We start from the raw sequence: 144,179 nt of genomic DNA on the forward strand, positions 1-144,179 counted from the left end.
TTGGAACACCTGAATGATTTGGATGAGTAAGTGAACACATAATATAGTATATAGGGAATATAGTATATACATATATATATATATATATATATATATATATATATATATATATATATATATATATATTGATGCCTTTACAAGGTTGAAAGGAGAGAACAAATTCGCACTTGCTTAGGCTCTTCTCCACAGCAACCTGTTCTCTTAAATAAAAGTTTCAGCTTTAAACACTTCAGAAACAAATGGTGTGGGTAGAGAGTTCAAGCAGACTGTGACTGAAATGACACATGACAGGCCATCTGCGGTGCTGCATCACCCTCAGCACCTTTCAGAATCTTCTGGATTACTACCTCGTGACACCGACTGGGGTGTCACTTCAGCCTACATTCAAATCTGTTAGTAAATTGCTACGGAGTTAATTGCAAAGAGTGAGAGACTGCAGACTTGTTGGGTTTTGCCCACAAAACCTTTTAAATGCGCATCACTGCCTTCAGCAAAGAACTCTGACAGACTGATATGCCAGCAGCAATAATAAGAATTACACATGAGCTGAATGCATCAGGCTCAGTGACAAGTACAATATAGTATAATATAGCTATTCATAAAGTGATTGCATCACAGGCCTCAGGCCTTCTGGCTGTAATCTGTGTGTGAAATCCAAACACGTTTTTTTTTTTATAACGGGCATTAACGTCTTTACTTCTGAAATGAATAATCAACACACCAGGTTCTTTCATAATATGTGGTGAGTCAAAACATTACCAACCAGATGAATGTTCAGGGCAGTTATCAACCAAAGAATAATACTGAAAGTGCTGCTCTTCTACATAATTAACCATGACATGAAAACAAGGACAATATTTAAATGAGGCTATTAAGAATAATACTTTAGTGAAATTATGGAATAAGTAAATTACCAATTGCTGTGAAAAGAAAAACGACAAAATAGAAGTCGATGCTCAAGTTAAAACAATGAAGCTGCTGGTGTTCTGAGTCCAGACCTCAAAATCAATGAATGTGTTTGAGATCACTTGGATTATGAAAAATGCAGCCAACTTCAAAGACAAATTTCTTTGAAAAACTCAAAGCTGATATTGTCAGCAAATAAATTAAGATCATGCACTTAAATGTGCTGAGAAATATCAACGTTTAAGTTTCATCCCTATAGAGGATGTCAACAAAACATGTCATTTCACAGGGGGGTTCGAAACACGCCATATGGCTGTGAATATGTATACATGTTCTCTAATTTTAGGAGGAACTCAGCTACTGTTTAAGTCTGCTTATGCCCATTTTCACCACTTAGAATTTATATAGTCTAATGCTGATGTCAATGCACATCATACAGAGGATCGTTGCATCATCTGCAGGGTGTTTCCAGATCCAAGCAGTTCCAACCCTGTCCTAAGGGTAAGTCACTTATGACAGCTATCTGAAGCCATTCCTGACAAATGTTTTGAGATGGCTGTCTAGCCATTGAGATATAAATACAAAAGTCTAGTCCAAGTTGTCTTATTTACTCTGGCCTTTGCTATCTGGCTTTGGGCCAGATTACCCCCAAATGCTCTCAAAGTCAAACCATACATCTGTCTCCCCTGCAGACAGGCAGGTGGTAAAGGCTGGGTAGCTTTAGCTCCAGGCACCTATGCTTTAGCAGGTGGGCTGATGGCAGATCAGGAAGCTTAGCAGGCATGATACAGGGTCCACCTCACTCTCACTAGTGGCAGAATGCTGAGCTTTAATGTGGTCAAACGGGCAAGAGACATTTGGTATTTTAAAAAAGGAGAAAATCACATTTTTAAATTTAGCTTAACTTGATTGCTGAGATGTTAAAGTCATTCAGAGTGGTTTGATGTGAAATGGTACACTTCAGAGCAGTGGTCACTAATCCTGATCCTGGATATCTACCTGCTTGTAGAGTCTAGATCCAACCAGTTTGCCACACCTGTGCCAGCTTATTAACTTCAGAAGTCCTCAGGTAGCTAGCTCAGATGCATTAGTGTAGAGGGTTGGTGACCACTCTCATGCAGAACGTATTGAATCTTCACAGTGGTGGAACCACGGGTCACAATATGACCAAAGAATTGACCTGTATCTGAGTGTTTATATTATAAATAATTATCTTTAGGTATGGTTTTGCCTTAGAACACACTACATGTATGTCCACGAATAAATAAATAATAAAAAAACAACTCAAATCTTCACACATTTGCCTAAAACCACACTAAGCTGTTAGGAAATAAACTTATATACTTGCTCACATTGGATTTGCTTTACTCTTTGCTCCAAGTGACAAACCCCAGGTTTTCTAGCCAAGCATTGACACCTGGATCTCACATCAGAAACATTGAAAGCTTGTCTCTAGAGCAGGAGTGCCTAATCTTAAGTCAAAGATTATTTATACAACTTTATTTATACACAAACAGGCATTGTCACAAAGCAGCTTTACAGAAATCCAAGCCTCCAATACCAAGCTAAAGGTGACAGTAGCCAGGAAGATAAAGGAAGAAACTTTAAGAGGAACCAAGATTCAAAAGGGGAACCCATCCACCTCTGGCCAGCACTGGACAACAAAACAGCAATATGAGAATAAGGTTTGACCATTAATATAAGATACAGAAAAGGGGAAAGCAGGAGCAACAAAAGCTGTGAATAATAGTTTGAGTATATGTGCTGTACATGCAGTAGCATCATCAGGAGGGTCCGTGGAATGCAGGTGAGGTTTGCCTAGCGTTGTACATCAAGCAACAGCAGCAGACTACAGAGGAAGTCGTTCAGCTAGGCAAAGACACAGGTAGTTCTGTTAAGGGACACCGGTTACAGTACAGTGTTAACAATGTGAAGCAGAGACTCTGGCAGGTTGAGCCATTACAGCCCAACTGAAATGGAGAGCAAAGCCACGGCAGCTCCAAGATCTCAGTGCCCCTCCAAACCACTGTCAAACCTAAGTGAAAGTGTGAGAGCAGACGGATGACAGCGCCAACACTCACAATTTACCACAATACTTTTTTTCCAGCTTGACTAAAGTAGGTTTATAGCCTAGACTTAAAGACTGAGGCTGTCTCAGTGTTCAGGACACAGATAAAGATTATTTCAAAGCTGGGGGGCTTTGTATGAGAAGGATCTACCTCTTGATGTAACTTAATTCTAGGTACTAACTGTGAAGCTTCATCCTTTGATCCAAGTGGGCATGATTGTTCATAAGAGATGAGTTCACTCAACTACTGAGGGGCAAGGACATTTAGGGCTTTATGTCAGTAAAAGAATGTTGTTTCCAGCAGGTTTTGGACCAAGAAGAACCTCTTTTGTCCAAGTAGGTGGAAGTTACTTGACATGGAGTTGTCATTGATCTTAAGTTGAAGTTTATAATTTGGTTGGGTCGATATACAAACTGTGCGTAGCAGTGGAAGCTGATGCCATGTTTACTGAAAATGGTACCTGGTGGTAGCATATACAATGAATATGTCCTCAAACAGCCTTCTGAAGCATTATTTCTGTAAGAACAGATTTTTTTGTGCTGTTTGTATTGACCGTTAGAAACGAGCCTGCAAAAGAGCTGTTCCTTTTACTCCTACACGGATTTCTAGTCCATCTAGTAAGAGTGGTCTATTGGAACAGATTCTGCATCAGGATCAAGCAGAACATCCAAAGAAACATTTCCTTGGTCTGATAATAGTAAGAGATCAATTACAGTTTTCATTAATGCTGTCTCTGTGCTACGACAGGCTCATTTTTCAGGCAAATTTTTCCTCTATGTGATTCCTAAACAAACAGGAACTTAGCTTTTTGTGCCACAGCCTTTTCCAGAATCTTTGATACAAAGGGAAGATTCAAGACATGCCTGTAATTCGATAGCTTGCATGGATTAAATCAAATCAAATTTATTTGTAGCGCTTTTTACAACTGATGTTGTCACAAAGCAGCTTCACAGAATTCCAGTAAAGACAGAGTTTTAACATGAATGTAAAACCCCCAGGTGGGCAAGCCAGGGGCCACAGTGGCAAGGAGAACCTCCCTCAGAGCTGAGGATGAAACCTTGGGAGGAACCAAGGATCACAAGGGGGGACCCGTCCTCCTCTGATCAGACTACCCACAAATTATTAAAAAAAGACCCTGTACATCACATAGGCCTGCTGTTATGCTCATATGTACCAATAGTCATAGTATATATGATGTAAGCAATGATGATATAATAATAATTATGCTACTACTACTACTAATAATAATAATAATAATTATTATTATTATTAGTAGTAGTAGTAGTAATAGTAGTAAGGAGTCCATGAAAACTTCATTGTAGGGTGGGCAGCTAGTCCAAGGCAAGTGGTGGTAGCTGGAGCTGGTCTGAAGCAGGTAGCAGGAGAGCTCGACAGTCATCCATCCATCCGGCCGGACGGACATGTGGGCAGTCATATACTCGGAAAAAGGCAGGGAGAGGGAATTCGTTTTATTCTGTCTGTTTGTACGTAAAACAGGGAATGTGAACATTTCCAGAGTTTGGCTAACGACTCCGGCAGATCTGACTATGACAGCTTAACCAAAAGCCAAACTGAACAAGTGAGTTTTCAGCCTAGTTTTAAAGAATGAGACTGTGTCTGAGTCCCGAACAGTTTCTGGAAGATTATTCCAGAGTTAAGGGGCTTTATAAGAAAAGGGGAAAGGCCTTGATCAGAGGGAAGAAGAAGATCATTAGTTATCTTAACTAGAGCGTCTCAGTGCTGTGGTGTGGCCTGAATCCAGACTGGAATTTTTCATATATATGGTTCTTATGTAGATATGAACTAAGTTTTTGGGCCACAGCTTTTTCTAAGATCTTAGATATAAACGGTAAGTTAGAAACAGGCCTGTAATTAGACAAAACGGTGACATCAAGATTTGGTTTCTTGATCAGAGGTTTGATAACTGCTAGTTTAAAGCTTTGGGTACATGGCCCAGACTAAGGGACGTGTTTAATATAGTTAAAATAGGGTTTATAATAACTGGCAGGACTTCTTTGAGTGATTTTGATGGAATTGCATCGAGTGTGCAGGTTGTGCAATTTGCAGAAGAGATCATCTTCTCTAGCTCCAGCTGTGGGAGGGGGTAAAAAGTTTCCAGGCTTTTTTCTACAACTGTGTTTTATATCAGCCACGTCAGATTGAAGCCAGGTTGGATTTAATACTGTGGGTTGAATTTGTTGTCTAATATTTTCAATATTACCACACCTGAGTCAGTGTTTTTAAAGACTTCTTTAAATAAGTAGAGTCAGGTGAACTCTTACCTGGTTAAAAAAGGGCCATTCCTGCCCTAGAGACTCTGCCTTCCCTGTGCTGCTGTATGCAGGCCGCTCCACATTGGTTAGAAATTACACAAATTCTGAGTGTTTGTATGTTAATAATGGTAAATCTGAAAAAAGTTTTAGACCAAAACAATGTCTCAGATATCTAGTAGCATATTTATAATCATTCATGTAATAACTTTATGGCAGGACTTTTGACACAATTGGCAGTTCTTCATGACTGCATTGTTGAAACCAGTGTCCGTCAAACAGGATGCCAGCTAGTGTCTTCATTAGGCTGGTTTTACATGGTGAAACTGCTTTTAGAGGCATTAAATGCTTTGGACATCTGGTTCCCATCACCACTACTGTTAACACACCAAATCCACTCTGAATGAGTTTCTTCACTTAATCATTTAGTTATGTTTCTTTGGAAGTCCCCTTTCTCAAAGAGAAAAACACTACAGATGGAAGTATGCTGATTTTAGTCAGGCGCTTATTCTTGGGGTTATCTAAGGAAAGTCAGCAGGAATCTTGGCTCTTAATCAGACATCTTGTATTTTATATAACATCCTCCTTGCCAGGGCACAGAGACACATTCTTTGCTCCTCAGCAAAGGAAATATGGCACACCATTACATAATTCTGACACTTACAGGTGTACGGTTATATTTACATGCATGGTGTTGAAACAAGTGGGAAACTACTGCTCTATTGTGAACTCCCACCTTTTCTACCAGGGCTTTCTGCACCCTTCCATGTTCCTTTGCATCCTCTGTTGGGATCTGTCCCAGTCGGGACATTTCCGGTTTTGAGGACTTCGTTTACACGTGCCCCGCGATGTTGGCAGGACTTTTGACACAATTGGCAGTTCTTCATGACTGCATTGTTGAAACCAGTGTCCGTCAAACAGGATGCCAGCTAGTGTCTTCATTAGGCTGGTTTTACATGGTGAAACTGCTACACAACGTGTTGACTGAGTTGACTGCAACTCACTTGGGTTGCATATGTAAAGTGTCCTGCAACCTTGAAACTCCGCCACGTCTCAACTTTGTCTGCATACCGTATTCTCTATAGACAAATGCATTCTCCAGGGAAACACTGGCAATAGAATGGGTTGTACCAGCATGAAGGCTCAGTGACTTTAATTGAGGCACTGGCCGTCAGTTTGTGAAATTTCTGAAATGCCCTTTTGACTGAATTGGCACAAATTCTCACAGACACACTCCAGAAAGTGAATGGGGATGTCTATATAAGTGTGAAGGTCAAGTGTGTGTAAGTGTGTGCGTGAATATATATACATACATACATATGTACACACACACACACACACACACACACACACACACACACATATATATATATGTGTGTGTGTACATGAAATTAAAAAAAATTACATCTATTTCTAAAGCTGCATCAAATCATTATTAAATCAGAAATGTAGACTCCTTGCACACAGTCAGTGTGTGAATGTGTGTGAATCGTCTTCGGCAATAAGCTCATGGAGATTGAGGCCACGTCCCAGAAGGAAAGGCCCCTTCGTCTCTGAGCCAAAGCACAGCTCCAAACACAGTATCCTCCACCACACACACACACACACACACACACACACACACACACACACAGATGCAGCAAATTAGCAGTTGGGAAGGACAGAAGAAGTGTAGACTCAGGTATGTCTCAAGGTCACAGGAGCTGGCTTTGCTACTGCGTCCAGCTGCATGGCCTCCACATGCAGCACCTCATGATTAATATGATATCAGCAGCACTAATGCATCACAGAAACAAAGCTAGAACCAGCACAGTCAAACATGAGCTTTTGTGTAATATATATGTATATGTGTATATGTATATAAGAATTGATTCAAAGTCAGATAAATTATAAATTACTCAGCATTCAATTCTGTCACTACCACCAAAATCATAACACTACTGAAACTTTACCAAATGACAATTTTAGCAGAACAAATTTTAAGCAGAAATCAAAACACGAGCCAGGACATGACTAGCAAACACAACTCTGAACAGCTGTAAACATAATATCAGAATATTTTTATTACAACATAAATAAATACTTAATTGCAGAAAATATGTGTTTTAGTAGTGACAATTCTTAATGTCACACACCAAGTTTCAGACTTGGACACAATTAACACAAAACAATATTATCTAACCATGTGGCCATGAGGGACAGGCATAGTCTCACTTCCTTCTAAAATGTAGGGGTGTGGCTAAAATAAGGCTCCACCCATGGACAAAAACGTTTTTTAATTAAAAATTTTAAACAAAGCAATTTAAATATTTCAATATCACTTTAATGGAAATTGAAATGAAGGGGTTAGGGTTTGGGATAGCCAGCTCCCGACAGAAACCCCCTGCATGCCTTTGTATATATTCAGCTTATTACTGCATTATTGCCTTTGGGTTAAATAGATCATGACATAATCCTTGTGATCTGAATACTTAGTTGTTTTAAAAAAAAAAATCGCACTTATCATCATTCAGAGTTTGACAGGTAATTTGTGGTGCAAAGAAACATCATCTTCATCTTCAACATTTCCCGTAGCTTCACTGTAGTCTGTGACACAGTGTATGAACATCTGAACATTACAGAGCATAATACAGCGCTTTTGTTTTGAGGTAAACACCATCGTAATCAATGTTGTAATTAATGCCACTGGCAAATAAGTCTGCTAACCCCTGCAACTGCCTGATCTGAACACAAACAAGAACCAATGGCTATGCATGGCTGTGATTTTGGTTAACAAGGATACATGAGTGGAACTGGCCCATCACTGTTGGCCAAGCTGTGTTGCAACTTATGACCTAAGTAAGGTGAGGCAGGTACACTTGTGCCTATGTAGTATAAATAGCCAACTGGTTCTTCATTTATGAATTAAAATGCATTTAAGAGCAAATAGCACTATTAACTCTGGCTAATAGTGAATATTGGACATGTAGTAGTGTGTTTCAGAATTTCGTTTAAAACACACCGTTTGAGTTTGTGAGTAAGAAGGTCAATCAAAACTGACCATTGGACATCTGGCTGTAAAGAAATTGGACAAACATTCGTGATCAGTGTAGGGCCTAATATTTAGTGTTAAAATAGCCTTTAGATTTTTCTAATAAAATCTATCTGCTCACATTTGAACGACAAACTTGTATACATGGTGAGCCTTCATGAGGAGAGAAAAAGGCCAAAAAGCATTTTCCACCATGAATTTCATGTTTGGTTGCTTTGACTTGATTTCCTCGGCTCGTTAAAACCTCAGCTATTTTTGTGCAAAATACATCTGGCATTTCCCACTAGGTTATTTTTCCTGCCTGGTGGTTTTCCTGTGGTTCTCCTGAGTCAATACTCTGCAGAATGCCTTCATCTCTGAGCCTCCTCTTTATTAGAAAACATACTTTTTCTTGTGTTATGAGCCAAGCCAGTGCGGTAACATGACACTTTTACCGGCATGGCTAAATCCGGCTGATAAGCGGATTTAATAATGGTTTGAGAACAGGGATCTTGGCACTCATTATGGTTTTAAATATTACAACATTGGGCCTGAGATTTGTTCTAATGATCCTTATGGCAGCAGCTGCTCTGTGTTGATTTTTGCAGGCCTACTTCACAAGCTAAACAAGGCATTTTGGAAAAAAAAGCATGGCAATTGTGCTTGAAGAGCTAAAGTCGCCTGATTTCCTCTATGAGTGGAGAAAATAACACTGTATAAAGGCAACTGGGTTGGGGGGGGGATTTTATACCATAGTGGGCAGAGCTGATGAATAGCTGGTGCAGTATTGCACAAGCCAGCAGATTATCAGAGCACAGCTGCTGAGTATAGGACTAACACGAGCAGCTGTGCCACCAGGCCAAGCAAACAATGGCCTGTCGTCCACTCGGCAGTGCGCTATGGCCATTGCTTTCCACATACCTCTACCGTGTTGGACAAACAGCTAAACTAGCAATGTAAAACCCACCCAGGCCTTCAGGAGCCTTGAGTGTATCAAGCAGCAAAGCAAACACGTTGACTTCATTATCGTTTTTGCAGCACAGCAGAGCCTTTTCCAAAATGTGCGAGCTTATCCTGACACAGATTTCTACATGTTGTTTATATTATATAGATGCAGAGTGACTCAAAATGAATATACAACATATCAGAGATTTCAGGTTCCTCGTGTTTTTCATAAAAGCCCACCGTGTCTGTTTTCATTCAGCTTTTTTTTCTCCAGACACATGCTGATACAATCAAACCCTAGTTAATGAATGACTTCACCGGCTAAAAATATGCTGCTTTTGGACGCCTTCCTCTTTTTTTTCGGTCCTTTTTTTGTCCGGAGGGCGTGCATTAAGGTTTATGTCAGCACGTGTAGTGTCTCCTCTCCACCTCGAGGTGTCGCCGCATTCAAAGTTCTCTGATACTTCTCTTGAAATTTCCTGAAGTGGTGCAGTAAGTAAACACTCAGCCTGATTATTCATCAGGGTTTCACAATCCAGTTCAAATTCCCATGCCACTTTTTTTCGTCTTTCCTTTTTTCTTTCTTTCTTTTTCCTTTTTTTAAGCCATGTAATGTGCTTTGAGTCAGCATTGAACATAAACATGCAAGTCTCTCGTATTCAGGGGAGTTCGCGCTGTACAATTAAGCTGCCATTACAGCTTATTCTATTATGCTGTACTGCCTCAGCTTAGATGCATTCAATTGGTATGACGTGTAAAAATGTATTACATTAGTGAAATGATAAGCTAGAGTGATGTGTTAAACGTGTTGCCTTCAAACTACTGCTAGATCTAAAGTCTTCTGTGTGGGTACTATGGCTGGGCAAAGCTGTAACATCAAGACGTATAATTAGTCGTCTGAGATTTGATTAGTTGGACGAGAAAAAAACCCCAAACTACCAAAAACTATGAATACAATAATTTTTTATTCAATGTTTTATTCAACAAGTCCCACTAAACAGGACTACTTATGGTATCAGTGTTACCACTAATGATACTCTAATATCGGCGACATGCTAAGAAAAGCATATGTAGTAAATTTGGTGTAATTTACCATGATAATAGAAGATATTGTCATTTTGCCCACTCTTTTTTGGGTAAGATGCACTCAAAATGTCTCAAAAATAAACACAGAATCTGTGAGAACAGTCATTTTCACATGCTATGGTAATAAGAAATGCATAGACTCAGCTGCCAGACTCAGAACTGACAGAATGTCAGCAGATTATTCCCAAGCAAATGACATTTGGAGTAGCTGTTCACAGGTCAGCTGGACGAGCCAAATGAGCTTGGTGTTCCTGTCTGGAAAATCTTGTGATGTAGGAAACGGAATGATTTCCACCCATTCGCACCCGATGTATATTTTAATCACCAAAACACTGAAAGGCAGGAAACGGCGACGGCGTTGTTTGCCCTTCTCTTCTGACTCAACCCTAGTGACGAGCTGTGAAAATGAGACAGAAGAGCTGTTTGCCTCATGGAGGTTGGAAGTTATTACGCCGCTGCTGCTGGATCTGCTTCTACAAATACATTAGTCTCCGTTTGCTCAGTTACTAAATGAAGGGTATTCCACCTACTTTTTCAAAACATCTATATAATTCAGTTATACACTGACGTAAACAAAGTCATTCAGTGTGATTTAATGTGAAATTATTAATGGTAGATTTATTTACAGTGGTGGTGACAGAAACCCGGGGTCACAATATCTATAACTCGAATATTGCCATTTTATTTCCTATCCCAAACCAACAGCGAACCTGTCCAGACATTTAGGGTCTTTTGACTTTTTAACATATGATGGCGTTAAAATATTGGTAAATCTGGAAAAAAAAATCTTTGGTAACTATTTTGCTTCACAAAACCTTATATGACCCGTTTTATTTTTTATGCCAATTCCTTACCTCAAAACTTTAGTAAAACAGAGTCTCTGGCATCAGGCCGCATATTCATAATCATATAATGTAGTAAGTTTCTGTAAGTTTAAGCAGTGTTAAACACCTCAGACGTCTGGCTCCTGTCACCACCGCCGTGAATAATTCTGACAAGGTAAGCCTCTCTAGAACAGAGCATTTCACATCAAGCGATTCTGAACCACTTTGTTTAAACCATCTGATTATGTACACGTTTTGGAACTTCTCCTTAATTCTTTCAGAAGTTAGCACTAACCACCTTTCTCTTTGCGATAACCCCCTTTTTGCAGACCCCCTTTCCTGGGCCTCGTCCTAAATCCAAACTCTCTCAGAGAAAGAAAGCAGCCTGTAATTAAAGCTGCTGATCCTCTAGACTGAATCTGATTCAGCCACTAGAGGGTGCATCAGAAGCTTCGAAAAAACACTGCTGGGGTGTTTTACATTTTAATGAAGTGCAGTTATTTCAAGGTTGCCATGTTGTTCTCAAAATATTGGCTGTATTATTAAGAGCACTTGAAGTGGTGTGTTACATTTGAGTCGCACATATTAGCTGCGGCCTGGCCACATGGCTTCTATTACACGCACTGGCTCTGACATTCAGAAACCAAAATGTGGCTCAAGCACATTTAGCCATATCCTTTATAGCATATGATCTAAACAAAATGAGGTAATGTACTCAGGGCCGCAGCTAGATCCTTTTTAGGATAAGGTGGCCAGGTTAGGCCCAGTGGTTTCTTTGGGGTGGCAGACCTGTAGGGAGAAAAGGTGAGATGACGCTATGAGAGAACACTTTTTGGCTCAGTAACATACTAAGCAGTAGCATTCGCAGGAACTTCACCTCTGAAGAAACCGAGCCTGTATTATTAAAAGCATGTACTCAGCTGTAAAAGTGTTTTGCTGGAAATGTTTGTGATTTGTTCTTTCTACTAGTTCTAGTCTCTGCTAAGCTCTGTTAAAATCTTCACTTACAGTAATCCACAAAGTGTAACCAAAGCACTGATACAGAGATTTACTTCGGTGCTTTTAAACCTTTTCGTTAATGCAGAAAGCTTCTATCTGAAGCAGGTTTAAGGTTTAAGTTCGAGTCCTCTCACCTGTGCGATACGCTGATGTTGAGTGCAGCGTCAGATCATAACTGACTAGTAACGGCCCCAGTGGCAGATTTTCCCAAATAAATCTCCCCACTTTGTTTAACCTTGGTGGCCACAGAGTGCCCATGCTTCATGTGAGGATAGAACTGGCCCACCCCTTTGCCTTCACCCTTGAATATTATGTTTTTACTATGAAGTGAAAAACACTAGTTTGGCTAAAAATGCTTGAAGGGGGAATGAAACTGGGTCAGAATTGTCAGGAACCAGATGTCTGAAGCTTCCTCAAAGAAAGTTATTCGACAAAACAGTTATGAATATACCGCCTGAGACATGTTTCATGATAGTGTTGCACTGTGAGACAAAAATAGTCCTGAATGAAAACTTATTTCTTCAGATTTACAACTATTTTAACATTATCATCCTGATCGCCACACATAAAAACCCAGAGGGTGCGTGCAGGTTCACTGGTCATTCTGAATAATAAATACAATCACTGCATTTTTGTTGTAGATGACACAAGCCATGCTTCAGTGAGCATGTCGTGGGAAATAATAAGGCTAAAAAGCACCTGCTCATAGTAAGCAACTCCACTTTACCCACTCTACTGTACACATTTGGTAACACTTTCTATAAATACCATCCTAATAAACACATCGAAAATGTTCTAATGCATTATAAATGTGGCTATAAATATTCATAAAAATGCATTGCACATGATAGCTATGTTTGCTATACATTGTGATCTGTTAAGATAATGCATTATGATCATAATTAGTGATCATAATACATTAGATTATCAGTGCCAAAGAAACTGTGTAATGCATCATATGTAACAATCATATAAATAAATATTCCTTTAGTCTAAAATATATTCTTCTTTACTAATAATGAACAAATACAACTTAGAAGTTATAATAGGGTTATGATATATCTATCAATAAAGACATAATGAATATATTCTGTCACTTGAAGCTTGCAAAGAAATGCTACAGTACATTAATCAAGCTATTATTCCATTTTAGACAGAGGTGTGATTCACAAGTTGAATAAGAAATCATGGCCGTGTTTAGTTATAGCTGTGTTCATAATGCTTTATGAATGCTTTAAGTCATGAATGAATTTATGACATTCATAGAAAATGTTAGCACATATTTTATAAAACAGATAAGGGAATTACAAGGGGGACACTATCAGACACGCAACGTGCTAACAGAAGTACATTTAACGTTTTAGAATTTTTCTTTTCTTTTCTTTTTTTAAAAAAAAATGCTGAGGTCTGAACCCTAACCTCCGAAAACGCAGCCGGCTGTGACAGTTCAACACTGAAAGAAGTACTTTAAGTACTCCTGACAAACATTCTAATTATGGGGGCCACGAAATTCCCAGCGCTCATTACAATTATAATGAACATGGTAAACTAGAGCAGATGTGCTCTAGCACAGGGCTCTTTCAGCCCGTGGGTGACTACAGCACCAAAACACCAGAACACGACTTTCTCCTCCTGCTGAGGCTCTAGAAAAACACCAACTTTAAATAGACCTCCTTCACACTTTGTTATATACAGTGTCATGTTGCTGTGAAGAGCTTGATATTTAAGAACTGTGCAAGTTAAGAGACCACGCTTTCCCATATATTTCATTTCTAGTCAAAACAGCTATTGTTATTTTTCAGTTTTAGGAAAAAGTAGGAAACATAAAATTCCACAGGAATTTCTGTCCATCCTTCCACTGTGAGAAGGCAACGTAACACTATGAGCCTGAAAAGATGTGTAGTTGTCAAGAAGACATAAAATAAATAAAAAAAAGAACAGGTTGTGCACCAGGACACCAACATTTGAACGCCTGAGATGTTGAGGTGTTATGGACCGATGAGTCCAAATCTGAGACCCCAGGAAGTAACAGAAATCAGTGCATACGCTGCCAAAGCAATAGAAGACTCTCAAGCCATGTCTACAGCCGTCAGTCAAGGATGCTGGAGGACTGCTGCAGGTTTTGGGGATCTGCAAGAACATCTGGAGTTGGAGATTTGTTCTTGATAGAAGGCATCATGAATGCTGATAGACTATATGTCCAAAAGTATCTAGACACCCGTTCTATTCAGTGAATTTGGCTACTTTACTATACCCCCCTAATGACACAGGTGTTCGATTGCGCACAGTTTGTTTAACCTCCAGAGAAAAGCCCAGAATGGGGCATTCTGGAGCAGCTGGACATGAGCCTGAAGTCACTATGTTCAATGCCAAGAATCAGCTAGAAGGACATAAAGCCCCCTGGTATTAGGCTGTGGAGCAGTCAAACTGCAGTGATGTTCCATCCAGTGCTTTTAGGGTGAAACCAACTTATAAGACTGGAAAAATTCCTCTGCAGTTTAAGAAGCAAGCTTTCTGTGTAATATTAATATTAAATATTTTTTGCCTTTTTCCTGAAAAATAAATGACTTGTGCTTGACTGGAAAAGAAAATAAATGAATGGGTGTGTGTAAATATACACACTATATTATATATACATACTTATAATGTATTATTGTTGTTATTAGTGTATTATTTATGTATTAAAACAATAGTCAATGTAATAAGGAGTGATTTTAAGACTGTGTCAATGTGTTAACCATTTCCAAACCCCTTCCTGTGGCAGTCTTTTGTAGCCAACATCCAACGCCTCGTTTGTCTAATCGATGCATCATGAATTAAATCACGTGTGCTGGTGAAGGAACTGATGCCTGGCATCGATGGGAAGGCAGGAACCAAAACTGTGTTCTTACCAGTTCACATCTTATTTACTTTTTGAAACAAATTCTTGTAACTTTTACTGCATTAACTGAATGTACTGTAATGTTATACGGTGCATAGATTTCAAAAGACAATGTTGATCAGATATGCAAATACAGTGAATGCAGCACATGACTGGATAAAGTTAATGTTTTTGTTAAGTTATAAAACAGTTTATTTCTTATTAAAAATGTTACATAGCAACCTTGAGTGCTACTCCAAACACTGCTGGAGCAAATACATTTTCTTGAACTTTTAAGTTTAATTTCTCCTACTAATACATCAAAATAAAGAGCGAAACAAAGAAAAAAATTGATTACCCCTAGGAAGATTGTGTCACTTTCAAATTGTGTTGGTACTTTTCCAAAATCCTTTGTGCAAAGAAATGACTTTTTTTTGACTGTTAACCATTTTCTGGTGTTTCACATTATTTTACACAGAACTTCTGACCACTGCCAATACTGCCAATACAATCCAACGTATCTTAAGGTAAGTTTGACATCCACTGCTATACATCTTTGAACATAAACAATCAGGAGGGGCCTTTTGTGTGCTTCACTAAGTGCTCCTAAAACTCCCCCTATAGTCTTAAACCCTGGCAAATCTCCTGAAAAGAATTCCTCTGAGTAAACTGTGATCACAAGTGTGCGCCTGCAAAGAAAAAGCCACTTTCTGACACCAAAGTAGTCCTGGACAAGGTACTTCATCCCATCACGAGCAAAGTGATCCCATTTTAGAACTTGCGGTTCAGCGCAGTCAGAAATTACAGTAGCCAGTGAGTATGATACAAAATGTTTTGAGTTTGCTGGGGTTATGTACAAGCACCTCGGTCCTACATTTGACAAACACATTCCACATTGCCTTGGCAAATGGGAGGGAGCTTCGCTGAGTGTGAGAGGAACAGAAGCGGATGCCAGTGGACGGTGGTCAGAAAAGCATGTGAAACCTAACTCACATTTTATCGTCAATGTATAAGATTCTTTCAAAGAAAGCTTAGTTAGTTTTATTTACATGTAGCTGTGTAACACACCTAACTGCAATGTTCTGATCTCTTGTGGTTCTTGTGGTTTGAACAAAATTTAGATCTTACTAGTTTAACCCCTGCAGGCTTGAAATATGAACACACTAAACTACCACACTGATACATAAAAAGATGCACAGTAAGGATTAATATGCAATGGTACAATAGTTCACCAGGCAGCTTTCCTGCATGATGTCAAAATAGTGTTTTGAACCGGAGTTCTGTGGATTGATTGAAATAGCACTGCTGCGATTGCATTGATTTGTCACTCGACTTGTTTATATCCTCTGGGCACCCAGAAGTTCAGTGAGAATTCCTGCTCATCCAACACCCTTCACTAACTCCAGCGCTCATGCTAAGGCAATCCTTATACAAACCAGTCAACTGACGCCTGCAGACAGCGCGGTGAGAACAAAACACAATCAGCCCAGCTGGCCCATGTTCTAAGAAATGTGCAAATCATTAACTTGAGTGGCAAAAAAGGACAAAGAACAGAAATAAACTGCTCCTAAGTTGAAGCGTCTATAGCTGTGTGGTCGACAGCATGGCCATGCTTTCTGGAAATAGGGACCATTCGAGTGTGAGTCAGGAGTGTCTTTTAGGCTACTCCAGTTATCGGAATGTCAGGCTCCTCTATCTAAGAAAGTTTGGTGCTGGGATGAACTGAAGAGAGCTGTGGGGGACTGAAAGCTGGCTGGGGATTGAGGGCTGACATGGGGTACAGGCCATGGTGGAGAATGTCACCGTATGAAGTCCCAACTGGATGCCTGTACAGGTGGGCTGGATTGGCCGCCTGGGCCAAGAACTGTCTCTGCATCATTATGGAATGGATGGCGAATGGGGGCATAAGTGGTGAAATGACAGCCTGGTTCTTCAAGTACTGCAGTGGATGTGAGTAACCAGGGGGGACGTGGGGGCTCAGGCTGTCACACATGTCCTGTACCTGAGATACAAAAGCCCCAGGATACAGTCCTGGGAAGATGGGGGAGTGCAGGGGGAACTTGTGTCCTTCGGCAGCATAGCTGTTGATATGCACCGCGTGCGCCGGCTCTGCCGGCTTCATGGATTCATTGTCAGGCTCTGGGGTCCGCACTTTCACCGGGATGTCTCTTGGTGTGGAGCAGTGCATGGGCGTCACAGCTCTGATTTTCTTTTCAGTGGGTCCATTCTCCAGCTCTTCCAGGTTCCTTTTCAGTGGCCGCGCTGCACCAACATTCTGTGGGTTACTTTTGGTGCTCAGGATGGGCCGAGCCATGTCATCTATCTTGTAGCTCAGCGTTTCTTCTCCTCTGCCGTTGTGTGCTTTGGGCTGGGGTTCACCCACCTTTTTGGGAGTGGAAACAGTCATAGGAGGCACACGGCAGGCTCTGGGGTGGTAGTCCAAGCTTGAACTCTGGCTGTTGCCTGCTTGGAAGAGAGGAGTGCTTTTGACGTCCTGTTGCATCATGGAATGTGGGAGGCCACATAGTGACGAGGTGGAGTGGGGAAGCTTGTGTGGAGAGGGCTTTGGGAGACTGAGATCTGTTGGTTGCTCTTCTGTCACCCTTTCAGTAGGAGTGCCTTTTTCTTTCTGATTCAGACGAGCACAATAAGTCAGGCTTCCACTGTCTGGCTGCTGGCTCTGGGGGAAACCATGTGCAGTCTCAGTGTCCCGTGGGTAAGCCTCTCTGCTCAGATACTTGCTTAGCTGTTCCTTGCTCAGATGATGCTCAGTCTGGCGGAAGAGGCTGTGCAGATGTGGTGAAGAGTAGAAATCACCGAGGAAACTAGGCGCTTGTCCTGGACGAGGTATCTCGGTAGATTTTTCCGTGCTGGAGTGAGGGTTGGTCCTCACAACATAGGGCTCTCCCGTGGGGCTGGTCTGGGACTGCTGTAGAGTTTGGTGCTGGAGTGGTTCAGAAGGGTATGAATCCTCTTCATTGCACATCTCTTTCTGAGAAGACTCTGCGGAAGGTCTCCTGTCCTCACTGCCTCGAGACTTGAAGCTCTGAGCATGCTGGATGACAGATGGACGCTTGATCACTACACTTGCCTCACTTGCAGTGGAAGGGACCTGAGGGCCATGCTGTCCCGCAGCTGTTTCCTCTGTGCTACTGGCTGATGCCTTTTTGTTGACTAATGGGGGAGGAGGACCATAGGGATAATTATTGGGCAAGCCAGTACCACTGACTTGGGACAGCATTTTCTTCTTGGCTAAGGGGGACATTATGCCGGGGTGGGTTCTAGGATAGAGGAGTGAATTGAAGCTGAAGCTCTCCTCTTTGGTGGGGAGTTCAGCCCTCTCTGTTGGAATCTCTGGCACTGATAGGGGTTGCAAAGGTCGTTGCTTCAGAGAGGGTAGCACCATTACCACATGGTTCTGATTCTCTTTTAACCCGGCCTGTTCAATATTTCCCAAGGTGTACGGAGGTACCTTGTAATCTGGTGTCCCATGATGCCATTGGTCCTGTGTGTGAGGGTGAGTGAAGGGGTGGGAATGGCGTAGTGGCATGGAGGCAGCAACAGGGAACACATCACAGTCCTCTGATTTGAGTGGCGTGCCATCCTGTGGAAGCGATGCATGCTTGCTCCTATTGATTGGTTCGTGTGTGTCGCCATCCCAGAGGGCCTTCTGAAGCACCAGTTTGTCCTCTTCCTCCTTGATAATCAGCTGCATGTCACCATCATCTGAGGTGGGACTCTTCACGTCGCCCTCCCTCTGGGCTGGAAGCTGGGACTGCTGTGCCTTCTGCTTCGCCAGCACCTCCTCCTGGAGATGCTCCTTGTCCTCTACGTCCTCTGCACCCTAGAGACACAAATGTACATGAAAACAAAAGACTGCTTAATCACTGAACTGGGTACTGCAGAGGCATATAATCTGCTGTACTGTATTCTTAATGCAAATGCATGCAGGTCTACCCTCTAGGTTTCACAGCAAAGGCCCTTGAGGTGAAATGAGCTCAGCAGAATTTGATGTGCAACACCTTGAATAAAGCGCTAGCTTAATTTACAAACAGACAAAAAAGCTTTCTCTGAGCTTCACACAAGTTGTGTGAATCATCGGCATGTGATAGATGCCCTGACCTTCGACTATACCGGCATTACTGGTTAGCATTACTGCAATGAGAGCCCCAAGATTTTATTCCACTTCCAGAGAGACTTAGTGGAGGAAAAACCCCTTCCATAAATAGGATGAGAGGCATGTTTTAAGAGCCCTGCTGGACCACCTCTCTTGAGACAGTGGTGAACAAATCCACCCCAAAATGCACTTTGCTCCAAATGAAACAAAAAAAAAAAGTAGTCAGCATAGTGTTGCAGAAGTGACAGCACGCATCTGCTGCTGACCTTAAGATCCAGCACCTCATGTCACAATGCAGTCCATGCGCTTCAGGCAGTCTTCAGAAGTCTCTAATGAGCAGTCACATGCCACAACATCAGCCACATGGCAGCGTTGCAGAGGAGAAGCAAGCTCCACCCTTGCATTCATTACAAACATCGGTTGGAGAAAGGCACAGATGTTTGACATCAGCTAGTGTCAGGTAAAATGTTAGTTCATCTCTTTCATACTGTTCCCTCACTCAGCCCAGACAAGTATGCGACTGCAGGTGAATAATGACTTATGCATAAACCACATTACACCTCTTCTAAACAGCAGGTCCCCCTTGTCTTTTGTAGACATGGGAAATGAACGATATCCTTATCTGGTGTCTGTTTACGTTCAGTTTGTGCGAGACTGTACCTAGAAAGGGACTCAAAATGCTCATATCTTTTCAAAGTCTTTTCTGCTGATAAAGAGTTTGAGCACATATTATGTTGCTGATGACCCCTGACCTGGAGGCCCAATGAGGGTCTTGCCCTGAGGGCTGTGCTCTGACATGCCCTTAAATACAATGTTGAGTGGGGGTCTTAGAGGCTGGTGACTAACAGCAAGATTACACAGTTGTAATGGGGTGTGACTGCCTGTTGGCAAGGCATGTATAACTCAATAGCCCTGATTGTCTTTGGTGCCTGAGGAAAGACTGAATTAACGGAGCTCACAACGCTCTGATTCTTACCAGAGCAGCATGCCTATATTTGTACATGTCCTGATTATATTCCACTGACATGGAGCCATGAGACAAATCCCAGCATCTGCCTCTCAAAATTACTCCTACAGCTGAGATCTATAACTTTGGTTGAAATGTTGAAGTGTTTTTTTTTCTCTCTACTTTTCCTCCCTCTCTAACCATTCGTATTGGCTCTGCCTCAAACGGAGAATTCCATTTTCATTTTCTCTCCTGTACAATGTACAATCAATTATCTGGAGAGGGCTTTCAAATTACAGAACATACCAGACAGATGAGCTAGGCATGCCACTGGAAAAGCAGTCAGCCCCTACAACAGCCCTCTTTGTTTCCATGCTGCAGCCGATCACTCATTTCATACACAGTAGAAATGAATATGTGCCGTGCAGCAGCTCTGAAATGTGTCGAAATCTGACACTTCAAGAGAAAAATTCAAACAGCCCTTTCATCTTCTCTGTAATCATTTGGTTATTCATGTGAAAATAATAACTCAATTTTCATTCCCCTTGCAGAGTCATGCGTGTGCGCGCACATCCCCTCTTTTTTCATATTTTTGCTTAACTGGAAAGACATTTGCAAATCACCATGGATTTATTGGCTTTCAGGGATAAAAATAAGCCTGCGGTTTATATAAGAACTAAAATATGGCATCAATTCAGTCGGCACGTAATGGCCGATTGGATCTGATAGCAGGCATTTCCTACGCAGCCCTCCCCTTAGTGCTGTTCTGTGCACAATAGGTCTTGTCAATAACAGCAACTTTGTCATGATCTTTTCTCCTTCACTCAATTTGTGAGGCAAAACTAGAGAGAGAGAGAGAGAGAGAGAGAGAGAGAGAGAGAGAGAGAGAGAGAGTCAGAGAGAGAGAGAGAGAGAGAGAGACTAGTGTGCTCCAGTCCAGCGGTTCACAGAAAGAATATAACTGAATCAGGCAAAGCGTAAAAATCGCCTGGAGTCAGTGAGGCAGGGAAATACCATTTGATTTACCATGCTGTAGCGCAGCGGTCAGAGCCTCTGATTCAGCTCAAATAATTATGTTAAAACCAGCTGTTCCTGACAGCGCTATTCTTACAGGTCTTTGACAGCTTATTTGTTAAAGAGACAACAGGCAGTCAGCCTTAAGTGGCCTGTCATGTTTTTCCCCCTATTGTCTCTCTTTTTCTTCTGTGTGTTTTGAAAAGGAAGGTGTTTCTGTGCAGCATCTCGGAGTTCATCGAGAGAATCGGCTACTGACCTGCTCTGGAACTTTGGCTGTGGCATCATTTTCATTCTGGCCCTTCAGATTTTGGTCGTCTTTGAGTCGCTTTGTGGCCGGGACCTTTGTCTTGCTGCCCCCTTCCTGTGCGCCAGCCTCTTGCTTTCGGGGTTTGATAGGGGGTAGTGGCTTGTCCTCCTCTCCTTTCGTATATCTCTCATAGGGCAAAATTAGCCTGGGGAGAGGGGAAGTGAGACAGGTTAGGCCTAAATACCACAGGCTGACTCACTGAGTGCTCTTTTTGTATTCTGCTTGCTCTTTTACCACATTGAACAGTCCTGTCTTCATTTTACTGGAACAACGACAGATAAGAAGTTCCAGGAAAATACTTCTGCTTTCTCAATCACAACATTTAGTGTACTGAGACCACTATTTCTCCTGAGCTATGCACTGATCAAAGCTGGTTGCAGAAGTCAAAACAAACTCAGTCAAAGCTTTCAAAACAACCAGTGATGAATCTGCACTAGGGCTGCACATTGCGGCACATTATTTTGACTGATAACTGACCATTATTAGTCAGATATGAATTGTTTACTAAAATGTAGGATGCAGTCAATCAACATGAATGACAAAACTGATAGTTTGGCTCTGAAATCAAGTTGGCTGAGCCACGTTTAATGTCATTGTAAAATACGCACACATGAGTGCAGCATCAGCTGAATTCTGTATTAATGCAGTGAGATGTTGAAATATCTTCTTTGTATGAATTGAGGAGTGAAATGCTGCATATATAAGTAAATGGCCTGAAACCGTATTAAACATACCCTTCATAAGAACCCGGTTTTGTGTTCAACGAAGATAATATAATATAATATAATATAATATAATATAATATAATATAATATAATATGCTGATTATTATATGGCTACAACCTAAAAAGGTGATGAAATTACTGGAATAAACAATGTTGAGCCACTGAAAGTTCTACATTAAAAAGTTCTGAAGTTACATGTACCACTCATTACTAGTCCAATGAACAGAAATGTTGTCCGTGTCCATCTTGTCCTCTCCTATAATCTTGCATGTCTTTCTTATAATCCTACACGTGTGATTTCCTCACACCTTTGTGCACACTTTCTCTCAAGGACCTGGAGATGTTTATTTTCAATTTGTGCTATCGTCCTTTCAAAAAGAGGTCCCAAACACGAAAATTTAGTAGCCCTTAAACCAGCTGCCTTTAGTGCCCTCATCGCACGATGCAAAAACATTCCTCAACCTGAAAAATAAATCCGTCTTTTCAAACAGGTACTTTTGTTGGGAATTAAGTTAAATGGAAATAACTTTTTTTAATTATTCATTTGCTGTTGATGGTACACTTTCATTACTACTCTTGCACTTGATCTGTCACACTTTCCAAATAAAACAATAAAAAAATAAAACAGAGGAAAGTTCTAAAGGGAACCTTACAAACAGCTGGCTAAACACCTACAAACATGATGAGAGAACCTTAGCTGGTCAGGGACTGTTCAGTTAGTGATTGGGGGGGGGGGGTGGGGTACCTAGCCACCTGAGAATCTCACTGTAGATCATATACAGCACACCTGGGATTCAAACCTAACTTAACAAACTTTTTTTTTTGTAATTTCATAACCTCTCTTGTAGGATTTCACTAGAAGATTAACGCAAAAGGGATGATCGTACACACATTCTCTTTCTCTCTCGGAAATACCTTGTCCTCAGTGAAGCATGTGGAGCAAACGGGGGATAATGCACTTGATCCTAATTAAAAGCATTCCCAGCAGCTGATGACATATGACCACTCCACCACACTCTCCCTTCTCCTCAGCATGCTGGTCTTTAACCTATACCTATCCCACAAAAGCCAAAATGACCCAAGATGTAAGCCTGATTTACATTACAAATGCTGCAGAACCACTTATTGCTCTTTGTCCAAGCATGAGCTGAATTCACATGAAGATCTGGGCTCCTGCTATCAAGCCTTGTCTTTGGCTTTTGCTGATGGAGAAGCTTGACAGAGACTGTGGTAATTGGATGGGGTGATACATCGCACTGTAAGTTTTTATAATGTGGCTCGACGTGATTAATGAGTCCGGGTGGGAACTGTCAGAGGCATGCAGAATTATAAATATCCGCCGCGAGACGCCAGCCATAATCAAAATAAAAATTTTACATCTCGCGCATCGTCATCTGGGAATGCCGGACAGGAGCTGACAGGACCAGAGATGCGCTAAATATGTCAGACCTTTCTATCTCAATTATTTAGAAGCTTTTGTTGTTCTTTTTCTTCTTCTTCTTTTCTAGTTCATGTCACTAGAAGACCCCCCCTCTCTCTCCTTTTCGCTTTATCTCTTCTTTCTTCTCTTGTTTAATAAAATCTGCAAGGCATCTCCAGAGGAATTCATTTCCGCTATTTTGCTTGGCTGAGTGTTTACTCAACAGTGAGGCCGTCCAGGCCTCTTGGAGCTAGGGCCGGCAGGGCTGCACTGAGCATGCTCAGGCAGGGGGAGGCATGCGGGAGAGCTATGCTGGTTGGGGTTTGGCAGCCGGCCAATGGCAAAGCTAAGCAGGAGCCCAGAGGGAACATTCATCTTCAGATCCCATTACCAAAAGAGTTTAAACATGTTACAGCTGCTAAAACTGGAAAACGGCTCGCTCCACGCGGTCAAATCAAAATAGCGGGCAGCTGCCAAATACCTGATTCCCACTGTAATGTTTCAGTTCATGTTTATATAATAGAGGCATAATAATGCACACAATGACTTATCCTGTTTGCAGCTAATCCTCTGAAATCTTCAATACCGCCCACCCCCCACCCCCCCACCCTGCTCCAACACACCCGGGAGCCCTCCCTAAGCTTTAAGCAGGTCTTATGACCCCCTTTTAGTTTGTGTACAATGGCCAAAATTAGGCTTATTCTGACCTCATATTTCCTTGTTTTCAAGTTCCAGGGCATGATTGATATCAGCTGTCACTACTTAATTTGTGCATTTCTGTGAACGCTGAGATAATAATGGAAATAGCCCCTACTACAAGGTGAGAAGTCAGCTATTAAATTCCAACATTAAAGTTGCGATTAAAAAAACGCTCTCCACATGTCCATGTATGGCTATCCTAAGCCACTGTTCCCTTCTCTTCCCACTTAAGAAAAAATTGATGCTTTACAAGTTAGGCCACAACATATTTCCTCTGCAAGGAAGAAAAATGTTTTTAAGAGGTCGCGAGGGCCTGCACGACTTTAATTTTTGAATTTTTGTTGTTTTTCATTGAGCTCAGCAGCTGGCAGCTAGACAGCAGGATAGCTACATTCCATACAGCTGGTAAGAGGCATCACGCCAAGAACAGGAAATCTGCAATTAAATGTTCCTTTATGAGAACAAGGCAGAGAACGAGAGGAAAGGGGAGAAAGAGGGAGGGGGGGGGGTAAAGAGAAAGAGACAACATTTAAAAAATGTGGAATGTGGAAAAGACTAATCCCATTAATGGGCTGGCCTATGCAGCCACCCTTTTAAAGATAAATAATACATAAAAAGTTTGTTGATTGTTAGGAAAAGGCAACTTTGTTCCACAAAGGGGGTTGCAGGAATCCATTTCACTGGGAAATGAACCTGAACCGCCGTGATGGTCCTAATGTAAACTCGCTCTAGAGGCACAAAAAATAGCTTCAAGTGCCTGAACAAAGTATTCCATTTACTGTACTTGGAAACAGCCCCCCTCCCTTTCTTTCCTCCTCATGCTGTCAACAACCCACACCATCTCCAGAGTGACTGATTACATCTCTGAGCATGAGTTTAACCTAAACATGACGCTGGGGTCTGCCAGCAAGTTTGGGGAGGAGAGGGAGGGCATTCTAAGTCATCAGCCTCTGCCTATCAGTCCATTATAATCAGCAAGCCACTTCAACAAAGCACAGCCACCTGAGAGGCCATAGGACACTTCTAGTTCTCCTCCACTCTGGACTCACACTGCACAATGAAAACTAAGCATTAGGTTGTATAACTGAAGGTTATACAAGGTCTTAATAAGAGCAATGAATTGTTTTTCTAACTGGTGCAAACAGTGATAAAGGTTGGTTGTATTTCTGACTTGTTTGCGCAATTAAGTGGTGAAGTTGTGGAACATTCTCTCCAGTCTCAATAGGAAAAAAACATCTTTGGTCAAGACTGCTGGCATTGCAACAGATAATATTGTCAATACTGCAATTAAAATACTGTCAATATTGTTGCCCATGCCTAGAAGATAACATCCAGAAGATAGAGGTCAGCCACAGCCAGGAAACTGGCTCTGTGATCACAAAAGCCAGGTTCAGCCTTGGGCCAGAAAACCATGCAACACTGCCTCTGGCCAGGCTCAGGTGTTCCTGCAGCCTGGGTTTTCTGCACTGCAGCAGGAAGCAGATGCTTATTTAAAGAAGACTGTCTTTCTCACAAGCACCAGTGCTTTGAGCTCAGCCAGCCTGCACCTGCAGACACACACAAGCCTGCCCTTACACTCCAACAAGAGCTCACTGGGGGCTCCCTCTCCACTTATCTAGGTTTCTCACTATCCTCCTTTGAGAAAAAACCCAACAGGCACATCTTTTAAAGGAGAGCTGCAATGTTTTTGGTGGAGGAAGAGGAGGCATTGATTGGTGCTGATTAAATGGGGCCTGAGTTGTGTTAGCTAGAGCAAAGCCTACAGGTCAGAGATCACTAATGATCATTCAGTACCAGCAAAGCAATGTGACACTTGTTAAAGCAGATGCACTGGAGAAATGTCACCTCATCATTGAGGAATGTGCGCAACTTGACTACGGATGCATCATGACACAGCTGCATCGACTGTGGAGGAATTCTGGCAGAATTACACTATTCCATAAAATACAGTGCAGCCTGGCTTATTATTACTGTACTGTCTATGTTGCACTACTGTGTGAAAATGGCTTAATTTGAGTATTCATTACATATTTAATAGAGAACGTTCTGCATAATTAAGTTCGTAATAAGCCATTCAGAGCAGTGAGAAATGCACCACTGTAGAGAAATGTAATTATTTATTTGGTCAGAATTGTTCACAGTGGTAGTGATAGGAACCACACATCTTAAGAGTTTAACACCTCTTAATGCTCCCTACTAAAGTGATAACAGGGCATGTCTGCCTGATCTCTGAGACACTGTTTTATGCAATTGTTTTATTTTTTTTAATCCAATCGTGGTGGAAAGTTACATGCAAAACAGTCCCCAAAGAATTTTTTTTTTCAGATTCACTGCTAATCATTGTCAACATTACAGGTAAAACCTCTGCGGACCTTCAGATTCACTGGTCAGTTTGGATAGATAATATGGCAAAATCTGTGCTGTAGACGCCGTGAGCCCTAGTTCCTGTCATTACCACTGTAAAGAAATTAGTTCTTAAGCTTCCTACAACAAGCATTTTACAGTCTCAGCAAAAGTATTCACACCCCGGTTAATGCATCCTCTATAGGGAACCACAATTACTATTTATTTCCTGGTTTTAGTATATTATTATATATTAATATAATTATTTTTATATTAATTATAATTAATATACAAGTTTGTTAAATTTGGCAGATAAATAGAAATTATGCACAAACAATGGCATAACTTGGCCATTTTTGAGTTTGTTACCTGGAGAATTTACATTTACATTTACATTTAGCAGACGCTTTTATCCAAAGCGACTTACAAATAATGAGGTACATAGAACAAACATAGTCAGGCCTTAAAGGAGGCCAAAGGGTAATAGCGGGACAGAGAAGGGAAGGAGGGCAAGAAGGAGATGAGGTTGGTAGTGGTTAGATTTGCAAGGCAAATTCACTTATTTGCAATTAGAAAATCAACAAAACATGTCATTTGACAACGGACACCCAAACCTTGGCACGAGACTGTAATAATCATTCCATGTGACAGTAATAATAAAATGACTGAATGCACAAACTCTACAATGGGGATGCATAATAATATCAGAATCATGCTGACATCAGCAGATACTTCCAAAAAATATAAAATACTCGTATTGGACCAATGTTTAGATTTTAAACCAATATCTGATGATGTATTTATTGTACTCCAGTAGAGGAGAATGTTTAGTTGACACTGAGCTACTGTGCTAACATGTCTGCATTTTATTCTTTTAATTTATTTTAAATGCATTCGTAACCATTTATAAATAAATCATATGTTTCTCCGTCATGATAACCAACACTCGGTCGCAATTTCTGTAATTAATAATTACATTATTACCATCGGTAGATATGTACATGGAAAATATCGGATATCAGCGTCAGTCCACAATTCCCATATCGGTGCACACTTACTCTGCAACGTGTAATTTCCCAGTCTCAGGGTTATATACTATCTATTAGGTACTGAAAGTGCCTGAAAGAGCAAATAAATCAGTGTGACCAGAGGACCACGTTTAGGGTAATGCTACAATTTGAATACATGTATGAATAGATCTTATTAGACAGGCAAATCAGGCACATTTGCATATTTTAAAAGCAAATAAATATATTCATGGCCTTTGAATGATTAGTATGACTACATGAATTTGTCTAAATTGAATTCATCCAGAAATGGGGTGACTCTTTTATGCATAACAGTTCTCCATCATTAATTCAAATGTGTAATTACTTTAGGAATCGTGGGGAGAATAAAGGACTCTTCATAATGCTGACAGATAAGGGCATTGGCACAGAGATGGCAGCCTAGCTGAAAAACACAAATGAATGCAAGCGTGTGTGTGTGTGTGTGTGTGTGTGTGTGTGTGCGCCTTCTCCATTGGGAGTGCTGCTGAGTGGGTAATAAGATTCTGTTGCAGCATCTCTCTGTAGTTGCAGCCTCTAATCCGGCCCCTTACGTAATGCTCATTTCCATAGCGAGCAATTTAAAAAAAAAAGAAAGAAAGAAAATCATGGCCTTTTTAAAAATAATAGCATTTATAGAACACAATAATTACAGAAAGTGGTGCAGATACCCTCAACATCTCCAGTGCCGTTTACTGCTCTGACATTAAGGCACGGTCTTCAATTTGCTTTTCAAAACAAGTAGGCCAGTAAATAGGCAGGTGTAAGTTAAGAGAAGTGACAATCAGCTCTTTAACTTCCAATCATGAATACCTTCCAAACTCATAGACCAGCCCTTCTTTTTATTAGTTTCCAGCTAAAATGACTTTAGGATATATTTCTGAGGAGATTAGATGATATAAGATAATCCACTTATACAAGAAAAGGGAAAGTCAAAGAAAAATAAGTGACAAAAAAGTTTAAAAATTATTAAAAGATACTTGGAAAATGGGACCTGGTAGATCAGCAAAACTGTCAGCGTCAGACAAACAGTAATTTAGGATGTCATTTTTGAGAGAGAAGAGAAAATCAAGCTCTAATCTGGTTTCAGATAAAAAAAAAAAAAAAAACAACACAGGTGTTTCTGTCCATCCTTCCACTGTGACTCGATGCTATGAGTCTAAAAGGATGTGTAGATTCACTGAATGTGTTTAGGAGGACGTCTTGAACCAAGAAAAGCAGAAAATGCAACCAGCCTCTATGACTGAACTTTGGAGGTGTGAAAAAAAATCTCTGCAGACAAACTGAAAAGATTGGAAGCTGTAATGAAAGATAAGAGTGGACACCCTACATACTGAAAATATCTGATATGACACTTAGTTTCTGTAAAATACGCATTTTCTGCTCTGTTTCCTGGCAATGAAAAATTAATAACTGGAGAATAAATTAATATAATGTGGTCTTTGACACTTGGACTGTATGTTTGGTCAGAACCGGCTGATTTATTTTAATTTTAGACATCAGACACCAGACTTGACTGATGAAATTTGGATATGAATCAGACATAATTTGGTACAACCCCATTCCTGCTCGATGAATGCTTTATTTGTGTACATCAATTTGTAATGAATTGTGAATTAAACCCCCAGGCTTTATGAAGTGGCTAACTGTATGCTGCCTTGTTTTTGCAGTATTATTCAGTGAGGCTGGCTGTCACTGGGGCAGGAAGCAGGCCTGAGGTCAGCGGGATTTTTCTGCACAGCAAGGGAGGCCCTGCAACTGTCCACCTTCAGGACCCCCACTCTCACTGCTTCATTTACAAGCGTGCGCCCACGCTTGGCCAAAGTAAAAAGCCAACAGACAGGGATGGTAAACTTGAGGTCATGCTCAAAAAGGGGAGGCCAGCGCATGGCTAAATGCAGCCCCAGAAGTAGATAACATCAAAAGTGGTCTCATTCTAAATTCACACCACACAGCCGCTGCCCTCAAAATAATGAGCTGATGGATTTGTTTCTAGATTTTTTCTTTCTTTTTGGTTTTTGAGCCTGAGAACTGAAATATCATTCACGTATGTGAGAAAAATGTGCCGGGGTGGGTGAGTGGTTGAGGCCAGAAGCTGTTTTTCACTTCTCTGTGCTACAGAGAAAAGCTCAGCAGAGCTAAATTACTAGTATTTAACAGCGCTACTGGGAATGCCATCTCTGCTATTAGCATAAGATCCCACAATCAATACTCCGCTTTCCTTTGTTAACTAAAATAGCATGCACGGATGGCTTTGTTGGTTTATATAACCATTACGTAATCCCATAGGATCACATTTGAAGGGGGGGGGGGGGGATTAGACAATTGAATGTTGCCACAGTAACAGACAAATATGCAGCACACATTTATCACAGAGAGATGTTACATAAACTGACATTTAAACACATATGTGGGCAGCTATGTATGCGTCAATATAATCACAGCAAAGATGACTTTTTTCGCCCCTCTAACTCAATTCATCAATCACAATGGAACATCTGACCATGAAATAGAAGATAAAAGCAATAAGAGACATTACTAATGCTATAACCAATACAATAACTGGTGCTGCTGTAAATTATGAGTGTTGCTGTCAGGGCTTTTTAGTGTAAGAACGTGCCAGTTTTTACTTTCATGTTTTAATGAATGTAATTCCGAGATGCTTTTATATCACCCCTCTGCAATGCTTTAATTCTTATGTTTGGCCACAAGGTGGCACACCTTCCAGCATTGCGAGTCCTACTGAGAAAGCAGTAAAATATTACAACCACACAAACCAAGTTAATCAAGCCAGCGACTATTATCTTCTAGACTTCTCAGACAGAGGTAGAGTTACCTTCCCTTTCTGCCTCTAGATCCCAGCACAATAATATCTAAGACAAATGGTTGTTGACACCAACAATTTTATTCTCCCATTCATCTCATTCTGGGCTTTTGGCGCCGGTGGGGGGAAAACGTGTCTGGGATCAAACACGACAGCACATTAAAGGAGTCATCTGACTAAGCCTGAAGTTTGCTGGGACTTCCACACGAAAAAAGGGCCTCTAATGACCGGCTACTGAAATGCCACTGCCTGTAAATCACAGAAGGGGAGGGGGGTTGGATGCTGTGAAGCAGGTTTTCTCTGATGCTAAATGAACGTTAAACAAACAACTGGAGGCTTGTGATTGAATGTAATGGAGAGAGCAGCTGAGCGCCAGGCCCGAGGCGTTGCGGCTCGGCCCGAAAGCCTGCTGCAAAGCAAAGTGGCGTTTTCATTACGGTGTCTGGAAGAGCTGAGATCAAACCTCAAGCTTCAGAAAATAATTCAACACACTTGTAAGAAAAACAAAGAAAAAAAAGAACGCAGCATGCTTTTATTCTCTGCAGGGGGAAAATGAATTAATCACAGAGACAGACGAGAGAGAGAATGCTGGACTGCGTATGAGAAGGTGGGAGGGAGAAAAACAGACACTGGTCCATAAACTCTGCAGGATCCCTGAAAAGTTTTTTCTATTTGCGGAGAAGTCAACCCTTGAACTAATTTTGATTCACACAGTTAACCAGGGTGAATGTGGGTGAAATGCCAAAGCAGGGTCTTTTTGTCACTGCTGGCATCCGTCCCTTAAGGCCTAAACTCATTAACTTCCAAAAGCCAACTTAAATTATGAAGCCTGGTGAATAATGTGTTACCAGCACAAAAGTCTGGTACTGTATGTCCTGAATGGTCAAAAATCCTCTGCAATGAAATGCTCCATTGTCGGAATTTTGCTCGGATGCTGTCCAAATGAGAGCCAGATTCTTCCGTAATGATTTAAAGACCAGCCCTGGGCTTTCTACTTCCAGCTCCTTTGAACATGCTGGCTCTCTCAGCCCAAAACAAACATGGGCCCTTGTACCTCGTTCCCTCTCTCTCCCTCTGTCTGAGGACAATCCAAAGTGATAAAGCATAAATAAGCCCTCAGATGAACATGAAACTACATCAATACCATGGTTGCTAATGGGGAAAGGGGGAAAAAAATCCTTGTTCCAAAACAAAGCCTTGAAAAGGGGCTTTTTAATCTCCACTTTATAAATAGCCAAGGAACCTGAGCATGAGGCACCTATGAAAGCAAAGACTAACCTTAGTAAATGTTTAATATGGGTCAGTTACACATCCCGGGGCAGAGCGAATCAGAAAATCTGTTACAGCTGCTAGACAAACTCAAATGACAGCTTGGTGGAACGCTGGCCCTGCAGTTTACTCTAATCATCGACACGGCCTTTTCTCTACTGCAGCAGCATCAGCAGCAAAACGCACCTCAGAGCATTATCTTTGGCTGACACAAGTCACGCTCAGGCTGCTGCTATTAAATCAGACACTTTTGTCTCGCTGAAGAATAGAAGTGACGGCGTTTTAGGGCAAACGAGGCCACAAATCACCATGCAAATTGCAATGATAAACTAATTAGATCTATCAGGGATTTAATTAGGATTTGTCAGCTTTGAACACCCACCACGTCGCACTGGGGTCTTCTCTATTAGGTAAATTTCATCAAGGGTGTAAATACAGATACAGAGATAATCGCAAATAGACGCCTGTCAATACTTGGCATTTCTGTGAGCGCAGGTCTTTCTGATGTGACATTAAGAGAGGCTTTGGAATCGTACAGCAGCGCGTATGTTTTGAATAATGACACAGATGGATAATGCATGCAATGCTGCTATCGTTCACAGCAGCCTGTGAGCTCAAATGAAACGTTGACCTCTCCAGGGACACAAACAAGCTAATGCAATACTCGGAGGATGCAACTCTACTTCAAAGACAGATGATTAAAATTTACTTAAAGGACCTGCATTAAAAAGCTGTCATACCGGCTATAGGGTCAAGGAAGCGTGGCTCGTTTGAATTTAGAGCAAACATTAATTCCAAAGGGGATAGAAAAATCAATAAAGCGCTAGGAGGAACTGGCATGTTGCTTTTTTGCTCTCTCTGTTTCTCTCTCTCTCGCTCAGCCCTACACACTCCCTCCAAATGCCACAATGCCCTTTGTCATAGATTAACATGCTTTTTAGTTGATCTTTCTAAATGAACAGCCAAATAATGGGATAACTTTATGTAATTTCACAAAAATCAGCATTATGCAAGGTGGATGATTCATTCTTTCTGACCTGGTTTTCTTTATAGTGCTGGGATGGTACGTGGATGAATGGGGACAAAAATCATAGATAAAAATAAATAAATTTGAACATGTTTATTGTTTAAAAACACAATTATTTTACCCTTTATTATTCAGTTTTTCTGCAACTGCTTGCATTTGTGTCAGAGCGGAAGTCAAAACTTTAAGTCACGATGACGAGAAGGTAAAAATATCCTTGTAAGTATAGTAAGTACTATATATGTAGACCTAAAGAGAATTACTCACTTTGACAGGAAATAGCATCATGGGACTCAAAACAGAAACAACTGTCACTTTTGCCTTCAATATGTGATACCTGGCAGACATGCCTTTCTAAATTAGTGTAAAGAGCTTAGAAATATAAAAAATGGTCCCCAAAGTGAAGACAGTGGTCCTGTTTTTGATGTCAGATAATTGTGCATGTGGTCAAAATGCCGTTGTTTTAACTAAATATTATACTATATTTTATTAAACTACTGTTATGACAGATGAAAGCTGCACATTTTTTCCTAACAGGCCTTTTTATTTTGGTTGTACTTCAGCTACAGTTTTTGAGCAGTTGCATCTGAAGTTCAAGGTGGTGGACCTAAAGGAATGGGCAACCTTTTTGGAGTTAGCCTTGACTTGGACATATGATTTCCTTTGTACAGTCGAAGGAGCTGCCTGACTCAGTCAGCTGCATCAGACAAAGCCGTTGGTTTGCAGCCCTGTGCGCAAAACAAGCTGTGGACAAGCGGAAACAGATATTTTCTAAATTCCAGCAGTGTCTAATGCTCAGAAGCACGAGTATATGGTATGCGCATATGAGACAAACGACTTAAGAATGATTAAGCTGAAGTTCCACACTAAACGATGCAGTTACGTTCAAGTGCTTGTACAGGTGCTAGAATGTAACCACAGCTCTATTTAAGGTGGAACGGAAAATTGAAACAAAAAGCTGCCGAATAAGATGCCAACATCAGCCTTGTAGTGAATAAGACATGAAACAACACTTAGCAGAGTTTTTGCCGGTCCTGTGGAGATGGTGTCAGAAAGTTAATGGTTCTTACTAAAAAGAGAGGGAATAATACGCCGGTCTTAATCTACCTAAGCATCTAAATTGGTTTTATCTGAAGGAATACACACGTGATACATGCACAAACTAACAGACATTTTAATTACACTTACTATATAAATGTTTGGCCAAACCACCAATTACTAACTAAAAAAAGGAACCATTACGAACTTACATTGCACAATCTAGGCAGCATCTGAAGCAGTTACTAAGTTGGTGGAGAATGTGGTTATCTGCAGGATGGCCTGTTTCTGGAACAAAGCGCTCTCTCTGAGAGGAGGAGGAGGATTAAATAAATAAGCCAGGCCTGATTGATCAGTGCCACTGACCTATATAATTAAAAAAGCAGCGGGAAAGGGAGGGAGGAATGCCGCAGTCTCTCTCAAGGTTATTCATGTCATTTTTATGACCCAATTTGCAATCTATGTTTCATTCTTGCTCTTTTTTTCCCCCTCCTTCCTCTTCACTAGCAGAAGATAGCTAAACTGATGACAGAGCTAAATAAATATCAGTAGAAGCAGTTAGAGTCTGACTGCTGGGACTGTAGAGGATGTTAAATATTGATCCACAGCTGTTCTGGGATGACCAATTTTAGTGGCCTAAATGACAAATCCAAACCAGGGCAGATTACATTCACACATTAACTGACAGGGACTGCTCGTTCCAAACCACAGTACATAGTGAGAAAGTTTGCCTGGCTACCTTTCAAAGAGTGATATTTAAGGCTTTGGTTTAGGGAGGGAGGTAACCAACATCAAGGCGCATTGAGCTTGTTTCACAGAAGCAAGATTCTCTTGTAAAAGAGAGTGAAAGAGAGTGAAAGAGAGGGCTCCTCAGTCCCGTCTGTGGCTAGCCCTTTTTTCTAGCAGTGGTGGTGCCTGAGGACCTCCAGCGAAAAGCCATTTCAACTGAGCTCAACTCCTCAGCATGTAACTTGCTGCTGAACAATGGTGGCCCAATACTGTAGTGCGAAAACTGGGAGCACAAATAATGAGGCCCAATCTTTTGGTGCAAACACTGAAGATGTGCCCTCTAGCGATGTACAAATGTACTGATGTATCACATATCAATGCAGCAGCATCAATTATGGAATGTAATTATCAATTACAATCCGTTATAATGCTATACAATAAAGAATGTGCTCATTTTGGCCAAAATGAAATGCTTGGGCTACTTTCAAACAAAAACCCACTGAATTGTCTTTACTGCCTATATGTCAGTACTGTGTTCACAGTTCCCTTAGCCAAATTTGTATATTCAGTATATTTTTAGCAATAATTCTGCATTGTACCAAAAATTGTGTTGAAATTTGAGATTTCATGATGTGTCCAAAGTAATTCTAATTGATCTGATTCACTTTGAGGTCAGATTTTTACACCACTAACTGAATCAAATCAAACTGTGGTGAAATCTGTGCCTTTATGATGCAAAGAATCATAATGTAAAGAACTGAAATTGAATCCAGTCACTGTGAGATCAAAGAAACGCACCACTATTGGAATTGTATCATAGTGAAATTCCAAATTTCACAATAAACTGAACTGAATCATTTCCTTAAGAATCAAATCATTTGGAGGTTAGACATTTACACCACTTTCTGTTTCAGCGTAAATTGGACTGTGGTGAAATAAGGAATTTCACGATTCATTGTTTTCTAAAGAATCCTAATAGAATAGAGTCATGGTGAGGTTAGAGATTTACACCACTGACCGCATGAAACTACATCATGATGACATAATGAATTTCATGATGTCATTTTTTTTTTAAACATAATCACAATTAAACAAGATTGTTGCGAGGTCAGAGATTTGTAAAGCTAACTGTGAAGTGAAGTTTTCTAAAACACTGTAAATGAATTAAATAATTTAATGGTCAGAGAATCACACGACATATGAAACTGACTTAAAATTCGTGATGTGAGAAATCACTAATAAACTAAGGGATTTCATGATTTTCTAAAGAACAGTTACTAAATTAAATCATTGTGAAATAAGATATTTACACCACTACTGAAACCAAACGCTGCGCTGAAATTCAAGATGTCACGATACACTGAATGGTTTCCAGGACTCTTGTGAGGTCAGAGATTTACACTCCTAGTGCCCACTACAGCCTTATGGTCTGTGGCTTACGTAAAGAATGGCTTCATCTGCTGGGCAAATGAATTCGATTAATTACTACGGTTTGCAACTGCACAAGCGAACACCTCAGCACGCTCTCCGTCTGCTCCGTCGGCCTTTGGCAGCGAGCGGTTCGCCGGACAGAGATTTTATATGCGGCTATTGATCGAGCACCAGGTTGAGAACAGTGGGGCTGGAGGGTAGCCAGGTGCCGAAGCTTCGTCCACCCACTCTCCTGACCTCCACTCTCCGCTCCCTCACGTCAAAGCAAATAGGGTCTCCTCGCAAATCTTAAAGGTCGCATTGGATTGCTTTTCAAATAAGTAAAAGAAGGACTTTTTACCACCGCATACTCACTGATCCGTTCCAGAACCAATACTGAGCTCAGCATGCTACACAAGGACATGACAATAAACACAAGCACTAAGAACTCTACACATTTCCTTTTCTCTCACACCTTACGTTCATGTATGAACATTATCATTTTAATAAGAAAGGAAATCTTTCCTGTGGGACAGCCATAGGCCTTAAATGTCCTCCCCCAGTCTCTTCTTAATCGAAGCCACTCTCTGATAATGTCAGCGCTTCACATCTTCAGAAAATTATTAACACGCGAGATAAGGCACGCAGCTTGGCTGAACAAAGTCAAAATGACAAGGCACTGGGAACAAGAGAAGCGCTCATGAAATTGATACACTGCTGGTCCTGGTTATTAGTATGAGCCCTGTAATCCACACCCCCTCATTACCATGTCCTAAATGATTCATTAACTGGCTGTATTAATTAAGTTATGCAGGGAATCGGCTCACTCAAGAGTTCTACATGTGCAAGGCTTAATGTAGGACACTCATAGCCACAAATCCATTAGTGCCATGCAGTTATGAGTCTGCAAATCTGAATCATCCGTCTATACAGATGGCAGTGTTCACACTCACATCTATTCAGATTTGTGTTTCTGTCTGATCTTTAGGGACTGAGTGTTCTGCAGCATTGTTAGTAATAGTGATCAGATCAGATCGCTCATTTTACTCAATGTTCTACTTTATAGCATAGCCATCGCTATAGGTTGCTATAGTCATTACTTAGATGATTGCAAAGCTGTCTAGAGACATTAAACATATAGCTGGGCCACAATCTAATTTACATCACTTTCCACTTGCCCTAGACACATTTTACTTCCTCATTTTAGGACCGTGCGACGTTGCTCACACACACTAGAAGTGAACTCACCCAAATCTTTTCTATAAACACTCCCGAAATGTCTCTAAACCCACTCAAACCACATCCAGGTCTTCATTAAGGCCGCTCAGACTTGTCGATGTGGTTTAGGGGGCAGTTTGACTTACTGTGAGCTATATAAAAACAAAACTTCACTATTTAACTGAAGGCACACAAGTCACACTAGATTAGAGTTGTGATTTATGCTGTTTCTATTTTTGAACAGTTCTTTCAGCTAGAAAATGAAAGATTTACACTTATTTATTTTAAAAAAAACAACAACAGAAATTGCTATTATACTCTGAGGAGTCTATAGGTGTGCGTGAGGCGTGTGCATGATGGGGTTAGTCCGATTTTGGCATGACACCTGAAGTGGCTGCATGCAGCGCTGAGCTACACAATGAAGATCTGTTCACCTTTACGGGGCACGGTAAGTCTTACTGTACCCAAAACTACACTGACAAGTTTGTACGATTTAACGAAGACCTGGATCTGAGCAGGTGGCAAGACGTTTCCGGCATGTCTTTACAGATCTGGGTGACTACTGATTGCCAGTGTTTGTTAGGAATGTTGGCCTTGTAGTTCCAGTGCTAAAGTAAAGAAGGACAATTTGGACAACAAACATATCTTGGCTGATGGAGTACATTTGAGCTAAGAGAAAAACTGAGGAGAGCTTTTTAACCCTGTACTATTGCATCAAACACGAACCGTTGTGAGTGAGAAACATTTGAAACAACTGAAATCAGATCAGCGTCCGAGATACATTAAAGAGCTAGACCATCTATGAACGTGGCTTGAATGACATTTGTAAATATTACATGCGATGTGAAATCAGACATTCACCCTGATCTTTGCCCTCTGTGTGAATTGATTCTCACTGCGCGTTAAGCTGTTTGGGTCTGTACCTCTCGTAGTGTCTCCGTGTGCATGTGGCGGCACTCGTGCTGCCTGGGTTTCCACCCAGCTCGTCGTAAACATTTTTCCACTGTCGGCGGGCTGTGATCTGCCAAGAGACAGAACTGATTTTCAGTGAAGGACAACAACATTCAATACAACTGCAGTACAACAGTACATTGGTACAGGTACACTTCCCGAACAGTCAAGACTAACAATAGATTTGCTGTTTGCTATGCAGTACAGGCTACTGCTGCATGTTGTACAGCAGTCCGTTTCTGGGAGTCTGTTTGAGATTGATATACAGTCAATATTGCACTAAAACAAATGCTGTAGACCTACACTGAGGTTAGATCAAATGTAGGAATGTCACGAATGCTTAGGCATTGTACTGTTTTCCAACATCATTTTGTGATTAAACATTTTTTCCCCCCAAATTACAGGTTTATAGCTTGTCATGGCTCCAATTATGTGTTCAAGAAGGTGTTTTAAAGGGTAACTGCAGGACAAAACAATCCTACCCTGCTACTTCAGTGCAGGATGTTATTTCATTAAGTCCTCCACAGAGCTTCATGCTGCTCCACCACTGTTTTAGTTACTCTCTTAGCTCAGACACAAGCACATAACCGGTACTGCATAACACAACAAGCAAAGGCAAACAGACGCCATTTTTCAAGGTCGTTTGTGCTTAACAACCTGATTATGCATCTCCTGTACAGCCTCTCTGGTGTTCAAGTCTAAACTGATAAAGCTACCGTCTACCGTACCAAAAGGCCACCAACACTCGATCAGCATAATGAATGTACACAATACTGATATTTATGAGAGACCTTCACTGCATTGAGAGCATTTGAGGTTAAAGGATTTTTAATGGCTTTTCCCAGCTGCTAATGGTGGCCTTTCTGAATAGACCTACATGTTTCATAAAAATCCCATGTCACGAAGCCTTTTAACAAATGCACAATTCAAGTGGACACCACAGTCAACTAGCCCCTATACACTGAAGGCTGTGTCCATGATGCACATAACATCTGCCATATATTTAACTAAATATGCCATTTACATTACAGATATATTAATAAATCCAGATTTCACGTTTTAAAGTGATTGTTTGGCCCTCATTCCAAATTTAGTCCTATATGCACAACGCATTTGCTGTCTGAAGTCTGCTTGACGTATAGCACCATAGTGGAAACTATCCCACCGATTAACATCATGTAAACTGCTTGCATAAGTCATCACACACTTGCCTCAAATCATGTTGAATTCTTAAACAATCTTTAACAGATCTGCTTATATATTATATGCTTATGCATCGTCAGTCCTGAAGCCTGAATTTAGCCCATACTTTGATACATTTCTGAGGCACGTGTCTGTTGTTTTAAGCATGTGGTTTTCATGGCGTTTAGGCTTTCATCACTACGTCACACTACAAAACTACTGTGCAAAAGTCAGAGACCACCCCTCATCTACTTGAATTTTTTTTTTCAGTATTTAGAGTGATCATACTTTGCCTGTTTTTACAGCTTACATTCTTTTCATGAGACCTGATTTAATCTTTTCAGAGAAAGTTGCAGGGATAATTTCCCACACCTCCAAAGCTCAGTCTTTGAAGTTGGTTGCATTTTCTGATTCTCACCAAGTAATTCCAAACAGATATAAAGATGATGAGGTCTGGACTATGGGGTGGACAGTCAGTTGCTCCGAGAGCACCAGCAGCTTCTTTGTTTGATCTGCGAATTTTATTATTTTGATTCAGTTTCCTTTTCTTGTTTAACAGCTTTTTTGACAGCTACCCATTCTTTCAGACCCCTAGCCCTGAGTTGTCTTCTCAAAGGGGAAGGATGGACAGAAACACCTGTGGATTATTTCAGATCTGAAGCGAGAGTGGAGCTTGATTTTCTCCTCTCTCTCAAAGGCGAAAGCTTGAAGTACTGATCCAGCGTCTGAGGTTGTCAGTTTTGGTAGTCTGCCCAGCCTTGCATGGTTGTTAGGCGTGCTAGTTTCTCTATTTTATCTAAAAACCGATTCAGTTCTTTCTTTGACTTTCCTATTCCTTATGCAGGTGGATTATCTTTGATCTAATTTTAAAAATGAATAACTTGTGCTTAATGGCCATTTTGATTGGAAATTAAAGAAATAAAGGGTGATTTCTGACTTTTGCATTGTACTGTACACTGGATACATTAGCCTTGTAGATCCTGCGTAAAACTGAAGACACTGGTAAACAACATCTAAGATCAGGGAAAACTGTATAAACGACTTTTGCCAAATTGTTACTTTATGCCAACAACCACACCCATTAGCAATACGTTCAGTTGTAAGAAACAAAGTGAGCTATTCGCAGTTACTACAGTAGGAGAGCAGGGCAGCCTTGCTGGCCATCTCTGCTCTCCATTAAATGCTTCAGTCCTAATATCCCCTGACTGTTGTTTGTTTTAACGTGGCTATTGTGGACTGGGGCTGGTCTCGAAGCTGCGGCCCTAAATGCAGTCAGGAAGAGTTCAGCCATGGCAGAGGTGCATAATCTCATCATTGTGCACAGTGGAAATGTTTCCAGTGACATCACTGTGGGCCCCCTCACTTTTTCACATTGCACTGATTCGTGTTACAGATGTCAGCTGCCTCGGAGCAATGAGGACTCTGAGTGTCCTAAACGGCAGCCTCACTCATGTACATGGGGACTAATTTAATTTAAAAAACCACACACAGGGCAGTGGGCTTCCTGTGCCTTGCAGGCAGACAGCCTGTAGTATTGATAAGGAAGATAAAAGGACCCGAGAGAGCAAGCATGAATGAGAGAGAGAGAGAGGAAACAAGAAGACCTTGAGAGGCTTTCTGTTCGCTCCTCATCCAAACAACTTGGCCGTCTTTCTTGTTCATCTCATGATGGATAAAACGGTGCGAATCTCGGGGTAACCTTTGCTGATTAAATGGAAGGGGCCCTAATGTTTTTGCCATATTATTGCTACACCAGCGTCAGATGGGCTGCCAAGCAAATTCCCTGCGCTACGAGATTTGCCGCTTGCGGAATAATAGCCCCTTAAGAGGCTCAACATGGGTACCCAAAGGGCCCTACCAATTTCCTCCCCAGCAAAAAGGGTTACACATGTTTTCCACTTGTAGATTTCTTTTTTAGAACAACCGCAAGGAGCTTGGGCCAAACCTGGAGCTGAGCAAGGGCCCAAGCATTACCATATTGGTCTGGTAAACACGCGTCACAGTGGGACATGAAATCTGCAAAATCCTCCTGCCTGTTTTTCAGGAATCAGACTGAGCCAAAAGGAGAAAAGGCAGCTGCCAACGTCATTGAAAACATTCAAATGGATCAAAGTATAAACACTTACCAATTCGTATCCTCCCAGCTTCTGAGCAGCTTGAAACATAGTCCAAAGGTTTACTGTTAGAAGGACAATAAGCATAAAGATCAATACCACAGGAGAAGAAAGGGAGGAAAAGAGCCAGTCACACTAACACAGACACACACACACACACACACACACACACGCACACACACACTCTTCCAATCAAGCTCACTTCATATGAGAACTGAAACATGACTCAAAGCACTTGTCAACAATACATTGCCTATGTTTTCTTTGCCTTGTGAATGCTAAACGGAGGGCTTTCAGGGAAGAAAACAACATGAGACTAAATAAATTAGTAATTTAATGATGCAGAACCATCGCACGTGTAAGAAGAAGGCCGAGCTGAAATTAATGAGAGACTTTTGCTGCTGGGGAGACTAATCAATCAAGATTCAATCACCACACACACACACACACACACAAAGCCCGCTGCATTTGTCAGAGTGGCGTTCTCCTATCCCCATATCTGGCAATATTGATTTTTACCTCCTCCCTAGCAGCTATTTCAGATGGACTGCAGGATTACGCTGCCAGTTCTTTTTTAGCCCTGTGAATGACATTAGGTCTGCAGCTTAGAGCTCTGCTCTCTACAGCCACAGAGCTTTTTATAATCACACACACATACGCTGGTCAAATATTTGATGTGAACACTCCAGGTAAAGCCTGTGTGTATGCTACTGTATGTACTGAACGTATTTATGAGGTGGTTTAAGACAGTGACCCCAATCAATTAAAGAGTGTACAAAATGTTACAAGGGCTTGCTTACGAATATTATCCAAATTTGCTGTAAATATCTCACCATTTCTGAGGGTTGATACTCGGGGTAAACATGAAAATAAGCTAAACGCAGTCGCCACTTTTTTTAATCACCAATATCCATTGGGAGCAAGAGTGGCAGCATGTGGCTCCTCCACAGCCTTGTTTAATGGTCAAAAGGAGATTTCCATTCTGCTGTTTCCTTTCTTAGTTTGCTGCTTCGTATTTATCCACAGGTCTCCTATGAGCACTGTTCAGTGTAGTCTGTGAAGGCGTCCTCCGTTACTCATATTACTCATATGATAATTCTGACTTGGCGTACTTTAGTGAGGAAACTAATTCAACTCACTGCAGTAGCTTGTCATTTAAAAGCTGTGTTGGAACTACAGTCTACAGGACAACAGCTGCAAAGTCATAGTGACAGTGCACGAGCAACTGGGTTTCAGACTGGAACTACAAATGGTGCGAAGGGTCAAATAATTCAATTAGTTTTCAGTACTGACGCAGTATTGAGAAGATAATACACATTTAAATCATTTTAACACGGGTATTACTCTGATTAACTTTTTCTGGTTTAACCTTATGTGCTTCTTTATAACATAAACAGTCAAAAACATTTTTAATTGCTTATAAATTATCAACAGTACTCCTGCTTTTTACTATTTATAACTATGTAAACATGCATTTTCCTTGTGTATATTCTGCACTGATGCTGTAGCTTGACTTTCTCAAAAGATGGTAACCATACATAGTCCTATTGTAGTGGTGGGTGATGTGGTCAAAATGCAATATTATGATACTTCAAGACATTTTCATGATATCTCAATGTCTAAGTACAGCTGGGCTATATAACTATGTATGATGATCGTGATAAATGTCATTATGCTTTTCTGAGCAAACAGCGGATGCTGTCAGCACTTCAAGAACAACGACCAACTGCATGTTTTATTAAAAAGAGAGCATGATTAGTCTGATTGTGCAGTGCAGTAGATGAAATGCTGTATAAAAAAAATTGTGCTCTGAGGTTTATAACATAGTATATAATTACAACTGTCCCTTTCCTGCAGATCTAATTTATCTGTGGTTAGTTTCTCTCTCTTCAGTTTTTTATTCCAAAGAGGTGCATCAATCATGATGCTAATTTGGGCCCAGAAGTGAAATGAACAAGTACTTGTTCTAATCTAGAGCTTACTAAAACATCTTCAAATACCGCATGTTCTCTCCCCTGTGTAATTGACCCTGTCCCCATCCGGGACGTGATTCATCCTCCATACAACCAGTGTTTTTTACTTGTACTGCATCAGATAATAAAAAGAGCATATTGTTCCTCAGCTGTTTTCGGTGTAATCAGCTAGGAACTAGTGGCAGACCAAAGTGACTTGAGTAGAAGAAAGCAAACTAGGACTTTTTTGATGACTGTGTACATCCATTCAGCTGTTTATCTGTTCTCCAAGCCCCCAGAGGCACCTCTATGGCTGCGGTTTGTGCGTGTATTTGCGGAAGGGGAGGAGGGGGCAAAGAAAGGAATTTGTGTCAATGGACTCAGATCCAGCAACAGCAATGATGAAAGGTGCCTCGGCGTGCATTTGAAATAATATGTTGTAGCCTGGCAGACTATCAATGAGGTATTGATGCCTATTTGCAGCACACAAATGTTGCTGTTCAAACCAACAGGAGGAGAATGAGTTTGTGTATGTATGTGTAAGTATGAATAAAAATAGATGAGAGAGAAATAAAATGTTTTTGCTTGAAGCCCTTTCTATCATGCAGAATGCCGTGAATTGGGGGTAATTAGGTTTGGCACAAACTACTTGTCAATTCAGGTCAGATATGGTGTATGCGTATCCATATTCATGAACTGGAGGATGTTTTCATTGATGACTGCGGCAAAAATCAAGGGGGAAAATGAAGATGAATATTAGCATTTTTGCTTTCAGCATTTAGATAGTGAAGGGCATCTTCACGCACAGTTGAGAGTGCGACTCTGAACTATTTGCCTATTCATGTCATGTTTTGTAGAAAACAGCTGAAGACATCGAATCAGAATGGCTAGAGCTGACTAGCAATAATGGTCTCCACACTTGCTTAAGTTACATCGACCCACTTTTCAACCCAGCTGAGTTGATTGCGACTTCCTTTTTTGTTTCTAAGAGAATACCAATTAGCTCCTAAGCGAAGGAAAGGAAGTTTCCGGGAACGATGCGTGGTGTTTGGCACACACTGGCCTGACAAATAAAGTCCCTTTTCAGCATTTGGAGGACAAACATCTGAAGCCATGGCTTATCAGGAGAAGTTGATACTCCCAGACTGCTTGGCTTTTTCAACTGAGCCATCAGTACATCTGTAATGTCAACTGCCAGCCAGGTGGGGCAGCTAGTATGTCCTTTTGCAATCAAGTTACAAGGGTGAGAGGGAGTGGGAGAGAGAGAGAGAGGGATAAGAAGAGTTAAGTAACTCTAAAAGCGGAAATAAAAACGATTAAAAGACTTGAGGACACGAGTTAGTCTATGTAGGGTTAGAGTAATTAAAAGAATCTTCCTTTCTTACCTGCTTTCCTAGATTTTACCTGATCTGTAATCCATGGAGTCACTCAAGGGTCAGAGCAAAATCAAGGAAAGGATAAGGAAAGGAAGCTTCATTTAACCATGCAGACACAGCCCTAGTCAAATAGCATGTAAGAAGCATCTCAGTGAGAGTGTCGATACACATCAAACTCATTTAGACTGACTGGAAGAAAACTTTGAACACTATGTACTGAATTTATCACATTTGGTGTCAGCTAACGAACTCTTCACAGATGTTTTCCAGCCATGAAGTACAAAGTGAAGTAAGTTATGATGTGATTAAGCTAGGAATGCACAACACAATTAGCACCTGTATTGTCTTAAAGAACTGCTAACTACCTTTCAGCGCAAGTATGTGGTTATTAAGGATTTCTGCGGCTACAGTAATAGTGTCTTTAGTTTGCTTACTAATCAGTCTAGCCATGTTTTAATAAAAATGGATTCCTGAAGTGGAATATGCAAGTGACTGTTTGAAATATGCCAATAACTGAGCAAAATATGCCAGCGGCTGAGCTGAAACACAGCATTAAATTAGTTAAATATGCTGATGGAATATTTGAGTGGAACATGCCAGTTACTGAGTCAAATCTGCCAATCAGCAGTCTATCCATTTATAAACTGTACATGGGCTTTGAGTGACTTGGAAATTCTAAATTACTCAAAATAACAGGCACTTGAGCAACACAATGGTTAGGAAAAAGTCTGGTAAAGAGAAGGCAGCAATATCCAGACCTTTGCTCCAGACCTTTAGAGTTTGTATGGACCCACATGGTCAATCTGGCCAACTTTTTCCATACACTGTTACTTGGCATCCCTCTGGAATTGGTTAAGATGCACTTTCATCTTAATGGATTCAAATTTTTTGAGTTGAGCATGACAAGTATGAATAACTACAATAAAAGAGAGTTCTCTTTAAGCGTTCACAGTGTGTACTCGTAGCATGTAAAGAAGAAATTAACCCTGCTGTAGGACCATAATAGTTTTATTTCATTTTTAGTAATTAAACATATTTGAGCTGAGTCGAGAGACAGCATAGTGACCTTTCTGGGCTTTCTGGTCTAGACAGGTTATCCGCTCGACTGGAGAACTCAAACAGGTTTAAATGCTCCGGCAGCAGTGTAACCTAATACAGACATGCCAATAAAGGTTTCTGAGTTGTGCTGAGATGAGTGAGAGCACAGTGAACTTACTCTGCTTGAAGCCTAGGTAGGGAATCCGCTCGATGGGGGTTTTCCTCTCTTTCATGTACTTGTAGAGAGCCACTAAGAAGGCTTGTTCCTCTGCCCGGCACTCTTCACCACCTTCTTCTTTTGGCTTATCCTCGCCTTGGGCTTGTCGTTTGCAGCCAGCGCTGCTGCTGCTTTTGGGCTTGGACACCACGGCCTTTATGTCTCCTTTCACCTGGATGTCAGCAAGCAGCAGAGGAGAGATTGTAAGAGAAGAGAGTTAACTGAGAGGCTGGCCCAGAAAAAGAATCAATTTCCAGGCCTTAGTAAAATCTGTTAGTCTCGAGACGGTCCCGCGGCCTATTTCCATGAATTTCGCGCATGATCTACAGTACTGGTGAGTTCAAGAGTGTCAGAGTGCCAGCACCAGTCCATCAACTTAAGAAGTATTTTTCTTTACATTTATACTGTTTTAGAATAATAGCGAAGACAACAAGACCATGAAATAACAGACATGGAATTACACAATGACCAAACAAGAATACAGTGTCACTGGTGTGTAGCATTACCCTTATGAAGCACTGAGTGCTAACGCCTCCCCCTTGTGGAGAAACCTCAGCTTGCTATACGTGAATAACTTAGTTACAAGCCACGTCCACGAGATGTTTCCTAGCTAAACTTCAGGCTTTGTGTTAACACTGCTTTGTGCATTCCTGGTATTCTCTCAAGCAGCATAAGAGTCTATACATAAGCAGAGCACCTTTTAGCTACTGAAACCGGTACTTTTAGGGGTGTTTAAACATAAATAAGACTTTGCTTTGGCTTTGGAAATGAATTAATTGGTTGGAAATAGTTCAACTGAGATGTGCATTGTGGAGAAACCTACCAACACAGGTCCTCAGTACAATGGTGCTAACAGAAACCAGAGGTCACAATATCTACATTGCAAACACAGCCGTTATATTTGCTTTGTTTTAGGCCAAAACCCTTCCTCAAATCTATTGTGAAACAGCCTCCGGCATCAGGCTGTGTATTATAACCATATCATGTAAAACCTTCTTAAGAGGTGGGCTTTAGAGGTATTAAACGCTTTGGACATCTAGGTCCTAACACTAATACTCTGAACAATCCTGACTCTGTAAGATTCTCTAGAACAGCATGTTTTGTATCAAGCCACTCTGACTTTATTTACGCCTTTATGATTTAATTATGCCGGTGGAATTCCCCAGTAAGACTATGAAAAAGATTCCATCAGCTGTATTGAAGCTTTTGCCTGGTGCTGCACCTGATGTAGGTTTACTGAATAGGATCACTAACTGCTGGTACACTCCATGGCTTTTGATTGGCCTTGTAAAATTCAGCTGCCTCTACCTATACTGTGCATGACTTTTTCGAGCTTTATGCTGCAGCCAAAGGCCTGCTGCTGTGTGTAGGCAATTTCAGAGGTACAGGCCACACTCTAGCCTACAAATGAAACATATGAAACAGCTTGAGTATTTGGAGTTCTAATGTGCTATGAAAAATAGATGGGCTGAAAATTCTCGAGCTCCAGTTCCTCGGTTTCTAAGCACTGGAGCGCCGAAGGTGGGCGTTTGACCCGGCGGGTGAGTGTATGGAGCCTGATCTAGAGTCAGATCCCGAGTGCCGGCTTCAGTCATGCTGTCGCACTCGGCAGTCGGCGCTGGCCCACACACGTCTGCTTAGCCATCTGCTCACGACAATCAAGCGCATTTGTTTTCCAAAAGGAGCTATCAAGGCTAGCAGGATATATGAATGAACAACAACAACAAAAAGGAAACGGTGGAAACGCTAGTTCATGTTGCAACTAAGTAAACACAACCTGTAACTGGTGCCTCGTTCAGCCACGGAACAAGGATGCGTGCTCGCTTGCTAGCATATGAGAATGATTTCACAGCAAACAATGCAGGCTTTTTGTTGCTCGTTAAGATTGTTTATTAGTAAGACTAAAATATCTCCATTCTGCGTTGTGCCACAAACAGTGTGGAATATTACAGCTGACTGGATACGAGGTTCTCCTGTTCCTATTTAAATCACAACTCAAAAAAGAAGAACCCACATTTGAGCTGATAAATTGTGTGGAGCGGCTTAGCCACGATTTAGAAGTGCAGTACGTATACAGCGGCTAAAATAAGGAGCATGAAACAGTGCTGGCAGCTGAGTGCAGGAAATGGCATGTATGAACAAAGGTCGATGAAATAACGAGTGGAAAAACAGTCGTAGACATTTCTGAAGGCTTGACAGTGGCCGTTTAATTAAATATGGAAATCTGAGGAAACGACTACTCGGGGTTGCATGTGAGTTGACTGAGGAAGTGAAGGAGGGAGCATATTGTATATTGTCTACTGAATTTAATGCATATTTCTTAACTCCCATAACATAAGTACGCTGTAGTCGCATATTACGTATATCTCACGCGTAGCTCACTGACACAAAGAATTTCTGCCAAAATGATGAATTCTAACTTTCAACCTATATTAAACAAACAGAGGGGGTCTCTTGTGTTGTGTGCCGTATTGTATATTACACTCCTAATGATAGCGGTACCTTGGACTTGCCCTCCGTACTGCCAGGGTCTTTGCTGTTTCCACTCTGGCCTTGAGAGTCTCTGCGCTGGGAGAAAGAAAGCTTCTTCTTGCGGGGCCGGCCCTTCAGGTTAGGAGCTGCAGAGAGAGCAGAGAAAGCCACTTACAGTCCAGCAGGCAGTGACAGTGATTGCAACAACACACCCACTCACTCTACAGGCTCCTGACACACACTCCAAGCCCTATAGGCCCCATACCGCCACACGAGAGTGGCAAATAAGCCATCACCGCTAACCAAAATATAGTAATGATGAGCTTCTTCTAAAAATGTGGACATCAACTCGGGTGGGCACAGGCCTTGTCTGAAATAACTTGCTACTGCTGGATCATACTTTTCCCCCTTGATTTTCAGGGCTTGATATCACTCATGCATATCTTTTAGATGGTGTTAAAGTTGGCACCCATTAACCACAACCACAACTCGATATGATGAACTTAGCTTTCTAGATTCTCTGCTCATTATTTTAGTCTTTATTCCAGTGTGTGTTTAAAAAAATACACCAGCAATGTAAGCTATGAAGGCCTGCTTCTAAAACTAGGTGAGACTCAGTAGCAGCTGATTGCCAGGTGAGAAAATTCCCGACACACCAATTCTTTAAATAACATTTCCAAGTAATGTTAGTGCACACTCATACACATAGTTAGAGTGTGCATGCTCCAGGGTCTGACAGCATCTCAAATGTATTAAAAGCTTTAGATGCCAAGCGGAATGTTATATTCCAAACAGAAGGCCAAGAGAGCTGCTGGATCACATTTCCGGAATTTTCTTCGAGGCACAAGGCAGAGCTTTTCGGTAGAGACTTTTGTTTTCCTTCTTCAGAATTTCACATGTTTAAAAATGACAGCAACAAGCATCAAACACGTGACGGTGCCCTGGCCAGAAACAGGAGTGCCTCCTGACTCCAAAAACAAGAAAACACTTAGGACCGAGAAGGTGACCAGAAGCCTCATTCCGCGTCCGTTTTAGATTAAATCACAGTCAAGGTTAGCTTAAGCCCAAGGGTACAGCCACACTGCCACACTCTATCTCCTAATATATTTTGAGAAGCCGTGAACATAAAAGAATAGCTGTTCAGGGAGAGGAAAACAAAGTTTTAACACACACTAATCAGAAAAGGTCAAATCTCTGCTTTTTATATTCCAGTTGCACCCCCATTGTTCTCTTTGTATAATTGCTCAGTGAGCAGCAGGGGGTGGCGAGAAAAAAAAACAGCACCTGAAATTAAACCCTTTTTTATAAGAATAAACATTTATGTAGGAGCTTTTTTCCAGTCACCTTGGCAACAGGCGAGGCTGTTTTGTTTTGCGCAAGCCTTTGCCACAACTGCAGGCATCAGATACAGGTCCCACGGAGCCCTCTGCTGAGGTAATGGGGACAATCGAGTGGAACTGGACTGTTTCATACTCAAATATCAGTTTGTCTTTGTCCCCAAGATTAATGCACTCCAACAGTTCGTCCTTTTTCTTTTTTCCCCTCACCCCGTCCTCTCTCATGCTACAAGTCACACCATAATTCGAATTCCAGCCTTGTGAGTAATGCCTTACCCATGATTGCTGGAGTACATTAGCACTTATTCCCCACTCTTGTTTTGTCTTTACTTGGTATGAGGACACTGCTTATAAAGAGTTTCGTGCATGTGTATTACAAAGAGTGGCAGATTAGATTTAAATGGAGTATTCAAGCTATTTTCAACCTAATTTATGCAGTTACCACACGTACACCTGTACTTAGAAAAGCACAAAAAAGCAGCGCTCTGTTTTACAAACACACAAACCTGAATAAATGGCATTTACTGGCCATTATATATGTATAATTTTACATTTAAATGGCTTCAGAGCTAATATAAATAAATGCTTATAGGAATAGTTTGGTGAAAAGTCTAATGTACAGTGGTCCACTTACCCTGGGTGTAGCCCATCAGCCAAGTCATGACAGGAGTCTAAAGGCTAAAGTAGCTGACAAACATTAGCACTCAACAGTCATGCAAATAGCCCAAATTGTTTTTTAGAAGTACATCATGAAACTTCTCAACTCACTCAAACTGCACTTATTAAAGTTTGGCATGGCTTACTGTGAACTATAAAAACGAGCAATTAAACTTCACTGCTACCTGCAACTATTTCAGATAACACCGGCATTCACAAATCCGGACTGATCTTGGATCAGAATCTTCTGTATTTATGACAAATACTGATTCTAGAACAGCACACCTTCTTCTGAGGAGGTTTGAGAATACAGGCCCTGTTGTCTAAAGTGACTGTTAATGTTTACAGTCCACATTAAGTGCTCTGAGTGCTGCATACCGTGCTCTAAACCACAGTGACAAGTCTGCCGAGTTTAATGAAAGCCTGGATATGGTTCAAGCAGGATGAGAGAAGTTCTGGTGATGCATTTTTACCAAAACGATTTGGGCTATTCAAGTGCTTATTGGGTGCTTGTTAGCAATATTAGCCTCACATCTTCTACAGTTTTAAATTAAGAAGCAAAATTTGGGAATCTGGGGTAAATGGAAGACTGGATAAATTCTTGCTGGTTGTGTGACTCCTATTATAAGTCTGTTGTGTGATAGAAAAATGCTGGAGTGTGCCTTTAAGTAAGACGTGATGGAAAGGAAACAGCCAACACAGCATAGCATCACAGGCTCAAAAAACATCTGCCTCCTTTATTCACTGTCTCAAATCCTACTGTGAAATTACAGCAAAAGAAGGGCAGGCAGCATACAGAGAGAGAGAGAGAGAGAGAGAGAGACACAGTGAGAATATGTTATTCCTGTTTCTCTCTCTTGCATTAGCACTCCACTCAGCTTCCCCACTGTGCAGGCTGTACAGGCATATGACAGGCATTGGGCAGGCCGAGGCTGCAGATTTTTGGGCCGCTGCGCTGCAGGGCGGGAAACTGCTATTGGGCCTCCATTACTCACACATAAACAGATTACTGGCTGCCCAACACTGGCATGCAGCAGCCAAAGTCCACAACTGTCATTGTTGTGTACCACCAACCATCACTTTATTGACTTACCTCAAAACTGACATAACAGCTGGCCTGAGCCCCCCCCCCCCCCGTCAACTAGCCCCCCTCCTCTGCAGAAGTGTGTCAGTTGAACTGCAGTGAGAACAAAGGACGGAGTAACTGCGCTGAGAAAGGATTGGCCCAGATGCTCCCAGAAACTCAACCTCCACCTCTTGCTTCTTCCTCACCTTCCTGTCATTCCACACGTCCATAAAGTGGCATGTAACTATGTGACAGATGTCAAGGGGCTGATTAGTGTAACTCAATTATGGGCCTGCGGCATTCGCTTTGTGCAGTTTGAAGCTGTCACTTCGGGAAGTTAGTTGGCTCCATTAGTTTGTATTAAAGGATGAGCGTTCTAACTTACTCTGCATATCCATAAGAGTTAGTGAACTGGTGCTCGCTCACTTTTCAATGCGATGACTTCCTGTGATGCAGTGTAACTTTGGAATATCTAAAAAATGATTTTATTATTCAAATATTCGCATTTGGACCATTAACGTCGCTTTTGGTTGCTGGGTTGCATGACATGGACTCAATAATGACTATACTGCTACTAGGGCTGGCTCGAACATTCAGAATACAGAAGTATGGAATTCGTTTCGTTATTCAGTGCTCAAATCCTCTTAGTCATTTAGCCCACAACAGGTTTAATAGCCATATTTATCTCTGTTTACCACACAGTGTTTGATCACAAAGCCAGAAGAAAATGGCAATTACTTAAAGATGGAGGGATATTTGGGTTGGCGGTTAGGGCCCTGTAGCCGGAAGGTCACCGGTTCGATCCCCAGAGCCGACAGTCCATGACTGAGGTGTCCTTGAGCAAGACACCTAACCCCCAACTGCTCCCCGGGCGCCGTGCATAGGGCTGCCCACCGCTCCGGGCAAGTGTGCTCACTGCCCCCTAGTGTGTGTGTATGTGGTGTTTCACTTCATGGATGGGTTAAATGCAGAGGTGGAATTTCCCCGTTTGTGGGATTAAAAAAGTATCACTTAACTTAATATTAGGCACAAAAATTCACATGGCACCCAGGTAAGGTTAGTAAATGGCTGAACACATTGCCCCCCTAGAAGTCCCCCTTTCTCTTTAAAAGACAAGCAAGAAAAAACAGTGAAAGATATTAAATGTTTAAACAAAGAAATAGCCAAATACACATTTATTTGTTTGGCTACAGTTTTTAACAGTTAAATGACATTGAACGAAGATGCTGAGGCATCCACAGTCACTCATTTAGCCCTGAGGAGCCAAGAAATGCAGATAAACAGACAGTTAATTAGTTTCATTGACTTCTATACGATATGAAAGGCTTTAAATCGTATGACTGTAATATAAAACACGGAAATAGCCCACTACTCCATCAATGAGATTTGTGCTCATCGACTGAAATTATTTCACTTGTGACGAAACCCAACTTAGACCACCTAACCCTAAACCTGACCCAAGTCAGCAATGGAACGTAAACATGGCTAATCGTTCACTAAACCAGCTAAACTGACCATCAAAACATGTCAGATTTACATCTTGAGCTTACATCTGCATCATCTCTGCTATCTGAATAATCAGAAATCCACTCCTATGTCTCCTTACCTGGCATAACATTACAGCACGTGTACCTTTTGGCATCTTTGGGACGTCTGCTGCAGAAGAGGGATATTATAAATGTGTAAAATGTGTGAAAATGAACATAAATATTATCGTTTTAAGGGCAGTGCTGAGAATTAGTACTGGAGAACCAGTTTGGCAACACCACAGAGTATTCGAAGCCTGTAAAATGCTGTTCAGGACGGCCCTAATTGCTACATATTGTGCAACAAACCTTGCAACATATTAAACCATGTTAGTGAATCAGTAATGTGACATGCTTAAAGGCTTTCCTGAATTATTGTGACCAAAGTAATTTAAGATTGTTGGATTATATGCACACTTTGATTCATCAAAATACCCACAGAAACACTCATCTGGAACATTCATCAGGATGGTCACAGCAGAAACCAGCTAATTTGCCTATTTTGCAATAACTAACAAATGATATACTGTGCTGCCCTAACACTTCTCAATTTGAACAGGTTGTTCAAAAGGCATGTTGGTGGTCAAGACTGTAACTGAGGTATTGTCTGGTCTGGAGGCTCTACGCTTTTCTTCCAAATTCACTGCGGAGTACTACAAGGTCTCCAGCAGATCAAGTATCTGCTCATGCATTCCTGTGGTCATGTTTGTTCCTTGAGCGAATATGTTTGAAGCATATCTGTGGACTCTCCTGCCAAAGATTTGGCCTGAGCCATTTAAAGCTTGAGGGAAGTCTCAAAGGAAACCAAATGAAATGCGTTGCCTCAGAGTGTTACTCAACCCCCCCCCCCCCCCCCCCCCCACCCCCACCTTATGAACACAAACACATACAAGTACTGTACAGTATGTGAAAAATGCCTGGTGTCTTATCTCCTTCCTATAATGGTAAAAACATCTTTATCCTTTACTTCCTCTCCTCTCCTTCACACAGTCATAAAATGTGCCAGTGTCAATAAAATGTGGTGCAGTGCTATTGAGTTCCTGTCTCAGTATTTGTATAGGAGCCTTTGGTTATGTTCAGGGTTTAGGACTGGAAGCCTCTTCTGTAGTCCCAGTGCTCCAGCCCTGCTGCTGCGCTAACTAGCATACAAACGCATCGCAGCCACGATCAATGCGGCACTGCTCCGACAACTTCATTTATTATGCAGCGGAGCGCTCTCCTTGTGTCTTCGTCTCATTCTCGTCTTTTGTTACCACCAATTTGTTCACATTATTCCGGAGGACAATTAATTAAAAAGCCCTGCCAAGAAATGTAAGATATTTCATTTTGACAGGGAGTAGGATTTTTTAAGGACCACACCGAATATGTGGCAGTAAACAAGGAGGAAAGGGAGAGAGAGAAAGAGAGAGACACTTTTACTACAATTAACACAATGACTGTTTATCTTGCATATAGATTTCCCTCTATGGAGTGCCACAGGGGTCACCTGTGGGATCACTGACTTTGCTAGTTAATAAACTCGTGTGTGCCTGTGGTGGTGGGGGGTGGGGTTGTGGTTCACAAAGGAAGATTTCTCAGTAACTTAACCCAAAAGCAAAGAATGTCCTTAGCTCATGGCTTATTGGACACTAGGCTTAAGTAATCTGGCTAACTGAGAAATCCAGCTTTGCAAAGTATTCTCTTGAATTTAGCCCCACATGTCCAGCAAGACAGAGAGTGCCTCATGTCCCCTCTAACTCTCTCCCTCCCCCGACTGGGGCCAATCCCAAACCACCCAACTCTTCATCATCATCATCATCATCACAGCTTCATCCTCTAATTCGGTTCATAATGTGAGTGCACGCGCCGCCGACCTAGATGGATTATATGAATATATACCTGACAGAAACATTCATATCAATGTACTAGAGCAGGAAGGAGTGGTCCGTCACTTCACATCTATCCACATATCACACAGCTCACCATCTGTAAGAGAGACAGCAGAAAATAAATCTCCACCTATTCCCTCCCTCTGCCTGTTCACCCCCCCCCCCCCCCCCCCCCCAGTCTGATTTAATTCTCTCTTATTCTTTTTCAGCCCCTCCAACCCTCCCTCCCTCCTTCCTCTCTCTGATTTAATACAACACTATACAGCAGATGGCAGTGTGAGGCACAGAAGGAGCAAAACATACACGATGAATAAATGATATCGTCCTCGCTAAATAATGCTGTGTGCTACTAAATCCCCATCTGAAACAGCAACTGTTCCATCTTTTAATCTCGCACAGTGTTGAGCTCCAGAGAGGAGAGGAAACAGCAGAACGCTCCAGCTCGCAGGCCGACGTCGTTTACGGCTTTACAGTGCAAACAGACGGGGGCCGAACAATGAGTCAATGTCAGCCCATGACGCTCATGCCAAGGTCAGATGCTAATTCAAGAGGGAGCAAGTGGTACAGTCACACTGCAAAGGCTGCGGTCGCACATACAGGGGCACACATGCTCTCGCCGGCTCTGTCACAAATATAAAATCACGCATGGTCAGACACCCAGCTAGCCATTTTCACATCAGCCGCTCAGGGTAGCTGTTATTTATTTACCTATCTGTTTACATATTTATTTGTTTGTTTGTTTCTGCTAAAGCCGGCAGTGTCATTCACTGCACTGCATTGTGGGAGAATGCTGTGTCAGCTGTAACTCACACTATCCTGCCTGCAGTCTTATGACAATTCATTCACCTTTCCTACCTCAAGATTTCCAAATCGATAATACTTAGCTGACACATACGCCCGACTTTTGGCACCTTTTTTAATATCAATCCAGGCAGTAGTGCTGAACGATGCAGATAAATTATAAATGTAGGTAGATAAAGATAAAATGTACTGATGCGACTGCAGCTGCGATATGCCTAGCAATATATATTCGGACTAAAAATGATTTAAGATATATAACACTCACAGAACACTCATCAAAAATGCCTGGGATTGGCCAGAATGTTTACAGAACGCAATGAACGGCTCTGTGATTGGTTACAGTGCTCATTTGCATACTGTAGCCTTCTGTAATGTCAGTATTGCAGATTGTAAACAATTAAACTATAGTGTGCAAGCCAGCCAGGAAGCCACATCTTCAAAGGGGAATTCTACTGATTTTTCAACGTTTTTACATAAATGGTTAAGCTGTAAACGGGTCACTCAAAGTGGTTTGATGTTCATTCTAAAGAAACTTACTCAGAATTGCTCATAGTTGTGGTGATGGGAACCAGACATCCAAAGTGTTTAATGTCTCTAAAAGCTCCCTCACACAGAGTAATTACAGGAAATGGTTATAAATACACGTCCGGATGCGTGAGATGCTGTTTTGCGATAGTTTTGAGATAAAATTTTGGCACAGAAGGTATTTTTTTAAATAGATTCATGTGGAGAGATGTACGCAGGGCAAAACTGTACCCAAAGAACTTTTCCACTACCCATATTTTAGCTTTTACCACTGCTGTTACCAGTATCGTGAGATAAAAATGAGAAATCTGAGTTGGTAAGTTTCTCTACAGTGTACGATATCACATCAAACCAGTTTGAATTACGTTACAACCGCTGATAGAAATTTAGGACAATCCCTTTTAATCACTACTGTTGCCAGCCACAAATAAACCAACCTCCATGGCCAACGGTGCACTCTTACAGAGCTGTAAACATACCGCTGCGACAGTCTGTCAAAGTCTGCTGTCCTTAGAGAGGCAACAGCAAGACACAAGTGCCAATGAATTCAGTACCAGATACATTACAGCCAGCAAACTATGTAAGGGGAGTGAAAAAAAATACAACACGACTAATCCAATTATGGCTACAGCTTCATCCGCCCTTTGTTCTTGTTCCACAGAAGCTCTTTTGTACAGCTCTGTGCAGCAATGTGCCCCATGCATATTTTAGCTGGTCTTATTAACTTCTGACTATCAGTTATTTGATCTTTACCTAAAACAATCCAATGTGACTCAGCTTCTCTCCCTCTCTCTCTCTCTCTCTGTCTCTCTCTCTCTCTCTCTCTCTGTCTCTCTCTCTGTCTCTCTCTCTGTCTCTCTCTCTGTCTCTCTCTCTGTCTCTCTCTCTCTCTCTGTCTCTCTCTCTGTCTCTCTCTCTGTCTCTCTCTCTCTCTCTGTCTCTCTCTCTGTCTCTCTCTCTCTCTCTGTCTCTCTCTCTGTCTCTCTCTCTCTCTCTCTCTCTCTCTGTCTCTCTCTCTCTCTCTCTCTCTCTCTCTCTGTCTCTCTCTGTCTCTCTCTGTCTCTCTCTCTCTCTCTCTCTCTCTCTCTGTCTCTCTCTCTGTCTGTCTCTCTCTCTCTGTCTGTCTCTCTCTCTCTCTCTCTCTGTCTCTCTCTCTCTCTCTCTCTGTCTCTCTCTCTCTCTCTGTCTGTCTCTCTCTCTCTCTCTCTCTCTCTCTCTCTCTGTCTCTGTCTCTCTCTCTCTCTGTCTCTCTCTCTCTCTCTCTCTCTCACTCACTCACATTTAGGCACTAATCCCGATCCATTTTATACGTTTACAGTACTGTGCAAAAGTTTGGGCCACTTCATTTATTTAATTTCCAGTCCAAACTGCCATTAAGTATACATTATGCATATTTTTGATGAGATAAGATAGTTTCAAATATGACATACCTGGCAGACCTGAGAGATAGCTAAAAAAATTTACCAGTCCGTTACATATAAACTGGACATTTGAGGTGTGGAGTAAATACTGATGGAGTCTAAAGTTGTAATGACTTGGATTTTAAGAAGCAGAAAACAAAACCAACTTCTGAGCCTGATCAGGAGGTGTATTAGTAACATATAAGCCACTAAACCTGTCCTGAAAACAATATATATATATATTAAACTGTTTAAAACACTGCTTTTTTTGTTTTTTTTCTGCTTTTCTTTAAAAACGAATTACTTTTTTGTTTGTTTTGACTGAAAATCAAATAAAGGGTCTCTGACTTTTGCACAGTATTGTATATGTATTTAATATTTTATAACTGGCTAGAATAATAATATCTTTATGTGCTACAACCGCAGATGGTTCATATATGGGTACAGTGCATGTCTTTCACAAGGGTGGATTTTTTTTTTTTTCTTTTGAAAAAATGTGATTATTTTATGCTTTTGTAAGCTCAGCCTCTGATATTAAAAAAGGCAAGCCATGGGAATAAATGGCAGCATTGCTGGAGATTTACCTTGAATTATTTATACCCATCATGTTAGAGAAGTCATCTCATTGACAGGCAGTTGCCCTCTAGTGTCACTGAGAGGTATTACTCTGAGCAATAATGACCTCAACACAACCACACATACAGCAGAGACACTGCAGAGCTATAGGACATCACATTAACCCCTTCCTGGCTCCATCAGATAACAAATGAGGCAATATCTTAATGGATGCTTCAACATCCTTTTGAAAATGACTAAAAGAAAGACCAATATTAAGCTTAATGTTAATGCTATTGATAAAACAGCAATATTTATAATAAACATGTTCCTCTAATATGAGGAGAATGGCCAAGCTAAAATATTAGTATTATTTATATTATGACTCTTCAATTTACTTGAGTTTTAGAAATGTGACAGTTGGATCAGCCAGTAATGCAGAAATATATAGTTTTATTTATATATAAATATATATTTAGTTATATATAAAGTTTATGACCAATATAATATAATATAGGTGGGAATTGCTGCAGGAACCAAGATACAATGTCATGATATTTGAGGCTTGATGCTACTGTATTATGATATTTAAAGATGTTTAATACATTATTGTCATTTGTGCTGTCAAATGATTAAAATAATCATGATTAATCACATTATTTTTGGTAATCTTAACTAATCACATTTGTCTCATTTGCTCAAATTCTTTTTTCATTTTTCATTTAGTGCATGGCCAAAGTAAGCTTAATCAGAATGTATAATCTCTTTTCATAACTCAATAACATTATTTTCATGATGATGAACATGAAAATCATCTCTGATGTAACTGATATCGCTGGTATCGAGGGTTTATATAAGACCTTCAGTCACAAACAACTGAAAATACCTTTAGTTTTATCAAGAAAGCCATTAAAGAAACCTGCCAATTAAAAGCGTAAAAAGTATTTGAACAAGAGGATTAAAGTCACGAGTCGTAATAACACTGTGGGCTTTAGGGTGGAACTACAGATGGTTTGAGAATTTGAAGTAGGAAAATGTAACAATGTTAAAAACTTAATGACATTAATTATTCACCACATTATCACATTATTAATGTGTTAACATTGACACCACAAGTTGCTAAATGACATACTGTGATATACTGCAATTTATTTTGGCTGGAAATTAATTAAAAAACCTAAAACTCTTTCTAATAACAATTTCTTCAGTAGAACACTGTGGCATTTGGTAATCCCTTGCATTTAACCCATCCGTGAAGTGAAACACCACATACACACTAGTGAACACACACACTAGGGGGCAGTGAGCACACTTGCCCGGAGCGGTGGGCAGCCCTATCCACGGCACCCAGGGAGCAGTTGGGGGTTAGGCGTCTTGCTCAAGGACACCTCAGTCATGGATTGTCAGCACTGGGGATCGAACCGACGACCTTCCGGTCACAGGGCCGGTTCCCTAACCTCCAGCCCACGACTGCCCCCTAATTTATCATTATAAATGAAATGATAAAATATTGATATTTGCACCTCTTTGTATCAATACTACTTTACAACCCAAAATCCTGCAGTATTATACTGCATCAATTATTTCTCCCACCCATAGTATAAAACTATACTGGCTAATATTCAGTATTATCAGCCCACTGGTAAAAAATGCTTATATGGGTCAAGCCCATGCGTGTGTTTGTGATCACAGTAATGTCACACACAGACCACAGTAAGATGAATCCCCCAACAGCTCACATTTAACAACAGCACAGACAGTAATGTAATAGGCCAGCGAGACCGAAGCTGCTAAAGTGCACATTAATCTGAGCCGGTCACTCCTCCGCAGAGTGCCTGGCGGGGTGTCCAAGTGAGGGTCAATTTATGGACGTACAAATTAACGGTCCCCACCGAACAACAGATGTGGCGTCACCTGATCCCACCTTCCGTCGTTTACTTAGCGCCTTCGTCCATAGGCCGCATTTCATCCTCTTTTAGCAATGGCACATTCCTGGGGGGGTTGTTAGTGGAGCGGGGGGCCGCAGCCTGTAAGTGTATCCACTCCAGGCTCAGGCGTGTGCGATATCCACCAGACCAATTTCTCATAAATCTCATTTATTTATACAGCCCTCGCCTTCTTTTTTTTACCGCCCCCTCCACTTCCTCTCTCCTCTGCTCCTAAATGAAGACACTAATATGCAGCCCTGGTTTGACCGAGCACCAGCCAGCTCCGCTGACGTTTAACACACTGGATAGTTAGCAGTTACGTTACAGTGGATTTAATGCGGCAGGGGAACACATTACGAAAGTGAAGAGAGAAATTTGGCAAAAAAAGATCAAAAATAAGTAGAGCGGTCTAAAAAAATCACTGATTATATCAGATAATTAAGTAACAGGAATGAAAAACTCTCATATCTACACAGAACTGTAATCTGTGGTTCATAAGAGAGATTTGGAAGAAAAGAAATATAAACAGTCCTCAGTAGGGACACGTGGGAGACACTGCTTCGTGCTCAGAAAGGTGTGGAATAACCTTTGGTAAATTCATCAAAATAAATTGCATGGCGTCCACGGGGAGGGGAAGAATGTGCCGTGTGAAATTTGCATTAGAATCGCTGATGCAACCGTGTTAGAGTGGCAGTGCGGGGCAAAGCGCAATCTGGGAGGGAGAGAGAAAGTATGTGCAGCTGTGCAGACAGCTAGCTAAAACTTTATGTCCCACCCGGAACGGGGAGTGCAGCTAATGATTAACAACATCACTGATTAATCTACAGAATGTTGTGTAATTAATTTAATAAAATTCCGCCAGTTCATCTTTTTTTGCCTCCATCACTTAAAACGTGTTAGGTGTCCAAATGTGACCAAAAAGAAATAATGAAAATGCAAAAGAAAAGCAAAGAAAGAAAACCGTAGTGTGTTCGTTTTACCATCTGTATTCCATATAAGGTGGGCAATATGGCAAGATTTGCATCACGATATTTAGCGTTTCTGAAATTTGATATGCAGTAAGTCAAAAACTACAAATACGATGACTTTTAATCAAAATGTCATTCTGCGCTGCACTAAATCCAATTGAACATGATTAATTAGGCTCTTATTGTATGAAACATACAGTTGGTGAGTTTTCTTTAAGTACTGATGATCTCCACAACATGCTCAGTAAAGTGTAGTGCAAAGTCATCATGTATTTTATCAACATTATAATAAATAATGTCATATCACTCACGCTAACTTCACTATTCTGTACATAGTTCCTTTTTCATATTCAGTGCATTTTCTTAACTTGACTGTACCAAAACAATCCAACAGAACTGCGGTGAAGTCTGAGATTACGCTACACTTCATTCCCTCAGGATTGACGCCCACGGGGCAAAAAAACAATAAAAATATCACCCCAACACTTCCTGCAGTTTACTGGAATGTCACAATGGAAATTTTAGCAAATGATTAATTGCTATATAAATAATTATTAAGACTTTTTGTTTTGCTGTCACAGTCTCTCCTATTTTAAACCTACAGTGACCAAATTGGCTGATTAATCATCTTGCACGATTTTCAAACCGCCACAAATGGTGCTGCTAACTAGTTTAGCTGGCATGATGATAGTTCTGTTCACCGCAGAACGTGCTAGATTCTAGCTAACTAAAGCACAGACTCAAGTTAAGATTATGATGAAATGAAATCTGTTCCATCATCACCACAGCACTGGCGCTCTGCTGAAACAAGTGCAGATGATAAGAACAGCAGCAGCGAAGTGACTGCAGTTTCAGTAACAAGCGAAATCAAAGCTGTTCGGTGGCGGTCGGGACTGTAGCGTATTGGTTCAGCTTAGTTATCAGGACAAACCCCCCGCATATCAAAGCGCAGGCTTTGTTCCAGCTAACTGATGCTACACGGCTGCCTGAGAGTGCAAGGTCAAGTAAGTGGTGTTGGCGTGACAGATGAAATTGAATGTATTGTCTGTGGAATTGTCTGTGGTGCTTAGAGGTTTCCTGGCTGATTTCCCCCCTTTTTTAATTAGTCACACCCATCGATGAGCTCCCACACCACCAATCACTGAGCCCCAATAAAATAGAAATGGGTGGAATGTGTTTATTTTGAAATCCTGATGTCATTTTTAAATACTGTGATATACCTTATTACCGTTATACCACCCAACCCTAAAGTGCAGACAGCTTAAACAAAACAGATCAGGTGATTATGAAATAATTGTGCCACGTCTGGTGCCAACTTTTCCTAAATCAGCGTCACTAAAGGCTTACAGACTTTGCTGACTAATCCTTACAGCCCTACCTACAACCATTTGTGTGTATGTTCCTTATATAACAATGCAGGGCAACCTAGGCAAGCTTTCCATCATGCCTGAGTGTCCTGTCACAGTGGGGGTGGAGGCAGAGGCTCTGGGACAGGAGAGATACGGAGCAAGTTACAGATTGCACGGCGGATACGGCTGCAGTGGTTCATTCTCTCACACACACACCGCATATCAGAGCTCTGACACTGTAGATAGGTCAGGCAGATGTAAACGACTGAATGGCCTAATTGTGTTATCTTCTCTGAACTGATTTCTGGATTGTTGATGAGAGATGATAACAGAACATGATACGATGTTTAATGAGATTAGCTTCTAAGATTTCAGTAATAAGGACTTTGTTAAGCATAACAGAAATAGCTTGAGCATAAATGGGGCTATAAATACACAGGCCACCAAACAGAGTGACCATGCAGACTGCATGAAAGAGCGGCTTTCCCCCCCCCCACAAAAGAGAATCATTTTTTCGGATTTAACCACCAAAAACTCCCTTAAGCCATTAACTATTCTCTTTACACACGTCCAATTTGGGTTGTCACTCTCAAAAGAATGGCATAGCGAGAGAGAGAGAGAGAGAGAGAGAGAGAGAGAGAGAGAGAGAGAGAGAGAGAGAGAGACTGGGGGAGTGTGTGTGTATGTGTGTGTGAAAGAGAGGCTGAATATAACTATTGCTGTTTGTTCACTCCTGCTGACATAATGTGAATTCCACGGTGGCTGCGATTACCAGGGAGATAGGGCAGCATATAAAAGATCTTCTGCCTGCCTCTCAAACTTTGATTTTCACTGAATATAATTACACAGCCCAGCATGTGCTCTTTGTCAAAGTCAACACAAAAGGAGGGCATATCATAATCCTTCACTGTGCTTCAGCCTCTAATGATTTTCATTACAGAGTAAGCAAGGTTAATCTGACTATGTATCTGCACATAAACGTTCCTGTTTATGTGCTGCCTTTGTTCGCCTGGCCAGGGGAATGTTTCCATCCAAGTTAAAGTGATGACTTCGAGCAGTGGCCAAAATCAAATTGACACAATTTTCCCCTTAGCTCAAAATATGCTCCATCAGCCTAGAAGTACTTGGTGTCTAAACACCAAACAAAAGCATGTCGCATTGCTAAAAATAGCACTAGCCACCATCTTGAGGCTGGAACGTCCAGTTTTATAGATGACAGAAACGGGGAACCCTCAGGGCCTTATAAGCCTTCTGAGATTATTTAATCTGCTTTCACACCTAGTTCGTTTGGGGTTTTGTAATCGCTGTATCTTCTTCACTTGGTTCGGCTGATTTCACACGGCAATGGCTAAAGAGTCCCATATTATACGCGAGCGCTGGTTTATTAGTCTGAAATTATGCAGGGTTACGAGCGTCTGTTACCCTCATAACTGTTATTGACCACCGTTTAAGTCTAAAAAAATCCCACTTTGCATGAAAATAGAGGCGCCTAACGTCTAAACCTGACTAACCAATACAGATGCTAATGCAATACGTTTCTGCAATTCACACGCCAAAGACAAAGGCTTCTGTATTATTAATATGAGCATCTCTAGAGTCAGAGCTTAAGACAGGCAGATTATAAAGACAATACGGCTGATGTGATCTGAGAAAAAGAATGCTTTGATGCTTATTTCCCTCCTTTATAGCAACAGTTCATTTGTTTAGTGCACACCTGAGAACGAGTGGAGTGTGCATTGCTGTCAAAGTGGACCAATTTGATAGATCTGCACCAAATCATTTCGGTTCTAAAGCGCTCAAAGTTTTATAGTAACACTCGTTTCAGTTGCCAACAAAAGGGTTCAATTCTCGAAACATTTAACAGAAAACTGTCCAATCAGGACATTTTTTTCTGAGCGCTATTCGGACAGATATAGCCAAGTGAGTTAGGGATCAGACAACGTGATCATTTAGACATGCGGTTTGCACAACTCCTTGTTAGCAACATCAGCCTTGCAAAACAGAAAAAAGCAAACCAAGCATGTCTTGGCTGATTGACTACATAGAGGTTAAGAGCAAAACTGTGTGAATTTGATTTCTCGACACGCCATCTCTTTAATGAATGTGCTGGAAAGCCTGAACTTCAAACATATTAAGGACTTTGAAGGCAGAGGAGGCGAGAGGAAGGGAAGCTGAAAAAAGAGGAGGAGCCTTCTTTTATCCGCATGTGTGATTTGAGATGGCTGGACCAAAGCCAGGCACTAATCGTCATCATGTAGCTTGACTACAGACCCCATTCCACTGTATCCCCATGACAACCGGGCTACCAGCAGCACATGTATATTTACCAGAAACTTAATATAACTTTGAAGTCGGCGCCCCCCTGCTATAGGTGAGCCGTTTGAAAAGGCTGGCTGGAATCGATTCGATTGCACTGCTCCCACAGAGAGCCGGAAAAATATAGCCTCGTTTAGGAATTAGCAGTGAAGGCTAACGCTGCAGCTGTGAAGAAGCTTTGTAATTGTGATATAATTTATGAGCATTTGTTCTCTCTCTCTGTGAGCTCCTCTTTTCCATGGAAGAAAGTACGCTGTCCCATTTTTCTTTGAAAATGCCTCTGCCTCTTTATGAATTTGACATGTTTCCTTAGGCAGCTAACTCATTCTAGTTTGTAACTCTTGCCATGACATCCATCAGACGAGATGGATCATTTTGTTCGCGACATTTCTGAAATGACATGAGCTGCGTTTTAAATGAGCTAGCAGATCCTACGGGGACGACGCTTAAAAGCCCCCTGTATATACGTTCCTTTGAAGCCAAGGGCCTGTATGCGTTCTTTTGTACAATATTGGCGTAGCGCTGGGGCCCAGGCAGGGAAGCCATGGATACAGTACTGTCCCAGTTTCTCTACAAGGAGATCCAGGCTCACTAGCCCCCAGCACAGATGGATCCATGCCCGCTAATGACATTCCACGTTCTGGGATGTCTGATAACAAGGGGTCAGCTCTGTGTGCTTTGCCCCGCCCATCACGGTCCTGTGACATGAAGAATGTGAGACTCTTAGCCCCTCCCTCCCCTTTCTCTGTTCCCTTCACCACTCACAACTGGGTTATTTGCATATGACTGTCAAAGTCTGAATCAGCAATTTCCTCTCTCCTGGCGCGATGGGTCAGCAGAGTTAACCTGCTGTGGTCCTAAAGGCTGGGAGGGCCTGGTGGGACGACAGCCCGCCCACTGATGACAGCCTCCATTTGTCTTATAGCCAAAAGCCTCCACTCAGGAGCTGATGGGGGCATTTGCATAAATCTGTATATGTTTGCATACATATAAATAAAACATTCCAATAATGAGGCTGGCACAAACGAAGAGGCAGGATATTGGGTCAGTGCTTGGCTTCCCCTTTAAGATATTACTTTGCTTAAAGAGGAATTAATGATAGTCTGTGAAGTCCGATTACAGTCAACGTCAGGCATCCCTGTGAGCGAAATAAGGGGCCGTGCTTAAACAGGACCCGTTTCTTTTGAATTTCTGCGCTCGTGTTCCACTTACATGCTAAAGCTACATCTTTTATTAACGCTCACAAAGAAGGGAAATAAGTTGTTCCAGGAAGAGGTAATTAAACAACTCAAAGAACTATTGTTTGCTCCCTGCTCATTCATTCAGACGGTGAAAACAAGCCCCACACACTCACAACAAAACATGCTGAAGCTCAGTGGGTAGTAACCTCTCCAATATTAAAGCAATACATCAAAAGGGTATATTATACTACCCCACACTTTAACTCCGAGATAAAAGCTGCAAAGCCGCCATACATCTTTAAGAAAAGCACTGCAGTTCTACTCAGAGCTATACTTTAAGGGCCTCTCCTTGAATGCCTTGAAGGACGTGAACCCATCTCTCATGATTATGTGATTATCTGTAACAATAGGTTACTACTGGCAGCATACAGCATGGACACTGCGTCTGCTTCTCTATGCTCTTCTGGTTCTCTGACACAGCACATAACTGTTTGCCGCTGTTTGGCTGAGGGGACTCTCAATGGCAAAGCCACTGAATGACAGTAGGCTGAGTGCGAGAAAATGCATTGGTATTCAGCACGCACAGCGTAATTTAGTTACTTGGCCAGTAATAAACCATCTTGCCGCCTCTGTAAAGTGTATTCTAGCAGAACCCTAGTGGAGCTGGGGAGAGCGAGCGCGAATATGTCACAAGGTCTCAGAACTGACCTTTAAAATGACTAAAGTGTGGGGAGCTGTGAAATAATAGTTTGTCACAAAGAGGCGAAGCTACAAAAGCCGCAACCACTCCAGGAGTGTTTAATCATTACATGTCGAAATAATGAAGTAGCACAACGGCACTGTTGCCAAATGAAATTATCCCAAGGGGGGTAGTCATGAGAGTGGGGGTGGTGAAATTGTAGGAACACTCTCCATGCAGAGAATGTGACCAGACAAGCATTGGTGAATGATCTCAGGTTTTCTCTTTTCCTTCGCGTTATTGTCGGATCTCTTCCACAGGGATCGCTCGGGCGCCGTTCTGCAAGCATGAAGCCGTTTGAACTGTTGCTGCATCCCGTAATTTCCTGAATTTGCTCCTTTGCTTCTGGGAGAGCATATGAGTGCAAGCCTGACCATGTTAAAAAGGAAAAAAGGGGGGGGGACACAGTTCAAACACTAATCTCACACATCAACACCATCTCATTTAGACCACTGGCCATTTTTTCTATGAGAGCTCCTCGTGTTGTAATTATTCTGTACATGCCTTTTGAAATGACCTTGTTGAAACGGCTCCCATCCACCAAATGATGTATGATTTGGCTGCAGCTCCTCTGCTCACAATGGCTGGGGAGGCACAATGCACCAACTAATTGTTTAACTGAAGCAGCGGGCTATTAAGGCTGCAATTGTACAGCTCTTCAAAATGGTAGTCTATTATTTCTGCATGAGCGGCCCTGCACTATGCAAAACTCAAATTAGGGCTCTCCCGAGTCAATCCAGTGCCTCAAACTCTCATCACTCTAATAAATATCAAACATATACAGTTAAAAATAAATAAATTAAATAAACACTGACACTTTGAGACCAAATCAGAGGGTTATTACCCTATTACTCAGGATGGAAGGCCCCCTTTTTTTAATTTCCCAAGCAGCCCAAACCACTCGACATAATGACAGTTAATTACAGTGAAATACAACACGGGGCGAAGGCGTCCCCCCGGGTTACTGATATGTCAGTGTGGTATGCAAAGCGAACATAAAGCCTGGCACAACCACGACAACCATTATCTGCGTAAAGACAGGCAAATCGCTGAGACACCTACCACGGCTTTGGCACCCTTCATTTAAACAGAAGGAGGCCCAAACTGCGTTTCCTAACAGAGTGAACTAACTGGCGATTCAGCCATTTTCTCGCCATCCATATGCTGAACCAATCCTAGAACATTTGTCCACTCTTATATGCCACAACTGGCCCATAAAATGTAGGAGACACGTTGAGCAAAGCGCACTCTAATACAAACCTACCAAGGAGCTCTTCAGTAGCTAACCAGCTAACCACTGCAAAAGTCACAGAGTGCTGTGTGAATGTCAGACAACGTCCTTTCATTTATTTCCTTGCCAATTTTCAAAGAAATCTGCAGCATTGATTTTCCACCCTGCCACTGTTCAGTCTTAGAAGTTGGTTTCATTTTCTTCACTGGGGCAGTACCGCTCTTGTCTCTGGGGTGGTACGCTCAAAGCTACTGTACTGACTCCACACACCCCGCCTCGTCTCCAGGCTTCTTATTTTACTGTTCTGTTTTAAAACATTTGGTTATGAAAAGGTGTGTAAATACACTTTTCCAGTGGGAGAAACGTACATAAGGCTCACAATTGGACCTTAAAACCTCTGTTGTACCACTGAGGGCACATTTACATTGTTTCTAACAGTATATATATATATATATATATATATATATATATATATATATATATATATATATATATATATATATATGTGTGTGTGTGTGTGTGTGTGTGTGTAGTTCTCCTAAAGTCCTGTGTAGGCAGCAAGACACCAGCTACATCTATGTGTAGTTCTCCTAAAGTCCTGTGTAGGCAGCAAGACACCAGCTACATCTATGCTACAGAATCTATAGTAGTTGCATCACTTCCACTGTATTTGCACACGTAGTGACATCACATGTTTATGTGCTGAGTGGCCCAGTGTTCCAGTAAATCTAATCCACTTTATGACCTAATCAGGTCACACAGTTTCATTCTGTAGATAATTACACTGCACACAGGTCATTTCATTACATGTACACACCCGTAGTACAGCTCAGGAGCCAGTTGAGTGGAGAAGGCCACCACGCCAACACTCTCCTTATAGCAAAATATGTGATGCAAACATAACGGCCTTTAGAACATTTCACAGGTAAACTGGAAGAATGAGGTGCCTGTCACACCAATAACACAGCAAGATCACAGATTAGGTTTCAAAATGTTTACGTCATCACTTTCTCCAGAGACAGGGACAATGACAGTTGTCTACTCACTTAAATTGGCTTCTGTACTGAAGATTTAATTTGAGGGAGAATTACTTTTCCCATTAATGCGTTCAGCGATGTTGGGATAGGCTTGTTGTGAATGGAGAATAATGTTCTTATTATTTGGTCTATACAATGTGAAAGCCACTGTAAAATGCAGAATGCTAACTGAAAAGGAAAATCCCTTTCACTGCTCAATCGATGCCCTTCTAAGTAAGTCTTCACAAAGATGTGCTTATATCCATTCAGAACAATGTAGCATAGAAAGAGAAAGAAAGGCATTGCATCTCCTGCACATGACGGTAACATATGCAGTCAAATTCCTGCAAAAGGATAAGCAGATAAATGAAATGTTAAAAGTTTCGTCAGTCATTGCACTCACATCATACAGACACAGAAACACAGGGACAGAATAAGGACCAATACACACCGAATGCACAGGGAGTGCGCTGCTCCTCCTGAAACATCTAGTGGGTGACGAATAATAGGTATATGCAAACACCAAAACCATGTACGTGTTTGTGTGAGAGAAAAGGACAAGGCATTATGTCAGCAACGTAGTAGACCAGCAGATTAAAAATTAAAGATTGCTAAATTAACAAGCAAAGGATATAATCCTGTGCGGGGAGGACAACTAACCTGAAATCGCTCTCACTCACATTATATGATGCCATGACAGTAGCTCTGTGTTTCCTCCTGTGGGGTAGTCGGGTGTTTGTGTAGCCTGAGCATGACAGTCTACTTTTACATGGTCGTCTTAAGTGTTTTAATTAAAAACAGCTCAAAGCCTTGCACTTTTTAAAAAAGAAATATCTTTAAACTGTATCTCATCATAAAAAGTCTGTCTTATTTTCATGTGAATACATTTGGAAACATTTTTATTTTGTCATACTATCAACGATGGCGTTTATATGTAAACAGGAGCTTACTCATATTGGGTGCCACAATAATCTTGCGTTTTGCTATGTAATTGGTAAATGTAAATGTAATATATCTCCCCCAGTGTAGCTCAGTTTGGAGGCACAATACATAGTTGTCTGCCTGTAATTCTGCCTGTAATTCGTGTCAGTGTGTGTACTGCTCAAAGTCAATTTACGCCAATCCTTGCAAAAGTTTGTCTGCAAGGTATGGAAGGTAATATCAAAAGCATCCCACCAGAATAGGATATTAAATATGTCTCTTGACCTAGCTCAAGTAAAACAGTTTGAGTATGTTTGGGAACACTAATCCCTCCCTGTTCTTAGCCATGCATGGCTGAGCAAGTGTGTGTGTGTGTGTGTGTGTGTGTGTGTGTGTGTGAGAGAAAGAAAGAAAGAGAGAGAGAGAGAGAGACAGAGCGTGTCCCCACTGCTCATTAATGCACATCACAGTCAGAGAGACCACATAAGGGGCTTTGAACTGCACCCTCACCATGCGCTCCGACCACTAATCCAGCCTCCACCTCTGGCCCTCCCAGCCGTCCAAGCCCCTTAACCTGGCTCCCACTCAGAGGCCCCACCGCACACTTTGACTCCCAGCCATCACCCCATGACCTCTCTGCAAAACCAGAGACGAATACTGATGCCCTTATTGGAGCGGGGCCATAATTCCCCAATCGTAGACATGTAAAAATACAAAGAAACTAGCACGTACAAGACCCGACGATATGGGATATGTGATAAACTTAATCACTAATTATCAACGTGAGTTTAAAGGGGGAATTAAGACAGTAGTCCAATATTTTTTAGGGCTCCGTAAAGTGGACAAAATATTTCCTTGCACCTGGGTTGCTACGAGGGAAGTACCAATGTGGCAAATGTGGGCTGATGCTGATCAATACGTTTTATAAAATACAAAAATCAGCACTGAATCCACCTAGAAAAGCTCTGTGGAGTGTACGGTGTACAGGGCTGTAGTACAGTGAATGAAACGCAGATAGCACAGTAGCAATGCCTAAACGATTTCTTCTTCCTAGTACAGTTAACAGGTCATCACATAACGGTTTGAAATACCGGTCAAATCTAAACAACTATCCAATATTGCTTTTTTTAAGCTACACTATGTCAGGTTTGGGGATTTAGAGACCTCTCTGGTGGAAATGCGTAATTGCAGTTGTACCCCAGTACCCTGATGAATCTTGATGAATCTGATGAAAGTGAATTTAAAGAGTGTAAGTGAATGATCTACCAGTCATATTTTCATCAGTATAATGTTGATTCTGCAATGAAAAACAGCGCAGCTTTAAGCAAATATCTGCTCCTACCGATATGATCTTGAACCTGAGATTGGCCAGGATGCTCACGGCACACAATAAAACATTCAGAGATTGCTTAGAGGCTCATGTGAGTTGCATACTTCTGCAATTTGAGTAATGTGAAAACTGATGTTGTGAGAATGATTAAGAAACTGTACTGCGCAGCACCTCCACACATATCTGGAACATTCCAGTTGTTGCAGCAATACTACATTTCTTGATTCCTAACAAACCAACAAAGACAGCACAAAGTCCCAACTGGTTCTGTAGTGACAGTTGCTAATAGCCATGCTTTTGGGTGCTTTCTGAAATGTTGCTAACATAACGCCGCACCAGCTCCTATGACAATAAGACTGGAACATGAAACTGAGAAAAGAGGCAATGGGGAAAAACGATTCATCAGAATGTGGCACTATAAATATACATCTGAGTGACAAGCATGTGCTATTGAAGTTCCTCTTTGAGCAGCTTCGCCATGGGCTGCAGTGTTTATTGGCCATTGTTTAGACAGGGAGAAAAGCCTTTTAGGGATTAATTTGATGTGGAAAAAAGCCCAAGATTCTAAATGGAGCGCACTGTGTGGTATTTTAGTCTTTAGAAAGAACATTACATAACGATGCAGATGTATATATGTACATACATGTGAGTGTGTGTGTGTGTGTGTGTCTATATATATATATATATATATATATATATATATATATATATATATATGACACACACACGCATATATATATATAGACATATATATATGACACACACACACACACACACACACACACACACACACACACACACATATATATATATATATAGACATATAAGTACATAAAGACAAATGTAATAATGCATTGCTTTCAACTGCAATTTTCTGCAGAGGGAAAATAAAGAGTGTAGCGGTTTAGTCAAACAGATAATCCAGCATTGTTCTCATAGCAAAGCTGGCTGCAAATGAAAAAAAAAAACATAGTCTGTGATATCTGTCTTCACTTTTGGTGCAGCTTCACAGAGTGGCAGTAAACAGATAAATCCCTCTGTAAACATGGTAGAGTAAACAGTCAGAAATGGCTTTTTGTGAGTCTCAATATTTACAGCTGGTCCATCTGATTCCACAGCTATATACTGCATTTAATGCCAGTGCCCTATAATTACTTGAGACCAAAATAATGAGGAAACAAAACAGCAATATTTAGAGGAAAAGTGAGAGAGAGAGAGACATCAGCTGTATTGGGACCTGTTTTACTGTTGAGAGAACAGACGCAATCAAATATAGCCGTACAGTCTCAGGGAAAAAAAGGCCTGCATTATCCAAAATATCAAATTACAATTTCAAATGACTTCACATGGCCTGTGGCAGCCCCGCATAATAACATCTTTAAACGTGACACCATCTATCACCATCCGCCTGACTATTATGCTCCAGCAAAAAAGCTTTTACTGGGGGCCAACTTTCAGACCCACCCCCCTCACATTCCTTTAGTAAAAGCCTCTAGGAGGGAGAGAGGGAGGGACAACGGGGGAGAGAGAGAGGGAGAGCGAGAAACAGAGAGAGAGTAAATATATATAATGAAAACAAAGCAATTGAACAGTCCAGTAATGAGAAAGTAATGTTTTCCCAATGGTCCTGCAACGCACAGAGTGAGTCCTTGAACACCCTTTGCTCGCTTTAAAGCTTTTATCAGAGGCTTTGCTGCGCATTTCGTTCACGTCTGCCGCTACAGCCTCATTAAATGTTTATGGCGGGACGCGCTGACATCCTCGTGAATCGCAGCACACGCACACAAAAAGCAGCGTCCGAACACACCGGGCCGAGAAACCCGAGCACATTCCTCCGTGAAAAAGCTGTGAACACTGTACCTCCAACTTCTGACTGTCTATAAACCAAAGCAGTACTGCTGTATTAAAAAAATAATAAATCACACTGAGTCCTGAAAGGAAGGTTCCATTTTTCGGCATGAATAATTTATTTCGGCTGTAAGTAGTCTATCGGGGATACACGGGCCTAAAAAATCAAGCTCAATATTTTCCTTTCACCGTGCAGCACTCCGAATCAATGCTCATCACGGCTACGACTGTGCGGCAACTTAATAATGCCAGCATGGGGCTCCTTTCAGAAAAACGTGAAGAGGGAACGACGACAAACGTCGGCTCCTTGCGCTTCTCTCGAGGACTTATTGCCAAGAATGAGCTTTCATTACCAAAAGGGAGTGCCAGTGGCATAATTAGTCCAAATCGCAGAGGAGGACGCTAAAAATAATCAGCGCAACCTCAAATGTCAAGTCAAATAGATAATTCATTCCAACAAGGTGAGCCTCAATCCTTATACCAGGACCTGAGAGATGATTTAAACAAAAACAAAAAAATCAGTACTGATATTGTTAATGTATCCCAGAGTAAAAACAGAAGCTGATGGCTCACACTGGATGCTTGTCAGAGGTATTCTGCCTGATGCTCTGTTCCTTGCATTTAAAGGCTTCCGGCCACAGGAGACCGTTTGCTGCTCCAACAGTCCCTCCACAGACGACTTGTGGGGTTGTGGTGGTGATGTCATTCATAGCTATAGGCTTAAAGACAAAAAAGGAATAGGAGATGGCTGTTTAAGTGAGTGAATGCACGTGTGTGTGTGTGTGTGTGTGTGTGTGTGTGTGTGTGCGCGTGTGTGTGTTTAGGGGCTCTAAGCACTTCAATAAAGTACTCTGTTCCACTCACAGCTGTCAGAATGCAGAGGCTCATGGGCCCTCTACAACATTAGGGCCAAATAATGGCAATTTGGTTGTAATTTGACGTGATGCATTACAAACACACATTAGAAAAGTTCTGAAGGGGGGAAAAAGCCCCTCCCTCCTTCACTCCACCCCTCCTCTCTCAGATGTTAATCGTACGGAAAAGCCAGATTTTATACGCGATTCATAAATGTGTTGCAGGCTTGACCAAGCATACAGATCCCAAGTTGGACCATTCAGGCCATTCCTCAGGTCTTTTCCTGAAAAGCAGATTTTATCCATGAACATCAATGGAACAGTTGAACGTTTATACAATATCCCTCTTTCTTATACAGTAAATAAAATGTTTGGCTTCTTTAGTATTACACTGGAGACTATGAGGCTAACATAGCTTTATAATTCAACCTCTCCAAAGGAAAAACAAGACAGGAACCATTCCACCCTTTTCAGATGATCAGTTATTTTGTTGTCCATTTTATTTTGTACCACCTTTTACAGAAGTATGTCACGTAGGTAAAAACAGCAGCCTTCTAGCCTGCATTTGGTCTGGACTTCAGTTCATCTTTACAGTTAACAGTATATCACATACTGAACAAGTCTATGTGAGATTAACTGACTGCCTAACTGGTTTGAAGTGACTGTGGTACTACAAAGGCATGTCTGCACGATGCCCATTTGTGTCGATAAACTTACATCTAAGGGAGAAAACCTCAGACACCAAACATACAGTCTTGATTGACTGTAAATGATTAACCAATTAACTGTTAATTGAAAATGTAAAAATAAACAATGCTATTGGTTAAGGTTTAATTTTTGCTTCATTTCCAATAAACAGCAGTTCCTATTTGAATAGGCAGGCTTATCTTTTTAATTAGGTTTATCTATTTTTATTAGTACGCATGGAAGGCACCACAGAGAAGTGGTTTTATTACATAGACCTGCTAAAAAATGAAGCACACAGCTAAAAAAGTGGTGATTAGCACTGCGGTGTGAGAGAAGGACGTGGGGGATGGCAACAGCTTTTGAGAGCTACTGAGGTACCCTCAGTCAAAGCTTCCTCTGGACACGGCATTTATGCTCATTTAAATGTGGGCAATAATGGGTTGTTAATATACCTTCTTTTATACTTTATAATGTAGATCTTTCAGTAGCCTGTCTTTATATATTCCAGTCATTGTGGTATATAATCATGAACATATAGTTGTCAGCCCCATTGGTTTAAAGATACAGTGATACAAAGTTCAGTCGTTATCAGTGGTTTAGTTGGTTATTGGTCAAAAGCATTTGCAAAACCGTATGTCTGTTTTTTTGTTTTTTTTTTGCCAAACTATTCCTTTAAGCGTTCTTTGCAACGAGGGTGTGGGAAGTCCTGTAAATGTCCACCAAGACACTGTGAACTCTATCAGATGGTCCTGCTGGCGTTGTGTAGAATGGGAAACCGCCAAACAATCTGGCATGCGAGAAAATTTCGAAGCCTGGCGCTGTAAAATGCATTTGAACTGATGATACTGACCCCGCAGTCACACCAGAAAACCACAGAGCACAAGAACAGGACGCCCCCAACACCCCCCCCCCCCTCCCAATCACCCTCCCTTAGCCAGCGCTGGTTCTCAAGGTTCCACTCTGCGCACTGAGCTCGCAATCATGTGCATCTGGACGGCTTGTATGTTATTCATTACAAAAAAGGAGGGAATATTGTACTTCACCAGACAATTATGCAAATTCCACTCAGGGGTAAAACGTTTTCAGATTTTAAGAGGCATTTTTTATTTCGAACAGGCAGAGAAGACGGAAGGAGAGAAAAACATATAACTCTGGATTAAAAAAAGAGTCAGCCTTTCACTTTGGCCTTGAATTCTTAATATGACACATGGATGAGGCATATGGGCTATTAAAAAATGCATGACCTTTAGTAATTCAATCCAGATTGGGAAATGGGTGAAAAAAAAGCCCTGAATCATCAAACCTAATGCAGAAAACAGCGTTTGAGCACATGCGTCAAACAAAAGTAGTCCATAAAGACGGAGACGGAGAGAGTGCGATGGAATGTGAAAACTGTACGGTCGACTACGGCAAAAGCTAAAACGTAATGCTGCTCTCGATTTCCCCCGCTCTTTAATGCAAATGATCACTGTAAAAGCTTGTGTCAAGGCTAATTGTAGGGTTTGCACAGGGGGAAAACAGTAATCATTTTACATTCTGTTTACTTAACTGCTCATACAATTCTTCTTGAGTGTATTAAGTGATTAGTGTGGATGGAGCCTGCCTCGGCTTGTCCGTGCTCTCAGTCTGCGCTGCTGAAACAGATCTGACTCTAACATCTGGATGGCATTAATAACCTGCATTAAATCTAGCAAAGCCAAATACAGGCTAGCACAAGAGAGAGACAGAAAGGTCTGTGATGGAATTTGGGAAATTTTTCGTCTATAGTGAGAAGTGGTGGGGTACAAAGCATATTTTCAAGCAAACAAACCACCAGGATTTGATTTCCAATGAAGGCAACAAAGAATTTCACATCCTATGTGGTCGAACAGAAATAGCCACTATAAATAGGCCCAGAGAGCGAGCGAGAGAAGTGCGCCAAATTCTCTGGAAAGTCTTAATGCCGAATCAAATTTGAGAGAAAGCTTTTGTTTATTTAAGCGGCAAGCCTGAGGACCGGATCCGATTGCAAAAGGAACTGGGTAATAGGTAATTCTGCCTCAACTTTTTTTCCCTCTTTTCCTTCCTCGATGTAACAGCGCAGGGGATGGAAGGGTGGGGCTGCGTGATGTTCCTCAATATTCAAAAAAGCCTCTTCCGTACGCGGCCGGGATGATAAATCTTTTCCCTGCATCCGATTATTCAAATGTTCTGTGAGCCACATGTTCGCACAAGAAGCCAGTGCCCACTTCCTTCAAGGCCCTGCCAGAGTCGCTATGCTCTCTTAAAGAGTAAACACACAGGCCTGACAATGCAGGCAAAACGTTAATATAAATCCCCTTCAGACGCCTCCAAGCTCACCTGAAATATGGTATCAGTCCTCACAAAACCTCTGAATTCCTCTTCTAGGGATAGATGGCTGAAAATTTACATGATTTTTTTCCCTCTTACCCCATACACAGCCGACTGATCGATACAGGTCTTGTGTCTGAAGTTTGTTTCTCTAGCTTTGCGCTGAAGCCTTGAGGCTAATGTAGTTACTAAATAATAGCAGCTTATACCTGTCAGATTATCCCAACGTAAATCATGACACACTTTCCCAAAGAAAAATGTCACCATCTATATATCAGCTGTAAACATGCCTGCTTGTGTCCTACAGCGGTGCTGTAAGAGTAGCAACAGATTTTCTTCAGTGCATCTTGAAGGCGGGAGGAACTTTTAAAATTACAGACAGCTGCTATTTTTTCATGGTGCTGCTACCTGAATATCACGTCTGCATTAGCCAGTACAACAATCTTAACAATCAAGATGTCTTTATTCCCAGTGGCCGAATATTGTCTCTGCGTATTGCGAGCTGGATGTCGTAGCGAGAGAACACTGATGGATGTTCTGTCAAACTGATGAGGCTGAGGGATGCAATGCGTCATTACAGAATATTACATAATATTTATGGCTAGTTTTAGGCCAGAAAGCCCCAGGCATTAATCTCACATAAGCATGCTTATGCGCTTTCTGACACTGTACGCATCATCTACAAAAATGGACAAAAGCATGGAAAAATTTGGGCTGCCGCTGTTTGTAGCTATGTATAGACGTTTGTTTATTCTCATAGACAGACTTAAAACATAGAGGGTGCGCTCTTTGATGAAAGGGGAAATATGTGAAGATTTTTGCAAGACTTTAATCTAAATCTTCTAAAAGTGATGCAGTTGGCTATATGGACACGGTGGCAGAGGTCTGCGAAACTGCTTCTTCTCCCGGGAGGAAAATAAATGACCCACTTTGTTGCAGCGTACATGGTAAACAATGCCCTAAATGAGGCGAAGGATGGAATCAGAATGCTTGGAACCCAGTCAAAGACGGCAGTGCTGCACTGCTGGCCTGCAATTTGATTTAGTTAAGTGCAAATTATTAACACTCCTGAACAATGTCTGCGATAGAGAGGCCCCTCAATGATAAACAACAATGGGCTCCTTTGTGAGCCCACCACTCTCTCCACTAGACAACAGGCTATCATTAATTCCTCGTCCTCATTGCTATGCAACCAATCACGGCCGGTAATCATACATGCTGCATTCCTGTCACTCCACGCCAGCCGGCCTGGGATGGCTAGCCCGTGTAGCGTTTCATTAAAAATAAAAAACATAAAGAAGGGAAAAAACTCTCGCTAACTCGCTAACTCGCGCGCTTTTATTCACAGCCACAACAATCGCTTTGCTTCTGCATAGTCTTAACCTGATGGCGCTAACCGGTCCCGAGGCTTTGCGTACGGAAAGACGAAGGCCTCAGAGAGCGTCAAGAGGCAGAGAACATCACATCGCTCGCCACAAAACATGTGTCCTAACAACAGGAACAACTGGCGAACATTAATGCCTCCTCTCACTGAGAGAAAAATAAATAAATAATAAAAAAGTCACCCGTTTTTTTTCTACTCACTCCACTCCATAATGCGGTTATTATGCAGTAGGTCTGTGCTTCACTCTGCAATCATTAAGCATATGCCCACATAATAATAATGACTTCCTAAAAATAAACCTCCTCAGAGACAGGAAATGAATCAGGAGGGGACGAATAACAGCGTGGCCATTACAGAGCATCCACGTACAAACACTCTTCAATAATTCACCCCCCCACCATTAACCACGGCCCTCTAAATAGGCACTTCCTGTCTGTCTGTCTCTCTCTCTCTCTCTCCCTCTCTCTCTCTCTCTCTCTGTCTCTCTCTCTCTCTCTCCAAGCCTTTGTCAGAATCTGCTCTTGCATGGGAGACACATCCCTGAGTAATACACTGTATACAATATATTGCAACACATGCTATATGGCAGAGCAACACGACAACACTGTTCTTGCCTTACTGTATTTAGACATGAAATCCAGCAGCGAAAAAAGGTGAAAAGTTCAGAAAACAAATAGCGGGGTCCGGTCCAGTGGTGTATTTTGGCTAATTTGTTAAAAATATTGCTCTATAAATTTTCCAAATGTTTCCAAACTAAATGTTAAAATGTGGCCAACATCTTTCGAGACCTCACATCTGTTACAAATACAGATGACGTTGCCTCTTTTGTCTTCTAGCGGCTTCAAAATTACGCTGGACGCCAACGATCGCAACTTATGATGTCATTTGTTGGTGGTCGCTGAGCTCCCATGATGGTTACAACAGTCCACAGAAGTGGATTTTACACAAAAACAAAGTGGATGCTGATTATCTGGGTTGCAAACAGTGAGCATTTATGCATATTACCCCTTTTTGATGACTGTTTTGAAGAATACGTGAAAAAGAAACTGACCGCCGCTCATGAAACACGGCTCTCATTTCACGTTTCGGTAACATTAACTCAGGATGTAATTGGTGAGTAAAAATGAAATGCTACATCTGTGGGTTGGCTGAATAATGAACATGAACTGCTAATGTGCTGTTTCTGGGGGCCGAGGAGGGATTCTCTGCGGGCAATACAGCTCGTTTCTAAAACTAAACACTCCTCAAATGTGTGTGATTCACTCCTGACATGTCTCCTAGTGGCAGGTTTACAGCCACCAAACTCTTACAACTCTGGATCACCCCACAGCTATAAAGTTCATATAAAGCTCTGTCTCCTTTTATCTTACAGGCAGGCTCAACAAAGCAAAGCAGTCAGCTATTGTTAATTGGGAAAGTCCAAAAACTTTATTTTTCAACTGCACTAAGTAATAAAGATATTTGTACTGATTCCTTTGCATGTCTTTGACCTGTAAACATAAAGATGTACACATAATACTGTAGCTCAGTGTCCTGCCCCACTAGCCACCTCCCCCCTTTTCAATAATGCAATAAAAAGATAATAACATCTTCCATCGCTCAAAATGCTGAAAGGTGAGTTTGCATGTATGATAATTTACGTGTTAAAAATCGCTGTGCTTACAGTTTTTCATATCAATGACAATTATTTTCAGTTTCAGTTTCACTTTTTTAACTGTTTTGTAGTATTTCAATTAAGGTTTATTAAAAGGTAAAATAAATCAAAACATTTTATTGCCACAGTGCAATGACAGTTTCACACAACAGTACATTACAGGTAATAATAATAACAATCAAAACTATAACTATTTAACTCAAACTATGTACATACACTAGCTAGATACTATGCTATTCATATTTTGGAACATATTTCATTTTTTATCTGTCGTATCTCTTCACAAGACAGAGCCGATATTAGTGATGTGGAGAGGAATGAAACAGGAGTGAGGGTTCAGGAGTCATATGATTCCCAGGGGTCAGGGTTAGGCCCTGAAGGGTCAACAAATAAGTTACCTGTTCACCCTGCTGAACATTCGCACAGTTTAATGCATCATGATTACATTCCTACTTATTGTAATTATGCTTATAATGAAGTATTAGCTACAAATTTCCAGCGGGGTGCCCAACTTCTGTCCACCTGGCCCCAAAGCCATTCATATGTGGATACGTCTCTGGTCAATTTACCAGCCCTTGTTTCCTTTAGGGAAAGAGACAGTGTGAAAGAGAGACAGACAGACACAGAGATTGACATGTGGCCAAAGGAGCAGGCAGGCAAGGCAAACCCTGTGGATATTTCCATTAAAAGACAGAGCAGATGAAACTGGAATTGGCAGGGGATGTCCAGGATCGACTTACTAAAAATATGTGGTGTGCGAGAGTGGGTGCTAGCTACACCACTGCTTCCACAGTTTCCTGAAACAATGCTGGCCTTTCCTCCGTGATGTACTGGAGCCTTCTCAAAACTAACTGACACTTCTCGCAGTTGCCAAGCCTTTGGAAGCCCTGTTATTCGCTTCAGACAGTTAATGGCTGGGCTAAATGCGGAAGATTTTCCGCCAAGTAAGCGTCAAAAAAATTCTCAATGTTGTTTTTTTTCTTCTCTGATATTCTCATCTGTCTCTGAAGTGTTTCAGAACAATTTTAAGTCAAATCTATCCCTTTGTGAGCAGCCCGGTGCTCAGGAACCCCTTTTACATGAACAATGACTTCATGCACTTAGTTCACAGCTTAATAAATAACACGCCCTTGTAAGTTAAATAAGATTACGGCTTGTTATACAGCCCTTATTACAAGAGCTCCGTTTACAGCTTGGGGTGGAGGAAAAGGCATTTTAATCGAAGAATGCAACGCTTATCCACAAACTGTCAGACTGTAGAACAAACACTGCGTGTACAAGCAGAAAAATGCTGTTTGTAACAGAATTAAGATTGCGTCTGATTTTTTCCAGTAATTAAAGAAATTCCAGGCTATTAATAGCTGACTCATGTGTCCTATATATACAACAAATAAACCATTAAGCACATTGTGAGCCATTTACGCAAATCTGTTCTTGCTGCAAGTTATTATGTAAACAGCCCTAGCCTTCCTTGTGCAGCACAAAAACAGCAAGTGCCTCAGTATGCGGCCAGTCAGAAAGGTCTAATCTGGATTCCTGCACACTCATGAGCCTGACCCTTTGGCAAAGAATCTGAATTGGAAGCCAAACAAGCAACAATAAAGTACAGTGAGCTTTCTGAGACGCAATATGAAGTAGTAGATGAAATATTCATGTCATTGTTAAGGGTACAGTCATGTATAATTCATGCTTCAGTGAAAGATTAGCGTATGTGAGTTTGTGAAGATTAAAGTCACCAAGCAATGTTTATCATCATATATCGTTACGTCTAAAGTGGCTTCTCAAAAGTCACCCTCTCCTGCTGTTAAACAGAGCAGCACAATAAAACAACTAAATACCAGTACTGTGATTCTATTGCCAAATACTGCAGCCACGATATGCAATATTTAATATATTGCTGATGTCGGAAGAAAAACCTTGTATCTCCATTTTTGTCATTTTTCAGTTTTTGAGATAATTTGAAAAATCCTATTGCTCTTTACCTTGTATGTGAATTTCAAGATCAACGGACCAAATGAAACGGCCCAAAATGACCTGGGAAGACGTCTGGTTCCATTGACTTACATTGAAAGTAAAGTAGGTTTTTTCCTTCTCCTGTAAAGTTACCATTTTGGAGATACGAGGTTTTCTTCTGACAATGATATTAAATGTACTCTGATGAATCAGAAATGCCACATGATTAAAGCTTGTTCTGCATTATTTTCACCAAAACAACTTCCGTTTGTCAGATGGCAGGAATAGCGTGATTCACTTATTTGGACGGAGCTGTGATTTGTCAGCATACAGCAAATAAACAACGTGACTGGCTTATTTTCATATCGCTGTTGTCGGATCAAAACCTCGTATCTCAAAAATGGCTTACAGGAGAAGAAAGAAACATACTTTACTTTTATACAAGTCAATGGAACCAGACTTTTCCAAGTCATTTTAGGTCATTTCTTAAAGTCCACTCATCATGAAATGTACCTACAATGTAAAGCGCCACGTGTATTTTTTAATTTACATTTACAGCATTTAGAAGACGCTCTTATCCAGAGCGACTAACAAGAAGTGCGTTGTCTCTAACCAGTAGGTTAGAGAGAAAGACGGTCCTGAGCTCAGATACTGCCAGAAACAAAAAAGTCAGTGTAGATACAGAGAGAAAAGGAGCAGAGCTGAACACAGAACTCTGTGCCCTGCAGCGCCATGCAATACAATAAACTACAATACACAGCGCAATACAATGAAACATGATATTCAAGTGGAGCACAATATATTGCAAACAATACTTAATTATGTCAAAAACTGAAAAACATCAAAAATGGAGATACGAGATTTGTTCCGACAACAGCAATATGCAAAATTATGCCATCGTGACAAAATCAATTAACCAACAAAATACTGTGCAGCCCTACTGTTCATCAATATTGCTACCACTGGAACCCTGGCAAAAATGTAAGGATTCTTTACAGTCACACATAAAAAATTTAACTAGCGTTCTCAGGCTCAGCGGACTATTTCTACATGGGGCACCACTCAGAAATACTATGTATGCATGGTGTTATGATCCACTGCTTAATTTGGTCTTGTGTGGAATTCATCCCGATGCAGCTGTGAATCAAATGAGTATGTAATTTATCAACAAAGCAAATTTGTTTAAACAAATACGTGATCTTCTCTGACTTCAGTGCTCACAGTAGTAATATGTTATATGGTAAGATACTTGTTATCAGCTAATTTTATTTATTTTTTTTTTTTTTTTTTACTTTTAATGCATTATAACATTTCTTCCAAAAGTCTGACTCATCGAATCAAATAGCTGTTTAGTTCTAAATGTTTGTGAAAGGGCCATCGTTTTTCTTGTCTCCCTGACGGCCACTTATAATGTTTGTTGTGTTTGTGGCGATTCATTTCTATTTGCCCATTTCCAAGCTATCTTTACTCCTTTAGAATTAAGCAGGCTGCTTTTGTTACTGCGCCTTTAAGACTGATATATGTAAATGATCACTGTTCTGACTGGCTGCTCTGTCTGAAACACTTCTTATAAGCGCAGCGCGAATGGGTGGAGCTGAACCGCTGTGGGCTTAACAGGCGGATATATGTTTTCATGACATCACCCAAACAATGAATTCAAATCAGGTTGTTTTAACAGCTCAGTTTCCATTTATAGTGTACGGACTTGAAGGGTACATTTTGCAACTTGTTCACACAAAATGTTTACATACTAAATGAAACTCTTTCATTTCAAAAAAATCAAGAGCAATTCTGTTCTCTAATAGTAGCTCAGGCAAGTGTTCTAATTGAGTTTCACTTCCAAAACCAGGTCGCGCAGGCCACTGACCACTGCTGACAGCACGCAATTGCACGCAAAAGCATGAGCAGTTCTTAAACGACTCAACCAACAGGACCACAGATGGTGCCTCTTCTGTATCATCAAGGCACTCCTTTAAAAGGAGCCTGAGGTCAGAAGTGTGCCTCCAACAGACTATTCCACCTTCTTCTGACCCCAGGGGCGAAAAAAACCAAACACAATTCAGTTGTACTAGACTGAGTACTAGACTCCATCACAGAGAACCTCTCTGCCTTCGGTTTCTGGTTTCAGGCCGACAACTGAAGACCTGGCCGCACTCAGACCAAGCGCTTGTCTGTTTCAATTACCAGTGGCATGATCAAACCAGCTCCAAGTCATTTATCCCTGTTTCGTGCCAGTCCCAGAGCCCATCGCCCTGCCAAAGGCTCTCCTGTGAGAGTTTAGCGGCAGTCAGGTAATTAAGATAAAGCACAACCTTCACAGGGACATTTGTTCGGTCAAGACGTTTAGGGCTTTTCTTTCGTCAGTTTCTTGTGTGGGTGGATTTTGCTTATTCATTCATTCAACCACCCAACAGCCCATTCATTCAGTGATTCATTAATCCAGCCATATAGTTGTTTCTCATTCATTCAACTCCGACTCTACCACAGACACCATATGAGGTGTCGCCATCATTGCCGCTGTCCACTAGAAATTGCATCCCCTACAATTGACCTATCTGTGCTTCACCCACAAAAGCTGCTGCCAGGCTGGACTTACAAAACGCTGGCAAAAATTCCATTTCAAGTAATGAGAACAACAGTTCTCATCAAATTACGTATTTTTATGTCAATATACATTCAGAGTGCATTAATAATTCCTGATGATATTTTCTATGTATGTGAAAAGTCACACAAGATAGTCGTAGTCAAGGATTTTAGGGATAAACATCTAACTGACAGGCAATGCAGAGATTTGGCTTCAGATGGTTTAACGCTGCTAGATGGTTCTGATAACTTGGAACAGTGGCTTTGAAAGAATGAATTTGTAGGTAGAACATGGATAAATCAATTGTAAACTAATGGAAATACTAGTGGACAGTGAACTAACAGGTCAGTTAATAAGTCACTCCAACTATTTCCACTTGCGGAGCGCTTACCAAACTCGTCACAGATGCTCTCATTCTCCAGTAGCGTGGGGTGCTCGAAAGTGTCCCTGCAGTAGAGGATCTGTGTGTTGCTGGTAAGCGAGGCGATGCCCCCCAGCGCCAGCACCACCTGGTCCGTCAGGAGGGAGGCCGGCCGCTCCCGGAGCCGTGCGATGATAGAGCGGTAGCGACAGTACTGTGGATAACTTAGCACCAGAACCCTCTTCTCCTCCGCATCATCACCTGCAAGCATGCAGACAAATTGAGATCATCAAGTACATTCCATTTAATGCATACAACATAAGGCCATCATTTCTAAAAAGCAACAACATTTTACAACTACTGTCCCAAGTGTTGCTTACAGGCTGAAAGCTGTTTTTATGTTCAACTTTACACAGGGATGGAACTACGTAAACTGCTGAGCCAACTCGCACAGTGCAAAAGATCATTGCTGACACTCATCGCCATCTCCAGCCATCTGAGCGGTTACTAATTCAATCAACGTCCTTCTGCTGAAGTTGGAGAAACTGCAACCTGAATCTATGTTGCTTATCTATAGAGATAAGCCAGGCAGGTTTGAAATACAGACATGCAAGATATAATGTTTTACAATGCAGTAAAATGCTGTTTTATCATGACAGCCCTCTGTTAGAATTGGCAATATAAAAGCTTCTGGGCAAGGAGCCACGCCATTCAGGCCTACAGGATCAGAGCGAAAAGTAACAGAGCTTGTGCACTTCCTTTTCCTTCCATCATGACATCCCTAGGCTGCGGTGAGATGCTGCAAAAAAAACACGCAACAGCACCCCTGATAGTACCCAACAGGCTCTCGTAACGCACCATGCGAGTTGCAAAAAGATCAGACACTGGTAGATCTTGATAGCTCCAGAGTTATCCAGACATACTGGACAGTTTAGAACAAGCTGCCAAGGAGCTGTAAAACATGATCTACTTGACACAGTCAAAGTGAGCTTGCAGCTGTCGCCTCACTCAGAACAGGTGACAGAGAATAGTCCGGAGTAAAATAGATTGATTATGAATTTGCTAGCACTTTTTTCAGTGCCGTACAAAACATTGTCTATGAATCACTGCTGCAATATTGGTCTCTGCAGTATTCATATTGCAGAAGCAGTATGCAAATGAGTGCACTAACCAATCACAATGACTGTGCGCTAAGCATCTTGACCAATTACTCATGTTTCTGTGGGCATTTTTACGAGTTAAGGTATGACTGCATTCCCATAAAAGTGCATGACTTGGTCAAAACCAAGCAGGCCAAACTTTCACCAAGTCACACTACTGATCCATAGTATAATGTATAATGCAAGGCATTTTACAATCGTAATACAATGCTGAGCAAAAGTGTATTCATTCATAACCATTCGTTTATAATCTTTTGAGTCACAGGGTTTTCATTTCATTTCATTATATCTACTTTACATCTGATAAGATTTAAGACTTAACTTGTACATACATGAAAATTAAATAATTGTACTTAATGGAGCCCTGCGATGGACTGGCGACCTGTCCAGGGTATATCCTGCCTTCCACCCAATGACAGCTGGGACAGGCCCCAGCACCCCCCCCCCCAACCCCCCCCAAAATCTCTGCAAAATCTCAAGCAATCTCTGACTTATTGCTGCACCATTAGGTCCATATTGTACAGGCAGTTGCTAGGCAGTTTAGTGAACAAATGCTGGGAGCTTTCAGAAATGTTGATCAAATTATTCCGCTTAATGTTTGGATAGAGAAGGAGGATACTGAAGCAACGGGAGTCATGCTGTTGTGGGCCTCTGGCTGGAGGAACTATGCTGACTTCAAATGAACTTGAGTGCCCTTGCTCCTCTGTGCCAGACGACAGGAGAAAAAAGCAAAACACGAAGCCCTGATTTATCTGCTTATCCTTTCATAGGACTTTTACTGCATGTGTTATAGTCACTTAGAAAAGGACACAGTGCACATATTCTCTTCCTTTTGCTTTCTATCCTCTGTAGCTCTGAATGAACACAAACACACAAACACATCCCAAGGAAGATGCCTGTTCAGGGCATTTATTGAGAGGTGAGCAGGATTTACCTGTTTGCCCAACAAGACTATCTGCCCAATGCCTAATTCATTAATGAGAAACGAATTTACTCTGTGACAGAAGAATATCTCTCTCTCCCTCTCCCCAACCCTCTTCTACTCTCCTTTTTACTTGCAATTAGCACAGCTGATGTCAGTCTCAAAATGTCCAGCTTTTTATGGGCCACCCTGGCCGGTGTTAATCGCCCAGGGATCCTGCGAACATTTTCTTGATTAGATTTCGCTCTGGGCCAGAACGGAGACCGGAGAAGAAGAGGAACCAGCAACACGGAGCTCCCCTGCCACACAGTCATTTCGCTCATAAAATCTAACCTTTCCCTAAGAAAGGCATTCTTATCTCTTTGCTATTTAATTGGTGAGGGCTGCACTATCATTAGAGAGCACTGGAAATCGCATTATGCAATTTTCCTTTAATACCCTTGACAAGAGGGCCTTGTCGAGAGGTGGAGGAAGGGGGGGTTGGAGGGGGGGGGGGGTGCAGGTACACACTGATTGGTCACAAAATCAAGCCGTCCAATCTGCATGACTAAGCCTCACATGTCTTATCAGATCCTCGGTAAGGGACTCTGTCTCTTTAACTACGGCAATGTTCTCCTCGTTTACAGCTCAAGTGCTCCACAAAATGTCAAATGGCCCTCTGTGGGAATATATTTACATAACACCTCTCCACTCTGAGCCCCTGCCAAAGAGGGCCAATTAAACATAAAAACGCAGACGTATGGGGTAAAAATGCCTCTGAATTTTAAAAATTCATGTTATTTCATCATATAAAATTTCATAGATACACTCACGGATCAGTCACAAAAGGTATCGTGGAAAGGGCTTTTGCTTTTGGACTTCTTTGAAGAGGCGAAAGAAAAAAAAAAAGGAAACAACAGGCCTCTGAGCTCATTATTTATGCGAAGGGACAAAAATGTCAAATCTGACAAGAAAAGAAAATAAAAGAATAAGTAGGTAAACCCACCAATAACAAACCCACAGCATTTTTTGGTGAGAACAAAATGTGTACACATTACACTGTAATTATGATGCGTGGCATATGAAAGACGGCATGACCCAGATAAACATCTGATAACGCCTGTGTACAGCTTTGCTCTCGTGCCTGCCCGAGCTTGTTGTGGAAGTTTACAGAGCCGTATCTGCAAATCACCTGTCAGAACTATTAACTTTCTCTGTGCTCCAACCTGAGCTTTTCTCGCTCCAAATTACAAATATCTGGATCGCGCTGGGTGCCAGCGACATCAAAAACACCTTTGATTATCTCTGAGGGAAACCTGAGTGCTTGCTAAGACATTGTTCTTGTATCGGCCCCACTACACCGCCCCCTCCGCAGCCCCACCAGATGCCTGGGTGCAGTGACTAAGCTTCAAGAAAAACAACTTCCAGCGTGTGTCGGCCGCTAATGTACATGCAGAAGCTTCAAAGCCTCTCTAAATGGCCTGGTGGATTCCCAGCAAGTCAAACAGAGGTGCTGAGATGCATTCCAGTAGATCCCCACCCTCAGAGACCAATGCATTCTCACTGTCGAATGAATCAGGCTTGACAAACGAGCTTTAATAGTTACCTGTCTCTTTGAAATGTGCAGGTCAAAATATCAATTGGAGCACAGGGCTGGAGAGAGTGAGCAAGCCAGAGAGAGAGACATTGAGGAGAATATTCCTGGCAGAAGCTGCTTATTATATGTCCTGGTTACAGCAGCCTATTAAAACAGACGAGCGTTGATGTTAAGGTTATTGGCATGTGTTATTATTGATACTAACGCGCTGCACACCGCGGAGGGGAAAATGTGTGTCATTGCCACGGCAACCGTTCTAATGGAAGACTTCTCGTCAATAACGGCTAACACAATTACACTTTGGTTATAAACCCATGAATCAATGCGCTCGATGTGCTTAATGCATGTTTGTGTGCTGTAACTGTCTGTGCGACTGTGTGCTATCAGGCAGGGAAGGGACCAATAATGCAGTGTTTGTGGTGAGTGGAATGCTAAGAGCACAAGATCTTTGGACCTCTGATTTATTCATGGCTGATCTTTTCAGCAATCAGTCCCTAGCTAATTATTACTACAAAAACCAACCACAGCCTCTACTGGGCCAAATCACATCGGATGCCGGCTTGAACCGCCACACCCTGGTTGGGTCATTAGCAGGATACTGCTGCTTTAATAGTTCACTGGCTTGAATGCCAAAACGTATGATATCACAAGCTATTCACAACAGTGCTGATCTGCAGTGAGACAATACAAGACAAGCCCAGAAATATTTTGGATTGTAAAGCAGGCCAAATATATTTATTTCTGAACAAATACCTCACTGACCACCTTTTCCTTGATTTCATTTCCACCCAGAACAGACATTAAGTACAAGTTATTCATTTTTCAGTGTCAGGAAAGGAGCAGAAAACATATTTAACAGAAAATTATACAGAAGCCTCAACAAATAAATATAATATTCAGTGCGCCAACTGTTCATTACAGCTTCCAATCTTTTCTGGACACTTGCCTTCAATCTGTCAAGGGAATCTGCAGGGAATTTTTCCCACACTTCCAAAGTTCAGTCTTAGAAGTTGGTTGTTGTTGGGAGCTGTAATTTAATGTAACTTAATAAAAGTGGTAGAAGCTCACACAAACGATAGTGGACAACTTTACTGCCGACAGATTTGACATTATGATAAGCGTTGAATATATATTTCCTGCTTTTATTCTCACACTGAAAAATGAAAAAAAAAATTCTATTCAAAATTCTATTCTAGAGCCCTGCTGCTGCTTTTGCCAGTGAATGGTGCCTGCCTAACCTCCATACAAAGCCAGGACACAGCGAACAGCAGGGCACCAGCCTCTCAAGCTGTTTGTCTTTATTTCCAAGGTATGGGGGCCATGAGTGAAGCGCTGGCTCTGAATGCCCAGATAACCCAACTGCCCTGCCACGGTCTCACATTAGTTAAAAATATTAGGCTTTTCATATTTAAATGACTCTAATTCGCCTTCCACTGGGTGCTTCTTCTCTCTGGAGGAATGCGGCTGAGGCCCTATTCAAATCTCCCCCTGCTTTCTCCACTATTATATCTCCAATAGGTCTTTCTTTCTTTCAGTGCTCGGAGACTCCTAAAAGCATATCATATTTTCACCGAGCCCAAAGGAAACATTCAATTGAAAGCAGGTGCCTGGAAAAATACGCAAGTCTGTTCCTGAGCTCAATTACCAAGAAATGCTCTCGCTTGTTAAATTTGTGTGATTGTGTTTCGCGCGCCAAGAGCAACAGCGGAAGATCTAAGCCTAACAGATCGCTCGGGTGGCGTGAGACGCGCATGGGCGGCGGCATGCTTCCCGCTGCTCCGCGCACCTCCATAACGCGACTCTCTATTCGACTCCATCTTTGTCCTGACTCCAGCCCAAAACTGCCCCGAGTCAAGTAGTTCCACGCTATCCCCCTAATGTCCACGTGAAACACTGTTCCCATGATTTATGTTACCTGTTGATATTTTATTGGACCGGCCTTGCAGCCCATATGAGTCCAGCGCTTTCTGCACTGCTCCACTGGCAGAAGCCAAAGCAGTTTCTGCTACAGCCGTCTCAGATCCACATCTAATGGCCTGTGTCATTGATAACCGAATTGTGAACTCTGAATAGCAAAAGCTCTTGTAATACGAGAAGGAACCGAAAACATTTGGTTCTTTCAAATTATTCCCTAGCCTGAAGAAAAGATTGTAAAAACGTTTTATAATTCCAGTGATGTGCCTGTCTAAACAATGAGCATATAAAAGGAGGTCGCTGGCATAGACTGTTTCTGTTAAGAAAATTGTTGCTGAATGTGCACCAACAATGGCTTCAGCAAGAGAATGGCACAAATAAGAGCAGCAACAATGAAATACTCAAATATTTGAACAAAACAGCAATATTACTGATAATAAAATGCTAAACTCTGCACTATTTTGAGCACAAAGGCCTTCACAAGTTTGGCACGATTAATTCTTATTCAGATGACAGTAAATTAATCTGAGCCTGTGCATAACTGACGGTAATTCGCACACCTAACACAATTTTTCGGACTGCGAAAATGCAACATTATTCACCCTCACTGACCAATTATAGTCGTCTTTGCTATTGCCATGACGACAGGCAAGCTAATGGAGCGGCTGCGGTCCAGCAAACAGAGCTTTTTCACAAATACTAAAAGAACCAAGACATCAGTTCCTCACATCGAGGTAAATGTGGACGTTTCAGCTCTAAACTAAGTGATGAAGCTCTTCATGCTACTTTCTATATTTCAGAATGGACAGTAGCCCAGTGTCACCACTTGTCCGCTCTGCTTTTTCCTGCACGATGTCACAGTCTGTAAGTTTCATGAGGAGCAAAGGACTTTTTGATATAGCTGATATGAAGTCTGCAAATTTATACTTTGTTGATATATAACCCGCCCTTTGTTTTCACAAAAAAAAAACAAACAAAAAAACAAACCAGCAAAGTTCCAAAATAAATTGTGTCGCGTCCCGTGTGTGCGGCTTTGATGCACATAAATCGCGTCCAAATATTTCACATTTCCGTTTTTTGCGTAACGCTTTCCAACTTTTTTCCAATTACCATCAATAAGCCAGTCACAGCAAAGGAACAGACAGATCTGCCTCCTCACAGAGTGAAGTTTTGCTTACTCAAACGTTTTAAGGGAAGTAACTGCCTTGGGTTATCTTATTTTTCAAGAGATGTAAGTCAAGTAATAGTTCAAATAACCCAAGGCGATTTCATTTTCTATGAGCACGCTCAGAGGCTTGTGTCTAAGTGTGAAGTCAGTATTCTCTCTGAACTCCGCGCTGACCTCTACAGAGCACTGCTCCTGGTTTCGAATATAGTTATGAAGCTGGAATGGCGCTGGAACTTTCAGTTACGATGATAAGGCTGGGACTCTAAATTCCAGCTGGAAGCTATCCAGAATTGATGATGATAAAATCAATGTGGGATTTTTAGTTTGAACCGAGCTGGGATTTTCAAACCATATGGAATTCTGACTGGGTCATAAAGCTAGAACTGCGCCAGAATTTTAAGTTACAATCCTAAAGCTGGGAATGCACTGGAATTTTGAGTTACAGTGACATCGCTGACAGTGACTACTTGACTAGTGAGTAGCTACAGTGACGAAGTCATAATCAATGTCCGGTATTAAGTTAAAGCTTTAAGTGAACTGGCCATTTCAGTTCCACTGATAAAGATGAACTGAGCTGCAGTTGAGAGTCACAGTAATCAAGCAGGAATCAAGGTGGAATTCTGAGTGATTCTGTGATAAAGCTGAAACTTGGTATTAACAGAATTAGCCTTTTGAGAGACAGTGATGCAGCACCAGCCCAAGTAGAAATTTGAGCTACAGTGATAAAGACATAACCGAAGTAGAATTTTTTGTGATAGAGCTGTAATTGAGGCTGCCTGTAATCAAATTGGAATTGAGACACACAGACAAAGCTGTAAAGCCACTATTATGAGTCCATGTTCAAGGCAAAGTCACTAATCCTCTTTACAGACGCTGGTTGCTCTCTAGGTCCCCAAATAGGCTGCAGAATAAAACGACTTGTTTTCTAGAAAATGCATCTTTCATGAAACACAATAAGCACATTTACACCGGGCACACAACAGATTGGCAGCACTGGCGCTGCATAGGATATGAATGCGAGTCACGGGAATCGTATGTATTTTTGATTACATTTGAACAAGCTCTCTGGCAAACTGCTATGAATTGTTTAAAACTTGCTAATGTAAAACATTGTTTCATAGCTGAACTGTTCAAAAGCACTTTGAAATCTGAGGAGCTCGAGGGACCTGCATCCTTAAAACAGAACCTTTTTTCATTCACGGCTGCCACATCCCTGTTATTTCAAGTTACAACCTGATCTGATTTCGGTGAAAGCCTCTTTAATACACTTCAACAAACAGCGGATTCATCAAAGGCTAAGTTAACCTGATTGCAATTACACTGGTGAACAGTGTTGGACACTGGTTATCACATTCCAGCAACGCCTCTTTACATGTGGCCTATTGTGGACCGATATGATCCGAGACTTAATCCGAGGCCGAACCCACAAGCTAGCATGCCGTTCCGCTATCTACTATTCCACTCCATCTCACGAACCCAAATATTTGTTTTCTGGTCCCACTTTTAATAAGCAATTTAAATATGTATTAACTCAGAACGCAGGTGTCAAACAGAAAGCAACAAAGACAAGAGCTTTAGTAAAATGGAAAGCGCGCCGTGTTTGCTGGCAAGCCCTGCTCCAAACGATGACAGCTCTCTCTATTTTAGCACACGAGTGGGAGAAAATGATTACAGTTTACACTGAGCTGAGAGAATGGCAGGGAAGAATGGCATTACTCGAAGAAACCAATTAAAAAGTATTTAGAACGTAGCACAAAGGAGTGGATTAGATGCCAGGAGGGGATAAGAAGATAGTACGCTATCAATGCTCCATTGTGTCGATTTCTTCATCCACACTTACTGCTAGACACGGCCTTTTCAATTACTGTCCAAAGAAGATCGTTCATAATTGCAGGGGCCGTCAAAAAAAAAAAAACCTGCGCGGTACAGGAATTCCAGCCGCTTCCCACCGTCTGCTGCTGCTTCTTACGTCTCAGAAAATCGACAAGAAAGACAGGCCGCGCTTGATTTTTAGTTTTATTTTCTTCCTCACTGAGCCTGATCAAAGTTGATAAAGCAATGCCATCCCCTTTTCGTGCTACAGCTACAAAGGAGGATGAAGATGAAGGAGAGAGATGTTTGAAGCGTGCAGTGACCTCAGTCTGGTGAACGCCCGCCACCATATGTTTTGTAGATGCCACACTGATATTATTTAAAGGTGGATGATACGACAATAAGATTCCGCCATCGTGAGCAATTACATCACAACAAGCTTCGAATATTGAAAAACGACATGTTTCCTTATAAAAAAAAAGTTTGGAGGAGACAAAAACAGAGCCGAACTTTCACCCTATTGTCAGAAGATTCTGAGGTTGAATCCCTACAATGCTGAGATTCTGGTCCTGTTTCATTGCACGTCATGTAGCCTGGTATATGAAAAGATCATCATGGTAATCGTCGTCTTTGACAGCATATTTAATAGCACCGTGTTCAAATCATCAAGCATGAGACGTATTACAAACATTAGAGCCTGACTGATATGTATATTTACCAGTTTTGTGAGGGTAAAATCCTGATAACTAATAACATCAGCCAATATTTCATATTTCGATTTCATATTTATATTTCATATTTCAGTTTTACTCTTGTTCAGTTTTAGTTCAAACTCCAATCAAATTTTCTGCATATTTCAGTGGGTAAAGCCATTCAAAAGTCTGTATGACAGGAGCCAGAAGTCTGAAGAGTTTAAAGGCTCTGCAAGCCCCTCACTGAAAATTATTACATACAACGGTGATAATAATACACAGCCTGTTGCCTGAGCCGTGTTCCACTGCCGTGAGCAAATACATTATTATAATTATCAGCACAACATCTGCAACACTTTTCATTAAAACTGATGAATCTGTGAGTCATCAATATTGATCAACATTATTGGCCAAATCAATTAACTTTGGATTTTGCCCACTCGCATTATTTGACGTTTGCTATTCTACACTATAAGAATGACTAATAAACCTCAGATAGCGTGACTTGATTTTCTTCTCTTAAAAACAAAAACTAAACATCAGTACTGCTGTGTGAAATGCCAGCATATACATATTAACGACATATATATCCCCCAGCCCGAGATAATAATGCACTGAAAAGAAATGATTCATGAAATTGTAGCTAGTGGTCTGCACAGCAATAAAATATTTTAAATCAATGCAGCTGCTTTATTTAAATTGGCTTGTTTTGGGAAGAATTGTGTTGATTTCACATTTTATTTGTGGTCAACATTTTATTCATGTAAGTTTAAAGTGGCATTTTGGGCATGATTTATATGATCTCCTGGCACTACTTCATACTGGTATGGTCTATATGTTTCCCATTACTGGTTGATTGCATTTTCTTGCTCATATGCAGTTAAATACACGTGGGAAAGCGAATGAGTGCAACATTGATCACAAATAGTTGTTATTCAATGGGTCACTGGCCCCTACGCGCACACAGGGCCAAAGGTCAAGCTGACAAACAGTGAGGGCTGCAACAGTGATTGGCTGCAAACTGCAGGGTCATCCTCCCGCAGCCCTGTTCAGTCAGGGCAGCTGGGGAGAGAGCAGCAAGAGCACAGCTGACTAGATAAATGTGGCCCAGAGAGCTTTTCCGGGCAGGGTGGCGTTAGCCGACATGGGCACGGTGGGAAATTTGTCACCGCTTTGAACACACACTGCTCCCTGTGCCTTTCCCCTGCCAGGGCCTGCAAATCAACCTGACGCCTGTCGCTGGGTGAGGGGGGGGTTGGGGGGGCACAATAACACATACTCCAAAAAATAAAGTAACACACACACACACACACACACACACACACACACAAACCCTACAGAATCTACTGCCTAACCACATGGAACAATAATTACACTGCAAGGCCAAAAGAATGCAAAGAAACCGTGATGTAAAATGTGAAAATATAGGTTTGGTGAAAAAAAATCAAACGTATAAAAACGACCACATACTGCGAATGTAGCAAACCTGCCAAGACATGTCTGCTGTCCAAATTTTCCTTCTTTATTTTAGTGCTGGAGCTGCAATGCTAACGTCACTAACAAATACTAGAAGTCAGCAATCACCCAACTCTTTATCACTAATAAGTCCTCCAAACTTCTCTCAACCTGCTTTAACTGCACCCAGTGTTTAGTTACACAGTGAAGTTTTGTTCATTTTCAGTGAATAAAGGTCATACTGTGCTGTAAACCACACAGACAAGTCTGTGCAACCCTAATGAAGAGCAGGACGCAGTTTGACCGAGCTGAGAGAAGTGCTGGGTATGTGTTTATAGAAAATATTGAAACGTTTGTTAGCTTTAATACCTATGCTGACTGACTAAATATATCTGGTTACATGGACAGTTCACAGTTCCCAGTACTTTACTAGTCCCAAAAAGGGCAATTCATTTGCAGCCTTCTCGTCCATACTCACGACTATACCTATATACACACATACAATTGTCTAACGGTTATTTTTTCCATACCATCGTTAATAATTTGACAGCAGTCAACACATTTCAACTGTTTATTAATATACAGTTCACCTAAAGAACGTTTTCCACAATAACCCACTGGCTTGCAGTGGAACATACTGGCTCTCATTTACACGGGAAAGGCTTTTACGCTCCTTAACTTGCTTAACTGCTTAATTCTTCCCAATCTTAACTCAGCTGGCTAAACAGTGCAATCGGGTTGATTTCTGGATATTAAGATGAGGCCAGAACAGAGACGACTTTGATCAGTTAATACTTCGATATTCAGGCACAAAGTAATCACGCCGTATAACTAAAGAAAGTGAGCTGGCACAGCGAATACCATTAGGAGTCCACTGCCAAACAGGGGATTAATTAGGCCTAGAGATACAGTGTGTGCAAATTCCAGGACATTTAATATTTAAGGAAGCACTTCTTGAGTTTCGCAACTCCCACCCCCACCGCTTGCCCGACATGCAGTGATTGGCTGGTGATAATAACAGATTAGTCATCCTGACTGAATGGGGCTTGGCACCACACACCATAAAAAGCCGTATTGTACTTTTCTGACAAACACAGCCGGCCCCCTCAGGTTCAAACGTATAATTCCACAATGGGCTGCCTGGAGGTGGTGGGCTACTTACTATAACAGGACACTGCGGTATTAACATTTAATTGAATTTCCCCCGCTTAAAAATGCAGCTGTGAAGGGGGAAAAAGTGAAGGGAAAAATGTAATAAACTAGTCAGATAAATGATTTTCCATGTTAGTAACCTTCAAGAAGCTTTTCCCTCCTCCTCACTGAGTTTTCAGGCTGTTTAGGGGGCCTATTTTCATGTTATGGGGGGGGGGGGGGGGGGGGGGGTCACATCAATAACTTGACTGTTGTTTCAGACTCAGTTAATGGACAGACAATAAAAGTATTCATTTCCTCAAAGGTCAGGCCTGGGAGACATGCACATTGTTCTGAGTGATGAGCTGGCATGGCTGCTATCTCCAAGCTTGGGCCTGAGCCTGGCCTGCTGGAAGTGGCGGAAACAGAGCAAAGTAACAAAAACAAACAAAGAAACTGAGCAATGATTACGGCACATACTATTTCAACTCCCCCCACTCCCCTCGGTCTCTTTTCCCTTTGTGTGAAAAATAGGAAAAAAGAAACACCACAGAAAACGTGTGTCGCCATAATTAGCAAACTAACAAACTTTTTCCACATCAGTTCCCGGCCTGCAAATTTAGAAAAGCTGGCACTGATCCACACAGTGTAGTCATAGGGGGAATAACGATATGAGCAGAACAGTGGCTTATAATGGACAATAAGCCCTGTAAACTTAAAAATGGGCCTGCCAAAAATCAAAACACGATGACTATAAAAAAGACAAGACAGGCAGGCTGAGAAAGCTCCCAGAGAACATGCATGGAGAGACATGACGCGGTTTTTAAAGACAGTTTGAAGGAAATCACCATGATTGTTTTGCGAAATGAGAAACTGTTTGGGTTGGTTACACAGTATCCAAGCGCCTGTTTCCTTTGTTTCAACTGAATGGCAGGGCTGTCCTGCGCCGAGTGGCCCCAGCGTGCTTTGCTGTAAAAACTGGAAAAAGCCGGCTCGGCAGCTGAAATATTATAATATCAAATATAAAGAAATATGCTTAGAGTATCTGCATAATAATGTGTTTTGTTATATGCGGCCCAAATATAGGACACAATTTCCCGCTTGCAATCCGCATGTAGCAACATAATTTGTATTTAGTGCGGAATACATTACCTCGGCTGTGAGAGCTAACATGTCATCTGTTTTTCTCTCTTTCAGCCTCTTCTGCATTAGCCTCCTGCCTGTGTCAGCACAAACGTTTCTCAGCCTGCCATTTTCAGGACATATGAAAATGAAAATCACACAGATCCTTCGCTCCAAATCAAATGCAGCATTGAAGCTTTTTTGACATGAATGTCATTTAATTGGCAGGCTCTGCCAGCCTTCCCCCAGCGCAATGAGTCTGAAACATTCCTCCTTTCGGAGAGGATCCAGATAGAGGCTCCATGCCAAATACAGTTACGGAAGATGAATTACTGTCATCTCTTTTACTTCTGTTGCTATCGCTGCTGCTGCTGCTGATGATGGGCAACTGGCCGGCTCAAAGCAAATTGTGGCCTTTGCTACAAATCAAAGCTGGATCTGAACACGAGATGTAACAGGATAAACACGCACTGGGCTGCAGTCAATCAGGCTCAATGCTGAACATTGAGAAGAGTTCATAATTTGTCTTTCTGCCCTTTTTCTTTTGCTGATCATGCCTGATCCAAACAGGCCTGCTGGCTCAAAAGAGGTGGAAAGAAAGATTATGCAAGAGAGAGAGAGAGAGAGAGAGAGAGAGAGAGAGAGAGAGAGAGAGAGAGAGAGAGAGAGAGAGAGAGAGAGTGAGAGAGAGAGAGAGAGAGTGAGAGAGAGAGAGAGAGAGAGAGAGAGAGAGAGAGAGAGACAGAGAGAGAGAGAGAGAGAGAGAGAGAGAGAGAGAGAGAGAGAGAGAGAGAGAGAGAGAGAGAGAGTGAGTGATGGATGGATGGATAGACAAAAACTCATGAGAGTGCCAAGAGTAGAGATGCAAAAATGCAACTGAATATGGTGACTGCACTGCATCAACTGGAAAAGACAGAATCAATCAGAATTAGTTAGAATAGCCTTTGTATAATAGCATATAAAGCATTTTACAGAAATTCCACTGATCAAAATTTCTGCATAATTAAACGGTTAGAAATTAAACAAAGTCATTCAGAGCGGTTTTACGTTAAATGCTTCATTCTAGAGATGTATCTCACAGAAAGGTATTACAAGAAATGGCTCCGAATACTCTGCCTGATGTCTGAGACAGTCTTATAATGGTTTTATAGTGAGATTTCAACCCGAACCGTATTTTTAAATACATTCATTGTGGAGGGGTACATGCTTGGCATTATGAGGAAGAGTAGTCCCCTCCAAAAAACTCTTTTTTTTTCCCGGATTGATGTCTATTTTACCCTTATTAACATATTTTGATACACAAAATATATGTATATTTACATATAGAAACTCAAAAGAAGCGCAGGTTTACCGGTGGCTTTGTACAGGAAATAAAACGGCTATATTCGTGTAGAAATCACGACCTCTGGTTCACCACCACTGTACAGAAATGTCAGTTTTCCTTACAATTAACCATTTCACATCAAAACACTCTGAATGACTCTGTTTACATGTTAGGAACTGAATTATGCAGCAATTCTGAAAAATCGGTGTGATTTCCCTTAATAGTAGGCAGTCATTTTAAGCCAAAATAAAACTGCCAGGCTATTTTCAAATGTAAAAATTCAATATAAATAGTTTGGTCTATTGTTTTCACCATCAATATCCCACTACTGTGCAGATAGCTCCTCTGGTCCCATTGGTGTGTTCAGTGGTCTTTGATGTTTGGAGATGTTGCATGGTGACAAGTACGGATTCATAACAGTCCATAAATGGGAGGGTTTTTTTTTTTTACACAAAGGCTGCTGGGTTGAACATGTAGGTTCTTTTTCAGACTGATGTTGTGAGGAGTCAGGTTTCCAACAGTGCGCTGGTATCGCGTGACTGACAAGGCAAACATAAAAACACCCTTTTAATACGAGCAGTGCAGGCAAATAAAAATTCTGATTTATTCCTCCACCATATTGTCAGGCTGCATTAATATCATCTTCCCTAACTAAGAGAGAAAAGCCCCTCCCTGCATACGTCTGGATACAATCTGACAAGCAGGTTGTTAGGTGCTATTGTTTGGGTACCAGTGGTGTAACTGTGCAAGTACATCTTGTTCTCAGTGAAAGAAAAGACTTTTCAGATATATTGCGCTGCTCTGGCTGCTGCTTACTCAAACAGCATGCACAAACGACCGGACTCCTGAATCAGTCCCTTGTTAGCCTTAGCAGTCCCCACCTGGTATCAGATTACGCACCAGGCATCGCCTTTCTATCACACCTATCTTCCTCCTATAGCTGGGTAGGGTGTGGTTTCATACATCCTGTGCACATCACAATGTTCGTCTCTCGTCGACACACAACAATTCCACTTTCCCGCAACCTACAGCACAGTGCAAACGTCAGAGACCCCCGTTCATTCATTTCATTTCTAATCCAACTGTTGTTAAGTTACTTATTTCAGGGTCAGGAAAACAACAGAGAACATCACGCAGAAGCCCTTAACACCTAAATAGATCACACTTTCCAGCATTTAAGCATCGTCTTTATTGTAGCTTCCACTGTTCGCAGGAGACCTGCTTTCAGGTTTTCAAGGACGTCTGTAGGGACATTTTTCTACACTTTCAAAGTTCAGTCTTTGACGTTGGTTGCATTTTCTGCTTCTCACAATCCAGGTATATAAACACATTCAGTGATGTTGAGGTCTTGACTCTGGAGCACTCGGTCCATTGCTCTGAGAACATGACCAGATGCTTTCTGTGATTTTCACATTTGTTTCTTTTTGGTCAATTTCCTTTTGTCAGTTACGGCTTCTCGACAGCGAGACATCCTTTCAGACTCATAGCATTTCATTTTCTTCTGTTTTCTTAGATCTAAAGTACTGTTTATCTGATGGTGACACTTTTGGTGGTCTCCCAGGACTTCCACTAGTAAAAATGAAGAGGTTTCAGATTTTTGCACAGCACTGTACATCTAAAACCTTCTGTGTCACATGAGAGCAAGTGCCCTAAACGATAAAAACAATGCACCCTAAAAACAATCTTTACATTGAAATATTACCCTGACACCACTTATTGCTGTTTATAATTTCTCAATAACTGATATAAATCGCTACTGTTTAACTCCTTAAATGGTCAGGGTCCGCCGGCAGGCCCAAAGTTTTATTACACACTTCAATGATAATTGAATAGCTCACCCAGTTTGCACTGAAGTCCCTGTTGTTACTGAATAATAAGCCTTAGTATGCAATGAGCCTGGGATTATGAGGAGTTAAGAAGCATACAGCAGCCCAGAATTATCCAAGCTATATTGAGAAACGCTTATTCTGATGTAATTTATCACAATATTATCGTATTGTTATTTCAGCCAACATTATCTACTGCTAAAATCGATGTGGGGCACTTTTATTGAGAACTGTGTGGACTGGCGGACAGACAGACAGACAGACAGACAGACAGACAGACGCTTCCTCCTGTTAGACTTGTGACCTGAATCCCATCCGGATGCACAGTAATGAGCTGAAGGAGACGAGATATCGGCATCATCAGGGAATTTAATGAGGGAAAATGTATCCTTAAGACACAAAGTCAAACTTCATCTGAATATAACAAGGCCAGGAGGGAGATGCTTTAATTACAAGATCAGGAATACATCAAGTCAATTTTTAAGTTGTTTTGCTTTTCTTTCTTTCCCCTCCCTCCCTCCTCTTGTGTTCAGCTTCAGTGAAAGCCATTAAACGTTGTTTTTTTCTTCTAGGACAGCACCTGAGCAGCTGATACGTGAAATATGATCACGTATATGAAAGTGTTCTTATACTGTGATTGTAATTACTGGACCATTTTGAGGCTACAGGTAGAGTCTTTTCAGAGTGTCACTCTGTGTAGCTCCTTACTTTGATGTCAGTTGATTTCTTGTTTGTAACGCACTTTGTGCATAATTTATGTCAATATTTGTTTATTTAATTATCAGTCAAAACCACTATTAAGTACAAGTTATTTCATTTTCAGCATGAGGAAAAAAGCATAAAGCATATTTAACAGAAAACTACACCAAAGCGCCCAACAACTTAATATCAACTGTCACATTTTTCAGTGTTTAAAGTGTTTCCTTTTCTCAGTAACGGCTTCTTAACAGCCACTCATCCTTTTAGACTCATAGTTTGCTGCGTCTTCTCACAGTGGAAGAATGGACAGACACACGTGGACGTTTTCAGATCTTAAGCAAGACTGGACCTTGATTTTTTCTTATTTATCAAAGATGAAAGTATGTTTATGTAATGGTGACATGTTTTGGTGGTCCACCAGGACCCACTCATGTTTTGAACTCTAGGTTTGCAAACTCCTGTCTTTTTTCCTCCACATGTTTCTTTAACTTTCCACTTTCCTATGCAAGTGATTTATCTTATAGATGTTCTCCTCAGAAATCATAACTTGCACTCGGCTGTTTCTGACAGAAATAAATGAATGTTGGCCTCTGACGTTTGCATTGCATTAAAGTTTACTGTCATTTATAATTATCATTATACTCACCAGCTGAATATTTTCATTCATGACCCAGCTGATCCAGTGTGAATGTAAAATCAGGGCAGGTGGTAAAAGCGAGCAGGAGATGTCTGAAAGGCCCTGAAATAGCACTGGGCTGAAAGCGACTGAAACTGAAACAGGCCGTCATTAAACAGTTACTTGCGAGGACGGTCCAAAGCACGGCTGCACCGCCACACGGCTTCCCCCGAGTGTGCTGACTGGAGGCTAACATGGCAAATTCTTTATACCTGTCTTCCTGTCTCCCCTGAGACGAGGCTCAAATGATCCTGCTTCGCCATTAGAACCAGCAGACCGGGCACAGCTTTTTAAAACCTAATTATGATGACAAGGCCATCCCACTGGATCAGAACACACGGTCTTTGACACATCTCTATAGGCTAAGTGACTCCATTGATCGCCAAACAGCCAACGAATTGTGGCGGAGATGATAAGCGTGGAGTAAACTGATTACAGACGCAAAAGAGCTCTCTGGCCAAATATTAGAGGGAGTTTTCTTTTGGTGGAGCGCTCTCACATTCAACTTCTGGCACACTCTACCACTGGCTGTCATCCATGTGTGCTGAAGAAAAAATCTTTAATTATTAAAACACTCCGCGTTTTTGCAGGTGAACAATTGCTTTTATTCTCAGGGGCTTCAATTATGGCCAACACCTATATGTGCAGTGTGCTATTTCACTTATGATCAAGGCAATTTCCACATCAAGTGCAGACAGCTCTCTTTCTTTACCTGCGTTGAGCAGCACTAAAAACACTCTGGTCCAAGAAAACAGATGGAAGAGGCATCATCTTAAATCCAAAAGGCCCCCTCATCGCTGCTTGAGATTCAAAATTAAAAGGCAAATTAGTTTATTCCATGTCACTTGCAATTCCCGCTAATTCAATACACCCTTCAAAAAGATAAATAGTCTCGCTCGCAAAAGCCAGTGGAAGGTCAAAACTGAGCCCAAAATTGACATGTCTAATTCATGTGGCAGTTTCAATTAATGGTTTATTTCCCATCAGCGGAGCTGCTTTTTAAGTCTGCCTTCTGCTACTGAAAAGCGCTGCCCTGCTGAATGATCCCTTTCTCTCTGTGGCTAACAAAGAAAATTGCGAGAGAGAGAGAGAGAGAGAGAGAGACAGAGAGAGAGACAGAGAGAGAGACAGAGAGACACAGAGATGGCCCCTGGTCCTCTGCCAGAATATTTTGCCTACCAAGCGTATCTGCGGGCACTTAGTGCTTTTAGAATCCTGACAACATAAACAGGCTAATACAGTCATTAAAAAGCAACTTATTAACAGTACAGAAATGGCACCCGCACAATGCGCACAAATAATAAGGTTAGGAGAGTGACAGTAAATAAATCACACATCTTTTTTTCTTGCCCTCCTATTGATTCGCATTCGCAGCTGTAGCCTCAATGTAAGCTTAAGTGACAAAGCATCCATTATTGATTCCCCTATCTAATCTCGGCATAGGCAGCTAATACATCAGCCAATTCAAGGGCAATTTAACATTTGCTTCCATGGACTGAGACAAAGCTGTATGCAAATTCCAGCAACTGGCAAAGTCAGTCTGTCTGTCCACTACTGTATAATTACTCCCCCCCGCTAAATGGGGAAATATGTAAGTATAGCTCTCTTAGATGTCTTTTCAATCCGCCTGCAAAACCTAAATGGTCTGGAGCAAAAAAGGGAAAAAAAAAAAACCGAACGCTCTGCTTTACCAGTTCAAGCACTTAAATAAGACGCTTCACAGAAAAACGTGGCTATTCTTGTTTGGTCATTTCTTGGCTTCCAGCAGGTATCTGCTATGCAGGAATGCTGCCAAAATGACATATTTATATGGCCATAAAGCTTGCACCGCAGCGTTTATATTCGCCAGTGAAGGACTTTGTGATAACTGAGGCATGTTACAGATGTATAAATGCATGTCATGTTGTTTCAAACACCGCAGTAAAAGCGAATATGCCAGTAAGCTTTCGCTTGGGATCCTATTTTTCTCCTTCTGAACAATGCAATCAGAGAAAAAAACAATCGTGCTGAGAACAGCTCACTCCTAAATTAATGAACATTTAGACACCACATTGTTCAAAGCCAATGACAGATGTAAACAGAAGAATGAAGGGGAGATGCAGGGAATATTGATGAGGAGGTGGCGCCCTGCCTGTTTTAACCCTTAGAAGTCGAGAATTATTACAGTCATTTTGCTACTTACATGTACACAATTATGTAGATTAAAATACATGATTCATAATGTAATTAGCGACACAGTGAGTTATATTTACATTTGGTTTACATTCAGTGTGAAGGCAAATGCCTAACCAACAAAGCACTCTCATTAACCTCTTAAAAGCCTAGAGTTACAGTTGTTTTGCTCGATTCTTTAAGGGGACATTTATAATTCCCCTGGTCTGGACCAAAGAAGGAATGACACACTGTTGCTGTTTAACTCTGGTTCACTTAGTATTCACATTAACGTATTTAGTATCAAACTAAACGATGCAAACAAAAATCATATGAGCAAAACAGAGAAGACTGGGCAGATTTTATAACATACAGAAACTATGATAATGTCCACAGAACTTTCTGAATCGTGCTGTTAGCAGCTCTATCTGGGCTCATTGGTTTTATTTAGGTCTTGTTTTATCTGTCTTACTGGATGTGATATTAGAGCAACGAGCCACTACATTACGTTGGTTTTGCATGCTGCAAAGCTGTAACATCCTCAGGTGGCTTACTATTTTTACCAAACAGAGAAGCCTTGGCGCCTTAATACCTAATACAATTCATGTGTATAATATCAAGACCTCAGACGTGCCTCAGCCGAGTTTTAAAACTGAAACTATCCATTCTATAATTACCGATTCAGAGCTTACGAACAGATGATAAAACAGATGCACGTGTCAAAACAGCATCAGAAACACATTTCCCACATTCCAGAGAAGTTCTGCAAAGAGGAGACAATGGTTCAATCTGACTTTAGTCTATTTAAGTGTCTCTGATCTGTATTACAGTCACACCTCAAAAGGACTGAGCGAACTGAAACTGCTCAGCAGGTCTCGGACCCCTTATTTGGTGCGCACCACAGTTCAGATGGCAGCATTCTCACTTGCTCTAAACAAACCAAGGTAACAGAGGAATCACGTCAGGATTCGTTTTAATCCAATCAAACTTGCCAAGTTTGAAGGCACCCAAAATTAAGATTAAGTGACCCTTATTAGTCCCACAACGGGGAAATTTCACCTCCGCGTTTAACCCATCCGGGAACTGAAACATCACATACACACTACTGAGTGCACACGCACTAGGGGGCAGTGAGCACGCTTGCCCGGAGCGGTGGGCAGCCCAATCTGCAGCGCCCGGGGAGCAGTTGGGGGTTAGGTGTCTTGCTCAAGGACACCTCAGTCATGTGCTGTCGGCTCTGGGGATCGAACCGGCGACCTTCTGGTCACGAAGCTGGTTCCCTAACGTCCAGCCCACGACTGCCCTCGAACCTGACCGACTTCATGTTTATGAAGCGAACAGCGGTGAGTCAGGAAGACACACCGCCTCATCTGGTCTTCAGGAAAATGTCATGAATGATAATGAACTACATTTACGTTCTTCATAGACAGGTTTTAGCTCGCTTTTCAAGTTTTTCTCCATCGTTTAAATGTCAAGAAGTTATAAAAACACAGCAATAATGAACAGGGTGCTTTTTCTTTTCTAAACACAATATGAATACAAAGGTGGCATTGATTGAAAGTTTGAATCTACATTGTTGACAGAATTTGCCTGCATGCTTCCGTGAAAAATGAATGGGACACTGTCCATTGTCCAGTTTTGAACATTTCCACAAATTAAAATTGTTAAGATGTAAACGAAGTCATTCACAGTGGTTTGGTTTGAAATGCACCTTTCTACACAAACTTAAAAGTCAAAATGGTTGTGACAGGAATCGACGTCTGAAGCGTTTCTGAACCTCATAGAACTGGTCAGTACTGAACTGAACTCTCAGAACTGGTTTAGGTACTGGTCAGTAAAATGGTAACGTTGCTGACTAATTCCTTTGTTTTACATCGTTTTATGACTGTTTTGAAATTTGTCATCTAATGTATTTAAAAAAAAAACTTTCATGGAAGTTTTTTGAAGGTACCACTATTACTCCACTATAATAAACCTTACATTTACACACACACATTTTCAAAACCGCTTATCCTTCTGGAACGTGGGGGGATGCTGGAGCCCATCCCAGCGGTCATCGTGCGGAAGGCCGAATACACCCTGGACAGGTCACTCAGAAGACTCATCTGGGTTAATTCATTATTTAAGATAGTAAATAAAAATGGCTGTTTTGTGTTGTGTCCCCTGGTTCCTATTACCACCACTGTAGTGAAAATAGTTTCTCTATAATGAACCAAACCACTCTGATTAACTATGCTTACATATTAATGAGTGAATTATGCAGACATTTTGAAAAAAATCAGAACAAAATGTAAGAAGATGCTTGACCAAACATGCTAACATTGGTAAACATAAAAGGAAGCCACCTATTAACATGATGTTCACAACTTCATTCTCTGTCAGTATCATTAGCATTATATAACTGAGTCCTTCCTTTAATACCCATAATGTCTATCTCCAGCTTTCTTCCCACATCCATCACATGAAAATTGCTGCGTTTCACTCTTACTGACGACCGAGCGCACCACTCATATCTGTGAAGACATCCTGTTTGTCTCAGCTAACTACAAACACTGCCTCGCTCTTGGATGCAGAGTAAATGGACACTTGAAATGGGCTGCAAATATTTGAGGGATTAAGAGCTCTCAGTGATTGATTGCGGGTCTTAAGAAGTACATTTTTCCACACAGGGAGGTAAACACTGGACGGAGCACAGTGCACCTTATCTGCAGTTAGTCCTTTCTTTGAATCTGTCATGCGCTTCTGAACGAGGATCGCTGTCATAAAGCCCTGGCAGCTTGGCCTTCTTTTAAAAGACAGCCTTGAAGCGAGCGAGAAATATGACCTCCAGTATTGGCATCTTCGAATCTTCATCGTCTCAGCATCAGGATGCTCTAAAGAGGTGTTCAATTGGAATGATAAAAGACAGAGTTGGCGTGCTTTTATAGTGCACTCTAAGAGCCAACAAGCCATTGCTCCAAGTCATTATTTACATATGCATAGTAGAGCTGTGGGCATGGGCAAAATGGCACATTGCAATTATGCTGCTACACATATAGACTGTGACACAAGATACTAAAAACACACTGGAATATCCTTCATGTGAAATGAATAAATACCAGCCTGCAGTCCTAAGCCAAAAGTACTGCTCGTTGGGTTTGAAGAATTCCTTCCTGAAGGCCGCATAATATATTGCCTGTTAATCATCACAATGTTAGCCTTTGCAAAACTGATATCGGAAACGGCTGCAATATGCAAACGAGAGCTCTGACCAATCACAGTGTGTTTTATAAGAGCTCCAGATGAGCATTTTTGTAGGTGCTTTGATGAATCAAGGTATTCATGTAATCCGAAGCAAAATTCTGTTATGTTAGTCAGAATAAGGCAGACCAATCTTCAACCGTAAAACATTATTGATTTTAGTAAAGATGCTCAGCGCACACAATAAAAAATTGTTATCTGCTGAAGGGCTTGTTTGCAGCACGGCAAAGACCAATATTCCAAAAGCAGTAAATATTTTTTTACACAGCTGTAATTCAAAAATACGTTCTTGGTATGTATAATGAAAGCCATTGACAGTTACCCAGTTCAGCCTTCTCCCTCAGGACGTCCTTGAAGTTGAGCCCGCTGTTGAGGGTGGATTCTCTGTATCTATGGAGGGCTTCCCTCTGGCCATTCTTGCCCAGCTCCTTGAGTGCGGAGGGCTTCAAGGGCATGGCCCGTAGGCCCTTCTTCCAACATGAGGCGTCCCACACTGTCCATTTCACCAGGTCTTCCAACTTCACTATGACCTTCTCTGACACTGCGATGATCTCGTCCTGCGGGGAGAAAGGTACTGTATTAGACTGGGTTACAGGTGTCTGGAGGGGACAGACAACGCGTGCCTGGATGTCCCCTTACCCATAAATTATGAACAAATGAAAACATTGCTACCAAAAGGTAACTGAGCAGATTCCTCAGAACATGAAGCACAATGCAAGCAGCGAGGTGGAGCTCACAAAGCAATGTAATTACACCGGCTGAACACCACGTAACTATTTAACTGAAAATAGTCGGGCACAGAAACAAACAGATCACAGTAAAAAATATTTGTTTCTTTCTTTCTGTGGCACTCGGCTTGTCTTTTATTTCAAAATGTCATCATTTAAAGAAGAACAGGGACCACACTGTGACTTTACTCTGTGTGTAAATTTGTACTATGTCCACTAATCAAGAGACTGAGGACCCCTCAGCTTGAATTCTGTTCAACAGTCCAAGCTACAGTGAAACAATTTAATGTGTCTTCACCTATTTCTCTTTGTTTAAGTGTTGTCTGCCCTTTTTCAGCGTTATCATAACTTTCTTCAGTCCTGCAAAGAAAGGCACTTGCAAAAACATGTACTGGTGTAGTGTTTAGCTGACATTACCTGTCTATGACAACTTTCTATACCCTTAAATCATCCATGGTTAAGTATTTGTCATCGGTTCGTTTAAACCAGTGATAAATTAGCTCTGAAAATTCAGGAGTGTTATAGAACTCTTTTGGGGCTTAAGGCATGGGGCACACCGAGCCAACCAACGACTGCCTTTCACCAGCTCACCATCGCTTCTCATCTGCTATAAACACGCGCACTCAAACACACCACGAACACTACAGCTGACGGCCGACATGCATGAACTGGAGGTTGCAGTAAAACTGCAGCGGACAAAGCAAAGAACAGGCTATATTGTTTGCAGGTACTATAAGCTTGTGTCTGTGTTTAAACTAACCCTAGCACGTGAGAGTAAACTACCTTTAGCTTGGCACTGGGTGGACAGCTAGGCTGCTTAAAAGTGAACGACTGGACGAACATATATGACAAAATGTGAGAAATTCCATGCCATGACTGGGTATCCCATGTGTGTGTTTCCAGCGCACCTTGCACGTCAGTGCTCTCTTGTGCATAACAATATCACATTGTTGGGAATACAATAAACCACACACTAATGAATGAAATATTGAGACGTTTGGACAGCCCATTCCTATTGCTACATCTTTGCTACTTGCGCTTGCTCTGAAAAAGGAGGCCTCTTTCCCAGCTGGTCCTGCACACAGTGCAATGACTATGGGCAGTTGTCAGCTACCAATGCTCACCCACAGCGTCTGGTAGCCAACAGTTGGTTAGGTGTACTGTACCTAAAGGTGTAACAAAAGATTAAGCCTCCAAAAACTAAATAAGGAAGCAAATCCGACGAAGCTGTCACCCTTAAAAAATTCCAATAGAACAAAGGCAAAAAAAAGAGTTTTGTACAGGATCTGGTAGAAGAGAACACAAAGGCTTGCTTACAGAAGGGAATCTGGGGAACAGATGCATCAATATTTCCCAGAAGTCTTGATCAAGCACTTTTGACTGATTCCCCAGCATTCTCTCCTAATGGAGTAACGCTGCAGAGTCACTAACTTCTTCTTGACGTTTCCCAGACATGACCCAATAAAAGCAAGCACAGATCACAGGCAGAACCTTCTTCACAAAGGCTGAATACGCTCCTTATGTACATGTATACATCCACAGCTGCAGAGTAGCAGCGTTTAGGCAATCAAACTGTAAGCAATTAGCATGGTTTAAGGTCAGAACATGAGATTCATCTTCTTGCTCTCAAACAATAGAGGACATTGTCATCCCAAACAAACAATACCAGACTTATGAGTAAAACAGAGTCATATGGCCAACAGAGCCATACTTGAGTAATATCTTGAAACATCCACTGGCTTGCAATACCCTATAAAAATAGCCCGTAAAAAACAATTCAATCAGTGAGCGAATCATTACACAACTGTCTCATACCAAACCCTGTGCTGCAATGTCAATGGGGTCAGCTGTTAATAAAAGCAGCAAGGATATGAATGTGATGTCTCTAATTTCCTTTAATTTTCCATGGGGGGGGATGTGTGCATTCCAGTAGGTTTACATAGCATTCCTCCTCCAATGTCTGAATATTACTGCAGTCTAAACAACATTTTTTCATTCTCCCCACAAATGGAAACGGTCTCCCTGCGGGCTCTCCAGATTACGCACCTTAAAGTTATTGCAGCACAACGGCGAGAGCAGCCCTGTGCATAATAACCACTTAAGCGCAAAGGCATCTGTTTCCATGCCCCTATAAAGCTAAGTGGGTCAAACACTGTTAATCCTAATGGCGACACAGCAAACTTTACTATGAGATCATGAGCTCGAGCCTGCTGCTTTGAAGATCTGACACTGCTCCTTGGCTTTGACTGGAATATTACTGCAAGTCTTGGTTTCTCCAATAGGCTTGAAAATGTAACACGTGTATTTATACATATACGTATTGTATTCATACAAAACCTGCCGCTTCCAAAACGGTCACTTTGCAGGAAAAGGAGAAAACATTCTTAAACCCTTGTTACACACTAAGGCTTATTATTCAACAACTACAGGGACTTTAATCCAAACTGGCCGAGTTATTCTTATATTACAGAAGTGTGGAAGAAAACTTTATTCTTGCTGAAAGGCCCTGGTCATTAAAGGAGTTTAACTTATATTGGAGCCGTTAGTGTACAAATATTTTCTTCCAAGTAATTTTAGACCATTTATTTCGCTCCATTCATCACGAAATATTTACTAATGTGAAGGCGAGCTAGTTTTTTAAATTATGTAAAAAAGTGAAAAATGACAAAAACAGAGATACAGGTTTTGTTCCAACAGTGACAATATATAAAACAACAAAAAACTTATATAAATATATATAAATATATGCACTCCCTCTCAAACGTTTAGTATCACTTATTTCATTTTTTTAAATTTTTTATTTAATTTCTTAAAGAGTGTCAATTGAAATGCTGTAAGTTAGACACCAGCGGTTATTTTATGATGTTTTATTTAATATTTCACCTGTTGGGAATGTCAATAAATTAATAAATGATCAATAATACACTGCAATAGTTTATTTATAGTAATTCCTTTATCTGCTTCCAGATTTGATCACCATGTTCCAAATATGACCTTCACTCTCAGTGCTATTCAGACTTCTCCTAAATGACTGTCTACGGTGCTCATTCTTGGATAACCTATATAGTTTTGGAGCTCGATGAACTTGATAAAATAATCTTAGATGTAAAAGCGTGTGTATGTATGTGGGGGGTGCTGGATCCTATCCCAGTGGTCATTGGGCGGAAGGCAGGATACACCCTGGACAGGTCGCCAGTCCATCGCAGGGCAGATAGACAAGACATACACAATCACACCTACAGGCAATGTAGCATGTCCAATTGGCCTGACTGCATGTCTTTGGAAGGAACGCGGAGGAAACCCACAGACACAGGGAGACACAGGAGAGAACATGCAAACTCCACCCCGGTCGCCCAGCCGGGGAATCGAACCCAGGCTAACCACCGCACCACCGCACCACCCCATGAACATCTTATGAACGTGTCAGTTACACTAACATGTAAGTGGTAACGCTTTCTGCTTCTCACAGTCCAAGTCATACTAAACACACTTAATGATGTTGAGGCCTGTTGTTCTGAGAACACCGGCAGCTTGTTTCTTTATTTTGCCAATGATCTTACTTCTATTATTTCCTTTTCCCATTAACAGCTTCTTGACAGCTAAATGTCCTTTCAGACCCATTGCGTTCACCATTTTTCACAGTAGAAGGTTAAACAGAAACGCTTGTGGATTTTGTTCAGAACTTTTCAGAATGCCATGTTTTAGATTTAAGGTTGGGGTTGTGCAGTAATAACAACCGGCTCCTTGTAATTACACCTTAAAAGGAGGTAAGAGGGGGGAGAGGCATTAGCTGCCCAGAGCGAAGCAGTAAAGTAACCCACCAAAGTCCCTCCAACAGCATCACACTGAGTCTGTCTCACTCCACTGAGCTTTGGGGTCAGGCCAAGAATTCCCCAGGTCACTGCAGATTTGTACACCTGCTTGCATGCCTATTGAGTTATTGACCTGGTAACATGAAAAATGTGCCTACCAGATCCAGAGGAAGCCTTTTTTTGAAAGCTGAATGTTAAATGAACTATTTTTTCCTGCCATTAATTGATCTCACCCAGAGCTCAAGTTAATTACTTTGTCATGTTAGACCGAAAAAAAGAGAGAGGGGGGGAAAAAAAAAAATCAAGCTAATATACTGGGACATGAGAGCAAACAAGGCAGTGCAGCATGACCCAATTGTAACCTGTACCGATATCTCTGAAACAGCCTTCTAGGGCTCCTGGGAGAAAGCCTGATAAGTATTCACGCATTTAGACGTACAGCTCGTGTTAAAGACTTTCTGAATACCCACACGGTAATTGAGTGCCCGAGGCAAGACCTTGTCAAAGAGCTATAGCACTTCTATACAGTATTATCATAGCAAATTCTATTTCTCCCCCATCACACTTGGGAGGAGGTATGGCAAAGATCTATACTTCTGCAATTAGCACTTATCAGTGTCAAGAAAACAACACCATTGGCTGGGACATAAATAACTTCCAAATGCACAACTGAAATCTGTTCTATATCAAATGCCACTTAGCATGCAGGCAATGCGTATTTGTGTGAATTTGGATGTGAGGGCACAACATGGCTTACTGTGAAATATGATGACACCATATAACCAAATTAAACCCATTTGTCATGAAATACTAGATCTCAGAGAGACGCGCAATGCAAATGTGTGTTCTCTAAGCCCGAGGGGGAAAACAGCAAGAGCGAAAATCTAGACTGCAAAACTTTTTAAGGCTTCCCTGTGGTTAACAGACAACCACCATCACAGAGAGCTAATTACCGAAAGACACCTCAGCAGAGCGCTGGACAATACTGATAAAACTCATCATCTCAACTTTCTCCATCACATAATAATTAAGTAATAAAGTTAGAGAGTAATTCCAATGATGTAATTCATAATCTCATTAAAATATGAATAAAGTCTCGTCACCATTTGACCATTATTAACATTACACATACATTTTCAGAAAGCTGGAAAGTTGATTGTTCTTTCTGGATTGTAAATTAAAAGGCCTATATTTGTATTGTAGGCATTGTGACATCTGGTTTCTGTCCCCACCACCAATCTTACACATTATTGTAAACAATATCCAGACACAAACCACATTTCCACAAAGGAAACTTGCTTTTTTCATTCTTATGTATTGTAAACTGCTCTTTAAAACAATCTGCACCCAGCAAATAATGATGAAATTAACTTCATTTTGGCCTATCAGTGCAGCTTAAACTGTAAATCAGTCTCATTGTGTGCTACCGATACCGATGATCCACTACAGACATGATCCAGCGTCAACTTGGCAATCATGTTTTACTTTTGGCTGCGACATGTGACCTGGTCGACTAATATCAGTCGCATTCTCCAGCTGATGTGAAGCACAAAAGCCACCTGATGTAGAAAAGAATGTTGCCTTTCGGGGGAAAAAGAAAGGGAAAGGCTGATGATTTCAACTGAACTATAAATATGTCCCAGGCATTCAAAACACAAACATGGACATCTGCCAGGCAGAAAAGACGGGTTTGGATCTCTGCCACAAAGCACCTCTGAAAAGTCCCTGGCTCAAAGGCCTAGGCTGTTTTGTCACTCCAGTAAGAGCAGAGAGAAAAGTAACTAATTAGACATTACTGCCGTTCCCTAGATCCACTCAGATGCGACAGTGCACACATAATATGGAGTTTGTATGCAAATGCACAGCCACTATCAATCCATACGGTGCACCGCTGCCTGTGTAATACTGCAGGTCGTATGTGGCTATGCAAACTATGGCCCGATAGAGAAAGCGTTCAGTGCCTGCTGGAATCTGATATGGAACCTATTTATAATGCGCAAACCCTCATTTAGTTCTGCCCTTATGTCACATAAGCGCTATTCAAGATTATTGCCAATGTCGACGCAGCTTTCGCTCCTGCCAAAGCGCTGATATTATGAGCAACAGAGCAACAAAGCTGCGGAACAACTGGGTCCAATTAAATACGGGGGAGAGAGGGAAAGGGAAAAAAAAAGCCCACTGTGGGAGCAGTCTTCTCCGCTCACCGAAAAACGTTTTTCTTTCTAAATTAGATAGATTGTCTCCGAAGAATAATCACAAACATGACTGAAAAAAAAAAAAAAACACAAAAAAGGAAAAGTTCCCTCACTGTTTTGGAGAGATCCAATCCAGACAGATGAAAGAGAAGAGAGGAAAATAATTAGAGGAGGAAGAGAGCTCCGCAAGACAAGAAGAATATCAACAGCACTCAAAGAAAAGCATGTTTGCGAAGGCCCATGAGAGCAGATACAGCCAGTTCAACAAAGTAGAAACAGCACATGTCTGAACGAGAGTGTAATGTTGCCCTCTCTAGGCTCAAGGCCTAAGTGTTAAATTCTATAGGCCCAGTGCCAGAGAGTGAGTGAGGGAGAGGGAGAGAGAGAGAGAGAGAGAGAGAGAGAGAGAGAGAGAGAGAGAGAGAGAGAGAGAGAGAGAGAGAGAGAGAGAGAGAGAGAGAGAGAGAGAGAGAGAGAAACACTGCGGGCCCTTGCGCTGCTACAGCCACCACTGCTATCCTCCTAATGAATGACTAACTCCAGCCAGAGGGGAAATTACATCACCTGGGTGTAGAAACAAAAAAGCATCTGGAAACACAGTGCCCTGCTTTTATCCCAGCAATCATAGCTATTTACTGCTCGCATACACACACATACACTGTCTAAACATCAGCACATTGGCTGTCGTTTTGGGTGAAAGCCGATTATCGGCCCTATTCTTGTGAGCACTCCTCGACGGAATGAAGCTTTGGCTAAAAAAAATGCTTGAGGCGGGGAGCATCTTAAAATGTTTCTGTGTATCATTTATTACAAGAACAAGATGTCCCAGCGTGACAAAAACAAAGGAAAGACACCCCCCCACACACACCCCCACCGATGTCTATGGAGTGGCAGTGCATGGACTGCTTAGTGCAAATGCAAATGTAATTTAATTGGACAATCTGCTGAGTGCACGGAGCCTGTTAGAGGCGGAGGCGTCGCGCGGCTCACGTTACTGCAGGTGGTTAGGTTGACACTCAATCTCATTGTTATTTAAATGTTGCATGTCTCATTTAGCAACTACATAAAGGACATGCAGTACAAAAGACCGATACGCATCCTTCTCCCCTCGGTCCAGGACTGGAGCGTCCAGAGCAGAAGTGGACTGGGAAAAACACGACTAAACACGTTTATATCACCTAAAAATAGTCGCCTGGCAGCTGCCGGGAGATAAAAATCTCTTTTCCTCTACGCTGTGAAGTAGGCTAACAGTCTGAAAAGTCGAGAGCATTGTCCTTGGGCCTTGTAATCCTATCTCTCCCTCTCTCCCTCTCTCTCTCTCTCTCTGCCATTTCCAGATCAGCAATCGGGTGTGCGTAATAAATTTGAAAAGCAAATAGTTGGCATTGCTCATGAGTGGGGGGAGGAGCATAGGTGGCTAGAGGAGGAGAAGGAGGAGGAGAAGAAACGGCAGGGGGGGGGGGGGGGGGATTGGTGTCAAATTGGAAAGAGGACAGGGGTCTGATCAAGTGAACAAACAGAGCGTTAAGTCCTAATGTTTTTCCCCTCAATTCCACCTCCCTCTGTTGTGTCAACAGCCTCGATACCTGACACTATCGCCTTAATGTTCTTAATCATCTCACATGCCTAAGCTTGACATTTCACCCAGATGTCTAAAACCTGTTGCTCATCATGAAAAGGGAATTTGATATTGCGATCCAGGCTGAGAGAGGGGTGCAGTAAGGGGGGGGGGTTCACCGTGGACTGTTTGTGCTCTCTGATTACACCTGTAGTGCGAGATAAAAACAGGTAGATACCACGCAAACCTGCGGATGGCTCTAAAAAAAGGAACATGCAGCAACACGGGGAGGGGAGGGGAGGGGGTGAATGAGAAAACGAGCACATGCAGCACGCGCGGGGTTAAATCCACATGACAAACAGACGTTTATTCTCCTCTCTTGTCCAGGCTGCTCGGATGCGCGCGGTGTCCTGCAGAGGCTGCAGCACTTCTGACACAATAACCTTCAGAAATGTCACCCGATGCCTTTAAGGCAGCGCTGCCTCGATCGGATCAGCTGTGCCTTTATTCATCGATTCGCCCCTCAAAGCGTCTCCGGCGCGGTCATCATAATCATAAACAACAACTGTAATAACACCGCTCCCCTCTCGCGCCGAGCCCACGCGCGCAGGGCTCGCGTTTCGCCCAGCTTTTTTCCTCGAGCGAGTAAAAATAGTAGAAATGCTTGGGTTTTTTTTTTGTTTTTTCGCTCCAGCATGTGCAGCACTGCACACACGGTATTAGCTCACACCACACTGAGCCTCTCTCTCTCTCTCTCTCTCTCTCTCTCTCCCTCTCTCTCTCGCCTTTCGTAATTTCCGCACTGTTGTTGCTGTACGACGCGGTGTAGCGCCAAAAAAGATCAAGTTCAACAAAAAACCGCACGCAGTTCAACTTATTAATGTTGATTTTTTTTTTTTTGAGGTTTTTTTTTTGGGGGGGGTGGTGGTGGTGGTGGTGGTGGTGATGGGGGGGGGGGGGGGGTTGACAAAACAGAACAAGACACGTTCATAGCTCATGTAGGCATCTCCACACAGCGCTGCGGGCTATTTATCAGGCGTGATGTGAGCTTAGTTTGGCTCCTAACGAGAGGAAATCGCCCCGCGTAGCGCGTCTCGGCGCAAGCGGCGAACAGAAAGCGGAATAGACGCGAAAACGCGGCGCACGGGGGTCGGCGCTTCATCGATCAGCAAGCGCGGAAAGAGCACGAAAGCAGGAAACGAGGCGAGCGAGTGTGTGGTTTATAACGTTACCTCGCCGTGAGCGACGCTTCTTCCCTGGGGAGTGTCTTCTGGGAGAAAATAAAGTTTGGAGCTGGATAAAAGTTGCTTGCTCGTCCTTTCTTCCCACAGCAGCTGGAGCTCCGCTATGCAGACCGGGTCCTCGGGTTTACACCTCACGAAGAAAAAGTCGCCAAGGGACAAAATCCTCGCTTTGCCTTCAAGGTTAAACCTGAACGCCTTGTAGAACACGTACGGTCCGTGCAGACCACAAGGCGAGCCTACCCACTGCGGGAAGGGGGAAAAACAACACAGCATGAGAAACTCATTCATTTTCACCTTGTTTTGGTTTTTTTTGTTTGTTTTTTTTTGTCCCAGCTCAATTGTTATAAAGGCAGAGTCACACAAACACACACACACACACACACACACACACACACACACACGCATTGACCGCTGAGAGAAAGAATGTCTAATCACCACAGCGCCGAAACAGCAGCAGCACCACCAACACTGATAACACAATAATGAGCAATAAAATGTGAACTTTTCTCCCCGAGTCGCCTGTTTAGCTCCTCTGTCGTGTCGCGAAAGGCGTCTGCGCTGTAAAGACGCGTGTCAGGCCTGGCTACCGACTAAAACGAGGAATAATTCGTAGTAAATGATGATAATACCATGAGTGAGTTGGGCTCCATCTCGACGCTCTGAATTGATTAAACTCAACATTCACTCCAAACTTGTTGGCTTGAATGGATCGCTGCGCGGTCCTGGAAGGGCGAAATATCTGCTCCTCGGGCTGCACGCAGGCTCCCAATATGAGACCGACGCCGAGCGAACGGGCGGCACAAAAAATGTGCGCAATGACGATCCAATATTTTTTCACCCGTCGCCGTTCCGTTTCTCGCCCTTTCGGCGCCGCTCCGCGCGCGAAACGATCATATTAAATTCGAAACACGGCGCGGACCTGCGAGTGCGTGCGGCGTGGAAGGCGGTCGGCGTCGGTTCGTAAATGTCGCGGGCGCTTTGAGGTCGAAAGCGGCACCTTGCCGGGACCGTGCGGGCGAAGTTAGAAGGCGGCGAGGGCTGCGGGATTTTTTAGAGCTGAAACGCGGCAGAAATATCGGGAAATGTAAACTGGAGGCTTTATGTATCTGCGAGGACCTGTGTCGAGGACGTTTTGTGTGTGTGTGTGTGTGTGTTTGTGTGTGTGTGTGTGTGTGCGTGTGTGTGTGTGTGTAATAAAGAGAGCATTTCCTGCAGACCTGCAGAGATTCAGGGGCGCTTTTCTCGTTCTTTTCTCGCTCTTTTCTCATGTTCTTTGATGTCTCTCCTGCTTTTTTGTGGTGCACTGTAACCGAGCGAGCGCAGCTCGGCCGCAGGGAGCAGTCCAGAACGCTCTTGGCTCCGTGTGGTTATTAATGAGCAGTGCTTTTTCCCCAACGAATCGCTCCCATTAAGGCTTTTGATAACGGCACTGATCACACGAGCAGCGCAGAAACACGTTCTCACGACAAAATAATGAGCCGGGCAGTCGTTTAAACCCGCGCCCGGCTGGGCGATCATTCCCTCTGACACGCCGCGCTGTAATCAGTCCGCTGCGGATGCGGGTCTGTAGCCTGACGACTTCATTGGCGGCGGGGCTCCTGTGGATTTTCTGCTGAGAAAGTCCGGGACGCGGAGCAGGGCTGCAGCTCTCTGACAGCGAGCACCTGAAACGGTGTACGTTTCATCAGCCGACAGGATCGCACTGACCACAGCACTGACCACAGCACTGACCGCAGCACTGATCGCAGATGTGTCGCTTCTCGGGATGTTTTGATAAGGTGTCGGAGATAATGCCTCGGAGACTTTTTTTTTCTTTCTGGAGGCAAAAACAAAGTTGCAGCATGTCGCCTAACCTATAGCCTAAATTACAGGATGCAGCGTTTACGTCAGCGTGTCGCCTTATGCAATGTTTTTATCTCAGGTCACGAGGAGAACGGCCTGTAATCGTGGATTAGAAATGGCAGGTCACAAGAAACTTGAGCCGATGGGGTTAAACCAGCGCGGGGAAGGAAAGGCGGAGGAACCGTGAACGAAGAAACATGAAGCATTGTAGCGTTTCACGTCCAAGCGTTTAAAGGGGAATTCCGCCTGTGTTCCCAAATGTCTGCACAAAGACGCCGTCACAGTGCAACCACAGTCGTTCAGAGTGATCTGATGTTAAATGCTCTGTTAAAGAACAAACCCACCACGTTCCAGGCGTCCACAGTGCTGGTGATAGGAACCGGACGTCTGGAACGTTTATTATGCTTCTTAAAGCCGCCTCACAGAAAGCCATTACTCTGAAAAAATACACTTGCTTTAGTAAAATGTACTCAATTCAGTTGTGCACGCTGGTTCGAGATAATCGAAGTACTGTATCGTCGCTGTCGGAACAAAACCTTGTATCTCCATTTTTATCATTTTTCAGTTTTTTACATCATTTGAAAATGCCTGTTGCTCTTTACACGGTGGCAAAATTTCATGACAAAAGAAGCAAAAGAAGTGGCGTAAAATGACTTGGGAAGAAGTCTGGTTCCATTGACTTACATTAAAAGCAAAGTGTGTTTTATCCTTCTCCTGTAAAGTTCCCATTTTGGAGATACGAGGTTTTGCTCCGACAGCAGCGATATATAAGTACTTAATTAACCTATTTCACTTAAGCTGATGTGACATTTTACTTGCAATGTGTACATTTGAATCATGTCAGTTGAGCAATGTATTTCTTCAGTGTAAGTGTAGACATGGTTATGCACACGCTGCCTGATGCCGGAGACATTATTATGGTTTTGGTCCAAAACATATTTTTTTAAGATGTGCATGCAGGTGGTCATAGGGCAAAATAGTACCCAAAGAAAAAAAAATGTTTTTTTAATTTATTGAGATTACCTTCTGCTTTACTATCAGCATTATCATATCGCTCTTAGCATAACAACTTAATGACATATGTGCATATCATGACCTCTGGTTCCTATCAGCACCACTGTAAAGAAAGCAGAGTCAAGTTTCTCCACAGCTTACAGCTCTGAATGACTTTACACCTCATCCACTGAATTAGGTTTGGAAGAATCTGCGAATTCCCCTTTAAGATCATGGTCTTCAAAGAAGCTCCAATAGAAACATTTTATATCCAAGCAATTAAAGGGGAATTCCACTCATTTTCCCAAATGTCTGCACACAGAAGCCATTACGATAAAACCAGAGTCATTCAGCGTGATCTAAGGCAAAATGTTCCGTTAAAGAATAAACTTACCAAGTTAGAAGTGTTCTCAGTGCTGGTGATAGGAACCAGACGTCCGAAACATTTAATATGCCTCTTAAAGCTTCCTCACAGAAAGTTATTACAGGAAGTGGTTATGCATACGCCGCCTCATGCGCGAGACAGTCTTTTATTATAGTTTTGGTCTAAAACTTACTTCATAAGATGTACATGCAGGGGGTCATAAGGCTAAACAGTACCCAAAGGTACTGCACATACTGCTTCACCATTACCAACATTATCAACATAATAATGACAACAATATGACTGGCTATATTCACACTGTACCTATCACAACCCCTGGTTCCTGTCAGCACCACTGTAAAGAAAGCAGAGTCATTAAGGTCCTGTACAACCAACAATTCTGAATGAACTTTCACCTCGTGGATTAAATTAGGCTGTAATTTGGAAAAATTGGTGGAATTTCCCTTCAGGATCACAAGATCTTCAAAGGAGCTCGCATCAAAGCATTTGCCCATTTTCCCAAACGACTGGATAAAGAAGTCATTCTGATGTAACCAAAGCCATTCAAAGAGATCTGGTGTGAAATGTTCCGTTTAAGGAAACGTTGCGTGTGCGTTCTCAGTGCTGGTGATAGGAACCAGACGTGCAGGGTGGCATGAGGTAGAATAGCGCCCAAAAAGCACTTTCAGATTTTGAAAGACTTCCTCAGGTTACCTACTGTTTCACCATTATCAACATTATCAACATCATAATAACAGCATGACTGTATTAGTATTGTACACATCAAAGCTCTTGGTTCCTATCAGCACCACAGCAAGCACCACTACAACAAGCCACTCGGATTCCTAGAAGTGACTACGCGTTAGAAGAAAGCAGGTGGTAAAATGCACTTTACATGCAGCTTCAGGAAAGGTTATAACATCAAACGTGTGCATGAAAATGACTCATTGCTTTAATTTAATGGGTAACATAGGTTAATATAGATAAATCACTACCTGGTAATATAATAGCATAATGTATATGAACAGTATGATGTATAGAACTGTAACAGGCCAGAGCAGCCCCTCTTTATTAAGTCTGGCAGCAGCATAATAGGCTTCCAATGGCCAAAACAGTGTAACATGAGACTTTACAACACCGGCTACAAGGGTACGTTGGACCTTTGTGATTGGAGGAAGGGATGGTGCAGTCATGTCGAGCAATGATTAAGCTCCTTTATTTGAGACAGTGAGCGTTAAGAGCGAGAGCATTCAACCATGCCATCAATCACCCGGCGCAGACGTAAGGCTCTGCGCTGTCACACACTGACACAAGGGGGGGTGAAGACCGACCCTGCAGGGGCTTCGCTTCCTCTCAGGGCCCGATGTGCTAAAGCATCTGGCACCATCACGCTGGAGATATTTTACTGGAGCGAAAAAATGAGCCAAATTTTGTCATCATTCTTCAATCATCTCGTGCGATGCTCAAAGTGCACGTGCAAACAGTTCGTCGAAATGTGCTAAGCGCTTTGATAAGCCTCGGCCCAGGAGTCACATGGAAGAGAAAAGTGAAAGGGGATGATTTGTGGAGATAGGCCGACCCATCAGATCGAGTTATGTTTAGACGTGGAAACGGTGCGTATTGAACGTTTAAGCCTGTGGAACGATATCAGAGTTTGAGGTTAAAGTGTTAATCCGGTGGATATCGGTCCTCCGTAGGCCCCATATAGGTCACCGATGTTAAATTTCTTATTTTAGTCCGTGGAAGCCGAGCCGCCTGGGCTATTTATGGCTTAAAAAATAAGCTGATAGGCCATCTTTACAAGCTCTTCTAAATATTGTTCTCCCTCCTGATTGCTCGGCCTGTCTTTATAATAAATGAGGAGGACAGCAGCGTTAAGAATAATTTGCTTTACAGATTGTGTGCTTCAGTAACTGCTGTGCAGCATGGATTTCTCCTGCCTGGTGACAATATGAGTAGAGTAGATTGATAGCCTAATCCTTCTTTCTGAGCTGCAAGGCACATTTGCAGTTTGAGAGCTTGGGGGGGGGGGTGGGGGGGGGATTGAATTCCTTCTGCGTGCGTGTGCTTGGTATGTCAATAAGTTATTGTGGATGGATAAGTGTTCTCCAGGTTAACAGTCCATTGATCCTGTTCTTTTGGAACAAATGCAATATACAAACTATTTTATGTCTAGCTTTAAATAGGCACGGCATTGTGATTCAGTTCAACTGAAATGCATCAGTGTTCCTCTTTATCAAGTGCAATATAATTAAACATCGTCCTCTCTGGTTTCACAGGCCGCTTTTGAATTCGAGGGAGAAAGCATTTAAAGAGATTGCTCCAGGCCATTCAAATGCTGCTCACCTAACCGTTAGTAATTCACAGGGCGGGAGGGAAAACCATGTCAGCAGTTTTTTCTTTCTTTCTTTCTTTTTTTTCCCCCCCCTCCCGTTTGGAGATAACATATAAATTAATGACAAATCACCACAAGCTCCACACTGCCACCGGTGGCAGGAATCAGGTACTGCACTCCCTCCCCCCATTTGCCCCAGTTCCGCCCAAAGAGCAGAGCAGATTGAACTTATCTGTGAACATGTACATTCGCAGCTTTTACATGGTGATTAATTATCTGTTATTGCAGGTGAAGACATTTAAATCTGCACGGGTTTTGCTTATCGTGGTCTGAAAAAAAAAAATAAACGATTCCCTCGTGGCATTTTCGTCTTTGAAATATTTATCTTCTGTTTCTATATAAATGTCGCTTGATGATTGTGCACATGTGCTGATATTTTGCATCAGCTTTTATGTCTGCATGCTATGATAATTTGAAATGAATAATGCCTATTTTCAGTCGCTCGCCCACAAACAATTGGTTATAGAAAGCATGCCATCCGCTGAGCCGTCTTCAGGCTGGGCCAAACAGAGAAAAAAGAAAAGAGAAAGGGCTGCCAGATCTGAGTAACAGATGAATATATGTTTAAAGCACATGTGTGGAGCAGCATGCCGGCCCATGGAAAGCCATATAAGGAGATGAGAACAAGGCCGCCTGTTCTGGATTCATCCTCATGTTGTTTATTTATTTATTAGCTATGGGAACCAAATATTCCTAATCTCCTGCTGCACCAATTCACTGGTAAAAGGAGGCTGGGAAGTTGCGAGTGCTTATCAATCATCCTTATAAGCGCCATCTGTTCCTTTTTTTTTTTTTTGGGATGCATTGACACAAGTAAACAGGATGATCTATGGAATTGGCAACCATAAGGACTATAGGCAGTGAATGGCCCTAAAATAGCAATATCATCGTAAACAATATCACTCTGTTCTTTAAAGGCAGCCATCAGTCACCCTTATCTTCAGGTTATCTTTGACACAAGCTGAAGCAGAAATGAATACTCCCCAGGAACGGTGAAATCAGCCTCTCTTATGCTGTTTCATGTCACACGCACATGCGGTTTGTATTAAAATAAAAAAAAAAAGTTCTGTATTTCGGTCATTAAGAAGAAAGGCCATTCAACGTCGAAAAAGCTCATGACTAATTTCTCACACTGAGATAAAAATCTTTCCAATTTGATTCTATATTACGACTTGGCCCGGCACTTCTGTTATTCTCCATACAATAATGATGAGAACCACATGCCTTCCTCGCAGTTCATTTTTTCCCAGAGAAGCGAAACACGGACTCCCGCAGGATATTACAACCAGCAGCCTGCTCTGTGTCCGTTTAGCTCTTGAAAATGATTCGCTTCGCAGGTTTCTCAGAAAAGCGATTGCAGGTTGCTGCTTGCTTAGGAGGAAAACACCTCGGCTCAAGACAATATGGCTGGCAAAGGCAAAGACCCATGTGTACATCATAAATACTCTTGTTAATGGGGCTTGGTCTATCTGCGAGGCTCTGGAAAGTAATAGTCATCAGCTCGACTTGACGGAGAGCTATCATTAACACATGGATGGATGGCTTTAATTTGGGGATCGACAGAGGAATTCGCAGGGAAGATTATGCCTCGCCTCCTCTGGTTTGAATACTCGTGCACAATATTTAAAGCTTTGCTTTACACCAGTTGCCTTGGTGATTGGCTGATAATGCTGTTAAAATCCTATCATAAAACAGCATAGCAGCTGAGTACAACAGAAGCAACGAGACATTCCTCTAGCTGATCTCCTATCCCTGGACTTATTATTCAGTTATTAATCCCAAGACTTGTTCTGTGGAGACGACTAACACACTTCAAGGAGTTCTTTAGTAAAAGAAATGAACCAATGAATGAATTAGAACCATTCCAGGCTTAAACGGTCCAATATAGAACTCATGGTTCTAAATCATTGACGAACCGTCTTTTTTAAAATGTATATTCTGTAAAACCCGCATAAGATGAGCAGCAGAACTCAAAATAACTGAGGCAGTCGATTTCCTGAAATTTACAAAAAATCGAAAGTCAAAAGTTTAGTAGTCATATTAATAGAATAATTCAGCTAAAAAAATCTTCCTACCAAACACTAAAGCTCAATAGTCACTCAAATAGCCCGTTTCTATATAAATATGCGTCCTCCAAACGTCTCTCAAACCACATCCAGGTCTTCATTAAAATACATTAAGGCCTGGTATTCACAAGGCAGCACTGATCTAGATCAGGTTCCTCTGACTCTGAATACAGTAAAGTGGTTGCCTGCACTTTTGTTCATGTTTATAGTTCAAAGTAAGTCATGCTGTGTCCTAAAACCACATCAACTAGTCTGCACAACCTTACTGAAGACCTGGAATGTGGTTTGAGCAGGATGAGAGAAGTGGGTCGTTTGGGTGACTACTGATTTGTAGTGTTTGCTAGCACGGTTACCCTCACTGCTTCAGTTCTAAACAAAAGACATAAAGAGAACAATTTGCATAACAATTCCTTTAATAACTGTTATTATAATATGCAATAATAATGTGTACTGTGTGGATCGACTGTTAAGTGTAGAAAATGAATGAAAAAAGAGATGAAATGGAATGTTTATGAATTAACTTTACATCGGCTCACGAAAATCATCTTCTTAAAGTAAATGCAGTTGCAGAACCCAGATAATTGTTTTTGATAAGTTAATTGAGTTTATAGTAATCCCTGGTACCTGAACTGTTACTACAAGGTTGCTATGGTATTCCAGGTTGTTGGTATGGCATGGCTTGGGGGTTGTAAGGTGATTGGTAAGGTATTCGTAGACTGTTGTTATAGTATGCCAGCTTGTTGTCAGCAAGTTGCTTGGTGGTTGCTAAGGTGTTGCAAGGCTGTTGCTATGGTATTCCAGCTTCTTGTTAGGGCATTGCTTGGTGGTTGTTCAGGTGGTTGGTAGGAGAGTGCTATGGTATCCCAGGTGGTTGGTAGGAGAGGGCTATGGTATCCCAGGTGGTTGGTAGGAGAGTGCTATGGTATCCCAGGTGGTTGGTAGGAGAGTGCTATGGTATCCCAGGTGGTTGGTAGGAGAGTGCTATGGTATCCCAGGTGGTTGCTAAGTTGTTAGTAGTTCGTTGCTATGCTACCTCAGGTGGTAGCTAGGGTGCTACTAGGCCCCTGCTATGGTAGCCAAGGTATTGCTTGCGTACTTATATGATGGTGACATTTGAACTTCTAAGCATTATATATTATATAAATGGACTTTTTAAAGCCAACTTAATTAACAGAAACCAATAAAACAAAAATGCGATGATGCTTCACCTGCAAACAGGACTCAAATTGTAATTTACCACTTTCACAAACTTAGAAAGAAGAAATTGCTGAATGTACTCAACATATTTACTTTAGTATAAGTTTACAGGTAAACTTACAAGTAAGTTTACAGGAGAAAGAAGAAACATTCCTAATTTTTGCTGCAGGGTAAAGGGCCCAAAAATATTTGGCAAAATATGTTTTACTTTTTTATGAATGAAATAGAAACATGTCTTGTAGTATGTCATGTTTTACAACATTGTCATCACTGTGAATATTGTTGCAGTTTCAAAATCTGCCAATAATTCCCAGGTTTTTATATAGTCAACAGTAGTTTAGCCCCACCCATTCACACTGAAGTTATGAGGAGCATTTCAGCCCATACTACTTCTTGAACAAGGCATGATACAGGTCCATAATTTATGTAAAAATTATGATTGTGATGTTTTTGATAACCCCCCCACAAACATTATAAGTCTACCGTAAGGGAAAAAATTTAATAAAACACAAGACATATGCAGAATAAGGGCCACGTAATGTAATGTGTAAATAGTAAAAAATTAAAAACTCAACCATATCCACCCAATCTAATTTTTAAAATATTTGAACATTTTTCCAGTCATTCATTAACTACTATGAATTAAAATGGAAGTTATATAGGCATGAACGTGGAGAATTGAAGCGTGGGCCACATACAGACCACTGAGGTTAAAGAGGTTAAAGTGTATTAGGCATATATTCATAAGACCCAACTGTATTATAGAAACCAGAATTTTACAATTAAAAATGACAAAAAAACATCACCATATACAAAATATTCCTCTTTATTATGAAGTTTATATCGAAAGGTTATTAGAGGAGACTGACACTCTGTTGCGCAACAGGAGAAACATTAGTCCTGGGCAATTATTACAATTGGTGCAAACAGCCCTCGTGACCCATGTCATTCGGACATCGCAGGTTAACAGAGCGGAGGATACACTGTTCCGGGCGAATACCCCCCCCCCCCCCACTGCCTGAGTCAGATGAATCTATTTGCTGACAAGCACTCAATGTGTGCCTTGGAGAATATGACACTGGCCTGATAATATTAGATCAATATCCATGTCTACTCCTACAGCTGCACTCACGCTCCATCATCCAGGCGAATATTGGATTTTATTGTATTACTGCTTAAAGGGCCTTCCTTTGAAATGAAGCTAATTGGAGACGTTGTTTTATTTTTTTATGATGTGGCCGTGATTGATCGTGCTCCTCAGCACGGGATGAATATGCTAACCGAGCAGGCAGTGGATACAGTCATTACCATACAGTGCAACCCCTACCCAAGCCTTTGCATAATTCAAACTCCTGCATGTAATAATGCAATTCATTACAGAGAAGCCCCCGCGCTTTAAGGATTGATATTAAAAATGCATTATTCGGCTTGTTATACAACACACGTTCCGTCTGTCACAGAGGCGCAAAACTGCTTTGCATTATATAAACCTTAACGCTAGCTCAATCCCAATATGGATTAAGCAACACATGCAAGGCTGGAGAAGGAAACACTGCGGCTAACTGCAGAATCAGGCCTGCTGCCATTTAAAATTTCAGTAACACTTTGCTTGAAGCCCTGCTGTATAATACTGGCATAACCACGCCATAAACATGTCATGGTGGTCATATGCACTCAGGAATTTAACAGTGTCGTCTTGCCCTTATTAGTAATTGTCATGACAGATATATTATCTATAATATCTGTTGTCATCAAACATTATGACATGCCATGACAATTACCGGTTATGGTAACACGACGCTGTCATAGAGGACAAATCACTTACTTCCAGGTGGACAACACAGTAGCGGTAGGACTACGTACTAATCATGAGAGTTCACAAATCCTCCTAGGTCAACAACGTCATGACTGTGTGGTCACTTTTTGCAGTCATGAATGAGTGAATTTACAGTTCTAGTTCTAGTTCATTTCCCACCCGCTAGAGAGACAGATGGAACCTTTAACCACGATTAATGATTCAGTCATGTTCATGGCCATTTTATGTCACTCTAACTTGGCTAAGTAGCCACACTGCTTGCCAGTTAGCTTTCCTTACTGGCTAATATGAAGCGATACACAGTTCTGTGCATGCACTCACACAGATGTCTACATTTACACAGAAGTATGTGTAGACTCAAACTAAGGTTCGGTTTTTCTCAGTAAAATATGCGCAAAAATAGTCATTCTAGGGGCACTAGCATAAATGCTAATAGCGTTAGCGTCCAGCTTATGATGCCTTGACCCTCTAAAGAGTAATAATCCTAATATTTCACAACACATTAACGTCCTAGGTCACATTCTGGTGCTTATTGGTGATCACGCCAAAATACGCCAAAATACTGAACTGATGGTCAAATTACCATTGGAGGCTACAAGCTTTCCCTTTGCTTTAACCAGCGGTCAGTTTCCTCATTTACAACATTTCTGGTATGACCCAAGACAGAGGACACCTCAGTGGGATTAGCACTACTTACAGCAGCTCTATCTGCTTGTATAAGCTGGAAAACGGGAAACACATGAGTAAAATCCATTACACACTTGGGTACATTTCACATTACAGCCCCAAACACAATAATTTTTTATTGTTATTGCTACGTCTGCTATGTTTGTATATAATGTAAAATGTGCTGTCAACTGAGCTGCTTCCATGCTGACACGGTGCAAGTTATGCACCCGGCAGTGTAATTAACCTTTTTGTTTACAGACACTCTGATTTCGTATATTATTGGAGATACAACAGTACAATCTGACTGACTGAGAGGCGCTCTAGCCATGCTGTTATTTATGATAACAGCAGAAACTGTGTACTGACAAGTAATAACGTATTTCTGAGTGTGCCCACACTAGAGGGCGCTCCCGAGCCGGTCCAAATGCTTAATAATTTTTTTTAATATAGAAAATGCAGTAATTTTCTGAACACAGAACAGCATAGAATATTTCAATACTGCTGTTACATTTTCTGTCGCTTTTAAATTTGTACCGCTTCACTTCACGTCAACCAATCAGCATTCAGTGGCAGTAATGCTAGGGTCCTACTGCCCGACGTGTGTTTGAAAAAAAAAAAAAAAAAGATACTGGTATGTTTTTGATGATTTTCTACTTTCCAAAATAAAAGAAAGCCCCAGATAAACGGTTATAAACATAAATCTTTCATTTTCAGGCAATGACTTGCTCGTGGGCGCCCTCCAGCATTTTTCAGCCATGTTTCTGATATTATAGGAGAAACAGGAAATGGCCAGACTCCTCTGTCTTTAATAACAGCATGATGTTTTCACAACAACAGTGTCATTCTGCTGAGAACTGGTTGCTGCGTAACAACTGCTTTGCAGATAAACATTAGTATGTTTCTTCTTTACCACATACAAAAACAGAAAACAAATACAGTAGATAATCCAGAGGGCAATTTGGAGGCCAGGGCAACAGCTTGAACTCTTAAGTTCCTCAGCAGTTTCTGAACCGTGTTCAGGGCGGTTCATCCTGCCACTGCTACTGGGAAATGCCCTGCAGAGGCCACTGCTACTGGGAAATACCATCGCCGTGAAGGGGTGTACCTGGTCTGCAACAATGTTTTGGTAGGTGGCAGGTGGCAATTTGACCTTCATATATATGCAGAACACTGCCAAGAGCACAACACTACCTCTACCAGCTTTTCTTCTTCCCGTGGTGCATCCTGGTGCCATCACTTCCAGAGGTAAACGCACATACATATCTGGCTTTCCACATGATGTAAAAGTAAACAGGACCAGATGACCTTGTCCCATTGTTTAAAACTTCAGACGTAGGCAGTGGATAGGGGGTAGCACTGGCACTCTGACTGGCCTGCAGATACAGAGCCCCATACGCAGCAAGTTTCAATACACTGTGTGTTGTGACTCATTCCTCTCACAACCATCATTTCAAATAAAGGGCCACAGCAGCTTATCTGTTGATCGGCCCAGAAGGGTGGCCTTGGGTGACCAACACTTTCACTGGTTTGTGGTTTGTCAGCTCACGGTCCACTGTCATTAGGTACATTATGTACTGCTGGCTAGGCGCTCCTTAGAAACCTTACCATTTCTGAGATGCCCCGACCACTTCATCAAGCCATAACAATCTGGCCCTTGACAGAGTCATTCAGGTCTTCATGCCTGCCCACAACCCCCACAACCAACATGACATTTATGAGAACTGGCTGTTTGTTTAACATCTGATATATCCCAGGCCTTGTTCTAAGATAATCAGAGTTATTCGTTTCATCTGTAAATGGTTATAAAGCCTTGGCTCATGGTTGTTTATTTGGTAGCAGTTTGTTCTCTCTATTTAAGGAGTGAGAAAACATAGGTTTGATCATTTTTGGATGTTTATTTTATGACAAATCAAAGAGAGAAAGTCGAATACCCAGCAAATGTTCAAAACAACACCAGCTTTATCACGCTACTTTTCTGGGGGAAGGAAATGCCGATATTAATGCACAATTAATGCACATTTGTTGCAATATCCGGGGCACGTTTGCTGTACTTTTTCATTCGTTAGAACTGCTGTATGAAAGCAACATGACACTCAAGGTGATGGGTTATCCTGTTTGTAGTTTGTGATAAAACACATGTTATGGCACGGTTATGTCAGTGTTATGTAGCAGGATTCAAACTGTCTCAATTGGCTATGCTGCCTTACTATGCCAGATTCTGTCTCATGCTAGTGCGCTCTGGCCCTCCTTGACGTACTATTTCCACTTTTCATGAAAGCAAACATTCCTTTTTGGTGTCCCAGGTTATAACACGAACAAAACGCCCACGCGCACATTTCACAATGTAGATGAAAAGGCTTTGAGCATTCTCCAAAGTCTCTGCTGACATGCAGCAGAGTCAACATAAGACTGCTCCTTCCATTGATCAGAGGTAAACTACAACAGCCCGCCCCATGTATCCACTATGTGTCTGCATGCCGGAAAGTTGATATTAACACCTAAATGTCATTTCCTCTCTACACACTGAGTGTAATAAGTAAATGTTTGCCACACTACGCATTGTGAATCACAAAGCACCGGCGCTTTGCGTTTCCAATCACGGGACAAAGAAAGTTACTGTTGGGCTTCAGCTGTAATGACCTTTTTATGGGCTTCTGGTTTATTGACAGGAAACATAAAGTGCTCAGTGTACACTCTTGGCTCGAATAAATGTACCACATCTATTGGATGCTTTCAAACACAATGGGCGATTTTATCTTATCAACGTAACCAAGTGCAGCTCGCAAGATCCTGACCTCAAAAACTCTGACCTTCTTGCTGATATACGAGCAAACAGAGGTGTATCAAATCATTTACACAGCAGAGCGGCAGCCAGAAACAAGGGGATACGGCATTTTTCACATGTACGAGCGCATTTCTCACTAGAGACAGACTGCATTCTTTTGATATAGATTGAAAAGGACTAGAATGTCAATAAAAGCCGACCTCCACGTCTGTTTTGTCTCTCTGGCTCTCCTTCTTTCTTCTCTGTTTAAAAGCAGCGGGGGTAAATATGAACACAGAGTATTTTTCCAGATAAGGCCAGCACTAAAACATTTAAAGCAACCAAACGAATGGATGAGAAAAAAAAAAAGAAAAAGGAGAGATGAAGGCCCGGGGTGGAGCTGCTTTACTGCGGCTTGTACAGCGAAGAATTAATGATTTATACACTCAATGAATTTCATTATGTAAGCAACATTAATGGCGCCTAACAGGACTGGAGATGAATATAAACACACTAACAGATAATGTGGCTGAACTACAGGGCTGCCAAATTCAGCTGAAAAACAGAGGAAGCATATTGTTGGTGTTAAAGTGTCAAGTTTCTAAAGAGGAACTATTTTTATGTAAATGGTATGGGGGAGCAGCAACTGAAATGACATGAGTTCCATGGAAACAAAGCAAAGTGATCTGTGGCATTTGCATGGATATGAAACTGAAGCAATAATCGAGGCAAAACACTAAACCTGTTGGCTTTAAAAAGGGTTTATATGTCAGAGAGTGCCTGTCTCCGCTTTTTATTACCGCTGCGGAACAGCAATTTCGCCCCGGTTTCCTGCAACAATGCAAACATTATTTTTGCGTTCTGTAACACGACTGTAACTGCAGCGAATTGACTGCAGCTCTCCAGCGTTTTGCAATGAAAACAAGGTCTTAAATTACATGGTAATTTAGGAATGTGTGGAAAGCCAAAAGGCTACCAGTCAAGCATTCTGGATTACCCCTGTAACTTTCCTCCGCTCAAGGAAAATCTAACATCTGTTCCCAGTGCCCGAATCCAGTGTTGGACTTTCAGACCTTTTCTGTCCCTGCTTATCCTTAAAACATGTTCAGGGTTACACAAAAAAGGTTCTGTTATTACAAAGCACCAATATTTGTCCCCCTTTTTGGTGCTACATAAAACCATTTTTTAAAGCTGAATTTTTTAAGGAACCCACATAATGGGCAAGAATTATGTTTATTAAATGCAGAGGTTGTTGTACTATGCAAACATTGTTTTCAAGACACCCCTCCCCCAAGATCCACCCCAAACCATTTTGAGAGGTTCCTCCCACCTTCAAGATGCATCATCAGGTTTCCCTAGTTTTCAGATGAACAGTTTGGCTCTAGACGTCACTGCAGAATGCAAGTCAGCGCGTTTACAACAGACGCAGTGATGCTTGTTTTCTCATTTTGACCCGAGTGTCCCTTTAAGAGCGTACACTTGGGTTGCATGCTGTTCACGCTTGCAAAAAAACTTGTATTGTTTTCCCAACTGTTTGCCTAAGCCTATGGAGAAATGACTTTCATCAACAGGAAGGAAAATGATCACAATTCAGTATTCTGGATTTCATTGTGTTGAGGTTGGCAGACGACTGCAGCCATTCTACGACCACAAAAGGCCTTGTGACTCACATTTGGAATTATTTTGAGAAGTAATAAACTCATTTGCTTAAGAAAGAACAAGTAAACTCAATAAAATGTGCTTTTCTCATCTGACCATCCCCCCCAGTCTGACATTAAGAACAGTATCATAGTTGAAGCTACAGAGGAAGAAGGAGGGGGTTTCTGTGGTGATAGTGCACATTTATGTACACAGCCTGGCCCTCATTTTTAACAAGGTCTTATTCCGTAGGCAAACCTGAGCCCTTTCGCAGCCGGAGCACTTGAGAAACGAGTAGATTAGGTTTCATAGGGCAGCGCAGATATGCGCTCATGTGCAGGAGGAAGTATTCACAAAGGCATTTGATGGCAATTAATAGCGTTCTGAATGAGATCAGTGTGGAGTGGGGGGAGGGAGGCAGGAACAAACTACTTCAGATATGAGGAAACAGTTTGAAATCAAATCAAAAGCATTTCTCACATACAACTTTTGCGTTGGGCTGTGTCTAATGATTAGGAATTGTGGAATTTACTTCTCATTTCTTAATTAGTGTTGTTAAAAACGATCAAATCCATTTCAAAAGTGAGTGAAACTGCATTATATCAAATAATAAAGCGCCTTACACAGAAAAAAAAGATGAACAAGGAGGCCTTTAAAAGGCCCGTATTATGTAAAACCAAATTTTCCTCTTTTTGAGATTAAAGTGATGTGTTATGTATCGACACTGCAAAATAATTATCTTCGCAAGCGTAAAACATCTCAAATGTAGTCAATATATCTCACATTTTCATCATGATCAGATTTCTGTAAGAATATTATAAGGTTATTTATCCTATTTCTTTATGATATTTACTTATTTTGAGTATCCAGTGAAAGTGCCTTCTTTCAGTGGCAGATCATTTTACTTGTTGCAAAAAATGTTTATAAGAATAAATTATCTGCCAGTAGATTAAGACACTAACATAACTAACATAAAATAAAATAAAATGAGTTAAATTACACTTATTTAAATAAACGGACAAAAACCAAAATTACTTAAAAAGTAAAAAAAAATCTACAAACAGGTTTTACAAAAATCTCATATGAAAAATATTAGATATTTTGACAAGACTTATGATGTTTTCATTGGCAAAGATTACATTTTTCATCATGTATCATTCTTTCCAGGCCATATATGGAAACTAAGCTACAAAAACAACCTTTTTTGAAATGTATTGTTTTAATAATGATAAAAAAGCCAGACCTACAGCAGTTTAGCACCACCCATTCACACTAAAGCTATAAGGGGCAATACAGGGCAGCCAGTTCTAAAGGATAAAGAGAAGCTGGAAAATATAAATAAATGTAAATAAAGGTCGGATAATGTAAAATGAAATGTTTTTGGTACATAAAACAAAAAATGTCAAGGGAATCAGAACATTTACATAACAATTAACATAAAATATGCATTAACATTAAGTGAACTGTAAGACAATCTAATGGTGTTAGAGTTTAATAAGCCTTAGTGCAGACTTAAAGATACAGTCTGAATCCCAAAGTCCATGCATTACCTATACAGTCGGATCCAGTCTCAGTAAACAGTGCGCAGCTCTCAGACAATCTGACCTTGTTATTTTCCATCATGTCCTACTGGATAGGCTGGTGTCAGTAACAAAGTCTTTGTTGTCTGAAGGTGGTTGTGAAATGTTTTACACGGAAGTCTTCGCTGTCAGCCTGTGATTCATGTGGATTTCTTGTCTTGATTAAAAACATAAATCTTATCGTCATATAACATTTAGAAATCCATGAGTAAGACGCAAGACACACAATACTTAAACGGTGATGCCATCTATTTTTAATTAGCTTGATGGTTAACCACATATGGCTCTTTTACAGCAAACATATTATAAACAAAGCTTTCTATTTGACATCCGACCATGGAGCAAATCCCCACCAGCGCTGACGAGAGGCAAGACCACACCAACTGCCGAAGACAGAAATGTAAACACATCACATAAAGCGCATGTTTATGCTGCCGTGAAAGAACAGGCCACTAAAGCATGAGATTATGCACTGGACTGAAAGGGGCTCCCCGAGGAACGCCAGCACGGCTTGTTTCATCAGCAATTCGCTGCTCGTATCACTAAAGCCTGAACCCTCCCTACAATATTCTTTTATCAACGTTGATGGCAGGTGAAAGCTGTAGCCGGCCTCATCTGCGCAGGTTGGTGATCTATCTGTAATGTGGTCCCATGGCCAGCAGAGGGACTGTTTTGCATCTGCTCAATGAACTGAGGAAAAGGTCACTGAGCTCTTGGCTCAGTAGCGACTCTATCAATCAGTTTGGGAACAAAAAGAACGATTCGAAACAACAAGCTGTACGAACATGTTCTTCAGGAATTCAGGCTAAGTATCTCAGTTTACCCCACTGTGTCAACAAAAAAGCCCGCAGGCTAATGAAGAACTAAATCAACAAGGCTTGAAAAAAGGAATGTGGCACAGACACGGGCAAATATTAATGTAATTTGATATTATGTCAACTGAACGTGGGCCTAAAAGTTTATGTGCTCCATAAATTTCAGTCTGTCACAATGTACAACACTCTGATTGAAATGATTGGAATACTTTACAAACCACCATTAAACTTGCCATTTTAACACCTCTTACCACTTTCAAGCATACAATTAAACATACAATAGTAGACGGTTGCTCTTGTTAATAATCATGGATAAAAATAATGCACATACTCATACATACTCATTTTTCTCTATCCTTACTGCTGCTTTTTTCATATTTTTTGGTTTGTTTTATGTAAATCTGTATTTTTTTGTTTGTTTTGTTATGTTTTACTTTTGGTATGTATCTGTTTTTATGTGCCGTGGACCTTTTTTTATTGGGGCCTTTCGGCCAGGTCATGTTTGTAAATGATTTAATCAAAAAATTACACAGAAGCCTCAGCCATGATATGAAATAACAATATAAAATATTAAGGTGTTCACGTTTTCCCTTTATTAGGTTTCATTCTTTTTGGGAGATTTTCAGTTTTTTCAAAGAAATTAGCTTTTTTTTTCAGTCTTATTCAGAACATTTTCTGCTCAATTCTAAATACATTTAACGATATTGATTGAACATCAGCAACTTCTTTGTTTTATCTTCAAGTTTTCGTCTCTTTTCTCTATTTGTTTCCTTCTCAGAGAAGAATGATGGACTCTTGCGATTTTTCTCAGATCTGAAGCAAGAGTGGCCCTCCATGGTCTCCTGTCTCTCTAAGACGACAGCTTTAAGTGCTGTTTGTCTTATGGTAACAGTTTTGTTGGTCTACACGGTCCTGAATGGTCGTTGTGAGTCCCAATTTATCAGAATCTTTTAATCCATTTTTTCCCTTCCTTGGATCATCTTGTATCTAATTTACCCACAAATATCGCCTGAAGAATGAACAGCTTGTCCTTAACGGCTGATGTGACTGAATGGTCGTCTCTGACTGGTACAGTACCACGTACAGTAAGACACAAGTATATAGCTTCCTTGCCAGCATGGGTACTGATGATGTTTGATGCTAACCGGTGAGTATATGGACTGGACAACTGGACATGCTTGAAAATGGGCAAGAACTGCGTTGAGAAAGTGGAGAGAAACAGGGGCAGCAAAGAGAAAGAGAGAAAACAGTTTATCAGCGTTTTTTTGAGATACACTGCAGTGGATATTTATAGTTGTAAGTGGCTTTTTTTCAAATGCTGTGGAAAAGCCACTATTCAGCTTTAATAATACATCACTTTATATGGCAACTCAGCTATTTAGCCTGTGAGTTACACTGCGTTGCCATAGTGCTGGGCTGCTTTCAGACGGCTAATGACTTGTGGGAAAAGCTCCACACAAACATTATACAAACCACTCAATTAGATATTCCGTTTGCTCGCTAGCTGTTAAAGGATATTCTAGCCCTGCGCTTTACCTTGGCTACTAAAGAATGAACGTCTTTCTGAAAGAAATGAATTCGCTTACACTGTCAACAATGGAGAGACTGACATAATTCAAACCGATGTAAAAGAAAAGGAAAAAATCAAGATCACACTCCTTTATATTGTGCAAGCTCTCAGGAATGTAAGTGCATTCAGCTCTTTTGTAATGCCACATTCTGTTGCTTTAGGATGGTTGGTTACGCAATTCAGTTAATAAACAAAATAATTAAAAAAAAAAAAACAGCAGAGCGTCGCCTTCCAGGTCTTCGGCTGCGTTATTTGGATGCCACACTCTTAAGACTGTCTAACCTGGAGGCGTAGGTCTCCTCTTGTAATCGCAATTTCTCTGCGAAGTCTGCCTGTGAGACACACAAGAATGTATACATTCATAAACCTCCTGAAACCGGCAGCCTGATGTCATGGGATAAACACTTGGGTGACATGCAGTCATGAACATTGAGGTCACTGATTCAACAGTCGGGAAAAAAAAAAAAAAACAACAAAAAAAAAAAAACAGGTCTCTCTGCATGCTTGCACACACAGCTTACAAACAAGCCCACTACAAGGAAATGTTCAAAAGTAGGGGTCTAATCTTTAATAGAGGGGGGAGGGAGTAAAGTTTCTCTTCCCTGATTCTCATTGTACACACAGGCCTATTAAATGCCTCCAGTGCACATCTGGAATGGTAACAATATGGTTGGGAAGTCACCCACAGCATTTCCAGCATTTGCCTTTTTCAGAGTTTCTACCATATAAGGTATGATGAGATCCACATGAGTTATGACACTCCTGGGAACTTTCGCAACTAAAATATCCCAGAGAGGGAGAAAAAGGGAAAAAAAAAACGGATGTTATTAAGCTTCGCTCGACAGAGAAAGAAGAGCGGGTCTAGTGGCAGACTTAATCCACATCAAAATCAAACGCATCAAGCTAGCTGGAGCAGACTGGGATACTAAGCATACTACTCAATGACTTAACACATTCCCAAGAGACAAGCCACAAATGAGAACAGGGGAGAAAAAAAACGAAAACAAACAAACAACAGGCAGTCAATGTGATCTGCTTGAGCGGGGCGAGATTTCTTACCAGTCGTTTCACACAAGGCTATATTTGGCTTTGAGTGAAATATGTAATTGACCTTCCACAGGCATTAAAGTGGGATAAGCTCAGGAGAATTGATGGAAATAGCACCAATCTTACAGCAGATCATTCAAACCCAAGCCCCGTACAAACAGCCTCTGGATTTACAGACTGCCTACCATATGATATAAATTATCAGAGTGATAGAGAAGGTCTCCATGTACTAGGGCAGCGAACTCGAGTGACTCTACAATGATTAATCCCAACAAGATGAAAATGCGTGGGCTTTTTTGTTTTTTTATCTACGTGAAACTGTCTGAAGCCAAAATGTTTGGCCTGTTTAAAACTTACGATAGCGATGACACAATTGAGCAATCTGCTGGGGCTGTTTTCTGCAACCGCAGCACACCCAGTAATTCGATTCCACCTTAAGTCTACCGTAAAATTAATCAGAATATCTGCCAGGAGCTGTCTAAGGTAGTCCATGTTATCCAGAGAATACCAATGATATTAAGCTGGGGATCATTACTCAAGTTTTAATATTACATTTTTCTTTTTCTTTTTTTGGAGGGCATAATCACTCGGTGAGAGGAGGTCTGTAAGGTATGAGCTCAGACGTGATATTCTCAATATTATCATTCCTGTCTACAGCCTGCAGTTTCTCCCTCTGGGCTTTCCCCTTTTATCTGATGCTGCATTTTATTTCATTTTTTATCTGATGGTTTTGTTATGGGTGCTGACTTCACAGCAAAAGGGCAGCTCCACATGTTTTTGGGAGGACTTCTTGTTACAGTAAAGGGTACCTGCAGCTTTGTTAGCATCTCTTTGGTCATTTCCCCAAGAACTTCTCGCACATCTTCCGCGCTGAAGCCTTCCAGGCTTTCACGGCCCTCTGCCTGTTGACTTTTACCAGGTTCCTCCTCATTGTTTAGACATTCGTCCAGTCCCTGTAGGAGTTTACCACATTAGAAGACTGCTAATTTTATATAGACCAATAATATAGACTCTCTCTCTCTATATATATACACATATATATATATATATATATATATATATATATATATATATATATGTATATATATATACACACACACACACACACACACACACAAAATACAAAATAAAATGTAGTTTATAATTTATTAAAAGTTTATACTTTATTTGCTTCTAATACAACTAAATATATAACTTGCACAATTCAATTTAAAGGAAAAACGTGAGATTTAATTTCCCTAAAGGGGCTGTATTAACTTTTCAACGAATCAGCAAAACATATCATCGTTTAAACTTCTACACAGATATTTTATACTGTATTTTTTCCCATATGTAAAAAATTCAGCAAATAAGCAGTAATTGTACATTAAAATGTTGCCTGTAGAGGATGTGTCTTAACTTATTTTCACTATGAACACCACCAAAACATGTTATTTGACAAGTTTTGCATATGACTGTATTAACCGCTCCTACTAAGAACACAATGCTTGTGTCATTCATACAGCTGTGGCGTAACTGTCCAACAGATAAGGTTTTGAATAACCATAAAAAACTACACCCATGGCAATATTACAGGACAATACAGCACTGACAAACATGAGAAGTGCTGTTCTGCTGAAACGCCTTAGAAGGAAGCTATTAAAGGTTATAGAGCACCTACATGTGGCCTTTCTTTGAACTGCATATCAAAGAGCAGTAAAGCTTCAGGTGTGCATCTATAACCTTTTTGTTGTGGGAGAAATCAGCATGTATATACGGTGTATTAACTCAACAGTTTTACATAGAAAAACACGCTTTCACATATCAAAGAGTGCTTTTGAGAGAAATAAAGGGGATTTTGAGTGGAATTTTGGCCTGAGGACAGAGAACGGATTGTTTGTGAAGTACAGTCACTCTCCTCCCTCACTATGGAGCGCGGCCTGTGTTTTCCAGCTGGATTGCGGCACGGTGTGAGTGAAAAGGAAAAATGTTACTCATACTTGGAACCAGATTCATGTTTCCTCTTCAAAATGATTCACATGTGAAACACATTTTCTCGCTAACTGCTCATATCACAAGCCCAAAAAAGAGAACCATGTAGTACAAGAACAACATGACAGTGTGAACCAGGGAAGGCACTGAATTTGCTAGATTCAAATGTGCATATCTTCAATCCCACATGAATAAAACTATAGGCCGTGTCTATTTACATTCAGCGAGAACCGTATTAACCACCCAGCCTGGCTATTTACCTTACATGAACAAAAAGAGGGAGCAGCTGTGCTTAAGGGGGAATTAGAGAGAAAGGTTATTTAATATGAACATAAGTGAGTGCAATTTTCCATTCACTCCATATAAGTATTAAATAAATATATGCACCCTGGGTTAAATAAAAATGTTCAGAACTGGATACGAGGTCATTAAAGAGTTGAAAGAGGAACATTGCTACATGTGAGCTAAAGCTACCGCGCACTGAATTCACTTCATTATACTGGCAGCCTCCTTAAGCAGGTTATCACCCCGCGTTCAGCTGCTTTTGGCTCTCAGAACATCCTAATTATTATTTTAATGCTGGGAACGTTTTTCTGAGGACATTTTCTCAGGACATCCGCCAGCTTTTTGTTCGACTTTTCCCGTTCCACCTTAAGTGGTGCAGCAGTCATGTTCTGCCATTTAAGGTGGAACGGGAAAATTCAGCCGGGGAAAAAGAAGCTGACTTCATCTTCATGAGGGTTGAAAGGCATGATATGAGGAGGTCTCACTATTAACGCTTAACAGCTGAGTGACTTCAAATTATTTTCGCTGTTTCATTGAACTAACAGGTCAGTATTATGTCTTGCTTGCTAATGATTGCTACTTACAGCCGCTGCACCATTGAAGTTAGAATGGGGATATTCAAACAAGAAGCTGCGAGAAAAGCACCTAAATTCAGCCTCGTATTTTTAACACGGGTAGTATTTCTGATAAGGAGTTTTAGCCTATCAAAATTTCCCACCCAGAGGTTTTATCTACGAGTATACCTGTAAATATGCATTACAGTAGAACATTTCGATAAGATAGCACAGCCCGTCAGAGCACCGGCACAGCCCGCCTTCGTTTTGTGTAGTATAGTGACATCAAACTGATGCATGTAACAATATTAGTATCATAGCTTTTTACGACCTCATAATTCGGAGGATCCCGTGGTTTTCAGGAGAAAAATGCGATAGAGGGGATTTAAAAAAAACCCTATTCATAGACCCGGAGTTCCTAATATGGGCATAACAAGGACTACAGAATGACGCACGACTACAGCTTGCATAAACAATCTTGACCTCAACCTCAAAAGAGAACTACAAGCAGAGCTTTTACCTGTGTGGGCGGTGTGGCAGGGGAGGAAGCCATGTAGCGGAAGTACACTTCAGATGGCATTCCCTCCTCCAGGGGAGCAGCAAAATCATTTGAATTAGCCACGTCAATGTTTCTCTGTAACAACACACAAAGCAAGAGAACACGTCAGCAGCACCACATGTCCTCATGACCTGCTATTTAGAAATGAAATATAATGCACTTCATTCACTACAATATTATCTCAATTTGAAAAGTCAGTATTATTGATTACATCACCACCCAAGTGAGCACTGCAGACCCACTGCGGACCAGGCCTACTTCCTTCGATCTTTAGCCTGTATGCCTCTCTAGCCATCAGCTGATTAAACATAATTAATCACATTTAAAGTAAGTAATCACATTTTCAATAATGTCATTAAAAGCTTATACAGTCCACAAGTCTTTCGCTGCAGCTTCTATTCTTTTCAGTCTTAGAAGCTGGTAGCACTCTTTGCTTCTCAGGACACAGATCACACCAAACACTTTCAATAAGGCTAGCCTCACAATATTTTGTTTTTCTGAGATTTAATAAGTTGGAATGGACTGTAGTGCACAGATAAAAATACCGTAATAATAAATATATTAATAAACAACTACAATGATTTGTATGCACAGTCACACAAACGGTTAATTAACTAATTAATCAGGCCTAATTATGCGCACCTGTAATGAAATGTAGTCTGTCAGTGTTCTTTCAGTACTGTCCACAACATCCTCAGAAAATCGTACTGTGACATCATTTATCACAATAACAATAAAATCCTGTCATATTGTCCACCCTACATTGTTCTGAGAACATCAGCAGCTGAGAACATCTTCATTCTTTATTTGCTGTTTTATTTCCTTCACTCAGCAAAGGCTTCTGCACAGCCGCACAACCTTTCAGACCCACAGTGTTGAGCTTTCTTCTCCCAATGCGCTTCAAGTTGATTTTCAAGTAAATTAATATTGTCCTCTTCAAGGGCACTGGAAGAGGTTCAGTCTCGTATTAGGCCTCCAAGTTAAATTTTCTCGTCATTTAGCTGGAAAGCTTTCACAGTTCGCTTGGCAGCGAGCCTTTTACGCAGAACCCAAACTCAGCTCAATAAGAAAAACAAAGCCTCTATGGTTTACATACTGGGGATAATTACAATGTCAAATAGAGGGAGAGGGAGAGGAACAATGCGCCTTCATTACTCTATTGCTTCACATTATTCCCACTGACATGATTCATGCTTTTTCATCTCCCACGATAAACGAATTAAACGTCAATGGCGCTTTAATGGCGGCAAAAATAGAACGCTCTCCAGAATTCATTGTCCTGTTTTGCTTTTGTGTAATTTGTTAAACATCTTGGTTCACTAAAATGTTTCCAATGGAAAAGAATGGTGGTGGGGAGGAGGGGTATGAGGGCATTAATATTCAAACAGCGCTTTGAACTCTCCATCAAAACAAATAAAAAAAAACGTTTGTGTTATATGACATTCGGGACCCATTATATCTGTGGTGCAGTGCTTGACCTAGATTTGGTTTCTGATCCATCCCCCCCCCCCACCCCCCACCCCCACCCCACCAAAAACATTTCACTGCAGGATGCTCAACAGCAAATATCATTATTTGCTCGCAGCAGCTTAAAGCTCCATTCAGGCACTACAGAAATCTGCCGCTTGTCTTCCGACGCCATGCTTTCTGATGTAATGAGTTTTCCCCTTGCAAAGGTTCCACTTTATGTTTCCGAGACGGACAAGCACTGTACGCCGTCAACATGCATATTGATGGCCACTTGGACTAAAAAATATTAGCAATATGCTTTCCCTCCTGTCTGACATTTTGAAAGTGTTGTATGGAACATAATCATTACACGTTAATAATGGATGAGCAAATCAGCTGAGAGGCAGGCTGGGGCTCGGCTCGAGCTGAATTTCAAACAGAGAGAGAGATGACGGCTCTCATTAATGCCGTTCAGCACCTGCAAGAACGGGAGAGGCGAGGGAGACAAGGGGCAGAAAGCGATGCGGGCGAGATGGGAAGGAAAACTGCTGCTGCTTTAATTTGGGACTGCATCTGGCTTATCTTATTTTAGAAGTAACCGGTGGCGAAATAGCTCTCGCCTTTGTAAAGGTCTGACTGTTTGCGCAGTGATTAAAATGATGATAAATGAATTTGAACGAGCCGTTATCTGAGGCCTGTGAGTCACTCTGCATTTCTGACGGGCTGTGGTTGTGACGGTTTACCATATCTGTGTCCTACAATGTGAAAAAAACCCCCACAACATGTTAGTCAGCTTCAATAACAAAGCAATTAAAAGGAGGATACGAGTCAAATCACACAGCTGTGCATCACCACAAAGCTCAAAAATGGGCATGCAGGTAGTTCACAACATGTGAAATGATGGCACTCTGTCTTTACAGCGAGGCGTCGCTTCTGCAATAGTTTGTGTCATCAAAGGCCGTCCGTGGCAGCCGAGTAGAAAAAAAAACAACAACAAAAAGAAGCCTGTGCGAGCTGCGTTTGATTGTGGCTGAGAGATAGCGTATCAGCGGGAACAAATACAGGAAAAGGCTGGCCACTCTCCATAGGTCACTGCCCTTCCCAGTAACTCTATTTAGGCTTCTGTCTTCATCAGACACTTCCTCATACTAGTGCAATGACAACGGGAGAAATGATAAGCTTTCTTTCCTGATTACATCAGAGGCAGAGCATTAGTCCAAGCTTTAAAGGGGAATTAACCAATCGCCCAAAAGTTTCGTGTAATTGAACGGTTAAGATGTAAACAAAGTCTTTCAGAGTGGTTTAATGTGAAATGCTTCATTGTAGAGAGACTTGCTGAGTCGGAATTATACCCAGTGGTGGTGATGGTAACGTCTTTAAAAGCTTTTACTTAAAGTTAATTTATGAAAAATAGATATCTGCTTATT

General features: G+C 41.5%; 2 protein-coding genes across 5 annotated transcripts in view; both read right to left on the bottom strand.

Annotated features, from left to right (window-relative positions):
- Window positions 1-15,156: 15,156 nt before the first annotated feature.
- Window positions 15,157-119,203, bottom strand: arid5b (AT-rich interaction domain 5B). Of its 3 annotated transcripts, none has more exons than XM_037544221.1 (10): window positions 118,396-119,203; window positions 117,167-117,421; window positions 107,964-108,198; window positions 84,804-85,034; window positions 48,434-48,549; window positions 45,893-46,103; window positions 41,361-41,389; window positions 38,025-38,122; window positions 21,306-21,501; window positions 15,157-18,813 (listed from the first exon to the last, which is right to left on the bottom strand). In XM_037544221.1, the coding sequence occupies exons 1-10, from the start codon at window positions 118,444-118,446 to the stop codon at window positions 16,666-16,668; spliced, it is 3,570 nt and encodes a 1,189-aa protein (XP_037400118.1). In that variant the 5' UTR covers window positions 118,447-119,203; the 3' UTR covers window positions 15,157-16,665. The 3 variants fall into 3 exon arrangements, with proteins under 3 accessions (XP_037400118.1, XP_017570000.2, XP_017570002.2); XM_017714511.2 differs by having other exon boundaries at window positions 41,361-41,413; XM_017714513.2 differs by lacking the exon at window positions 118,396-119,203 and adding an exon at window positions 117,808-118,228 and having other exon boundaries at window positions 41,361-41,413.
- A 15,530-nt stretch (window positions 119,204-134,733) lies between these two features.
- The window catches only part of cabcoco1 (ciliary associated calcium binding coiled-coil 1), a 17,825-nt gene continuing 8,379 nt past the window's right edge, over window positions 134,734-144,179 (bottom strand). The window contains exons 6-9 of one of the 2 annotated variants that reach the window (XM_017714514.2): window positions 141,265-141,378; window positions 138,744-138,887; window positions 137,170-137,219; window positions 134,734-134,885 (exon numbers count right to left, since the gene is read on the bottom strand). In XM_017714514.2, coding sequence (XP_017570003.1) covers window positions 134,822-134,885; window positions 137,170-137,219; window positions 138,744-138,887; window positions 141,265-141,378 — 372 coding nt within the window. In that variant the 3' untranslated portion in view covers window positions 134,734-134,821. Of the gene's footprint in view, window positions 137,220-138,743; window positions 138,888-141,264; window positions 141,379-144,179 lie in introns of both variants that reach the window. The other variant, XM_017714515.2, reaches the window with a different exon arrangement.

Source organism: Pygocentrus nattereri, chromosome 13 (assembly GCF_015220715.1).
Source record: "Pygocentrus nattereri isolate fPygNat1 chromosome 13, fPygNat1.pri, whole genome shotgun sequence".
NCBI classification, from domain to species: domain Eukaryota; kingdom Metazoa; phylum Chordata; class Actinopteri; order Characiformes; family Serrasalmidae; genus Pygocentrus; species Pygocentrus nattereri.

Bases quoted from the DNA above. Each gene is read 5' to 3' on its own strand.
- arid5b (XM_017714511.2), bottom strand. From the start codon at position 118,446: ATGAGAAAAGAGCGAGAAAAGAACGAGAAAAGCGCCCCTGAATCTCTG. The intron at 46,104-48,433 runs GTACCGCTATCA...GCTGACATCCAG, and splicing joins GTACGGAGGGCAAGTCCAAG to GTGAAAGGAGACATAAAGGC. The intron at 21,502-38,024 runs GTACAGACCCAA...CCCTCTCCCCAG, and splicing joins ACACGGAGACACTACGAGAG to GCTAATTTTGCCCTATGAGA.